The following is a 141,554-nucleotide window of genomic DNA, read 5'->3' as shown; positions in this document are numbered from 1 at the left end:
GGCCAATGGCTCTAGTTATTTTTTGGGAGAAGGTGTGGGCCCCACACTGGCCCTGAAAGGGTTAATTGGCCCCATGAACAAACGGGGCTGCACCTGGAGGGCGGGTCAGATTTAATGATGAGCCCCAGCTGGGGCAGGCCCGGTGTGGTTAGTGCAAAGAAAGGCAGCCCTGGATCGTTCCCTGAATACAGACAGCTGGCAGGGGAGAGAGGAAGCAGCCCCTGGGAGTGGAGCAGATTGATAAAGCCCTGATAAAAGGGGCAGCACTGGGAGGGGGTCAGTAGAGGAACAGTGAGGGAAACGGAAGGGGCCTAAAAGGCCAAGCCTGAGGTGGGTGAAAGTTGGTTTGGATTTGTGGGGGGAAGGCCTGGGCAAAGACCATGATAGGAAGAAGCCCAGGGAGGTAGCAGGGGCAGGTCTGAACAGATGGACCTGGCCTGCTCACTGTCGTGTTCCTGGGCTGCACCCCTGGGTAGTGGGAGGGCTCCGGCTCCTCTGCCAGCCACTGGAGGATGTGGTCCTTGGCCCCTTACATCGGGGGCTTCAGACATTGGAAAGCCCCGAGCCAATGGGGTGTAAGGACCACAGGCCCCAGAGTTGGGCTGGAGACCTAATGTAAGGACCTTGGACTTCCATTTATTAGACTCGTTCCCCTGATGGGGTGGACTGGTTTACGGGAAGAGCACCGGAGCCCCCATCAGCGGGGGACACTAGAGAGGAGAGAGCCTGGTTCACCACATCCAGCCATGAGGGGCCCATCACGGGTGAGTGTGCTCTTTCCCAGCCTCTGAGGCTGTGGTTTTCAACCTTTTTAGGCTGCATATCCCGTTCCAAATAACGCGGTGTACCGTGTACCCCCATCCAAGATAGGGTCAGAATATACCTTGGATTAGATTGCCAAATCTTACTAAATCGAATGCATTGTTCACTGTTACAGGATTTTCCTTGTGTACCCCCTGATGAGAGTGTGCGTACCCCTAGGGATGTCCCTAAGTGAATAAATTCTCCCTGGCCAGTTTAGTGCACGGCAGGTTTTTCAACCCATCCAACAAGAGACTGTCTAGGACATTCCAGGGACCCTGCTCTTATCTCGTCTGCTTCTTAATGCTGCAGCTTTTCCTATAACCACAAGGGAGCAGCATTGGCCCTGCTTACTGATCTGCAGATGTAGCTGTGGTTGTGGGGAGGTTTCCTGATGGAGCTGCTGTTTGAAGCCAACAGCCCTTCCACAAACAGGGGAGATCTTCTTTTCTCTCCTCATATGGCCGCCCTTCCATACCCCTAAGCATTTGTGTTGCCCTTTTCTGAACCAATCTATCTTTTTGTGAGATGGGGCGACCACATCTGTGCGCCGTATTCAAGATGGATTTATAGAGAGGCAATAGGATATTTTCTGTCTTATTATCGATCCCTTAATGATTCCCAACGTTCTGTTCGCTTTTTGGCTGCCGCTGATCAATGAGTGGATGTTTTCAGAGAACTACCCACAGTGACTCCAAGATCTCTTTCTTGGGTGGTCACAGCTAATTTAGACCCCGTCATTTTATACGTATAGTTGGGATTATGTTTTCCAATGTGCATTTATCGACAATGAATTTCATCGGCCATTTTGTTGTCCAGTCACCCAGTTCTGAGTGATCCTTTTGTAGCTCTTTGCACTCTGCCTGGGACTTTACTATTTTGAGTAGTTTTGTATGATCGGCAAATTTTGCCACCTCCCTGTTTGCCCCTTTTTCCAGATCATTTATGAATATGTTGAATAGGATTGGTCCCAGTACAGACCCCTAGGGAACACCACTATTTACCTCTCTCCATTCTGAAAACTATTTATTCCTACCTGTTGTTTCCTATCTTTTAACCAATCCATGAGAACCTTCCCTCTTATCCCATGACCGCTTACTTTGCTTAATAGCTTTTGGTGAGGGACCTTGTCAAAGCTTTCTGAAAATCTAAGTACACTATATCCATTGGATATCCCTTGTCCATATGCTTGTTGACCCCTCAAAGAATTCTAGTAGATTGGTGAGGCATGATTTCCCTTAACAAAAACCATGTTGTCTGTTCCCTGAGAAGTTATCTTCATCTATGTGTCTGACAATTTTTTGTGTTTTACTATAGTTTCAACCACTTTGCCAGGTACTGAAGTCAGGCTTACCGGCCTGTAATTGCTGGGGTCACCTCTGGAGCCCTTTTTAAAAATTGGTGTCACATTAGCTATCCTCCAGTCATTTGGTACAGAAGCTGATTTAAATGATAGGTTACAGACGACAGTTAGTAGTTCTGCAATTTCACATTAGAGTTCCTTCAGAACTCTTGGGTGAATGGCATCTAGTGTCCAGCCATTAGTAGAAATGCACTGTTTGCTCCTCACCATCTCTCTGTTGGTGAGTCAATCCCTGTGCACATCTCTGAAAAGTACTTATAAGTGTGGGTGTAAGCAGGTGTGTGTTGAAAACTCTAGCAGTTGAGTGTCTCCTCTTCCTGGGCTGATGTCACTGTGATGACTGGCTGGTAGCTTTGTTCTTCGGTGGATCTTTTAATTTAAATGCTTTGCTTGTTACTCCATTTGTACCTGCTGTGCCGACAATTGTATTATGGGTAATGACAGGTGTCCCTTGGAGGATTATGGGAAAATTGTGGGTGGGAGAAGACAGGTCAGTATGTGTATTGACCTCAAACTGGCAGCTACAATGTAGCGGGATTTCTGGATATGCGATTCAGCCCCTACAAGGGTAAGTGAGGGAGAAATGCAGTATTTGACCTGATGGGACGATGCAGATTGTGACCCGAGGAATCTTTACGTTAAAATGTGCTAAGAAGGCAGTGCTCTGATCTGGATTCAAATCCAGCTTAGGCTGGGTACTGGTTTGAGACTCAGCAGGGAGGGTGTATGCTTGGCAGCACTGACACTCAGCAAGCAGTTCTCGTGAGATTTTTGGTTTAGGATGACAGACATCTGTCAAGAACAGCTAACTTGGGGAGAGCACCACCATTCTGGGACAGGGTCTCATGAGAACAACAACCATTTTTGCCTGGATTTGGCTGTGTCCAAATTGGCACCGGAACGTACCCGCCTTCCAGTTCTAGATCCGTCCTGAAATCCAAACTGCAGGGGTCAGCTTGTACCCGGGGATTCATTTGTGGTTCCCCTCTAATTAAAATGCAGCCCTTGCTCCTGGTTGGGGGTACGTGCAGGGTGGAACAAAGGTGAGCACTCAAACAGCACTTCCTATTCATGTATCAAGGGAAAGACAAGGACATGCAAATGTGGGGCTAGTTGAGCAAATGTGTGCAATTGCACACCTAATTTGCACATGCAAATAGGCTAACAGCATACAAAGTGCCAGTTAGATGCCAAGGTAGCTAATTGTACGAAGTATGTGTGCAGTGTTGCTAAGTGCGTGTGTATCAGAGCGGTGCTCTTTCAATGGAAAAACCAAAACTTGTGTGCAAAGCATGTGCAGACGCTGGGGGCTACTGGCCACTTGCCAACACAGTCCTCTATGTTACACAAGCTGGGCTCCCTACTCTATTTTGGGGGGAGAGGGTGGACGGGGAGGGTGTTTTGTGTCCTGGGGTTTCTGGAGGCAATTCAAGCTTCATGCGTGGAAACCTAACAAACACCCACCCGTCCCCCTGTATCATACAGCTGGGCCTGTTACGCAGCCTCCCCATTGGCATGAACAGCAGAGCTGATGTTGGGAGGACTCTCCTTCCATGTGTCTAGCGGGTTGGGACTTGGGCTGTAATTAATGCCAGCCATTTGGTTTGGCGCTTTGCGGACAGCTTTACATTTCAAAGGGTCGGTGATCCCAGTGGCTGGCAGGCCAGCTGAGCTCCATCTGGTTCCATTAGCCAGCCCAGGGCAGAGGGGCATGTTTCCTGACCACCTGGGTTATTAATAACTCGGGGCATTGCAGATGTGTCTGTCGGAGCTTTGCAGGGATGCTTTTTCCCTTGGCTAGTAGTGGTCACGGGTCCCTTCTTGCCCACCCTGAATAGGCTGCCAGCAGAACTGGGAATATGGACCAGACCATGGGCAGAGGAGCACTGACCTCCTCAAGTCCATCTTACTTTCATCTCTTGTCATAGAGTTGGGCCCCGTATGGTCTGTACCACACAGGGCCCTAAACAGGCAGAGACGGCATTGATCAGGGAGGTGATCGCGAGCTCCTCCCCAGAACTAGGTGAGCCACAGCTAGAATCTCGCATTCAGGGTTGGGCGCTTCAGTAGCTGCAAGATGTTTACAAATGGAAGGAAATCCACAGAACTACCAGCAAATGTGAAGGGACGCGGGGGTGGGGGGCGCATCAGGAGACAGAACTGAGCACCCACACATACGGCTCGGTTAAACGCGGGCTGAGGGAGGATGTGATTACTGTCTGGGAGAATATGAAGGGTAGGAACGCCAAGGACAGGAACTGTTTAGGCACTTCCAAGGGGAGGTGCTGTGAGGACTAATGGGGAAAGCGAGGAAAGGAAAGCGTTGGCTTGGTATCAGTGGGGGGGAAGTATCCCGACATGGAGATCTTAGACAGGGGAACAGACTCCCCGGGGAAACGGTGAGAGCTCTATTGACTGAGGTGAAACCCTGGAGAATGCATGCTGGGGAGCAATCCTGCCTTTTTGGGGGTGGAGAAGATGAACGTGTAGGTGTCTGGCATCTCTAGCTTCGTTGATCCAGTTACAATGAACTGGAGAGCACATGGGGCTGTCTAAGCCCTGGGGCTAAGCAGCACTAATTGCTGGTGGCTTGTTGGTAGCGAAGGAGTCTGGCTTGGCAGCGTCACGGTAAGAACGTGGACCCACGGTATTGGAAGGAGAGAGAATCTCCAGCAGAGAAGGGGAGTCTTGTCCTGGCGGTAGAACTCATGCACCGGAGAACTTGCTCCCAAGAAGCCATGTTGAGGGTTGGCCCCAGTTGAGTTGGCAGCTCTCCAGGAGCTGAGGTGAGCAGTCTCCTCTCTTAGCTGGCAAAGGCGGGAAGGGGCTTGGGGGAGATGGATATGGGGGCAACATAAAGCATTTCTCTCCTGCCTTGGGCATCGAGAGAGAATGGAGCCTCCCGTGCTGCACCATGTACCTGGCTGGTCTCCTCTGAAGGGCTGGCACTTCAGACGACAGCTGGGCTGCACCAGAACTGCAGCTGGGAAAGGGTTGACGAGAGCAAACATTTGTCATTGGGAATGAAAGGACCTTATGTCCTGACATCAGGTTTAGTTATGAATCACTGATTAGGGAGCAGGTCTGGGCTTAGTTATGAATCACTGATTAGGGAGCAGGTAAACTCCTGTCCGCGTTTACACCAGTGTAAAACTGGAGCAACTCCATGGAAGGCAATGGGGTTTCATTGCATTTACACCTGTGTAAACCAAAGCAGAATTTGGGCTGTGGTTTCTCAGGCGAGTTTCGAGAGACTTGCCTGGAGTGAATGGCAGCTTGCTGCTGTTGCTGTGGCAACTGGCTGGTCAGGATGAAGGTAAAGAGTTTGAGTGGAATAAAACATCAAAAAATCCATCTAGAAATCCTGGCGTGAGCTGGAGAGGGGCAGAGGGGGGTTCCGAGCAGGCACTGCTGCCTGGGAGGAGCACGGCTCTGAAGATGGCAGGACTCTGTTCTTGCTAAGAATGGAGGCCGAAAGTTGGTTAGAAGACAAAGTTAGAAATGATGGTTCTTCTGTCGTTTCCACATGGAGCCATTTGCACTTAACAAAATCCCCACAAAATCTTATTTCCAATTTTACCTCCTCTCCCCTTTGTTTCCTTTTCCATTTCGCCAATGAACGCGGCAGCGGGACAAATAGCCAGCGGATTCTCTTCTCTCCCTTTCCTGCTCTCTTCTCTGCAGGGTCCTGCACCACTCATCACTGTAGCGCTGGGCACCTTTCACTAGCGCGGGGAGCGTCGTGATTCCCAGCCACTGTGTGGCTTGTTCATTCTCTCCTCCTCTTCCCAGGTGTGCCGGGCAGGGGCTTGTTTGGGGGTTTTGTGACTGACTCTTGAAAAGCTGAGGATTGAGGAATTCTCCACAAGTTAGAGCAGCAAAAGGAAACATGAGAATCATCCTGGTCCCCAGTCACTCAGTCGTGTTCAGCAGCAAACTGGGAACAGGGAGGGGATGGAATTTAAAATGGCAACATTTTTTTTCCCATTTGATTTCATTGATAAGCTTGGTTCTTTCCCCCAAAATAATTTATTTAGAAAAAAGGCCATTGATTGAAAGGGGAGGAGAGGGGGAAGCTAGCTGAACTGGAGTTTCCTTATCTTATCTCGAGGCCTGGTCTGTCGATGGAGCAATTTTAAGCAAAGCTCAGGACTGAAGGAAGAGGAAGACTATATTCTCTCTTCCAAAAGGCTTTGCTCCCCCTTGAGTCTAACAGAGCATGCTCTATTGAAAGAGAGAAATAAGGGAAGGAGATTTCACCCAGCAGAACATTCACCACGGGAGCCCTGCTCTCATTGGCCAACCAGGGCAGGGGTTGTACAGGGCTAAATGACCAACTGTGTTGAATGAATCCCCCTTTTGCCCTTGGAAAGCATGGTCCATCCAGGTCAGGGCTGGGGTCCCTTGGAGAGGCTCTGTGTGGGGAGCTCAGTAATGAAAGAGCATGGGGATGGTGTAGTCTCAGCTGGTTTAAAGTGGAGCAGAGAGAAGTGAAGAGCTGGACAGAGGTGGAGATTGTTGGACCCTTTTGCCCCTGGGGACGAGAATTCCTCTCGGGGGAGGCCTGGGTCGAGCCGTTTGAGACCAGCTGAGAACAAGCTGATGGGGAGGGTGAATTCCATGTGCCTCCCTGCAGCCGAGGATTCCTCCACATCGGGGTTGGGGGTCCACGCGTGCAGAAGCTGGTGAGGCTGACAGCGGAAGTGATATAGAAACAGCACTTGCTTCTTATGGGGGTAGAGATGAGTCCTGTAGACTGGCCAATTGGAGATGGGCAGGACCTAAGTAAATTGAAATGGCACCAGATCCCATGGTGACCTTGAGTGGAGGGGTTCCCTTGGGCTGGGGAAGCTTTCCAGTGCAGCCTAGAAGGGGTGGATATTCCCTGGTCAGGGATGAGATGTATTGGTGCATGAATTTCCTCCTCCCTCTAAACGCCCTTCCCACAGCTGGGATTGCAATAGCCCCCAGCAGTTACCTTCCCACCAAGGGAAAGCAAAACTAGCCAGCAAATGAAGCTCTTGGGAAACTTTTTCTCAGCCCTCTTTTTCTCTTAAGAAATAACTGAACCAAAGGAACCCACCTCGGAGCCCGAGGGCTTGCAGGGAAGGCACACTGGAGAGTTGTGATCCCCGTGCTCACGAGGAACCAGACTCTTGCCCCAGCCATTGGAGCAGTGGTGGGGTTGGGGATTTTCATGTTACGGTCTGAAGACCATCTCCCCCGAGCTGCAGCGGAGTAGAGATGGGAGCATCTGGGCAGTGTAGAGCACCATCCATTTACTAATGGAGGGAGTGCCGCCTCCCGGTCTGCTTCTCCAGGAGGACAGGGAGGAACAAGACACGAGAGAACAAGAAAGCAAGAGGCCTGGGGGAGGGCACTCAGCCACGCCTTAGGGAGAAGAAGACTGCATTATCTCTGTCTGGTCCCTAGTCCCACCAGTGTGGTGGGGAAGCCACGGCACGGTCAGGGCTGTGAGTTCGCTGCATTCAATCAAATACAGCTACAAAAACCAGTGGCCCAAATAGCCAGGCCCTCAGCTGTGGCATGAAGAGACCTCACTTGTGGGATATTCCCCCTCCTTGGAGGGTGTGACAATTCCATGGGCTTGCAGACTTCCCAGCCAGTAGCTAGTCGGTGCTGGGGCGGGCTTGCCATTTGACAATGCTCTCACTCCTCCAAAAATACCTGCCTCTGCTACTCCAGCTCCAGAAAAATCTGTCGGGGTTTGTTCTCTCTACACTTCCAGCCAGCCCTGGCCACGCATCCGTGTGCGCATGCACTGGAGCAGACAGGCCATCCGCTAGAGGGCTGTGGCATGTACCAGCTCTTACACTAATGAGACGCGTTTAATGAGCAGTTCCTACGAGTGGCAAAGCTGTGGGCCTTTGTTCTTAGGGGCTGGTGCTAGAGCTGCAGGAGCGACAGCGGGAGATCTTGTGCTGTTGCATGGTGTGGCCGGCATGCAAAGAGAGTGTCTCATGGGATCGCTCCCATTCCTCACCATGCAGACCCCTTCTGCACCCTGGAAATGGAATATCAGCCCTGGGGCAAAGTGTGGCAGAAGCATTTAATGTATTTCTAGCTCTTCTAATGTCATTTCATAGCTGCAAACGAGGAGCCAGCACCATGTGACCGGCCAGCTCTCTGTGGTTCACCAACTGGTGCTCCATGGACCACGGTTGACCACAGCTTGCAAGCCGCTGCGCTAGAGCTTTGCAATGCTGAGGCCTCACCCCCTGCGAGGGTGGAATCTATGTATCCAGAGAGCTCAGCTTGGATGCAACCTCTGGCTCTCAGACAGACCCGGCTCCGTGGCCAGTTTTACCAGTGTGCCAACTGCAAGAATTCACATGGCTCAGCTGGTATTCAAAATCTAGGAACTCAGCTCTGTTCCACCTCTAGCCGCCAGTCCACATGAGCTCCTCAGCGATCTGCGTGGTCGTCCCGCTCAGGGTATGAAGCTTCTGCTTCCTCCCTGCACACAATGGAAAATGATCGAGAGGAGCCATCTCAGAGGAACTGGTGTCAGGACGTGGTGTGGCGTACCCATGCGTTGATGTCTTCAGCCCACGTGGGGGAGAGGTGGGAGGAAGTGAAATGCTCATTTGAGGGTTTATTACCTCTGCAAATGCTGGGTTGGTTCACTGCATTGCTAGGTCCTCGCACTCCAACGTCCTTTGGGGAAATCGAGCCCCTGGCGAGTCAGACTTGGCCTTTGATACTTGCCCACTTTTGCCAGTGATGATGCCAGGCTGTAGTAAATCTGTGGACACTATGGCTTGCAGCTCAATGTGCCTTTCTCTCTCCATCCTGTTTCTTGATCCTCGCTGGCCGTATCTGGATTCTCTTCTCTCTAGTCCTCTGGTCTACATGGACCAAGGAAGGCTACTACTTCAGATGCCATTGGCCAACACCTGGTCTGTAGAGCAGTTCTAGGTTTTAATTCTCTATTCTGATTTCCCCCTTTCCCACATATTTGGCTGCACCTGGGTGCTGGTGTGTGTGTGCGTCACAGGAGGCCTGGGCTCCCATACTCCTCTCCAGGAAGCAAAGAAGGTTTGTTTGTTTCCCTTTAGCACCATTTGCTTTAACTTTTTTCTGACATTTCTCCAGCTGTGTGATACAGGAAAAGCATCAGATGCAATTAACTCAGCTGGCACCATCCTATCCCAGGGGACAATGCACAGAGGTTTCAGGAGAGTCTCTCCTTGGTAATTCTGCTCAGTCAGACAGCCGGGGGGGAATAGGGCAACAGGGGAGGATTTGGGAAAGGTCCTGCTGGCCAGTGGAAGTTGGGGACTGATCCCAGCTCTAGATGGAGAGCCTGGCCTTGTGCGGTGTGAGTACAGCACATGGGAATGGTTCTGAACTCACAGCAGCAGCGCCTGAGTGGATGCATGGCTGGGAATGGAAGCGCTCCCCCAGGTAGGTGTTGGATTGACAGCAATGGTGCTTGACGCCGTCCATCCACAGAAGAGGTACAATAGGGGCAGTGGACGTGCGACACTCAGACCTGGACCCTTATCCACATCAGGAGGCTCAGTTGTGGATCCATGCCCTGTTCGGCTCTTGGCATGCTGGCCGCCTCATCAGACAAGGGCTCCAACCTGGGGTATTGCATGGTGATGTGGACACTTGGTCGTTAGGAACTGGAGTGGGTGAGAACCAAGCTGGGGGGTGATGATTCCCAATGCTCAGCAGTGCACGTTCTGGTTTGGTGGGTGGCGCTTGGCTGCACAGCCCAGACGTGAATAGCTGTCCCTTCACTGGACACCCTTTGGCACTTGAGTGCCAGGGGCTGCCAAGAACTTCCTCGAAGCAAGACAACGTTCCAGGGGTGGGTGCGCTTGGAATGAGTTTATCCTTGGAGAAAACACCCTATGCACCCTCACTAGTAGCCTTTCTGCCTGCCTGATGTTGTCTTCGAGAATCTGGGGTGTAACTACGACAATGAGGTGAGTGAGAGTCCCTCCTCTTCGCTTGCCCTCCCAGTCTATGTACCGTGATGCCCTGGTGATGGAAGAGGTGCAGAAGAGACTTCAAAGATGCTGCAGCACCGCAGGAGCTGGGGGTGACGCTTGTCCCTACGGCTGCAAGTCAGAGCGCGAATCCCGGCTGTTGGCCACATCGGGTGTGATGCAGCAGCTGGCCTGTGACGTCCTTGTTGTGTGCCCCCACCCACAGGTCTCTCGGCACACACGATCCATTTTTAAGCACTACATGGAAAATTCCACTAACGAGGTGTGACAGATCTCACTTCCCCGACTGAAGTGACGCCTTAGACCGGAGAACGCAGAGCAGCACTTCAGAATGTGCCGATGCTCGACTCTCCATGATGGGTTAATGCGATGACGTGACAGGTGAATGTTACCGCCAACCTCCTCACGTCGGACCCTTGACCGGAATCGCCCATGCTGCTGGACGGATCACGTGACCTCTTCACTGAACAACTGCTCCTGTTCAGCAATTGGCAAGGACTCGTCTTATGTGCCGAGGGTCGGTCCATCGTTAACCTTTAAGGAGAACCTGCCTCTGAGACTGCAGTGACTGCTGGGGGGGAGGGGAGGTGGGTGAGAAGAAGAGAGACTGAACCCTACATGGAGCAAGCCCAAGAAAGCCATAACATTCTAGGGCTCCACATCTCCTTTGTCAGCATATCGGAGAGAGGGGGCCAAAGGCACTAGCTAAGCCCCACTTCAGGCAGGCATTGTGGAAACATCCTCCCTAAGCTCTGCCATGCACCTCAATCCAGACACGCAGCATCCCTTGCTGCTTCTCCTCTGGACCCCACCCAGCTCCGCTAACGCACCTCCCCGGTGGCCTGCAGTACGCTGGTCGTTCCAGGCCTGGATCTCGAATGCACAACCGGACACACGGCGCTGCAGGGTGGTTGTGATGGGGGCAAGGGAGGCCTATGCAGAGGCCATCTCACAAGCTTCCACGTCTGCTCTAAGCCCGGGTCTCACTTCCCTGCTTTGTGCCAGGCTCCTTGGGCTTCTCTTTTAAAAAAATCTTTCCAGGGACCCATCGGAGGGCATGGGGAGAGCTGGATCTCCAGAGCTGCTGACACACAGACAAGTCAACTATCAGTCAAACCAAGCTGCTGAGGGACCCTGAAGGTGCTTGGATGATGGGCAGCAGTTGTGAAACAAGCTCACTCCAGTTCCTAGTGGACAAGTAACACCTACAGAGAGGCCAAGGACTGGCCGGGCCGTGGAGACTGAGTTCCCCCCTCTCTTCCCTAGAAGCAACCCCTCCCAGGGAAACCTGTTGAGGGGTCAGCATGGCAGGAGGTAGCACTGCTCTGTGGATTTCACTCTCTCCTGGGCTCTCGGTCGGGGCCATCCACCCTTCCCAAACACCACGTTCACATCATTCATATGGCCAACGGGGCCACGAGCTGGTGGGGTGTGCCGATGCCCGTAATTGCAAAACTCTTCAGCTGTGTCATGGGCCCTGTGCTGCTAAGAAGTACTGGAGATTTTCCATTTTGTTCTAGTGTTGGGGAGCAGGGGGAGGGCTTGTGGATTTGATTATATTGGTTTTCCTCTGCTTTTAGCATGAGGTTCCACAGAGTCATGGGCCACAGCCTGGTGATGGCTGACACCTTGCGTGGCCAGGGGGTGGGTGTCATGCCCTTTTCTATGGATTGTAGCAGTGTAAGTAGATCCGGAAGGGCTCGGGTGACCAGATAGCAAATGTGAACAACTGGGAGAGGGGGTGGGGGGTAATAGGAGCCTATAGAAGGAAAAGACCCCAAAATCAGGACTGTCCCTATAAAATTGGGACATCTGGTCACCCTAGGAAGGGCTCTATGATCCAGCCCTGCCAAGCGGTGGTGCTGGGTGTGCAGGCTGCTAACCAGGTGGCGTTCAGCACTGGGATGGCCCAGGCTGTCGTAGGTCAGCAGGGTGGAATGGACTGGTAGGTGGCATCTTCTTCCAGCCCAAGGGGCTCCATGGAGATCCATTGGGCAGGTTTAACCCCCACCCCATTCCCCAGGTGAGCAGTGCAGCTCTCCTTGGAGTCGTGCGACTGCATGTGCAGGCCTGGTGCGAGCGATGCTCTATTAAGCTCGCTCAGCTCAGTGCCTGAGCCTTGTCTCTCTCTGCGCCTCACTGGGGCTGACAAGGCCCATTCAGGCCTAGTCGGGCTGAATGAATCCGTTTTAGATCAGTGTCGGGCGCGATTACGGAGGACAATGGTGATGGGGTCTGTTCGGGGGAGCCAGTGACTGTGGCGGTTTGCGTTCTCTGGGCCGTTTCAGTTCCCCAGGGCAGGGTGGGGGAGTGGGTAGGAAGCGTGTTCAAAACAAAACCGTGGAGGTCTCTGGGATCGGGCTGGTGCCCGATTACATAAGGTGGCTGTATTGCTAGCTGCTGTCAGCTGTTATGCAAGTGCTTGAGCTGCGTCATGTGGCTCCTTCTCTCTCTGGGGCTCTGAGCCATGCCCCTGCTAACCTGGATAGCCAAGAATGCTGCCTGGTATCTGCAGAGGAACCTGGGTTTGCCTGTAGCTGACATTAGGATCTCGGGGGTGGGGTGTGGGGTGCAGAGCATTGTCCTTACTAACTACAATGGTCTGCGCCCACTGGCCCCTGAAAAGCCACCTACTGAGTGTCCCTGTGATATCTGAGAGCTCTTCTGTGCAGGGGTTATTTGGCACTTGCTGTGGGAGGCAGCTGACTGTCTGGGCCTTTCCAATGGCAGACCATCAGATCGGGACTGGGGAGAGCTTTGTTTTCATCTCTGCCACGGGCCTGCTGGGTGACCGTCCCTGCTGCCGTCCACCCAAAATATGACTCCATCTGGTGTCTTCATTACATGGAGGGTTTCACCCCTTTCACTTCACTTAGGGTCTGTCTTCACTGCAGTCGCGGTGTGTGACTGCAGCAGGTAGGCAGACCCTCGATCGCTCTAATCTAGCTAGCGTGGCTCCCAATAGCCGTGAAGCCATGGCAATGCAGGAGGTATAACCTGCCCTGGGCCCTTGGGAAGCTAGCTGGTGCTGCAGGCTGGGCTGCCATAGCTAGCCAGATTCACCGAGCTGGGGAGCATCTCCACATGCTGCAATTGCACGTCTGATTGCAGAGCAGACGCCCCTGGGTGAAATTCTCTGCCCCGTGTTAGACAGGAAGTCAGGTTAGAGGATCGGAACGGTCCCTTCTGGCCCTAAAATCCTATGAACTTGGGTGTTACTTTCAGTCCTGAATGTTGCTACGCTGCCAGTTGAAAACGGCATTCACTGGCTTCTCCCCTCTTTCCCGGCTGTTGGAGTTGTCTTGTGCCAGCAATTCCAGAACGGTTCATACAACAGCAAACCTCTGAATAGCCACTGACTAGAGTGACTCGATCTCCAGCAATCTAGACCGAGATGGAGGTGCTGGTTCAAGCCCCGTCCCTCCCTGCATAGCTCCGTAGGTATTGTGATGCTCTAGCTCTTAGCAGAGCGGTAGCTGCACTGTCTCGATCCTATTCCCGAGTGCTGCATCACTCGGAAAGAATGGTTGGTTGGGCCGCTCTAGTGCTGAGAATGGGGCCAAGAATCCGGACTCCTGGGTGTTCTTTCGAGCTTTACCACAGACTTGCTTTGTGACCTTCATGGAAAAGTGCACTTACACTTCTCACCTGCAACATGCGTGTCTCTGAGTGCACGGGTCAGAGCTGCATGTGCTGCATGGTGTATCCCTGCTTGCTGCACTGGAGGTGCATGCACCTGGCTGCACGCCTGCTTAAAACTGTGGCCCCATCAGGGCTAACCTAGGCATAAAAACCCTGCTGGAGGGGAGGGAGGGGGTGGTACTAAACTCACGGATGGTGCTATGATTCTTCAAGAGCCCCACCGGAAAGCTCCTATTGAGTTGCAAGCCGTGTCTTTCTGTGGGTGGAGGATTGTAAGGTTGGACCAGTCCCTCCCCTAGTGCAGGGAGAAGCAGTGCGGCTCTGGGCCTGCCAGGAACGCAGGGCCAATCTGGCTGCGTGGAAGGAGGGGGGCTTCTGGATTGAACTGTGGTCTTGTGCTAGCTGTCGGGAGCCAGCACTTCCCAGAGGAAGCTGGGATAGTGCAAGTGCTGGCACTGGCAATGTGATCAATGCCCAGGTTTGGCGGTGCCCACCATGCAAGGGAGTGGGGTGTCTGGCTGTCTTTCGCTTGCTTCCATTCCAGGCTTAAGTTCTCCTGGCCCATGTGTCTGACTGCAGGGGAGGGAGCAGAGGGATTCTGCAGAGTAAACAATCTGTTTTGTAGCTATTGAAGTCGTAACTGTTTGGGGGGGGTGCATTGTTGTGGCTTTGAGCCTAGTGCTTTCCTGGGGCTGCACAGCAAACCACGCACCCCCCTCTTATTAATGAACAGTAGATAGGGGGAGGGAAAGCAGAGGCACCTCTTGGAGAGCATCACACCACTGCATGATCTCCCCCCTCACCTCCACAGGCCCCCCGGCTCCAGGGAAATGTACCCTGAGCTCCTCGTTGAATGACTGGGATGCTCATGCCTTGGTCTGTATTGTACCTGGTGTGGAGAGAACAAAGCTGCTCATAACCTCAGCAGTTTTATCCTGATGCCGTAGGTGATGGAGTGTGCCAGGAAAAAGCATTACAGGGAGTCACTGGCCTGAGTGCGTTGGCTTTGTAAGCCTCAGTCCACCTGGCCTTTCTGGGACTGCAGAGTTCCCAGCTGGGCTGACACAGCCTTTCATCCTTCCCTGGCAACTGCACTGACCACCGGGGGCTGCGGGGTAAGACTCTAACAGCCGTGGCCTGCTGCATGCGGTGGCAGGTCTAGCCTGGGCATTTCTCTAAGTGGAACACCCAGTAATGTTAGCTCAATGCCATGATGAGGGATCAGCAAGGTGGTCGATTTCTGAGGGGGTCTGAAGATAGAGAAGCTGACCTGGTCACGGTATTGAAATCTCAGGGTCTGATTCTCGCATGAACCTGGGCTGGGATGGCTCATATGAGCAGTGGTTACCAGATTTGTCCTCTTTAATTAGAATCCTTCCCCTTCCCCAATATTTACTTGATTCAGTCCATTCTCCTTGTCCTTAAAGAGCCACATGGCCAACGCAAGAGCTGTTATCGAAAACTTTAATTAAAAAATGAAAGCATGATGCTGGCTCTGGCTTCGGGGTAAAAGCCATTTCTGGGGGCCAGAAAACACAAGACTGAGCGTATTTCAATAACAGGTGACATGTGAAGCACAAAAACAAGCTGAGCTAAGGCCAGAATGCCCTGGGGCTGTAGGGAGCAGCCAGCAGATGTTTTGACTAATCGGCTACTATGCTGCATACAGATTGTGGGCTTCCACCCTAGAGCTGGCCGCATAACTGTGGTGCTGTATGGACTATGCGCAGTTTGTGCTTTGTGAGCTTTCGGCATGACAAGTGCTGAAAAAACGGAGCTGTTAAAGAAACAGCTCTCTAAAAGTATGCTAAATGGTAGAGTACCAGGTCCGACACATTATATAAGGTCCTGGCTGTGGGCGTGGGCACACATGTGCACTCAATCTAGCATATTTCAATTGATTTAACCTCCTATCCCCCAAAGGGCAGGATCTTGCCAAACTCTGGTAACAGGCTGGGAGTGACAGCTCTAAAACTCCATCCAAGTTACACAACACAGGGAACAAATGGACTTATGCTAGGGCTGTGATTGATCTGTCAGGATGGGAGACCAGATCCCTTCAAGACAGGGTGGGGAGCTGGAATCCCGACTGTCTGTATTACCCTGAGCCTCAACGTCTGAGTAAGCAGGGTGGGGAAAAAGCATCAACTAGACAACTGTGCCTTTATATGGGAGTCTAATAACAAGACTTGGCCTAATGCTTGGCTTTCCTCTTGGGTCGCACAGGTCTTCTAGAAAACGTTTTCCCAACCTGCCATGATGTTTCTTTCCCCAAATCTGAGCTCAAGTTAAATCACAGCAATAGTTGAAGGATCTGAGACGAGGCATATCAAGCTGGGCCTTGTCCAAATATCTGCCCACTTAACACTTCTCCTTTCCCCCCCTCCCCCCTCCCGTTTCGAGTGGCTGCAGTAATCCTCTCTTCCTGTCCTGAACCGTTGCTGTGTGTTAAACATCCACCCTGGAAGTGACTGCGCTTTTTTTTGTTTTTTTGTTTTTTTTTAAGCCATTGCCATATGGTTTGTGAAGTGCTTGGGGCTCATTCAAGTTTCCAGGTGATCAGTAAATTTGAGATTATGACTAGAACAGTCAAGACCGCTTTCAGAATTTAAATGTGAATCTCCCCCCCCGTCTCCCCAGTCACTTTGGTGCTACTCACATCTATTGGTGTGGTTTTATTTTAGAATAAGTGTAAAAGGGTCTGGTTTTGTGCTGACCTTGATCTGGGAGCAGCAGAGGAAACCAAACGCACTGAACCATTACACTGTCTTTCTCCACACGCTATCAGGCCTGGTCTACCCCATGGGGGGGATCAATCTAAGTTATACAACTTCAGCCACATGAATAACGTAGCTGAAGGCAACGTACTTAGACCTACTCACCGCAGTGGCTTCACTGCGCTGAGTCGCCTGCTGCCGCTCCCCCGTCGACTCCACCTGCGCCTCTCGCGGCGGTGGAGTCAGGAGTCGACGGAAGAGCGCTCGGGGGTCGATTATCTCGTCTAGACTAGACGCAGTGGCTCGATGGCTGCCCACCAATCCAGGGGGTAGTGGAGACCTACCCTCAGAACACTCACAGCTGGGTCTAACCTGCCTTGGTGGCATCCATTTTAAAAGGCCAGCAGAGGAGCCCCTGGGCCTCTTGCATATGAGTTCACTGCTCCAGGAATGAAATAAATGAGCTCTCTTCTCTGCAGCAGCAGGCGCAGGCTCCGTGGGAGTTGAGGGCGTTCAGCATCTCGTAGGATACCGGCCTTTTAAGCTCCCTCTGTCGAAGGTGGAGTTCTGACATAGGCCAACTTGCCCCCTCCGCCTTTGGCAGGTAGCAGTCTGCAGGTTTGTTACTGAAATGGATCCCCCCTCCTCCCCCCGGGCCTGTCTGCCTAGGGTCATGCTACAGAGTTTGCTGAAGGTTCTCTAGCTCAGGGGGCCCATGGTACTTACTCCCTAATTTCCCTGAACCTTGTGTATGCGCCTGTACCAGCCCAGAGATGGGAACCGCTCCTGGATCGTCATGCAGTGTGTTGTAAACAATGATGCAAAGTGCAGGCTGATGACTTGGGCCCAGCTCCAAGATGTCCTATTTACATTTTAGCTAGTCCCATTCACCCATGGACAGGGGTGGGCAGGATGAGAAGAAGCCACTTATGGTGATTTCCCTGCAGCGGAAGCAGAACTTTGATTCCTCCCGGACACAGCGTAGGGGGAGGGTGGCTTCAGAGCAGGTAGAGAACAAGTACCGTCAAACTCCTCCCTGCTGTGAATCCTCTGGGTTAGGCTACAAATGATAGTCACCCCCCCTCTACCCCCGGTGATTAGATCAAGTCATTCCACCGCAGGGGCAGGCCACTTCCCCTCCAATCTCAGACTGATACTAAGCTGTGAAGAGAATTTTCTTCAGCTTCTATTTTTGGTGTAACCTTTGACAGCATCCTCCGCCTGTGATCTCTCCATTGCGGTAGGGACGCCATGCGGCTGGCCCAGGATGTCTAGCCACACTCGGAGCGGGAAGGGCTTCTCTGCAAACTGGCTTCCCGAAGTAGCTCTGAGGAGAGGAACCTGCCCTCTCCTGTGTTCGTGTTCTCCTTTGCTGCCCGTCTGTGTAAGAGACGGGACCTCTCTGGAGCAGCAGAGCCTATTTCAGAATGTCCTTAAGCAGGTGTGAGTCCAGCTCTTCACCTCTACTGTAAGGGGCATCCCACACAGAAAACCAGCTTAGGTCAGCGCTCCCAGAGCTGCTCTTGGGGGTCGAGAGTGCTCAGCAGAAGCGATGTTACCTTTATGGCCCCAGCCTGAGGAGTCCTTTCCCAAAGGAAGGTTAGACAAGCCCTGAAGCCTCTCTCAGGGTGAGAAGTCGTGGCTAGCTTAACCCACTGCCCTCTGCAATGGGGGAGTAGGTGAACTTTTAAACAAGCGCAACCTCAAGCCATTTTAGCCTCTGAGTTTCTTTAGTTGTTAACACGGCACCATTAGCTGCAGCCCCATTCACGCTCTGCCTGCCCTCTGCAGCTTGACCCCAGTCTGCCAACGTTTCCAATGACGCAATAGAATTTCAGGCCCTGCCTTTCAGCCTCCTTCTCAAGGCCCAGAGCAGGAGACCCTCTCTTGGAAGAAGTGAAACAGAAATAAACGGCCAAGATCAAGGCTTCTGTTTCAGCCAGAGCTCTAGCTGCAGCCCGCAGGAGCATGGGCTGTGCTCATCACCTTGGTTAGGGTTTCTTTGATTTGCAGGTTGCACCTTTTGATCCTTACAATGGAAAACCCTTTTCCCGGCTTGCTTTCACATGAGCACTATATTGTACGCTCTTGTCCCTCCTTGCTCTAAGACCTTGGAAATCGCAATGGCACAGGTGGCTGTAACAGGACAGAGGCAGAAGGGTAGCCTTGCTCCTGTCTTTCCCTCTCTTTCTAAATGCCATGGGGACTGATAGCTCAAACCCCCCCCCCCCCCACCCCATTCTCTGGAGAGAGGAGCTGCAGGTTCTTTCACTTCACAGCTCTGGGAGATGCTACTTTCATGTCTTAGGAACTCCTTGCCCATTTCTCTGCTGGAGCTTGATGCTGGAAGACTCCTTAAGAGGAAGTCAAAGAACAATCCTGACCCAGCCTCTGCTGTTCTTTGAGACCATGGTGTGTGCTGCTGTTCCAAGACTCCCTTCTCTTAACAATATATTGCAGCTGGAAGGCTGAAAACAAAGAAACAAATCTCACGTTTCAAATTGAGTATGGCTTTTCAACCCCATCAAATAGCTTTATTCACACAAACGTCTCTTAATTTACAACGCCTCTGCCATTCATACACATCAGGGTATCCACAGTGTTCAAGGAACTTAAATACGTCTCATACCAACCCAAGTAAACCAAGTACAAAAAATATTTATATAAAGTTCACACATAGGTCCTAGATTACCAGCTTCTGTGCAAAAAAGAAAAATACAGATTTATTAACTAGTATCATGAAATAACTTTAGTTTGGAGTCTGGGTTTAAGCCTTCCCACTCTACCTAGTTCAGGAGAGAAGCTGCATTAAATATCCAACCACCAATCCCACTGGGAGCCACACCTTAGAGTTAAAAGCATTGAGACGGCAAACTGCAGGAAGATGGAATTTGTCAGGTTGTAGTTAGAAGAGGCCACTTCCTACTGTGCTGTTCACCCTGCCTCCCCTCCCGCTCTGACTCTAAAGTGTGAAAATGCTTTTAGACCAGAATGGTGTAACTGCTTTGTCACTGGTTGTTTCAGGAAAGTGGCAGGCCGTCATTTCACACTGCAGTCATGGAAACAGGCAGCACAAGGTAAGCAGGCCCCAGTTTACATAGGTAATAGCTAGCACTGTAGTGTAGAGAACAGAACAGCCTATGCAATGATTTCCAGGAACTATGGCCAGGGGCGCCAGCCGGAGATGGATTGCTTGCAACATGGAAGGAATGGATAAATCTGAATGCCAAGTAATTTGCTTTGTTCAGCCACACAAACTAGTGTTGCCAAGCATCAGAAGAAACACAAAGTCCAGCTCCAGGGGACTGCAGCCAAGCCTCAAATCTGAATTGCTTCAATAAAAAGACCAGGGTCTCCAAGAAAGTTGGTTGGCTACAATGCAATATGCAGTACACAGCTTGAGGGGAATTTGAGCAGCATGGTCTAGATCCAGCTACAGATGATGATGTAGGGGTGGATGCTGAAGAATGGGGTAAGTGCTTGATTGGTCTTCTAGAGAAAAGTCTCTGAAGGGCACCACCCCAACTCCAGAGGGAAAGGGAGATTGGCTTTAAAGCAACAGTAACACCAGTAGCTCCTGGGAAGGGTTTTGCCTAACATGCTTTGGCAGTGTGGTTAGAGGAGGAAACCACACAAAGCAGCAATGTGTTCCCCACTATCATGGCCTTTGTACATTAAACTTAGTATATTTGGATTTTTTTTGCCTCCATTGCAGCTGGCTGTTCTCTTTGCACCTGCACCATGTCCCTGGGCAGGCTTAAACCCAGAGTAGATCTTGCATATGGAGAAGATTTACACAAATGAGGAATTCCACAAAGATGGTAACTTTAACAAAAGTCTCTTATTGCTCCACACAGGCTCTGGGAGCCTCCTGATATGTTACGGAGCTGGATCCTGAGGAGTAAAGGAAGACTAAAGGGGGGACCACTGTCTAGCTGTCGCCAGCCCCTCTGAACCTTAAACACAGCAGCAGGAGAACACCGGGGAAGCTAGTCTGACTCCTTCTCTAACCAGCCTATTGAAGCCATCTTACGGAATACAGCTGTGGTATTACAGCCAAGCCCGTGTTGGTGTGATGCTGGAGGTGCAGACCTCCATTGCAGGTTGATGTAGCTAACGCATTTCAAAGTTCTCCAGGAACGTGGCTAGTTCCCCTCACCCCCACTGTAAACAGGATATTTAGAAGTAAACAATTTTTAATACAATCCTATAACATGGACAGGGCCATGCCATCTGTTCTAGCAAAAACCTGGCTCGTGAGAGCGAGCCTCAAAATCAGTGGACCTTCCTTGGTAGGAGCCCTCAACTCTCCCCACTCTGGTTAGGGTTAGACCTCATAACAGCTAGAGTTGTCCCTCCAGTGTCAGTTTTTAAGTTCAGTATCAAGCGTGGTCAGTCAGAAATCAGGAGCCACTCTTGTATGAATATGAGCTGCAGAGACCAGGCAGGCCTGAGCCTCCGGTTTAGCCTCCCTTTTCCCAGAAGCTGGAATTTCCCCAGCTGCAAAGCCTTATGCCAAAAATGTATACGATGGGGGAGACGGTTCCGCCAGCAGCAGCAAGGTGGAGGAGCTGGGCAGAAAGATGATGTCAAGCAAGAGGAAAGAGATGCCCCTCCCCAGAAAGCTTTATGTCCTTGCAAAAGCTGCAGGTTTAGAGCTAATCCCTCTTTCGATGCTGTTGCCCTAGGATGAGTTGGGCAGGGCCCAGAGGATTCAGAGGTGAGGTATGGGGAGACACCACTACCTGTAAACTGTAGGACTTCCTCACTAGTCTAGTGAACTTGGAGCACTCTGCAGCAAAGTCGCCATCGGCAGGAAAGCAAAGGAGAGAAGCATATTTAGACTGACAGAAACGAAAGGAGAAATGACCCAACTGGCCAAAGGCTAGCAGCCCTAGAACTCTTCCTAGGAAGTGTTTTCTAAAGCCTATAAGGCACTACGGTCGATCTAGCTAACGTCAAGCTGGTTTCAAAACACATCTGCAATGCATAAGCTGAAGTGGAAATGTGAGATCTGAAGGTGGGTGGAAGTCAGGGCAGGGCTGAGAGGGTGACTTTACACTAACCAGGTGGCTAGCCACACGCTCTGCCAGCAGTGCATTTAAGTCGGGGCGTAGTCAGGGCTTCACTGAAGTTTCCAGAGCGGGGAAGGGGGCACTCATGGATATCTAACGAAAAGGATTCCTTAGTATCTCCTCTGCAGGTGAGGACTTGAAGCAAGTGGCACTCCCTCGGTTTGAAATCTGCCTCCCCACCCATACAGCGGTGCTGGAGAGAGCGCACAGCCTCTGAGGGAGTAGCAGAACTGGAAGCCTCTGGTGGGTGATGGCTTAAATCTCACTGGAGGTGATAAGCAGGTTAAATGGAAAGTTCTAAGTCAAAGCAGCTCTCCTAGGAGTCTGTCTGGAAGTTGCCTTCGGTGCCATAACATCTCCCTTGGGCTTCCTCCTGGCATGTGTGAGCAGGTGCGTTCTAGCCATGGATGTAGCTATAGCAGCCAACAGTTGCAAAGGCTGTACTGAGGAGCCCTGCTCTTAGAGCCTGGCGTCTGCTGTCAGTTGTCCCATCCATGCACAGCTAGCATGGGTTCAGGGCCCAAAGCGAGCGTTGAAATACAAGCTTGAGACTCTCGGCCTAAGCCAGGTGTAGTTAATACAGTCTTGGACTTGGGGGAAAGAGCCTCTGCCTGCAGGAGGCAGCTGGCCGCCTGATGTAGACAGTCACATGGAAGACCAGTTCTATTGTGAACAGGAGTGCAGGAGTATTGGGGTGCTTCTAAAGAACATGGGTCAGGAAAACAGCAAGGGGGATGGACAAACAACAGGCAGAACAGCACGTAAACCTGTGTTATGTTTCAGTGCACCATGTGACGGATGAGGGGCTTCCAGTACTGAGAAAATCCACCCCTTCATTACCCCCCCCCCCCCCCCCCCCGGGAGTATCTTAGATGCTGCTACAACAGCCCCGCTAAGCTGGGAATCAAACGTAGACTAACCAAACTGAACAGACGAGTTACAAAGCCAGACAGTCCTCTGCGGTTGATAACCAAACCCAAACAACCATCTTGGGAAGAAGTGAGGGTATTTCAGGTCTGACTGTGGCTATCCACAGCACAGAGAAGCATCTCAGGGGGGTTTGCAGGAAAGAGCGACTTGGTCCCATTCGTGGGCTTGTGCTATGCTGGTTACGGTCTGTGTGAAACCTTCAAAACACAAGGTGTTTAATCAGATGGGGGGAGCACATAATGACAACTCTATGCTACTGCTCTGCTATTCCCCTAATGCACAGCACAACCTTCCTGGTAAGGTGCCTCCCAAATCTTCTCTGGTCACTGCATTCAAGCTCAGCAGAGGTGTCAAGGCTTACAGGTTTTAAAAAACAAAACTAGACACCATCCTTAATCTAGCCCTAATGGAGTTATTGCAGCCTCCTTCACTTTTATGGGATGGTACAGCATACCGAGTAGACAGACAAGTAGCAAGCGGGCGCACAAAAATGTCAACGAAGAGAAATAAGACTGAAGTGTCCGCACAGACAGCAAGCCTGTTACTACTGTGACGATCCTGTCTGATTAGCTCAGCAGGGCCCTTCTCTAATTGTGAAGCCAGTCACATCCTACCAATACTTCGGTAACCGGGTGAGAGATTTAGTCTGGAAGCACAACTCGTGTCTCCTGGACCCGTATCTCGGCAGGGGTTTGCAGCGGTTTGGGGAGACATTTCTAGCGTGGGTAAGAAATCACAGGGTAAAAAGGGTGTTGTGCTTTACACTGAGCAAGGTCTAAAGCGCTACTCAAACCATCACACAGAGTCAGTGCAGCTCCAAATGCAGGCCAGGAAACGAAGTATTAACTGGTCAGCTTGAGATTCCCACCTCCTTACCCCTACATCCCACTGACCAAGCCTGACCAGCATTCTCCTTGCCCTTTGGAGACCACAGTTATCGCACAAAGGGCAAACAGGCTTCTGCAGGAGCCTTGAAACCATACAGTGAGTGACTAGCAGTCCGGCCCCCCTACCTCCAATACTGCCAAGTCCTTCACAGCTGAAGTTTGGCACAAGTGACTTCAGATCTTTTTTTTCAGCTACTTTCTGGTTTTGTCATATACATCCACCCTACAGTTCAGTTGGTCACCTGAAAAATCTGTCCCATCCACTCCACAGGCCCATTACAGAATTAGTCTCTCAGCTGCCAAATTCCACAGCTGACTTTTTTTATTTGGGTGGGGGGACGACAAGGCTTTTTCCACTACAGCACCGATCTTGCCTAATCAATTTCTCTTCCATCTCGTTAATTTTGCTACCCTACTCTAATGTCACTTGCTTTATAACCTGGGCAGCACCTGCCTGTTAAGGAGCCATCAGGTTCTGAGCCACGTGACTGTTTGTTTCCAACATGGGGCTTCAAAGACTTCACTTTTTCTACAATCTCCCAACTACAGAGCAAGCCCAGTGAGCTTCTCTCCCCTAGATAAAGAATATTAACTTTAAAAAACAAACTTGGGTACATCCGGACTTTGAGCCTTGGTACTTGTCAGCAGCTGAGGGAATGCTTTGCAGAGATTCTAATTCCAATCAGTGTTGGTAAAAAGACACAAGTCTTTCCCAGAAGACCCTGTAGCATTCTAGTTGAATAACAAGGCTGAAACGGTGGGGGAAAGGGGTGGGGATGTGGGGGAAGAGAAACCTGTTCTTCTTGACCTCATTCAATAGTCTTGTAACCAACTGGGCTGCAAAAGATTCTATTCTTCTGAAATCTCACGTGACCAAAACAAACGGAAAACTTCCCATTGCCAGAGATCCTGTTGTCAGGTGATCTTCAATACCGTCTTCTTCCCTCTGTGCATGTAAGTAATGGAGATTGTAGGTCCCTGGTAAATAAACCTAGAAAAAAAATAAAAAACAGATCAGATATTGCCATTGGTTCACTCACCAGGCTAGGGGCTGTACCTGGAAAAATGTAATGTCCTGAAAGCCTCTCCGCTGGCTGGCGGAAATGGCTAACCCTGACAGTGAGAGATATCGGACCTTTCAAATCCTCTCATTCTGCTCACCTTCTTTCCCACCTCCCTGCATTTCACTTGAACCATTTTTACCTGCCCATTGCTGATAGATTGTAAGAATTGGAGATTAAGGCTTCACACCGATTGGAATCAGCTATTCCAATTTGCTTTCATCTACTATAAAGCAATGGCTTCTAGTGGCATAAAACAGTAGTTGCTTTTAAAAAAAAAAAAATCAGAAATTCAACTGGGAAGGGAAAAGTAAAGTGGTAATAGAGTGAATGGATTCTGAGATCAGACACTTGGTAACTGGCCATGGGTGGAACTGACTGTAGATGCCACTGCAGAGAGATTTAAGTATATAAGTACTTGTTTCCAGTCCTGATTAGTCTGAAATATTGGTCTTTGAAACTCACACATCCCTCAGCCTAGCAATGTTCTTGTCACTGATCCAGGACTGGCTAGAGCAGGTCTGGACCTCAGAATGTTGTTTTTCTTCTCCAAAACATATTCACAGCTAATCAATGTATTAATCTTGGCAACATGCTATTTATACATGGCCCAAACTGTGTTGGAGCACTGAGCTCAGTCACTTAACCATGCATAACACCACATTCTATTTAAGTAATGTAGCTACATCCTAAAAGGGGTCAGCCATGGTGTGCTGGAGGAGTATCTATTAAGACATGAGCACATTTTCCAGAGGCTCCATATGACGTGCTCATGAGCATGCCCATTTAAAAACACTTTCAACTGTACATACACGTCCAACTAAAGGAGGAACAGTGTGGATGTCCCACTCAGGTATGACCGTCTTCAATTCACTAACAGTGAGAAAGCATCTTAGGCTTCTCAAGTTGTTGTGCTGGAGGCAACTAAAAAAAAACCCTTTGCTGTACACACAGTGAGAAACTCAAGAGGAGCAGAGACTGTTTCCTACTGGCTGTGAATGTTAAGTCTCAGGGATGCTCGATTCCATCTCTGCGTGCTAATTGCTATGGTCTGCTCGTTAGCTCATTCATGCGACTTACCGAACAGAAGGGGGAGTCAAGTTTTGAAGGGGCTAGACTGGCAACATGAGAAAGTTCATATGCCTTCGTTCCATGTTTGACTTGTAACTAATCGCTAGAGGTCACACACTTTGTTGCTTCTGCAGGCCAAGTTCATTGCACACACCTGTCTAGTCCTCCCACAAGCTGATGTCTGCACTAACCAGATCCAAGTGCATTCCCTGACATTCTGAAATTGATTGGAGGTGGTGTTCAAAAGTGATCATGTTCCATCCCAACAGAGAAATGCCATCATGTTGAATGTAGGATCTCACTTTGCTCAGCCAGTAATACTAGAGGCTGGCCCTCTTTACTGCTGGTGTAGGTAGGGTTCCCAGCCCTCCAGGATTGTCCTGGGGTATCCAGAAATTAAAGATTAATCTTTAATTAAAGATTGTCATGTGATATCTCCTGAAATACATCCAACCAAAACTAGCAACCCTAATTGTAGATCAAGCTCACTGCATGTAGCGGGAGCGCCTTGATTCCCTTCATTCTGCACCACTCTCTGAAATCTTGGAATTGATCCGATGCAGTGTTCAAAAGTTATATGGACAAGCGGAGAAATGTCACGTGTAGTATACTGCCTTGCTTTTGTTTGGCCAATCCCATCAAGCTACATTTCTCCAAGACAAACTCTGAGCCAGGGTAGGGTGGCAGTGAAGTAAATGGGAGTTTCGCGATCAACCTCGATGGGGACAGAATGTGCCCCATCAGAAGTGTCACCATCCTAGAACCTTGGTATCCCAGGAGAGCCAACAAGTCCTCCCCCCTCCAATGAGTGAAATCAGTTTCCCACTAAAACAGTGCTGCTGACTTAACAGTGACAGAATTAACCTGTTGAGGAAAGATGGTTATGCCCCAGAAAATCACTGAAATCCCTTTATGTACTAAGAAATCTTGTTAAAGAATAAACTTCTTAAAGGAAGAAACCTCCTCTCCTGGTGCTTGAAGCAGAGTGGATTGATTTAAAAATCAGACCAATTTAAATCACTCAATTATAATCATGGTTTAAATCGGCAAGCAGGAAGCCTCGATTTAAATGAATTTGAACTAAAAAATACAAAGGCAAAACAAGATTATCTTCCTAAAGAAAAGTTGATTCTCACTGATTGGTAACCATTAAAACATGTTGACTTGCAACTAAATATAGTCTTTACACTAAATTTGGTATTTCTTTTTGCTTACCAGGACAACAGTGCTAGACCAACCCAGAAGCAATACATTGTATCTACACACATTTATTTAAGCAGTCATATAGCTTAACATACATTTATTCAGATTCTTAATTTTCACTTTTTTATTATGTTAAAATTCTGAATGATACTTATTTACTAGATATTTTTTAACTTGTGATTAGTGTCAAGCTCTATTTGGATGGAAATTGGAATTTAATAAATGTGCAGAAACTGTTTTTTTTTTAAATTAAATAAAACTACCTCAAATGTGCTTGGGGGGGGAGAGGGAGAAGAGGGGTTATCAAAACATATTTTGCATTTAAAACCAATTTATTAAACAAAGGAAGTATTATATGTAGTTTGTGAACTGAAGTGATTGTTTCTGGTCATCAAGTCTTTCAGGATTTTAGAACTAGTAGATCTTATGCTCTCACACCTAGTTTTTAGTCATTGATTGGAAGAGGAAAAAAGCCTTCCTGCTTTTTCAATTCCCCATTGGTTTCTTAACTTTGAAAGAACTAGTCATTGAACTAACTTAGTTGAATAAACTGAAATGAAGAAAATATTGTCTGTCGCTGTGGAAGAGGTTACTACTGACAAAAAGCGGTTTAGCACTTCAACAAACTCTGGTTCCAGCTGCTTAGCCAGTGACCTTCCAGCAGTTCAGTGCTGCCTTTTTTTAAATTTTGGCAGAAAACATGTACAACTTGATTTTTTTATTTTAATAGATTAGAGTAAATTTAGGCCTTAATGTAGGTTGTCTAATTTTAATAGGTTGATTTTATTTTTAAATAAATTTATTTATTTAAATAAATCAGTTTAATCTATTTTTATCCACCGTGGCTTGAAGCAGTGAAATGGGAATGTATTTATTAACTATGCTTTCTAGGAGGGTATAGATGAGAAACGCTAGTCAGAATAGCGTGCTAGTATATTGACCAGATAAACTTTCACTACAAAGAAAAGGCACCTGGAACATTAAGAGCATGTTTCTTAAAGGAAATTACACGGGAAAATTTCTAGAATGTTTCTCTTATGCTGCAGCCTCATAAACAGGGTAGTATGGCTCTTCTGCTCCAGTTTCACCCCAGAAGAGATCCCGCATTTGAAGCGTTCGAGAGATTTCCCCAAGTTCAAAGTTTCCCAAAATAACTTTTGACAAAAGGAGAGATGAAATGATGCACGCTGTTTCAGGGTGTGTGTGCAAGAGTTTTTAATCCCTCCACTGATGACACTTATAGGCTTAATTAGCTAAAAAAACTTCACGTGGACTTCAACAGCTTATCAATTACTACACCGAGACCTGGTGCATGCAGTTGGGAGTTCTTGTCCACAGCACAGGAGGGCACCCATGGCCCAGGTCACACTGAAGAGAGCCGGAGATGGCATGGGGGCAGTCCTGCAAAGGGTATCAGTCAGTTATTTTTGATAGCAGAGTGTTCTTACTAATGTGGGGGAGGCAGAGATTAACCTGCAGATTCTCACATTAATCACATTATCTCCCCTGCATGGGACGAAAGGGCACGGAAGAGTGGGGGAGGGAGTTAATCACTACCTTCATTTGCTAGATTCTACATCATGCTGCTTAAGTGTATACAGAAACAAAGCAACCTAATTTCCTTCTCTGACGGGGTTACTTAGGGTTACCATATTTCAACAAGCAAAAAAGAGGACGGGAGGAGCCCCGCCCTAGCCCCGCCCCTCCCACTTCCTGCCCCCCCAGAACCCCCAACCCTCCCCCCGTTCCTTGTCCCCTGACTGCCCCCTCCTGGGACCCCTGCCCCTAACTGCCCCCCAGGACTCCACTCCCTATCTAAGCCTCCTTGCCTCTTGTCCCCTGACTGCCCCAACCCTTATCCACACCCCCACCCCCAGACAGACCCCTGGGACTCCCACGCCCCATCCAACCACTCCCCACCCCCTGACAGCCCCCCCCAGAACTCCCAACCCATCTAAACCCCTCTGCTCCCTGTCCCCTGACTGCTCCGATCCCTCTCCCCACTCCTGCCCCCTGACAGCTCCCCCAGAACTCCCAGCCCCCCACCCCCCCGCTCCTTGTCCCCTGACTGCCCCCTCCTGGGACCCCTGCTCCTAACTGCCCTCCAGAACCCCACCCCCTACCTAAGACTCCCTGTTCCTTGTCCCCTAACTGCCCCCTCCTAAGACCCCCCCAACTGCCCCCCAGGACCCTACCCCCTACCTGTACCCTGACTGCCCAAAACTTTCTCCACTCCCCCCAAAAAGCCCCCCCCCGTTTCTTGACTGCCACCTCCAGAACCTCCCTGGCCCCCTTACCCTGCTGCTCAGAACAGGGTGTTGGGCTCTGTGCCAGCCGGACACATGGCTGAGCTCCCCAGCACAACAAAACCCGGTCCCTGGCCCTGCACAGGGCTGCCGGAGCGGGCTGCAGGAGGAGGAGCTGCCGGCTCAGAATGCAGGGAGGGAGGGGGGGGTGGGAGGAGGAAGCTGCTCCAGAGTCCAGCCCGGGACTTTCCTGCAGCCCTCCCAGCCGCTCGCTCTGCTCTGCCGGGGGAGGGGGGAAATCCCGGACATTGTGAGTGCTTTACAAATTTCCCCCGGACGCTATTTTTAGCACAAAAGGAGGACATGTCCGGGTAAATCCGGACGAATGGTAACCCTAGGGTTACTGGACTAGGGAAGAGGGCGGAAGCAGTAGCTGTAATATAGCATCATTTTAGTAAGGCTTCTGACACAGTCCCACATGGGGTCCTCAGAAGCAACCTAGGGAAATATGGTCTAAAGGAAATTACTATAAGGTGTGTGCACAACTGGTCGAAAGGCCGTACTCAAAGAGTAGTTATCAAGGGCTTGCTGTCAAACTGGGAAGGTGGATCTAATGGGTCCTTGAAAGGTCTGGCCTGAGTCTGGTACTATTCAGTATTTTCATTACTGACTTGAATAACAGAGTGGAGAGGATGCTTATAAAATCCGCAGATGACACCAAGATGGGAGGCGCTGCAAGCACTTTGGAGGACAGGATTACAATCAAAATAACCATGACACATTAAAGAATTGGTCTGAAATCAACAAGATGAAATTCAGTAAAGATAAGTGCAAAAACCTCCACTTAGGAAGGAAAAATCAAATGTGCAACTACAAAATGGGGAAGAACTGGCTAGATGGTGGTATTGCTGAAAAGGACCGAGGGGTTACAATGGATCACAAATGATAAGTCTACAATGTGAAATTGTGAAAAAGGCTAATATCATGCTGGGCTCTATTAACAGGAGCGTTGTAAGTAAGACTGAAGGTGTCCTGCTCTACTCAGCAGTGGTGGGGCCTCTGTTGGGCACCACATTTTAGGAAAGATAAACTGGAGGGAGCCCAGAGGAGAGTTACAATAATGATAAAAGATTTAGAAAACCTGATGTATGAGGAAGAGTTAAAAAATCTGGGCACACTTAGTCTTGAGAAAAGAAGACTGAAGGGGGACCTGATAAGTCTTCAACTACTATGGGTCATTAGAACTATTAGGGCAGTTAAGCTCTGGCATAGGTTTCCTGGGGAGGTTGTGCAATCCCCGTCATTGGAGGTTTTTAAGAACAGGCTGGATAAACACCTGTCACAGCTGGTCCAGGTTTACTTCATCCTGCATCCCCCACAGAAGGCTGGCCTTGATGACCTCATGAGTTCCTTTCCAGCCCTACATTTCTGTGATCCTTTATGGAATTTCCCCAAAATCATCCCCGGGCCGAAGCACATGAAGGGGATGGGTGAAGTTTAACAATGGCTAAAGGCTAATGAATCCAGCTCAGGTTGATAGTGAGCAAGAGTCATTATTGGATAATTGATGTCTGGGACCAGTGTGAAATGAGTGTGTTTTTTTCAGACCAGTTTCCAGGAGACAAGCATCCAATCACAAAAGCAACATGTGGCATTAATTGTAGTCATGTTGATCAGGGAAGAGATGGGATGAGCCATCCTTTCACCCCTCCAAAGGCCCCTCCAGACCAGGGTTGAGATCTTTTTGTTTAGCAATCTGGAGCTTGGTCTGTTTTGAGGATAGGGAATTTTTTTCTCTCCAAGACTGTTGGTCTAGCACTTTAAAAGTGAACTCACAAATGAAACACAAAACAGAAGACTGCTCTTCACCAGCCTGCAAGTTATTTGTGGGACTTCGTTCAAATGTATTAGGGCTGTTTAAGTTAATAATTTTAAATTAATGGCCTTCCTTTGTTGTTCTATTTTAATACCAGATATGACTGGACCATAGCCAACAGCTCACCACGGAGATAGCTTGTATAGGCTCCCACCCTGAGGATAGAAGGGCAGTGGGACCAGCTGCGGAGAATTATTGAATTCCTTAGGAAAGAGGAAGAGAGCAAAAAGTAAGGGAACAAGAATCTCTAGCAAGAGCTGAAGGCAAAGCAGGGGCTGTGTGTTCCTGGGACCATAGTGAACCAAGACACATGGGACCATTTTGCTTTGGTCTAAGGTAGGTCACCTTTTTTCTGGAACCTTGAAGTGAGCTGAGGAGGAATTTTTTATCTGGCCCTTAAAGGGATAAGTGTTTTGGGTTGGTTGCTTGCTTCCTTGCCTAGGTGTTTGTAATCCTGATATACAAGGTGTTGTTTGCTAATCCTGCTTTGACTGGCCTATTATAACCTCTCCCCCAACTGTAAAAATCCTAAAGATCTCTCCTGAGGGAACGGAAGGTAGATGGGAGAAGTAAGGAAAAACCAGCAGTCTCCTGTTGTCTGGCCACAACCCGTGATCCCTCTGAAAGGATGCTCCCTGAAGGTCAAGAAGCTGGTGAGACAGTGTTGTGGGGGAAACCAATTCCATTTTACCTTGCATTGTGGCTGGACCTTCAGCTCTGGAGTTAGTACTAGCTTGTTTGCTTTCAGAAGCCTGGTCTACAGGTTTAGCTACGTTGCTGAGGGGTGTGAAAAATTCACCCTGAGATGCATAGTTAAGCCAGCTTAAGCACCAACATAGACATCTGTAGGTCAACAGAGGAATTCTTCCATCTACCTAGCAACTGCTTCTCAAGGGGGTGGAAATACTATGGTGACAGAAAAACCCCTTCTGTTGCTGTAGTAAGTGTGCACACTACAGTGGGGAAGCTGCAGCTGTGTCACTGTAGTGTAGACGTACTATACCAGTCTCCTGTCCTCAAAGACAGTCATTAAACTGCTTCTTTCCTAAAGGGACAGTGGGGATACAGTCCTTGCCTCTACTCCTCTTTCTTCCTCTCCAACTCAGTTTGTGGTTGATGACTAGGAAGCCACCTTTATGAAGAGACTGGAAGTGTCTAGAGATCTCAGCTACTAGAATGCCAGTCACTGCTAAGTGTCCTCATTTCTGTTGCAGCTGGAGAGCTGCAGAGTATGCAAGGGTACCACAGGAGACCTAAAGATTGTGCTCGTCACTGCAGAGGTATCAAGACCTAAGCAATGTATTTTTGAACATGAGGGGATGATAGAAGCGAACAGACATTCTGTTTTAAAGCAAGAAGATTGCTAGGCTTGTTTGTGAGTTCCCTCCCCCTCCCTTCCCATGCATCTGGCCCTCAAGAGGTGTTTCCCCAACGGGGTGTGTGTGTTTGGGTTAGTCCGTTTCAGCACCTAGTTCAGTAAACTGTGCTCATTAGAACAGAGGCCTATTGGAACTCTCAATTAGCTGAAGGAAACCCGGAGCAGAACACAGCTGTTAAGAGTACGTGGTAATTAGCAACTACCTCTTAGGCCTTAATTTCTTTACCAACTCTCTGAGAGTGCCTCTGAAACTAGATCCATGCAGCTACAATTAGCCTCTAAAGAGAATGGGGTTCAGCTGTGACTGCTATAATTAGAAGATCAGAGACCAGAGAGGGGCTACAGTAAGGTCGGGGGAGTGGGTGAATTTGTGGGTGAGAGATGCTGGTCAGTGTATAGACACCAGATTACTATGTCAAGAGTTGCAAATTGAGAGCAAAAAAAAAGGGTATGAAGAAAGACACGAGAAGTGTTGCAGGAGTTCTCCATGGATAGACACACGGAAATGGTATCCCCGTCCACACTTGGCACAAGACAGAGGGACTGAGAAGCAGCAAACCAGAAAGGAGATTGAAGGTGTCTCTTAGCAACTTTGCATAGAAATGATAAATGGGTATCAATGGATGGCATGCTGTGAAGCAGGAGAAAAACTGCCACCTCACTTAATCATAATGTGATTGGTGAACAGGCAGCTAGTCACCAGAAAATGGTAAAGACACTCAATGGACAAACTCCAGGGGAGAAGTGAACCTCTCCACTCATTTCTCAGAATTAAGATGGTAGTTGTGATTAAGCTTTGTTCATTTTAAGCTTGGCAATACTTTTGTTCACAGGTATTGTTAAGGTCAGGCCTCAAACTTCCTCTTTGCAGAGGTGAAAAGGGCAAGCTTTGCAGAGGTAAGCTAAGACTTGTGGTCAAAACGCGCTGAAACCAGATAACACATTATGCCAACTCTCGGACACAGCTTGTCTAAACTACATTTAAAACAATTGGCTACAAGGAAATAAGTAAGCATAAATTATACCGTCAAAGCGACACAAGGAAATAAGTAAGCATAAATTATACAGTAAAAGCGACAACACTAACCGCATTAAAGATTTGGCTGATCCTAATTGGTTGCCCTGTTTTAAGACACAGCCGACAGATCAGATAAAAAGTACGAAGGCACGAGACTGTGTGTGTGTTTTGGCCATAAGGGAAAGCTGACCCACACCCCCTGAACTGAAGGGACGTGCACTGGTCGACTGTCGGTACCTGGCCAGTGCGGAAAACGTCCGACTGAAGAGTAACGTATTTTCGGACGAATGCAGGATAAGTTTATGGAGTAAAGAAGTCTGGTTGCTCGAGCGGAATTGATCTCAAGTTGTATCGATACTATAGTGTTAAGAATAGTAGTAAGTAGCTGATGAATAATAACTTTACATGTACTTGTGCTTGTCTTCAGTATAACTTGCCATTTATATTAATCCTTATTTAGTGTTGGTCTTTTATTCTTGCCTTTCTTATTTTGTCTGTGTTGCCTTTATAGTCGAAAGTCATTAAAAACCTTTTGAGGAATAATCAATAGTTTTAATTTTTCTTATATGGGCACTACTCAACCTCATTACACCTGTGTTGGGTGGTGGGAAGAAGCGACCAATTAGGGTCCTGATGCGTGTCCCCCTCTTCCTTCATCTCCGCAATAGTTAGAGGCTGAAAGAAGAGGTAGTGCAAGGAGTGGTCTAGTCTGCTGGAATAAGTCAGTTTCAGAGACAGACAACCTCTGCTGGGCACTGAAATCCCATCAAATCATTACCTGCCCTCTACTCCAGCCTGAGAAGTGTTCTATACAGTCAGACCACTCTTCATTCATTTGTAATCACGTTAACAAAAGCCAGAGCAGCTCCTCCCCTCACCTAGCCCCTCTCACTGCTGTGCTAGGCAAAGGCTTGAAGCTACACCTGACCTCCAATATAAGAGAGTGGAATGCTAGCTCTGCTACTGCTATGGCTGAACAACACTTGTTTAAAAGTAGACTCTCAGAGCTGTAAAATCTACACATTTATGCGGCTTGCCTTGAAATTTGCTGTGCCTCGGAAGGCTGCAGATAGGCGTAGTGGTCCGAATTTGGGGGTCATTTGAACAAAGGGGGTCCCTAAGATACTCAACCCCCCCTTGCATTTTACTGCGCTCAGTTGCTCATCTAGCGCATGGTACCCCTGCCCCTTTCAGGAAGTGCTACTGGAAAAATTATTGATCAGAGATCTCCACAATGACATATGCCAAAAACAACAAGCCAAAGAGACTAGGGCAAGAGGGTTTCCAGGCAGCTTGCTGTTACAGTGACTGTGTGGCTCAAGGGGACATGCTGTGGACAATGAACCTGCGACATCCATGCAGGCTGTAAGTGTGAACCTTGCCCTGGCAGACGTCTGTGAATGATCAGTGGGCATGGTGCTACTATCTACCTGTTAAGGGGGTTTAATATTGTGTGCAATGCGTCCTGAGTAGTTCAGCTAATTTAGAAGGGCCTCTAACTACTTTCTGAAAGATTAATTACATGTGTTCTATGCAGCTGTGAGAAGGATTGCTGGATCTGTGGCTACTCTTCCACCTGCAGCATTATTAAAGGCTAGTGCCGGCACTGATTAAGGAGGATAAAACAATGATCCCATAGTTGCCTAAACTCACTCAGCACCTAACTTCTTCCAAGTAAAAGTTCCCTAAACGCCCATGTTTCTGCCTCTGAGCACACGCACGGATGCCTCCCCCTAGGTGACTGGATGCCTATTTCCTGCCTAAGTCCCAGAGTGATGCATGAATTACAAGACAAAAGGCATTCGACTGCCTAAGTCACATGCTCAGAGGCCATCTACCAGAGTAGGTCCCCTTCAAAATCTGGCTGGATGAGGAGGTGGTGGTGAGAATCAGGCTCACTTCAGAAAGAACAAGAGTCTCCCACCTCTCAGGAGAGTTCTCTAGCCCTTAAGCTACGGGGTATTCTGATGTGGGGCTCCCCTAGTCTCTCCTGTAGAAGCTATTGCACTCTGGGTAGATAATGAGAGAGTGGTTAGAGCAAGGGGACTGGGTCCAGAGTTTCCCACCTCCCATGTGGGTGCCCTAACCCCTGGACTACAAATTGAAAACGGGAATGGCTGTCTCTGGACTATGATAGTCACTGGGCCAGAGAGAGGGAATAACTGCAGTCCAGTAGTTAGGATGCCCACTTTGGAGGTGAGAGGGCCTGGGCCCAGTCATCCTGGCTGCTGGAACAGTGCAAGCAAGAGTGGGATGGAAAGGAGGAAGGGTCAGAACTATGTGGGGGAAGATGTGGGGGGGCTCCAGCTGACACCCCCCAAAACCTCCAATTATAGGTACTTGCATGGCCCCCATCACTGTAGCACCTCAAAGTCATTAATGTATTTCTCCTCAGTACTCCTTGGGCTGGTGTGTTCTCAGTTTTACAGATGGAGAACTGAAAGCCAGAGACTAGATGTGGTCTATGGTCATACAGGAAGTCTGTTGCAGAGCAGGGAATTGAATCCAGGTCTCCCATGTCCCAGCTGCTAACCACTAGACCAAGCCTTCTTTATGGCCCTCCTCCAATTTCTGTCCTTCCCTTCAAAAGATGTCCCCCTTAACTCCACGCTCTCCTCAGCGTCTCTACCTGGGGACTGCTCTCCAGGGGGAGGCCAGTTGAGGACAAAGCAGGCTGTGCTGGACACGCAGACACTGCAGATGATACAGAGGCAGCCAAGGTACCAACACCCAGCCAGTGCATTCTGTGGCCAGGCTAATAACAGCTGAGGAGCCTGAGGCAGGCAGGGGGAAGAGCTGGGTGCTGAGAAACTTTTTTAAAAAGAACAATTAAACGACTAAGAGTTTAACCCAGGGTTCAGGTGACCCCATGGTGCCTCATGCCCTTCCCTAACGTGCAGAGGGGCTACACGAAGACCTCTGAAAACCAGGATATACAGTTAAGATAAACCGCACTGCAACCTTAACTCTGCCCCTCTGGAGTTGGCAACAGCCACTGGGAGTTACCTGTATGCACTTCTGCTGCATGCGTTGTGCTAGATATAGCCCTCCTGAATGGTGACAGCCTGACAGAGCTGTCATTGTGATGGGTGATCTAGGGAGTCTGAGACCCACTCCCTCCTCACCACGTGTGATCCAAGGACAGAGGTGTCTGCGTATCTTTAGGGATGCAAGATGTCTCATTTCAGTGCTGCACAGGGTCTTCTTGCCACGGGGATTGTCAGCAGTGAGGTGGGATAGGAGTGCACTGGGGGTTTAATGATTGGTAAGTGAAAGCATAACGCTGGATGGACCGCTGGCCGTGAGGGCGAAGGGCTGGTAAAATGGGGTGGGTTCTGTGGAGCAGGCACAGCGAGTGTGGTGTAGGCAGCTCTCGTCCAGTACATCTCAGCTAAACGCTAGTTTTGCTATAGCACAGGGAAGGTGTTAGACTTAGTCCTATAGTGTTCACGTGGCGTGTCCTACACCAGCTGCAACAGCAGGGCACCAGCAGGTGTGTTACAGGAATATTACAGCATCACTCAGAGGGCAAGGGGGTGTTTTTTAGCTCTATAGGTCCTGTTTCCAGAGGTTTAAGTTTAGCCACTCTCCCCCTTCTGGAAGGGCTCACGCCCCTACCTGGCAACCTTAAACTTTCTGGACATGTGAGAGTTGTGTAATACCCAGTGCCGGCAGCGCTGTACAGCCCTCCGACCACACTTCAACTGTTCTAAAATAACACTTCCCATTCTCAAAGAAGAGCAGCTCGTGAAGAAGTTTTGGGAGAGCATTAATCAGAATGTTTATAGCTTCTGGAAGGTAGTTATGCAAGATCACTCTAGGAGGACCAAAGTCTCAGCTATCAGAACAGCACAGGGGAGATCTTGCCTTTACTCATCTTATTATCTGTTTATTTCTATAGTTAAGGTTACTGGAACCACTGTGATGAGAAACAAACCAAAATCTGTGAGATCTTACTTTTGTGTGCTCGTCCCCACACCATCACTCACTTGAGCAGAGTAAGGTCTCTAGACAACTCATCCCCGCCAGCGTGCCCTAGGTTCCTGGCTGTATAAATATTTAACTATGTCCAATACTAAATTGATGTCCAAATTATAAATAACTTGCCTAACCTGTAACCATAAGAGGTGGTTTGCTGCCCCCGTTAACACCAGGAGAGGGAAGCCCACCGCGTACATATGCCACAGTGGCCACAACCTTAGAACACAGAGCCCAGCTGGGAAAAGGGGGAACTGATGCCACTGTCTGTGATCAAGCAGTGCATGCTTTCACCGGAAAACAGAACAGGACGATAACTGCAGAGTGAACAAGGAAGGAAATCCTGTGTGTCTCTAGCCACAAAGGAACTGGCGGGGTTGCTCTGCACCAAGGAACATGGCAAAATTACAAGGGCAGAATCAGACCCACAAGATGGAATCCACATTAATGCTGATGGTTACTTCCAAGTAATATTATCCAACCACTTTCATGCTTACAATCAGCCTCCCGCTTGAGGCATGGAGAGGTTAAGTACTTGCTAATGTGTAATGCAGGTGCAGTAACAATGCTAAACACCTACAGGAATCAAGGGATTAACCTGAGGTCACCCCCCAGGATCAAACAGCTCAGGTTCTGGTTGTACTAGAATGACTTCTGTATCACATACCTAGAAAGGGAAAGGTTGTATAAATTGTGCATAAGATCTTAGGTAACAGTGACAGCACCCTCCAGAAGCTGGGGTCCTGTGAAAGTCTTACCCCTTGTGTCTACTCAAATGAGGAGGAGAAAAAAATATTCCTTTTATTTCAGTGAACTATGCACACAAACATTGCAGGGAATGCCTTCTACTCTTACAGAGTAAGTCTCAGGATGTGCGGAGTCAGGAGCAACAACTAGGACAGTCTGAGTAACCACATGGGACAGCCAGCTCTGGGATACTCAGCCAGGCTGGTACAACCAGTAGGAAGATCATCTTCACTGTCTCCAGCCCATTGGTTCTGGCTGGCATCAGCCGAACAGCAAGAAACCATAAATAGTGGTTAAATATAAAATCTGCTGCGTGGCAGATCTGCAATATTCATAGCATAAGTGTAGAGCCATGAGCCCCCTTGGACCTTGAGAAGCCAGAAGTGGCCAGTGCAATGCCAAGAATGGGCAAGCCCTGGCTGGCAGCATTGCGTGCTGTCTAAGCTAGGACATGAACTTTAGTTCACGTCTGAAGTCTCTTGCCATTTAACTCCTCAACCAGAAATGAGAGGCCGTGTTCTGAATGGCACATACCGCAATTCAAGATACAAGGTTCATAAAGGTCAAAGTTACACTTGCTTTGGAACCTGACTTGTGGTTAAATGCTCAGCTGCTGGGGCATTAATGCCGCCCTCAGGCACGGATTTGGTCATTCTAAGCGTCTCAGGCAGTTTCAGACTTAAGCGTTGGGAATGTTACACTAAAGCTCAGCAACAATGAAAGGGACTGTTGTGGATTTGAAGGTGTGAATGCTGTTTAAAAAGCCAGGCCTGTCAGAGCCCTGCTGCACAGGGAAGGAACCAGAGAAATTCTTCCCCCTCCTGCAACATGATGCGCCGAGTACAATGAACATAGCGCCGGCGCTCAGCTCAGCTACTGGGACAAGCAAAGCATGGCAGATGCAAGGTAGTTACATGAGTGGTAACCACCTCCACTGCAGCTAGGTCACGGAAGGAAACATTTGGTGAAGACGAATTGCTGGCTCCATCCATGGATGGGGAGGGGGGAATCTGAACAGGCAGCTAGGGCTTTACGTAAACAGCTGCAGGGTAGGACTGTCCTCTCTGTGTTTATTATCCCTGCATTTACTATTCTGCAGATATGTGCAGAATGGATTTTCCCCAGAGGGCACTGGGTTGTTACATAACTCAGCAGCATTATGTTAGCAGAGCATGAGTGATCACAGATGGCAACAGCAGAGGCAAAACATGGACCACTCGGGAGATGCATGATGCCAGGTGCTTTAAAAATAGCATAGCCCCAACCCCCACGGGAGGAAAAATCCACCTCTTCCCTTAAAACCAAGAGGTGAAGTATGCTATTCTAGTAGCATCTAGTCCTACCAGAACAGGGAAGGATCAGTTATCACTAAAGTCCATTTCAAGGGTTCACAATTCTGCTCATTCATTCTTAACCCCCTACCTCAACCCCATCAGGAACCTGCATTATACATAGCCAATGATCCACCATCTTGGGCACTAAAGCAGCCCCACCATTCAGTCTCTCACTGTGATGTACTTTTTAATCACATGCATTGTACTAGAGGGCAAGTATCTAGAGTAAAGTCTCAACTAAGGGTGTCTTTGCTTTCCTGGGTTAAGTCAGATTCTTACAAAAAAAAGTTTCACAGTAGCTCCTCAGCTGAGAAAACCAGCTGCCGATTGATTGACACTGGTAAGAAATGGCCCAAGTGACCTACTTGTCTGGGCACATTCCAAACTGGTGTCTAGAGAAAGGGGAGGGAGAGCACATCTTTATTACATAACCTCTGGAATGCTCACTTCAGGTCAAGGCAAAGCTGCCAAAGTGTCCTTAACTCATCCTGTTGTACATGCATATTACTGCAGAGGCCTGTCTCTAGTCTACGGGTTGATCTTACCACATGTTGCACAATAGTGACATGTGCCAAGGCAGCTCCAATTTGTAATTTCCTTTAATATTTAATTTGAGTACGAACTCCTCAGTCTCCTGACCACAGCAAGCAGAACAGGTGGGCTAAGTTCCAGTTTAGTCATTTTCCCACTAATGAAGTGTCACAGATCTCTCCTGATCAGCATTATACAAAGAGCACGGCAGGAGCTTTTGAAAGACTAAGGTTCTCCAAAGCAAGTTTTACTTTCAATCTCCCAGATCTGCAATTTTCCAGTTTCATCCTGGTTCTTTGGCTGGGGGAGTCCCTAATAACTGCTTTTGTTTCTCAGTGGCTTTGCCACAAATAAATACTTCCTAGTTACTGAGGACACCAGCTCAATGTAAACCCCATTCCCTAGTTCTACAGCTCTGATAGACTGGGCTTTTGGTTACTGGAGTCCTTTAGGTTCTGAATACAGCAGTGGCAAAAGCAAATGATCAGAGCTTCGCTTCCTCCTTGAATTTTGGAGTTCCTAGATGTGGTTTAGGGAACTGAGCCTAGAAGGAAAGCGGTTCCATTTAAACTGAGCTGGGAGCAATCTGTTAAAATACAATAATTCTGTAAACTTCCTGTGAATGCTTATATCTCCCAACTGTGCCAAATACAGGAACACGGGCCTGGACTGCACAAGTATATTTCACACTCGACGGAACTCCCTTATTTAGTACTAGGAAGTAAAAATGAAACAAGACCAATTACATTCCTTCTAGGTGAAGCAGGATTGAGCATGTTGAAAACTCACCTGTCAGTCACTTTGCCCAGTCTATTCCTAAGCAGTTTGTACAGTGGTTTTACCTCTTCAAAGTCAACAGGGGTATTATCGTCCAGTACATTATACTGGAATGGGAACTGGTACGCAGAGCCCAGGAAATTGGATGTCCACTGTTCCAGCTTTGCCTAAACTAGGTTCTGCCTGGATTGCGACCATTAAGTAGAGGAGGTTCTTTGATGTGGAAAGGAGGATGAAGTAGCTGAGCAAAACTGTATTGCATCCAAAAGGTAGCTAGTGAGTGGAATATGGCACCTTATCATGGGAAGGCCTCTGCAGGTCACCTCAAGTGGCCTCTGAGCAGTGACGAGCTTCATTTGTGTATAAACAGAAGAAAATTGCTCTATTACATGCAAAAACCACAATTAAGAGAACATTAAGGCTGCAAAGGGAAGCACTCGAGTTATCGACAAGGCTGCCAGTGAAGCCTTCTCTATCCCTTCCTGTGTACACATGATACAAGGATCATGAGAGCTTTCTATTCTTTCCCTGCAGGGTCCCTCCCTCTTGTTGGTCAGTACGCAGAGAATGAGCCCGCAGGAAAGCTTCTGTCCCAGTTGTTGGAGTGGTCCCTTGCCTCACCACACACTAGCCAGCTCGGTCAGTGAGCGAGTGAGGTAGGGGTCCTCTCAGGCAACTGAGACGTGTGTTAGACATGTTTCCAACACAGGGTTTGGAGAACACTAGACAGGGCCGCTGCTAGTTCTGTTTTCCATCTCCTTTTTATGATTTTTTTTGGTTTAAATAAAGGTGGATGAAAGCCTCAGGAAGTAGTTCTTACATGAGTCAGTGGATAAATAGCTCTAAGAATATAAAAGGCTCCACTGTGCCATTACACAGTACAGCCAATAAGTGGGATGGTGCAATAGGTGAAGAAAAGAGTTGCAGAAAAACTGCAGAACACTTACCCAATTGCAAAATGCACTAATGCTTGGCCCTGAATTTAAGCAGCACATGTAACCTGGTCCATTCTGGTTTCAAGCTCGAAGGCATCAGGTCGATCCTGTGGGTTAGCAGCTAACATGTCTTTCAAGAGTTGCTTGATTCCCTCAGACATGGAAGTCCTGCGTTTCTGGGGGATATGCAACTCCATCTTTGGGTTTTCTAGCAGTGCTTCCCCAACGGGCACAATCTCTGTGCCCTGCTTGATGTAGGTCCCCAGTAGCTCCTTCTTGGTCTCTGCATCGATGAAAGTTATCCTCTCAATCATGGCCCAGATGATGATGCCCAGGGCAAAGATGTCTGCCTTGGCTGTGTAGTGTCCCTCCCAGACCTCAGGGGCCATGTAGAAGTCAGAGCCGCAGGCTGAAGATAGCCAGTACTTGTTCACATTCACATTTTTGTTATCATTCCCACCTTCCTTGCCCCGAGCCGTCAGGCCAGCACAGACCTTGCTGAGTCCGAAGTCTGCCACCTTGAGAACCGGGGTGCCAGACTTCTCGGTGATCAAAATGTTGTCTGGCTTCAGGTCCCTGTGCACAATATGGTTCTTGTGCAGGAAGGCAATTGCGCTGGTTAGCTGTAGCATGAAACTCTTGTTAGTGGCTGGGTCCGGTCGCCGCGAGAGCACGTACTGATTCAGATCTCCCCCTTCGCAGAACTCCATGACGAACCAGAGATAACAGGGCTCCTCAGCATAGCCCAAGATTCTCTCACCTTACAAAAAAGAAAGAAAGAGGCATGGTAATGGCAGACACAGCAAGAGGTTAGCAACGGTAAGGACAGTTGTTTTAAATGCAGCGGAAAGTCCTGATGAGTCTAGCCAGAGCCGCCCTCACAAGGACATGCTGGTGATCACTACTGCTAAGTGTGTCATTTGTAAGTTATGCAGAAGGCTGCAGACTGGCTGACTGACGCCCTCAGCTCTATAGTTTAACTGCTTTGGTGTCCTGTGGAATGAGGGGGCTATAGAATATTTTTCACTTCCTATCACAGTCACAACCGTACCCTAGACACCAGCATAAAGGATGGTTTGCTTTAAAAATTGTTATACAAGTGGCACTGAGAGGAGATAAACATGGACCCATCCGCCGTAGTTTCTACAGAGCTCAGATTGCAAGTGAACAGTTTTACTATCAGTCCTGCAGGCTCCACCTGAAATCTGAAAACCAAGCTATGTTCTTCAGCTTCTGTATTTACCACCAATAAGATTCTGCAGTTAGAATTCTCGGCCTTGCTGATGACGTAGGAATCAGAAGAGAATCGAGCTTGCTCTCCTATAGCGTTTCCTCCGCTGTGGTGACTGGAGCCACTAAGGGCTGTCCTACTCTTAAGTTTACTGGCATAACTCCACAGGTAAGTATCAGAGGGGTAGCTGCGTTGTTTTTGTGGATACAGACTAACGAGGAGTCTGGTGGCACCTTAAAGGCTAACAGATTTATTTGGGCAGGAGCTTTTGTGGGTAAAAAACCACTTCTTCAGATACAGTTTTTACCCATGAAAGCTCATGCCCAAATAAATCTGTTAGTCTTTAAGGTGCCACTGGACTCCTCGTTATTTCTATTGGTAAGGGGTACGATTTTTTGCTAACATAGGTGTATATTGGTAAAAGCCTCATGTATATATAGTTATACCAGTACAAAGCCTACTGATTACCATTAGAGATTATTTGGGATGAAATCTGTGCCTACAGCCATATTCCCAGCAGGGAGGGAAGGGGAGGGATCTTGAACTGTTTGCCTTCTAGCAAATAGCACTTCCTGAATACAGTGAACTAACATGATGCAGGAGAGAAGATGGAAGTTGACCTTGGTTATACAGACAGAACCTGTTAGTGCAACTGGAGTATTTCCTCATAAAACGTTGAGAATTACATTTCACCATAAACCCAGAATACGCAACTTGATTGCCTCTACTTTTTCTATCAAATGACATGGGCAGAGCTGAAAAGTGAAAATGTGTTAAATGACTCCACCCTCCAGCAAATAAACAACAGACTCCAGAGAACACATGGGAAAGAAACCAGGATTACCAATGGCGGATAAAGCCAAAGAACACCAAACAAGCCAAGTCATCAGCTCTTTAATGGTCAGTGACTGGTATGGGTAGGTAGAGAGAAATATTGGTTATTTGCATAAACAGTCTGTAACCATGACTGCCATGGAAATTAGAAAAGAAGAATCTGGCTGCACCTCCCTGTCCTATGTGAATGATGAAAGTTAGATCATAAGGACAAGTGGGAGGGAGACCCTTTAAACCAGCAGTTCTCAAGCAGGTTTCAGGGGGTCCACCAAACAGGGCCACCATCAGACTCACTGGAGCTCAGGGCAGAAAGCTGTCATCCGGGGCTGAACCTGAAGCCTGTGGTATGGGGCCCCAAGCAACTGCCCTGCTTCCTACCCCCCCCCCCCCCCCAATGCTGGCCCTGGCTTTTATATGCAGAGAAACAGTTGTTATGGCACAGGTGGGCTGTAGTTTTTATAGCATGTTGGGGGGGGGCGCTCAGAAAGAAAAAGGTTGAGAACCCCAGCTTTAAACAAGCCATCAGAAAGTGGGGTGCTGGTGGCATTTGCTGGACAGGCCAAATCCAGGCTCCCTAATAAGAGTACTGTAAAGAGGGAATCCATCCAAGTTAGAGTCTCTGTGGCAAACAGTCTATCTGGGGAAGGAAGGGTTATTTGTTTCTGGAGATGAAAACTCAGAACAGGAAAACAGCATGCACTGTCTGAGCCGCCCTTGGTGAGAGAGTGGGAAAAGGACATGACAGAATGGAAAACCAAAGACAGAGCTACTGGTCTTGGGAACAAAAACGTTTGCACAGTCAAAACAGTTACGTGCACTTACAGTTTATACTTTTATTAACTCAGCTTAATTAAAACCCTGACAACACCTCCTGAAGACACAAGACTTTGTGTATCCCCTTCAGTCAGTGCTGCTCCAGCCCCCAGCAGGAAGATTTTGGGTGGGATGGCTATTCCTGGCAAGGAATTACACTGTTCTGGTAATAACTCTGAACAGCTGTTCTAGGAGTTGTATATTCTATGCATGAGAACATATGGACTCTGCTTAGAACAGCAATGTCACACCTCTTGTGCGCATGTCATACAAAAGTAGGAGTGCAGGCGGTACCAGGGTATAGGGCACATGTGGGAATGCAAAAGCATTCAGATTCTCGTGGTGGTGATGGGCACCTTTCTAGAAGTGTGACCTAGGTGGTGGTGGCCAGCTCAGTAACAAAGCCAGTTAGTTTCCAACAAGCTGAACTATTGGCTTAGCAAGGAAGAAAAAGCCTTCAGTTTTTAAGAGCAAAGCGAGGAGTGTTGAGTTGACTCCCACAAGCCAAGCGCTCCCGTGTCAAGACAGCTGCACCAACAGTAATAGGCCAAGTACAGTGCTAAAGTAACTGGGGGTGGGACACTGATCTCCAGGTCTATGCCAGGAGCACTATTTATTCACTTAATTATTTTCTGGGTTATAGAAAGTATTTTAATTTGTTAAATCACCTTTCTGCTGTCAGAGTAAAGAGCCTCCATTTAAAGAGCTGACAAAGTAGTAGCTAAAATGGAATTTCTGAAAGTGAAATTAAGGGACCAAGAACAATGAAAAGTTTAGACAATAAGCGTGATGAGAGCTGGGAAAAAGCAGCTGCAAACCACCTTTCTGCACCCCTGAGCTTGGGCCAGATGGGGACCAAAATGACCTTCAGCGTAATTTAGGAAAGTCCTTAGGATGCTTTGGGTTATGCTGGTTGCAGTGATCCCATAGGGTCTCCTCAGCCCTCCCCTCTGGCATGTCCCCTTACCCACACACCAGGGAGTAAGTGGTATAGAACTGGCAATGGCAACTACCTCCCCTATGTCGGGGCCAATCTCTACTGATCCTTCAGGGGTGCTTTCAAGCGGTTCTGTGCTACTGAGACAGTGCAAGTCAGCTGGAACCAAAGCAGAGAAACTGGCCCAATAGACACAGTAAGTTACAACTAATGTTACACTCAGGTTGCATGTGCACATTCACACCACCGTGGTGGCAGGTCTGAAGACTGCACTCAGCTGAGTTTTTAAGAGGGTGCTGGTTGTTACGGGTGTGTGTGTGGGGGGGGTTAGCACTCGTGTGGTCAGGACCAGGTTAGGATTTGTGTGGCAGAGCTACACAATTGGGACCATAAACTACACTGAGACTATTCATAGGAATCCTATACATACAGGATAGGACATTGCCCTTGGGTAGGAATTTAGCATTTTAAATTCTGCTAATGATCCAGTCTCCTATTTTGACTTATGCGGGAATGCTACACACCAACAGCAGCAAGGTGCCTGCTCTTGCAGTAGGTTTAGTGGGAAAAGCAACATGGGACACCAGCCCCCTTCTATTCCTGCACTTGCCTTCATTCTCCCCTTGATCTTTGCCCTTTCTTTATTTGCACTCTGTGGCCTTTTGGGTGATTTGTTGGCCACTCTCCTCTTCCCCGCCCCCCATTGTTGGGGTCCTTCCCTGGTTTTTGTCTCTGAAGGGTGCATACCAGGACTGAGTTCTAGTTAGTTTGCCTCAGCAGTTTTTGAGCTTAGCATAGAGAAAATTACTGGGAACCGTCACCTTCTGCCCCTGGTTTTACACACAGAGCAGGCAGCAAAGGGAGACTAAGAGAAAAGACAACTGATAGACAAGTTCTGAGACTGATCTATGATGTAAGAGGTTTACATAAAGTCCCACTGAATTCAAGGACATTGCACGCCAGTCTAGGTGGTGTAGGATGGATAATGTGCCCTAACCCCTTCATTGCTGCAGTGACATTCCCCTGAAACACGTATCGAAACCTCAACATTTCAAAGTGACTTAATTCAGACAAATCACTGAGCAAATTTAACAGCTATCCAACTGGTGTCCTTTTCTCCATTGCTGCAATTAGATGTAATCTTAAAATACACTGGTTAGCTCAAGATACCTTCTGTTAAGATTCATATGGCAAACAGATATGGCCAGCTCCTTGCACTGAAAAGAGATGGCCACAGACACTGGTAGACGCCGGTGGCGTTTGAAACCAGCAGGCTATGCACTGCTGTGTGGTAACCAGTGTGCAGGCTGGATAGTCACAGACACTGCAGACGTATTTTGAGAGCTACAGCACAGAGTCCAGGCTGCTGCGCATCCAGGCTGTAGCATGTGAGCTGACGTGCTAGTAAGCACTGCCCTATCTATGTCCAGTTTCTCTCTAACAAGCTAGTTCTGAACATTGACACCATTGGCTAGAACAGCCCATAGGGCACGTGGTCAAACATGAGCCCTGAACATGTGTATGTATGAAGGCTGTGGCTTTGCACATTGCCGATGTGCACGTCCCTCTCAGCGGTCCCTCAATTGAGACTAATGGAATTCCAAGCCAGGTGCTCAGCTTCAGCTGTAATTTGCTTTGACCAGAGATGCCGAAGAATGAATTTCAGATTAGAAACGACATTCACTCTGCGAAGGAATCTGAACCCTACAGTCTAGTGGTCTGTTACTTGAGACTCATCCAAAACGAGGAGCACGAATTAATCCCCACATCCTGAACCTCGGCACGTTGGCACAACATCTGTGCATGTCTGTAAATAGCCCAGCTGAGGTCATGCAGAATGGCACGGCAGGAACGCTAAGCGCTGGGCACATGGGCCAGAACACTGTTGGTGGCAGAGAACAAGAGGGGCATGATCAAGCACCGGTGCCTTGGGTGACTGGGGAAGGGGGAACTGAGGTACGGTAGCTTTTGGTGACGTCTCCCCCCACCTGTTTACCTACTTCAAAGCACCTATCAGAACTCAAGCTTACGGATAGGTCTGTGATGAGAGGATAGGTATGGGGAGGATGAGGGGGTGCAGTAGCTTGGAGGGAGAAATTCACCAAATGCTGGTTCTAGCTGGCTTTGATTGTTGCAATGCAGTGCATGTCTCCCCTTCAGGATAGGAAGGGGATGGGGGTCCCAGGGTGGTCTCCCCAATTTACAGCTTCCTTCAGCAGAATCTTTTACTTTCATGTACAATTGGCTCCACTTGTTGCCATGAGGGAAGGTCTGAGGAAGAGGGGGTGGCTTCTGGACCTCTCTGCCTGAGGGAGTTTCTAGGGTAAGGGAGAACATACAGGGAAGAATATTGTCCTGGGGGACCTCTTCCCCCAATTTCTAGGGAAGGACTCCACTACAGGGACTGTACAACGAGGGCCCCGAGGGGAGCCCCCACTACCTTTCTGCCAGGTCTCCAGACTCAAATAAGGCTGGCTCTGCTTATTACAACTGAGGTGGGTCCCACGGGAGGAGGGGCAGGGGCCTCAAGGGTGGTACCCATGTGTAGGATTCTAATTATCGTTCAGAAAGTTCTCCCTGAGGAACATGCATAGTTGACTGCCTGTTGCTGGGTGTATGAGAAGGAATCCCTGTGAGAGCTATGGGAGCCTCCCTCCTTCCTTGGGAGTGGGGGCATATAGTGGGACCCAGATGTGTGGCACAAGTAGAACAGGTCTTCCTTATAGTTGAGTGGGAATATACGGGTTATGGAAGGCCCCTGGCTGAAGTTGTATGGGGGGGGAAGAGGTTGGGGGAGGAGTTGTATGGCAGGGGGAGGGGGACCCTATACCAGATACAGGTAGAGCGGTCTCTGCTTGCTGCTGTGGGTGGGTGGGGGGAGGAGGAGAAGCAATACTTCTCAGGGATATCTCCACCAGGTGCAGGTACAGCTGACAGCTTGTTGCTGTCTGGGTGGGTATGATGAAGGGTCTGGGGGTGCACAAGGCTGCCAGGGCCGCGTACAGGTCCCGGGGGTGGGGCCCAGTAACTTTCAGGGAGGTCTCCACCAGGCTCACGTAGCGCTAGCGCTGCATGTCGCAGAGGAGGTGATTGAGGGTCGCTGTGTGGGGTGTATAGGAGCTCCCAGGGCTTTAGGAGGTGCAGAGGTTGCTGTGGGGGTGTATGGGGATCTGATAGGGCTGTGGGGGCATATGGAGTTTCAGGGCTATAGGGTCACCGTGTGGGCCCTGGTATCTTTCAAGGAGGTCCCCATCAGGCGCAGGTAGAGCGGGCTGTGGCTGAGGGGGTTATACGGAGGGGTCGCTGAGGGGGACTTGGGGGTCCCAGGGCTGGAGAGGGCCCAGGGGGCCAGTATCTTTCAGGGAGATCTCCCTCAGGCACAGGTAGAGCAGGCTGTGGCTGTCACTGAGGGGGAGTTATGGGGGGGGGGGTCGGTACCTTTCAGGGAGGTCTCCACCAGGCGCAGGTACAGCTGGGGAGGGTATTCAGGGGGTCACTGAGGGGGGGTCCCAGGGCTGGGGGGTCACTGAGGGGGGGTCGGTACCTTTCAGGGAGGTCTCCACCAGGCGCAGGTAGAGCTGGGGGGTATACAGGGGGGTCACTGAGGGGGGGTCCCAGGGCTGGGGGGGGTCACTACCTTTCAGGGAGGTCTCCACCAGGCGCAGGTACAGCTGGGGGGGGGATACAGGGGGGTCCCTGAGGGGGGTTTGGGGGTCACTGATGGGGGGTCGGTACCTTTCAGGGAGGTCTCCACCAGGCGCAGGTACAGCTGGGGGGGGGATACAGGGGGGTCCCTGAGGGGGGGTCCCAGGGCTGGGGGGTCACTACCTTTCAGGGAGGTCTCCACCAGGCGCAGGTACAGCTGGGGAGGATTATACGGGGGGGGGTGTGTGTCCCTGAGGGGGGGTCCCTGAGGGGGGGGTCCCAGGGCTGGGGGGGGTCACTGAGGGGGGGTCGGTACCTTTCAGGGAGGTCTCCACCAGGCGCAGGTACAGCTGGGGGGGGGGGGATACAGGGGGGTCCCTGAGGGGGGTCCCAGGGCTGGGGGGGGTCACTGAGGGGGGGTCGGTACCTTTCAGGGAGGTCTCCACCAGGCGCAGGTACAGCTGGGGGGGGGGATACAGGGGGGTCCCTGAGGGGGGGTCCCAGGGCTGGGGGGTCACTACCTTTCAGGGAGGTCTCCACCAGGCGCAGGTACAGCTGGGGGGGGGGGGATACAGGGGGGTCCCTGAGGGGGGTTTGGGGGTCCCTGAGGGGGGCTCGGTACCTTTCAGGGAGGTCTCCACCAGGCGCAGGTACAGCTGGCGGGGGTTATACGGGGGGGTCCCTGAGGGGGGTTTGGGGGTCACTGATGGGGGGTCGGTACCTTTCAGGGAGGTCTCCACCAGGCGCAGGTACAGCTGGGGGGGGGGGGGGATACAGGGGGGTCCCTGAGGGGGGTTTGGGGGTCCCTGAGGGGGGGTCGGTACCTTTCAGGGAGGTCTCCACCAGGCGCAGGTACAGCTGGGGGGGGGGGGATACAGGGGGGTCCCTGAGGGGGGTTTGGGGGTCCCTGAGGGGGGGTCGGTACCTTTCAGGGAGGTCTCCACCAGGCGCAGGTACAGCTGGGGGGGGGGATACAGGGGGGTCCCTGAGGGGGGGTCCCAGGGCTGGGGGGTCACTACCTTTCAGGGAGGTCTCCACCAGGCGCAGGTACAGCTGGGGAGGATTATACGGGGGGGGGGGGGGGGTCCCTGAGGGGGGGTATACAGGGGGGTCCCTGAGGGGGGGTCCCAGGGCTGGGGGGGGGTCCCTGAGGGGGGCTCGGTACCTTTCAGGGAGGTCTCCACCAGGCGCAGGTACAGCTGGCGCGGGTTATACGGGGGGGTCCCTGAGGGGGGTTTGGGGGTCACTGATGGGGGGTCGGTACCTTTCAGGGAGGTCTCCACCAGGCGCAGGTACAGCTGGCGCGGGTTATACGGGGGGGTCCCTGAGGGGGGTTTGGGGGTCACTGATGGGGGGTCGGTACCTTTCAGGGAGGTCTCCACCAGGCGCAGGTACAGCTGGGCGGGGGGGATACAGGGGGGTCCCTGAGGGGGGTTTGGGGGTCCCTGAGGGGGGGTCGGTACCTTTCAGGGAGGTCTCCACCAGGCGCAGGTACAGCTGGGGGGGGGGATACAGGGGGGTCCCTGAGGGGGGTTTGGGGGTCCCTGAGGGGGGGTCGGTACCTTTCAGGGAGGTCTCCACCAGGCGCAGGTACAGCTGGCTCTGCTTGTTGCCGTGGCTCATGCGCTGGCCCAGCCCGTCGCGCTGCAGCACGCACTCCTCGAAGCGCACCACGTTGGGGTGGCGGCGCCGCAGGCTGGTCAGGGCCCAGAACTCGGCCAGCGCCAGCTCCACGTTCTCGGGCGCGTCGCAGCGGATCCGCTTGACGGCCAGGCGGGCGCCGCTGCGGCCCGACACGGCCTCGTACACCACCCCGTAGGAGCCGCGCCCGATCTCCGCCACCAGGCTGTAGCGCGGCGCCCCGGCCCCGCCGCCCGCCGCCGGCTCCATGGGGCCCCTCAGCGCCGGGCCCCGCTCCCGCTCCGGCCGCCGCCTCCGCTCGGCCGCGGGCCTTTGTGTCCCTCTGCGGCCGCCGTCCGCCGCGGCCGTTTCCATGGCTGCTCCGCCGCGTGGGGCCCTGGCTGCTGCCGCCCGGGACCCCCACTCCTCATCCCTCCGCCCGGGGCGCGGGGAGCATAGGCCGCCTCCGGGAACCGGAGCCTGCGAACGACACCAGCCCGACAGGCAGGGATTGAGACAGGGGGCGTGGGACTAAGTCGGAGGACAGAAAAGCGCGCCCTGCCTGCCCCTTTAAGGGCTGAGCCAATAGCGGCTGCCGAGGCGGGGGAGGCCGAACCATTCTGGGGGGGAAAGGGAGGAAAGAAAGGGGTCGCCCACCCCAAACGCCTCCAAGACAAACAGGAGCCGTTGGTTCCACGGGCAGCTCGACAAACGCCAATTAAAAATCCTAGTGGGGCATTACGAGCCTTGCCAAGCGTTACCATTGCCTCCGCTCCCAATCCATTGCCTGGGTTCCCCCCCGTTTAGAATGGTTTGTCCCCCGAAGTGTAAACACTCCATCGCTGGCTGCCGGGAGTTGGGAGAGTCCATTATGCACCAAGGGGAGGGGGGAGAGAGGAATCGCTCATTTACCTGTCTCCCTCCCTGCCCGTGTAAAGCCCACGCGGCTGGGCCTGGAGCCGCTGCCGGGCACGGGGCGGAGCTGCTGCTGCGGGGCTCCCACGGGGCGGGGCGGGGGGCGCTGAGAGGCGGCGGCGGCTGCCGCGCTCCCCCCCTCCCGGCTGGGGTCTGGGCGCTGCGCGCGGACAATGGGCCTGAGCGGCGGCGGCGGCGGCTGGGATAAGAGCCGGGGCGCGACAGCCCCTTACGTAACCCTTATGTAACAGCGGCCGGCTCCGGGCGGGGGGAGGGGCCCTCCAGCCTCCCTCCGGCGCGCGGGGCGCGGCTGGCAGTGCCGGGATGGGGGTGTGAATGGGGGAGGGGTGTGCAATGGAGGGATGGGGTGAATGGGGAGGAGTGTGCAGTGTCGGGATGGGGGTGTGAATGGGGTACAGGTGGGCAGTGCTGGGATGGGGGTGTGAATGGGGAGGAGTGTGCTGTGTCGGGATGGGGGTGTGAATGGGGTACAGGTGGGCAGTGCTGGGATGGGGGGTGAGGGGTGTTAAAGGGAGGGCTGGGTAGTAGGGGGTGCGGCGTCAGGATGGGGTTGTGAATGGGGAGGAATGTGCTGTGTTGGGATGGGGGTGTGAATGGGGAGGAGTGTGCTGTGTTGGGATGGGGGTGTGAGTGGAGTACGGGTGGGCAGTGTTGGGATGGGGGTGTGAATGGGGAGGAGTGTGCTGTGTTGGGATGGGGGTGTGAGTGGAGTACGGGTGGGCAGTGTTGGGATGGGGGTGTGAATGGGGAGGAGTGTGCTGTGTTGGGATGGGGGTGTGAGTGGAGTACGGGTGGGCAGTGTTGGGATGTGGGTGAAGGGGAGGGGTGTTAAAGGGAGGGCTGGGTAGTGGGGGCTGTAAATGGGGGAGGGGTGTGCCGTGGTGGGAGGAGTGTGCAGTTCAGGATGGGGGTGTGAGTGGGGTACAGGTGGGCAGTGCTGGGATGGGGGGTGAGGGGTGTTAAAGGGAGGGCTGGGTAGTGGGGGGTGCGGTGTCAGGATGGGGGTGTGAATGGGGAGGAGTGTGCTGTGTCGGGATGGGGGTGTGAATGGAGTACGGGTGGGCAGTGCTGGGATGGGGGTGTGAATGGGGGAGGGGTGTGCAATGGAGGGATGGGGTGAATGGGGAGGAGTGTGCAGTGTCGGGATGGGGGTGTGAATGGAGTACGGGTGGGCAGTGCTGGGATGGGGGGTGTGAATGGGGAGGAGTGTGCTGTGTCGGGATGGGGGTGTGAATGGGGTACAGGTGGGCAGTGCTGGGATGGGGGTGTGAATGGGGAGGAGTGTGCTGTGTTGGGATGGGGGTGTGAGTGGAGTACGGGTGGGCAGTGCTGGGATGGGGGGTGTGAATGGGGAGGAGTGTGCTGTGTCGGGATGGGGGTGTGAATGGGGTACAGGTGGGCAGTGCTGGGATGGGGGGTGAGGGGTGTTAAAGGGAGGGCTGGGTAGTAGGGGGTGCGGCGTCAGGATGGGGTTGTGAATGGGGAGGAATGTGCTGTGTTGGGATGGGGGTGTGAATGGGGAGGAGTGTGCTGTGTTGGGATGGGGGTGTGAGTGGAGTACGGGTGGGCAGTGTTGGGATGGGGGTGTGAATGGGGAGGAGTGTGCTGTGTTGGGATGGGGGTGTGAGTGGAGTACGGGTGGGCAGTGTTGGGATGGGGGTGTGAATGGGGAGGAGTGTGCTGTGTTGGGATGGGGGTGTGAGTGGAGTACGGGTGGGCAGTGTTGGGATGGGGGTGTGAATGGGGAGGAGTGTGCTGTGTTGGGATGGGGGTGTGAGTGGAGTACGGGTGGGCAGTGTTGGGATGGGGGTGTGAATGGGGAGGAGTGTGCTGTGTTGGGATGGGGGTGTGAGTGGAGTACGGGTGGGCAGTGTTGGGATGTGGGTGAAGGGGAGGGGTGTTAAAGGGAGGGCTGGGTAGTGGGGGCTGTAAATGGGGGAGGGGTGTGCCGTGGTGGGAGGAGTGTGCAGTTCAGGATGGGGGTGTGAGTGGGGTACAGGTGGGCAGTGCTGGGATGGGGGGTGAGGGGTGTTAAAGGGAGGGCTGGGTAGTGGGGGGTGCGGTGTCAGGATGGGGGTGTGAATGGGGAGGAGTGTGCTGTGTCGGAATGGGGGTGTGAATGGAGTACGGGTGGGCAGTGTTGGGATGGGGGTGTGAATGGGGAGGAGTGTGCTGTGTCGGGATGGGGGTGTGAATGGGGAGGAGTGTGCTGTGTTGGGATGGGGGTGTGAGTGGAGTACGGGTGGGCAGTGTTGGGATGTGGGTGAAGGGGTGGGGTGTTAAAGGGAGGGCTGGGTAGCGGGGGCTGTAAATGGGGGAGGGGTGAATGGGGAGGGACGGGGTGAATGGGGAGGGCTGGGTAGTGGTGGGAGGGGTGTGCAATGGAGGGATGGGGTGAATGGGGAGGAGTGTGCTGTGTTGGGATGGGGGTGTGAGTGGAGTACGGGTGGGCAGTGTTGGGATGTGGGTGAAGGGGTGGGGTGTTAAAGGGAGGGCTGGGTAGTGGGGGTGGTAAGTGGGGGAGGGATGGGCAGCAGTGTGATGGGGATGTGAAGGGGGAAATTGAGGCTGGGCAGTGAATGGGGGAGGAGTGTGCAGTGGCAGCATGGGAAGCAGGGAGCTGCACAGCTGCAGCAGGAAGGAGTGTTTTGTCTTGGGGGTGGTTATGCTGCAGCTGCATGGTGGGGGTAATAAACCAGAGGGTGGGGGCTGTGCATCAGTCTGCAGGATTTGAAGTAGGCAGGTGCTGTGATGAAGCAGTGTGGGGATAGGATCTTGGGGGCTTTGTACGGTAGCATGGGGGAAGGGTTAGTTGGGACAGGGCTGTATGCCCGGCTGTAAGCTCTGTGTTGTTAGGTGAAGTGTAGCAAAAGATAGTTTCTCTTCCCTGAATAGCTCAATGTTGAAGAGCTCCATGTGTCCGGTACAGTATGGTACAAGAAGAAACACACACACCGCGCCAGGCTCTTTGAGAGAGGAGAGGAAAGAGCTTGATTTATATTAATTGGGAGGCCGTATCCATATTTACAGATACCATGGGGAGTTTTCTGTGGCTTTTAATCTCTGCTGGGACTTTCTTAGGGTGAAATGACAAAAACCAAACAGTACGGAAAGGGAGGGAGTCCCATTGTTATTATGTATAGTATAAAATATGCAATATTTGAATTTGTTTAGCTGCACCTTCTCGAAATCCTCCTTAGTGTGCACTAGTGTACATAGCTTTGTCTCATCAACAGCTTGCTAGTTACTGCTTTCTCAAAGCCATTAGTAAATAGTTGTGGACACAACACCACTTCCAGGGATATCCCACTGAGAGCGTCTCAGTCTACACTGAGGGGAAGCTGTTGGTTAAATGATGAACTGTGGAGGTCACGTTTTGGTTTTGGTTTTGATTTTGTAATCCCCAAAGCCAGAGGTGATTCAGATCAAGTCCAATTTTATCTAAATCATCACAGTTTTTTTTAAAGAGGATGGTAGAGTCTGGCTGAAAAAAATCAGTTTTGGTCCATCTCTATTATTTGTATTTATGCAATGTCGTAAATGCATGTGGTTCTTTATCAAACAGTGAAAGACTGAGGCTGAACTCTTTAAGGACACATAGGATTTGGAGGCATAACTCGCACTCATTCCAATGGGAACTGTGTCTAAACCCCTAGATGGCTTTGAAAATCTCAGCTTGGGTCCATGCCTTGAAATGCTTGTGGTTTAAAGGTAAGAACAGGAGGAGAGGACAGACCCAGAAGCTGGGGAAGACCAGGATGATAGCAGTGCAGATGAGTGATGTGTGGATTTTAAGGTTTACATGGTGGTTCGTTTCTTGACAAGTGTTTTTCATCCACACCAGGAATTAGCCTCTGAGACTGGTATTATCAAACGTTTCATAAAGCCTACAGACATTGGGCCAAATCCTGCTGTAGCTTCACTGAAATATATGGGGGATTTAAAATCTGCAGCAGTTTTGGCTCTTAGATGTATTCTGGAGCATAGATATTGTAGCACTAGACTGACTCATTGGAACCACTAATTTTTACTACCATATGCTGTAGTCTGTTTCTAGAGGCTGAGAGAGAACATTTCTGGACCATCAGATAAACTTCTGAATATGTTTGCTACGCGATACATTGCTACAGCAGTTCCCAACACCCAACAAATGCAGTTTGCAAAGGCCTGCATTGTCCCAGTGAATCCTGATTGTAGTTTAGTGACACCTGGTCAGCCATTTGACTGTGTGCTGCTGTAAAGTCTGTCCCATAACTAACTTTATCCAATCATTTGCTAGGTTCAAATGCCATAGTTTCATCTGACAAAGTTAAACGAATGTCTGCTCCCCGTGGCCAGCTTGTTGGGATTTAATAACCTTTTTTTATTTCAAACAGAAAATTCCTTGCGAACGTCACTGATCGTGAACCCGAATCTTTAATTCTGCCCAGTGTTATTTCGCTCAACTTTGGAACAGCTCATTCTGGTGCTTTGGGTTTCCAGGCTTGCGATAAAGAGAGATTCGTTGCTAGGGCTTCTTAAAGCAAAATAAACTGTTTGAGATGGCTGCTCCTTGCCAGCAATACAGGATTTAAAGCAGCACCCATCCCTATTACACCTTGTATCACAGGGCGTGGCATGGGGTCAGCGATCTGCCTGAATCAGTCGAGTTCATCATATTAAGATTAAGCAGTGAAACCCAAGAGTTAATTGGTTTGACACCTCTGTTGGGTGATAGCTTGCCAGTAAATAAATCCAGTACTTAATACACTTGGAGGCACAGCGGAGGCTCAAGAGCTCTGACAGCTATTTGGGTTATATTAAAAAAACAAACCCAAAGATAATTACTAAAGAGTCAAAGAAACATCTGTGAGTCTCCATCTGTAATTACTTCCAAGTCTGTATTCTGCCTTGCAAAACTCTCCTTGATATAAAGAAAATTGAGACTCTCAGGGGGACTCAGTGCATGAGGGGTTGGGTCTGCTGTACTTGTTAACCCTCTGCTCCCAGTTACTGGCCATGTGATTATGGCAAACTTCCCTAATTTCAATCCCTCCGAGTCACTTGTAGCCTGGGGCGGTGGTGACAAACCTGGAATCTGTCCTGGCACCGTTGTTACTAGTGGGACTGAACTTAACTGGGACTGAAGTAGTCAATAAACTGCATTTCCTTAATGCCTCTTTTGTGAGGGTCTCAGAGTGCTTGACAAGCAGCCATACAACTTGTCTACATCACAGGGGTGCGGGTAAGTATCCAGGGCCCAATCCTGTAACCACTTCACTTCGCACAGTACTTCCTACGGTGAATAATCTCATTGAAGTCAGTACAGCTGCTCATGTGAATAAGGGCTTCAGGGTTTGGGTAACTAGAAAAATGAAGGGCAAGACTTATTTGTAGGTGTGCAGAATGCCCCCCTCAGGGCCCATTCGAGGTGCTGCGGGCCCTCTGTTTCCATTGCGGGAGGTGAAAGGCAGTTAGCAGGACGAGGCTCTAACTTGGCTCTCTTTGTTGCTTCCTCACTCCAGACCAACCTAAGTATAACGAGGTCGTTGGGGGGAAATCAAACAATTATTTTTTCATAAAGTGTTGCAAGCAGATATTTGCAATTTCTTTTTGGACCATTACATAACCTCAAATATAACCCTTTCCAGGACTTTTTATATGTGCAAGATGGGCAGTTTTGGCACCAAAACACACAGCCTGGCATAACTTACGATTCTTTGGGACTGAAATTTATTAATTTAAAAATTGTGGGGTTTGCCCCCCAAATTCAAAGCATTTAAAGTGACGACTAGGCTGATTTTTAGCTCCTAAGTGATCATAATTGAGTGGGAGAACATATTCCGTAGACGGCTTTTGCAAAACTGGATCGACACTGTGAGGCTGGAAAAAATGTGAAATAGATTGGGACTGATCCAAAGCTCATCCGTCAAAGTCAGTGTGTCTTTCCATTGACTTCAGGGGGCCAAGCCCATTTCTGAGAGTCCAAAGTCCATGGTGAGTATCCCTGCACCCACAGTAGCGATCACTGTGAAGTGTATCTCTAGCTGACTGAAAGCTGCCACCTGCTGGGCAACCTCTCCCTGGGAGATCCAGGCCATGTCTTCCAGAAAAGCTTGTGCCAATTCCCCTCTGGGGAAAGTGGGAGATTTGCGGCTCATGGCACACCTCCCCTCTCTTAAGCAAAGCACTTAATATCAAAAGTCAGTGCAAGGTCCACTCCACCCATTCGGTTTCTGGGATGCCGGCGGCCCTGCCAAACCCAGAGCACATCACTCAGGGCAGCCAGCATGCCAACCAGCTGTTGGGAAGAGGTGGTTTTGTGTTCAGATGGGTGAATAAAATTAACCCTTGATTCATTCCCAAGCTGCTCTATGGGCCGTAGGTGGTTGGTGGAGGCATGGGAGGGCCTACAGGGTCCCATGGTGCTGCCTCCCCTAGTTTCCAGCTGCTTTTATAGATGTCCATTTGTTGGCGTAAAGATGGCTAAAAATGCACCACTGCTCTGACGGGGAGGGAGAGGCTGAAAGAGGACAGTGTAGATGAGCGCTGGGGCAGGGGCCGTTCCAAGTGGAGCATTTCTTCCAGTAGGGGTCAGTTTAGCCTTTAAAGAAGGGCAAAGATGGCAGCACATTTCAAGAGAGAAACAAAAGCGGAGCAGAGCCCGAGGGTTCCAGTCCTGGGGGTCGAGGAGAAGTAGTGATGTTTGGCAAGGGGAAAGGCAGAAGTGAGGGGCTGCAGACCAAACTCCTAGTGGAGGAAGTCTCCGAAGAGTGGGATTTCCTTTTGCACGTCAGCAGCGTGTCCAAGGTGACCCAGAGGGATTTATACCCGTGCTCCGTATGCAGCTGATTCAGGCAGCATGGAACACAATCCTCCTCCCTCCAGGTACACCCGTGGACCATAGAAATAGACATTTATAGGCTCGGCAGATTGCCAAAAAGGGAGGCGTTTTCCTGTGCTCGTTTTGTCAGAGCTCCCTTTCTGATGTGTGCAACTGGCAGGCCAGTGCTTTTGTGCCAAGCCCTCCCTCAGTCAGCCACTTAACCTAGGGTACTTTGGTAATAACTGCTCATAATGATCGCTGGTACGTTATCCTCTCTTATTTTCTGTCCCTGCCTTGCTTTCCAGGAAGCCTGCTAGCACACTGTCCCTTAGATTCCTTCCTGCAAGTTTGCAGATCCTACCACAAAAACGTTTCTTATTAAATAAAGAAAGAGAAAAGCTTCTTTCCCTGCTTTTTTCATTCCTTTCTTTTTTTTCCCCTGGGTGACACTGAAGGCCTTTAAAAATGGGCACGTAAAGCTGGAGGCGATGACCTTAAAAGCGAGTTTTAGCATTATTATTAGGTTGGCACGCCTCTTTTTTTAGGTGTTGAAATGATCCCCTCCTGAATAGGATCTGGGACAAGGCTGCTCTGTCTGCAGCAGCATTAGAGAGCTCCCCTACAAATGGTGTGAGGCCCTCGCCGCCTGGTGCAAAACAACACTGGTGATCAACACATTGGGAAAGCCAGGTCCCCTTGGAAGACGGCACCTTTGTGAGTGTTATGTTAACCGATGGAATGGCCGGTGATGGCGGGGGTCGGGATGGGAGATTTGTTTCTTAGCCTTTCTGACGTGAACTTGAGAAGAAGTGGGAAGATGCATTTGATCTTCATACGCTGCTCCAAGTTGAAAAGTCGCTGCCTTAGAATCTTCAGTCCTCCTCTTGCTGCTGGGCCGAGTTTAATTTGCCTGCACAATTCATACAAATGCATCTAATTAGCCATTTGCATGCAGAGTTATTTCACTTGTGTGCACAGTCAGTTTAAATGAAGCATACGTTTCCATGCATATTTTGCATGCCAAGCTCTTTTGTTCTTTATAAGATCTAGCCAGCAATGTCCATACAGAGCGGGTAGCAGCTCTGTTTTTACAGTGTCATCCCGAAGACACCTACACCGTAAACTATCATTCTCAATTTATCTACTACACCTTGGAAGGACAAAGGTTTGTCTAGATCCAGCCAAGGTTTGAACCTGAGGGTTCAGGGAATCTGGTACCTAACTCACTAAGAAATCCCACCTCTAAGCAGTGAAGCCTTAAAAGCAAAAATTATTCCATTATCATATTATGGGCTTAATCATGCCTCATGGTGAATCCTTGTGTCTGCAAAACTCCTGCTGGCTTCAGTGACGCCTTGTCTATGTTAGAGAAGTTTACCATGCTAGGAGATCCTCTGTTACAATCTCACTGTCACCTTGCCTTCCTTCCAACGGCCAGCCAGACAAGGAGCTGCTGTATCTCTCACATGGCTGAGATGCTGGGGGTTGAATTCTGCACTGTCAAACATCTTGCTTCTCACTCAGTGTGGCTGAGCAGAAAGTATGTTATGTTTTGAAGGCCCGCATGCTCGTTCCCCAGCTCCCCCTTCAGAAAATACCAGGACAGGCTCCAAATGCTGCAGTGACACTAGAGTATGGTTCAGTGTCTGTGACCATTCTGGCGGACTACGATTGCTTTTCTAGAGGGGCTTGGGAAGGAACCGCAAAGGGGAGCTGATGGGCCTGCAGAGAATCTGTGGGCCACACTTAAAGCTTTTTGTGTTTCATTATAACCCACTTCACTCAAGTCTCCAGATATGGGAAGGTGGAGGTGAAACAAAGAGACCTTTAATTCCTTTTTAAGTGGAGGTGTTAATAGGGGAAACGTGCTACCTTAAATCTCTTGATACTTGCCTGTTGGCGAGGATGGGGCTTTGCAGAGCTAGTTGTGTGTGTTGGTGCCAGTGCAGCCTTGTAACAAATGACACAGATGCCTACCCCTCCTGCCAACGGGAGGGCAGTTTATCAGGGCAGGGGATGCTCATTACAAGGTTGGAAGGGTTTGTTGGTGCAGTCGGCAGCTTTTTCGCTAGTTAATTTTGTATAAAGGAGTGGGCTGATGGATGGAGATTGCAGCTTGGTGTCAGATCACTTGGCACATGCTGTGATGGAAGATCTGATTAAGCGCAGATTCGGCTGAAGTTACAAAGTGAGAGTAGGTGGCTGCCGAGATAATCTTTTTTAAACTCAATTCATTTCTAACGAGTCACTTCGTCTCCTGCTTCTGAATGAGAGGGGCCATTAACACAACTAACAGCCCAGCTCTTGCGGTAATGTCTTGTTAGCAAGGGTAGAGTTCTGAGTTCAGGGCAGCAGAGGCCAGCATGTTTGCTTTTAACAGGCTCACAATATTCTCAGTGACATGTCAGGCATAATGGAAGTTGTGTGATTCTTTTGTTTATTCGGGCTCATCGTTTCATAACGGCATCACGTAGCTGCTAATGTTTGATTGCACATGCAAATTATGCACTTTTATGTGCACAAGAACTATGGATGCAAATGACTAATTAGTACAAATAGACACGCTCATTGTCTTTGAACATTTATGGTGGGTTTTCTGAAGAACTGGGTTGTGCGGGCTTTGGGTTTTGTTTTTTTTGTTTTTTTGTTTTTTTTAACCCAGACGCAGGAACCAGTTGAAGATGCACTTTGAATTTACAGCTGACTGGGCTGTTTTCTTGGGATGTTCACAGTGTCACCACCCTGCACCATCCCCTCTTCCCTCTCCTTAAGGAACGCTGCCATTTCCGTACCTCTGTGAGGCTCTGTGGATAGCCTATGGGACTACAAAGCAGGGAATTGCCTCTACTACTGCTGAGATGCTGAACACCTTCAGCTCTTATTGTCTATGCTGTGTGGAGGGCATTTGATATATTGCAAGATTAGGCCCTTATTCAGGGTCTGTAAAAGGAGATGATACTCTTACACAATGATGAGCTGGTAGTACTGGAGATACACACTTCACATCTCCCCGTGGCCCTTGAAACATAAAGGGTGTTTCTCTTGGGGAAGTACCCATTAAGAAGTAAGGATCAGGTGCCTGTGACAAGGAGAACTTAGGAGAAATGTAACACATTTCTGCCAGCCTTTCATGGCTCTTCCAGCATTTGCTTTGGTTTTCCAATAAATTATTCAAGACATTTTGAGCAAACACTTGCCAGGGCTGCTCTAGGTTTACTTGGTCCCATCTCCACGCAGGGCGCTGGCCTAGATGACCTCTTGAGGACCCTTCCAGCCCTACAGTTCTATGATTCTATGGATAGTGTTGCGACTGGCAGGAATGGGTGACTTTGCTGGCTGTGCCTGTGTGGGGCTGAAAGTGGTTTGGCCTGGAGGGTGAACTATCCCAGTGGTCTCTGCAAATCAGGGTAAAGGCGTGCCGATGGGGTGGTGTGGGGAAGCTTGCCTTCCACTGCTTCTGCTCTGTGGATAAGCAGAGGGGCTATGTGCCAAATTCATCCTGTTCCATGAAGACGGTGGACTTGCACCAGGGTTTAATTTGGCCCTTCTCTAGGGCCATCAGTCTGGCACCTTTCCCCAGCGCTGACTTCAAGTGGAAAGGAGATCAAGGCTGCTATTCTCACCAAGAACATTAAAAGCACAGTGGCTTGTTTTAGCTGGGTGCATCCTTGCAGTTCCGTGCAGTTATGGTAACTAAGGAACTGGTCACTTTTGAGCCTCTTGTGAGGCATTCACTTCCTTCATTAGCGACAGCCGCTCATTCGCTCCCACGTCACTTCATCTCAGTCAGCGGCATCCGAGTTCCACTGAATGGCGTTCTTAATGACGGCACCAAGCAAGGTGTCACGAAGAGCCTCAATTCCCAAGGCTGAAATGAATCAGAATATATTCATAGATAGATGCAGATACAGCAGCAAATATAATAGCTTCATGGTGTTGTCAGGGCAGGAGGCTGACAGCTTGACTTATCCCAGGGGTCTAACCCCTTTGTTTGTGCCATTGTTTCTTTAGGAATCCTTCATCTTGCGCATGGAGAGGAATAAACCACCTAATCGGAGACAGGCTATTTTAGCAGTTGCTTCTAAATCTTACAGCTCCACCTATGAAAGCTGCCCAGTTTTCTGGCTGGATTCCTCACTGGGGTCTGAACCAATTCCCATCACAGTAAACGGGAGTCTTTCTGCTGACTTCAGTGGGTTCTGGATTAGGTTCTCGGGGGCAAGAGAGATGCAGCCCATTCCTTCAGTGGGTTAGCTACCAAAAGAAGAGATGGCTGTATATGTCAGAAAGACCTTGGGCCCAGATCCTCAAACATATTTAGGTGCCTAGCTCCCATTGATTTCAATGAGAAATAGGTACCTAAATACCTTTGAGGATCTGGGCCTGGGGGCTGGATTGATTTGGCTACAGGACAACAACCACATGGGCAGCAAGAAGGCAAGTGGATACCAACCCATAAACATACGTTAGCCATGACCTGGAGAGGAGGGATGCTGGTTGTCTCTATTGGTTTATTCAGTCTCGGGCCTCTCTGCAGGACATGGTGATGCTGGTGCCAGTTTTTAGCTGTCTTTGTGAGGCAGGTGCCTGTCCATCAGCACCGGATTGAGACCCCCAATCTCACTGCATGTGGGCCACCAAACAGCTGTCAAATGATGACAAATTCCAGTCACTGCCAATGATCTAGAAAGGCTCCATGTCCTTCTATCAATCCCCTGAGCTACCTGTTCTCCCAGGAACTAAACTTGTGTTCTGCTGATGCTCGCCAGGTGGGAGTTATCTATCTTGTCACCTGATGAGCCCTGTCCAGAGATGAGCAATGGCCTTGGGCAGTATGTTGAGAAGAGACCCCAACACATGGTCATTGGAGCCCTCTAATAATCGAGCTCCATCTCCTCACCCTCTTGGGAAAATAATACTCTGTGTGCATAGCCTTACATCACACCTGGGCTGTAATGCCCACAAATGCCAGTGGGTAGGCAGTCGGTGTTGGGTAGTACCAAACAGGGCCGGCTCCAGGCACCAGCTAAGGAAGCAGGTGCTTGGGGCGCCCAATGGGAAAGGGCAGCACGTCCGGGTCTTCGGCAGCAATTCGGCGGCGGGTCCCTCAGTCCCTCTCTTCCTCTTTGAGCTGCCACCGAAGAGGAAGAGGGGGAGCAAAGGAACCGCCGCCAAATTACCACAGAAGAATGAAGCAGCACCATTGAGCTGCCGCCGAAGTGCCACCGATCTGCTTTATTTTTTTTTTTAATTTCTTTTTATTTGCTTCGCCGCTTGGGGCGGCAAAAAAGCTGGAGCCGGCCCTCATACGAAATGCATTCATTTCACTGTGACCTTGCCCTCCATTCCCTCTCGTGGGTTTTCTCCACCTGTTGCCTCTCATCACATGCTGAAATTGCAAGCTCTTTGGGGGCAGGGACTGACTATTCTGCCTGGTACAATGAGTGCTGAACCCTGGTAGTGGCCATTAGATACGACCGCAATAAAAACAGGTGGGGCAGTAATTCATCTGAGGATCTCAAAGCACTTTGCAAACGTCAGTGCAGCCGACACCAGGCCTGTGAGGCAGTAGTTTGGTCCTTTCCCACCCACTGCCCCAAACTGGTGGTCGTGAAGGTAAGATTTGTGCACCCCTGACTCACTGCCATCGCTGATGTGGTGAATTAAGGGGTGCCTACCTGTAGAGCATTGGGAATCGCTGGCAGCTGAATCCCAGGGAGTCAGATTCTCTGTGAAGTGAGTTGGCCTCACACCCAGATGTTTCACACCATTGGATGTTATTCTGGTTTGTAAACAACAAACAATCATTTCCAAATGGCCAGTGCAGTGAGGCGGCTGGGCTGGGTGGGACCCTGAAACCTTCCGTTCATAGCAACAAGGGAGGCTGCGGCAAATGGATATTTGGTCCAGGTCCCTGTGCTAAGAAGACTGCCAGAGACTTCCCTTTGTACCCTATCCTATCCTTTACCTCTGTCCCCCTTCTTCCTCTTCCTCCACTCACTGACGAAATCCTGCTTCACACCTGGTGTAGTCCTAATAGGGCAGCAGGTTGCATCTGCTATGGGAGATGAGGGGTGAACAGGCTACTTAGCACAGGTCTTTTCTGGGAAAATTGTAGACTGTAATAAGATTGAAACCAACAGAGTTCTTTAGAAATTGCTTTTAAAAGCAGGGCGCGATCTCCTTTCTGCTCAACAATGCAATAGAATTTTATTGCAGCCAGATAGCGATGAATAGAGAATGTATATCCCTGCTATCGAGTGACCTCAGTAGGAAAGTTCTCCTTTTCTATCCAATCCCATAAGCCCAGGCCAGTAGGCCTTCTGAAGAGTTGTGGTTGCCTGCTGTTAACCTGTAGCTCCTACAATGATCAGTTAAGCAGACTTTAATTAACAGTAGTGATTAACCAGTGATTTCTTTGTCTAAAGCGTCTGTTCAAGTTGGGGAACTTTTTGTGACTTCGGGAACATTATGGCTGGGAGGCTCACAGCCCAAGCTCAGCATGACCCAAGGGACGCTGATGGTCACTGCAGTGGGGAAGGTGGAGGTACCCTAAAGAGCCGACTGCGTGATGTCTCCATTCTCCCAGGGACATTAGAAAAACCTCAGCGTGCAGCTCCCCCTGCTGGCTCCATCCCCCTTCTACAATGCAGTGATTTTTTCTTTTGAATCTGTATTTAGTTTTTACTGTGGGCCAATTAACCCTTGCACCCGGGTTGGCCGAGGGGTTCACAGAATACTAAGAACTGCCCTGACCGTGTCGTTACTGCACATTTATAGGCCTGGAATATTCTGAACCAGCAGAGTCCGAAAAGCTACGACTGGTGCTGGGGTGGAGGCTGTGAGGCTGTGTATAAAGCAAGAGCCTCTCACTGTGCTAGCTTGTTTCATGTTTCCTGCTGCTGTTCTGGTCCAGGTAGTCACTGGATTTAATTGTAAAAAGGCATCTTTGGCTGATGGGATCCCGGGTGACAAAACAGCCCAATATGTCCAGACCCTCACTGCTGCCCCGCACCCACCGCCTTACTGCCAGACGGAGGAGTTTCCTTCTTCCAATAGAAGAGTGGTGCCTAGTTTCTCCTGAAAGGCGCCTCGAGAAGCAGGGCAGCCGGCCTGCTGAGAAATGAGCTATTTGGACGGTAGCTGCTGGAATCTGGGGCTGGCTGGTGGGAGGTGAACAGTGGGAATGATGGACACCAAACTGGCAAATGTTGTGTTCTGACTACCCGGAGTAGCTTTGCTTAAAAAAGAAATCCCAGTTGCCATCCCACCAAAACTCTGCCACCACCAGAGCTCTCCAAACATCACTCACCGGCGTGAACTCTCATTGGCTGATCGTACCTGGAGGGTGGGATACGCCTTGGTCCTGAGAGTTCTCCGTTGCTCGAGCCCCTTCCCAGCAGGCCGAGGCGTGACTGCTCTGCTCTCCAGTGGCAGGCAGCATTGTAGGAGCTGTATGAATTCTTTTCTCACGTTTGGGACTGAACCACTTGGTTGCTAGCAGGCCTCTCTGCTATTGTCTGACCCAGGACATTATCCCCATCTGATCCCCACTGTGAGAAGCTCTGGCTCTTCTCTGGTATGTGAGAATGGCATTGCCCCCACTTGAATATTGATCCAGAGGTGGTCTTCATGTGTTCCCCGTGGTACAGGCCTTATTTCTCCTCTGTCGTATGATTGGCCACCACTGGTGTAGGGTGGGAGGTAGCCGGGCATGAGACTGATGCCGGTCAACGGGTACCCATATGCTGGGTGGCTGTCACTTTCCTTTCCTACACCTCTCCACAGTGTGCCTGGTCTCTGCCTGTCCCCTGGACAAAATCCTCAGCCTCCTTCCAAACCTGGATGGGGGCTTCTACTGACTCCTGGGTGATTTCTTTAACCTCCTCGTTCCTCCCTTCTGCCCTGTTCTGTTCCTTCCCAGCTCCAGGCTCTCTGCCCTCGTCAGGATCATTTTGCTGTCCATGGTGCTTAAAGATTGAGCGGAAGTAGGGAGTGAATCCTTGACCTGCTGCACTGCAGGTCTAAGTTGGGAAGCTGGGTACGAAGGCCAAGGGCTTTGGTGAAGTGAAAGAGGAAGGAGCTTGGTGCACAGCCTTCCTGAGCCGATATTTAAAGATCTTCTGAAGGGCTGTTTATTTCCATGACCCCTGGGTCTCATGCATGTTGAGAGGAGCTCACTGGTCATAACCAACTTTCCCCTTCCATCTATCTGCTGAGACTGCCAATAAAGCAGCAATTTAGGGCCAGTTGTCATTTTTAGGATTTTTTTTTATGATGTAGGAACAAGACCGAGACCAGTAAAACTCATTTCCCATTCAGCACCCACGTGTGGTCAGATGGCGGTAACTCTCGGTCACAGTCAGGGTGGACTGGAAGAAAACTGGCACTCCAGAGATGCCATATCCCCATGACCAAGCCTTTGAGCCATCCAGTCTCCAAGGGCTGCAGTTTTATGTACCTATTGTGGTTCCATCAGGACTGTTAAACAACCTTTGGGAAATAGCTGGTCTCTCCAAGACACCACATTCTCTAATCAGATCTAGCGAGCAGCAGCACCACTTTGCTTGCCTGCAAATTGCAGCAGTACCGCATTTTGATGGCCACACTTCCAAGAATTGCTTCCCAGTTGGGCATGGTGGTGGCTATTGCATGGGGACTTGCAGCTAGGAGTGGCCCCTGGGCAGTGAGTTACCTGCTCAATCTGGGAGTCAGTGCTGGTTCTGGGGTTTTCATCTGCCTGGGGAAATGTCCATTCCCAACAGCCTGTAGTCATGCACACAATGAACCCATAAGATGCAGTAGTGGGAGAGGGCCAGAGAGGGCTAGAAGCACCTTGCTGAATGTAATAGTTTTCTATCTATATGCCATTCATCCTTTATTTAGGGACAGCCCCATAAATACCAATGCACTGTGATCTAGCTTGGTAGACCTGAGAAGCAGGTAGTCAGACTTTGCTGGATTTTAAATGAACTCATTACAATGTAACAGCTCCACCCTGTTCTTCTCAGACTTGCTCCCTTTGCTGTTTCCCAGTAGGTATTGCATCTGCTCACTCCTCTGCTAGACTGATGCTGCTACAGATACAACACGCTTCTTCCAATATAATGTTCTGCTGCGCCTAGTATTTTGTAGTCCTCGGTGTCCACCTCCTCTGGCCTTTATGGCGGAGTTGGGGCTGGTTGGAGCATGTTGTCTGAATGGTTACGTGGCTTTCCCTGGAGATTTACCAAAGGTGATGCTTCCTATTCCAGAAGGATCATCCTGGCCCTCAAAAGGGGGGACTCAGAAAGAAGCTGATTTCATTCAAGGAAATTTGGAAAGTTCCAGGGACCTCTGCAAGCTGCTACAAAAATGCAGGGGTTTTCAAGCAGCTGCCGGTTGGCCCTGGTGAAGAGGGGCTAGAATTGTAAAGAGAGGAGCTGTGTGACATTAGCTGAAATTAACTCCCACTTGTTTTTCCACTAGCCTGCGACTCATGCTAAACCCCCCTCCCTCCTAACCAGCTTTTAACTGCTCTAGTTAAGAAAACTTAACTTTTCTATTACTGCACATTTGTCTCCTTTACCCAGGTGCTTAATTACCATTGTCCCAGCGAAATGTCAGCATGAGTCAGAGACAGTCTCCCATTAGGAAGAGACAGATGAATATTAATTACACTTACTGGTGAGTGGGTTTTCTTTTTTGTCATTTCCCTGACTCCGCTGAGGACCCAGTAGCTACATGTTCCCTGGCCTGAGCAGCTGAGCTGGCACCAGATGGTCAGTGAACGGACAGTGTTTGTGGGAGATGGAAGGGAACCCAGCAATGCGAGACGAGAGGAGACTCAACACTAGCTACAGCAGAGGCTGAAGATGAGAGAGAGAGAATCTGCAACATAAATTGAGAGTAATAATAAACTCCATCTGCTGTAGGAACAGAAGCAATTTAACTTTCCCCTCTAGCCAAAGGAAACAAACTCTTATTAAGAAATCTTATTACCAAGTACTTTCATCTTTGGGTGAATAACCCAAGCCTGGTGCTTGGTCTCCCAAAGCAGGTTTTTCTATGATGCAACTGAACTGGATCAAAGCGAAACAGCTGCATGGACTTTCAGGTGCCCTTTGGGGGCTGAATTCCCTCTGACGTCCAGGATTCTCTGTGTCTACACCATCAGTCATGGCACTGGAGTCTCTGAAGATAAGCGGGGTTAATGGGGAGCAGGCAGCTATTTTCTCCCTCTGGTCCTTGTTTGTGAATTCCACACAGCATGCGTACATTCAATATGTCATACGTTCGGGGACAGATTTTTTTAAAAAAAAAAACCCTGGCTTTCTAGCTTTGCACTTGCAGTTGTGTGGGCACAACAGATGTCAGATCAATGTTTGATTAAGTAGTGCGTTACAGTCAGGTAATGATGTATCTGACAGCCATTTCAGCTCTCACAATAGTTGGAGCGTGGAAGGCTGAGGTAGGTTCCGTTTCCAATCAGGCTTTACAGCTCTGCATTTCACGTCCCCGGCTGCAGAGGCACTGTTATGGGAACGCGGCTGATGGCATTTACAGGTGATCAGACACTAACATGACATCTAATGGGTCCATATAATTGCAGGTTAAAAAAAGGGAGGCCAGGTTTTAAACATCTAGGGTCTTAACTTGGGAGAATAAGTTGCTAGAAATGACAGTTTTCTGTATATGGAGAATGTTTTCCAGTATTAAGCATTATGCCCACATAGAGCCTTACCCAAAACCCAATGAAGTTAATGGGAGACTTTGGCTTGCCCTCAGTGGCCTTTGAATCATACCGGCAAGGGTTAAATCTCTCTGAGGATAACTATGATCTTAACCAGCTAGACCGGGGTGTTTGTGGTTTGCAGCTGCTTTTTACTACACTGGTGCCTGAGTCCATGTGTGCGAAGCCAAGCAGAAGAATGGGCTGAGTTAAGATAGTGCCTCCAGCCCCTTGGTAGCATGCCCTCCCATGACAAGTCTCTTCTCTATTAACGCCAGCACACGTTAGTCAGTCAGATGTGACTTCGGGTAGGTTGGGGAACTTCTCTTGCAAACTCCATGGCCAGAGCTGTCAAAGGGAGAGTGGTGGTTGTCTTTCCAGTGGATAAATGAAAACCCGTCATCTGTCCCTGAGGACCGTTTTTGGAAATGCACAATGCTTCGTAAGAACTCTTTACAGAGTATTGATGTGAGGGCACCAGCCTTCTGTGACTGGAAGCATCTTATGGAAAGGTAGAAATTGCTGCTGCCCCTCCATTTCCACTCTTGGTCTGGTGAGCAAAGGTCTTGAACACACAAGTCCTGTCTCAAAGTGCAGTGTCCCATGGCCTTCCCCTTCCTCATGCCACCTTTGGAATAACAATAGTCACACTGAATTCTCTTGGAATTCAGTGGCTAGTAACATAGGTGAAATTTACCCCTGTGCAAAGGGTCAGCAGAAGATCCCATGCTCCAACTCCAGCAGAACTTAGGTGGTACGTGGGCTTTGTGTCGATCCTCTGGACAGGAGTGATTTTCACCCCGTGTGATTACCCAGGTGCTCCATGTAACCTGCCCTGAATTGGGGCTGGATTTTCAGAGGGCCTGCAAGCTGTGCATCTGCACTATTAGCATGAGCAAAGGTCACATGTAAACAACAGTTGGGTTATTGTGCACCTAACAAGCTGACATCTGTGCACAAATTCCCGTCTTTATGTGCAAATGTGGAGTTTGCGTATGCAATAGGCTTGGCCAGTTAGGTGCAAAAACACCCTAGTTTTGTGCACGTCCCAGTAAGAAGCTCTCTGAAAGGATTGGGATTTAAAGTCCTTTTATTAAAAGCTGAATGTTTCTCATATCTCATGGGCACCTTTCCATCCCGACCAAGTGGCCTCCTGAGGCTTTTGTAGAGAACTAAGATTTACCTGCTAATTCAATCCAGCTCTTTATTCACAGGAAGGAACTTCAAGTATCCAGCAAGCCAATTTTCAAGCTAAGGGGAAGGGAGGGTTGCTGGGAAACATCCCTCTGGAGAGAGAGATGGTAAAAATAGTAAGTTCTTCAGATCCCGGATTATCACTAATATTTGAAAGGCATCATGTGCAGTAACCATGTCAGAGCCTCTCTCGTTTTTAAGGCATAAACGTTACGGGGGGGGGGGGGGGAGGAGGAGAGATTTTTCTGTTTGTGCCCAGGCGTCCATGCTGTTACAAAGACGATGCAGAATCATAACCTCTTGAGCATCACCCCAGTCAGGCGTCTCCTGCTCTCTGGTCCCTGCTGGTTTCTTTCATCTGAGACTTACTGGGAAGAAAGAGAGGGAAAGTTGGTGAGTAAATTTCTGGGAGTTTTTTCACACTTGTCTGAAAGAGGATGAGGTAAAGGGTGACCCCCAGGCACACTGATAAGCGCTATAACCTCTGCTCAGTCTGTTTTTGTGGCTACATTTGCTGCTTGGGATGAAACAGGGCAATAAGGAGATATACTGATAAGAAATGCCCCTTGTGTAGCTTCTTTCACCTAATGCTCTTACATGATGAATGACCCCTCTCAGATAAATTGAACCCCCATTTTACAGATGGGAAAACTGAGGCACAGAGGGTTTGGGTGACTTGCCTGCAGGCCCAGATTTTCCACAATGTACTTTAGTCCATGCCCAGTTTTCTCAAGCTTAACCCCCGATGCACACGTGCAGTTTAAGGCTTATACGCTCAAATCTTAGCTTGTGCACCTGCCTCGAGGGTTGGCAGATGTTTAAAAATGCCCTGATGCCAGTCTGGGCCCTAGTGAATCAGAATCAGGGCGGGGAATAGAATCTGGCCCATTTCTTTCTCTCCCTTGTCCGGCTGCCTCCCACTCCCTTCCTCTATGTTAATGGTATTCCCATCTCTTTGTCTCTTTCCCAAGGTAATTATCAATAGCTCGATGTGCAGGGAAAGAGGAGGTGGAGTGTGTGGCAGGGGGAAAGTACAACTAACCCCTGGCTGTGAATAAAAACCTGCATTTCAATAGCAAGCGCAGGTGGAAGCTTTAGAACAAGTGAAGAGGCTTGTTCCGTATACAGCGTCGGAAGGTCAAGGTAAGGGACCACTGGATATACAAAACAGGGAGGGAGGAGAGAATTGAAGCAACCGAGGAGAGCCCCGGTGGCTGCTGAATCCCTTTGCCTTCAGACACACTAGTCCCTGGCTGGCTCCTCTCCGGCTGGCTGTTTTTTGAGAAGCAGCAGCTGGAGAACATCGGTGTCTCGGCATAGTCGCCAGTAGAGGTAAATTCTGGGGAGGGCCTGTGAGGTCTCCTGGCCTTGTGACAGATGTCTCAGCAGCATGAGGGTGCCTGGGTGATGGTAGAGGGGGGAGTGAGGGTGGGGACAGGGGGGTGGGCAGGCATCTGAATGCTAAAGGCCCAGGGTTTAATATTTGGAAATACACATCCACATCCAAATAGTTGGGCCAGGCCTTTCCCTGGAGTCCATGTGACTGTGCATTCTCTCTTTGTCTTGTCCATAGCTCTGGGAGCTTGACTCCATCTCAAAGACGTTACCGAGCCGACGAAGGCTTTCTGACAGTTGGAAAACAGGTGAGGGCAGGTGGCAGCTTCGCTGGTTTTGACTCTTTCCGGGTAATGTTTGACTTTAGTGCTGGTGGGAGATCAACAGGCCTGGAGGCTGAATTCCTTTATCGAGCCACAGAACAGGACCAAGCAGGGGAGTGGCAGTGCCATCTCCGTGTGCTGCCTCCTGCCGGGGTGGCCTCCCCTCTGCTCCCAAGGGGCCACGTCCGGGGGTGGGTAGGGATGGCAGTTTAGTTCCCAGGGTGTATTCAGTCCTGGGCCTCTTTGCCAGCTACTGTGTGTTCATAGTGAGTTTCATCTATTCCCTGGGAGCTGGACTGAGACCCACCAATCTCATCTCACACAGGCTGCCAGTTGGCCAGCAGGTGGGTGACTTTAAGGTGACTACCAGTCTGGGCTGCATTTGAATCAGTTACCAGAGATGAGAAGCGCCTCGCTCCATTGCCAGCCTACGAGCGTAGTCTGTCCGTTTATGTTGCAGCTGGAGACTTTCACCCTAAGTTCCAGGCTGCTTGGGAAGGGCTTGTCTCTGGGTCTGGCGCATCCTCTGGCTTATCGCGACACGGCCGGCAATACCACCGCCCAGCAATGTCACTAGGAGAGCCACTTGGCAGGGCAGGCGCTCAGCAGGCTAGAGTGGGTTAGACTTGGAGATTTGCAAATGTAAACGACATTCAGTAGCGTGTGTGTGTGCACGCATGTGTATGTATGTGCGTGTGTGTGTGTGTTTACCCTCCTCCTTCATACTCCCTTTTGCACCACTCTTGCTTTGAGCAGATGCCTCGTGCATGTTCCCAGAGTTACTGTTTAAAGGGCCTGGGGACCATTGGGGGCCCGGCTCAGGGCGGTGGAGAGGAGTCTGTGACTGATTATTCACAGCTTCCGTCTCCCCCTATTGGCTCTGGAAAGCCTATGCTGAGCTGGGGCTCAGTGACAGGAGGAGGCTCCGTGTCAATAAAAAGAGGGGATCGAAAGAGTAGGGCTGTAATTCCAAAGGGGAACAAGCAGAGCTCGGCCGTCCTCGGTGCCATCTGGGGGCTACAAAGCCGAAAGCCACAGCTGCAAAAAGGGACCAGTTTCCTCCCACCCCCCCCCCCGCCCTTCACTGATGACCAGATTATCCTGAAGCTGAGGAAAGGAGGTGGACAGAATCTGCTGAGACTCTCAACTTTCCAAGGGAGCCTGCAGCTCCCAGAATCAACTTTCCACCCAAACTCTGCCCGGGGTGGGGAGCTCTCCAGGGACTGGGAGGAACACACAGGTAAGACACCAGCTGTGTGTGTGTGTCTGTGTGTCTGTGTGTCCGTCGGTCTGTGTGTGTGTGATGCACTTCCCTGAATCCAACACTTTTTGGAGTTTAATTCTTTGCTTTCAGGTTTGCTTTTCCTCTCCTTGCATTTCAACTTCTAATAATGATGCACAGGCTGCAGCTTGGATACGATTCTGGCATTAAAAAGGGACTTGATTTGTTTAAAGCCGCTGGTTGGTTTCTAGTGCCAAGTACCTCTTATCAATTGCTAAATTATTTAATGACATGCAGATGAGGCTCTTTGTCCCCAGATATCTTTTTCATCCCTATAGCTGTCTGTCGCCTACCCAGTCTATCTGTGTAAATGTCTTTCCCATACTTCATTTCAGTTCAGATATCACATCTTTCTATCTTTCAAGATGAGACAGAATTACTTACGCTGAAACAAATCAAATTTCAAAATAAACTAGAAGGTGCACCTGGAGGTTAAGGACAACACCTATTTCCCTTTTTTATAAATGCCCTTAAAAAAAGACTAGTATTCTACAGCAGTAGCACCAAACTCTGAAGTAGCAGTAGTGGAAGTTGCAAAGTAATGGACCATTGCTGTAGAATTTTGCAGCATTTTTGTTTGAAGGGTTGGTGTTTTGTTTTTGTTTTATTTGGTAAAACAAAACATGCACAAAAGACATTTTTCAGGTCTTTTTTAAAGACAAAATGGATGCAAATGAGAGGGGAGGGGAAATGATGTTAGAAATGTTTATAAGGTCCTAAAAAGCATCCAGAATGATAGATCTTTTAGAGAGGGAAAACTGGTGTAACCGGGCTGAGGTAAGTGTACTCTGTCTGCGTTGTATAAAGTGCCAGGTATGTTAACATTATATTGCCAATAATAATTATTAATAAAAATAATTATCTTCATATCTTGCACACCTTTCATCTGAGGACCTTGCAGCCCTTCTTAAACACTAATTCTGTTGCATCACACTGCTTAGCAATCCAGTAGGTGAATATATAGAAAATCTGATTCTGAAATGACCACTTACAGGAACAGTCTTCACTTCCCATTTTTTCATTCTGTTCGTTAGTTAAATACTCTGTACGTTTGTTGCTTTATTTATAACCTGGCACACGATGTCCTCAGAAATGGCTGAAGGGATTTTGCATGAACTTTAAAAAAAAAATCCACTTTTGATCAGAGACCAAGCAGGGAAGAATTCAGCCCCAAAGGTGCATATTTCACTTAATTATAGGTGGCTGCAAGCAGGAGGTTAAATTGTATTACATCTATTCTTAAAATTCCATTAATGCAAGGATCTATCTCTCCAGGATGTGTGTGTAACATGGTGTGTATTGGTGTGTGTGTGAGTATACACACACACATGATAGTGTGGGTATTGCATACGTATATAAAATATGGTATATATCTATAACTCTGTTTTTCCTCCTCCTTTCTTTACCTCTTCCCTTCCTTGTGTTTCCTCCTTTGCTTTTCTCCTTCATTGTTTCTCTCCCTCCTTTTCTTCTGTTCTATTTTTATCGGTCACTTCTCCGTTTCTGAGCAGAGCGCAGCTAAGCTCTGTGTGGAGTACTTCTTACAGTGCTGGGTGAGTTATGTTCATGGGGGAGGTCTCTGGCTGCCTGATGACTGGTGACTGTAGCCTGCAGTTTGCCCAGAGGAGTTACAGCTGTATGGGGTGTCATGAAATCCCCTGTCCTCTGGCTGTGGAGGGTGTGAGGATTATGCTCGGCGCATTGTGCCAGATCCAATAGCTTAACTATCAGGCAAATGCTCTGATTTCATAGTCTGTTAATTGCTTCTGGAATTTGTCACATCAGGTTTGAAATGCCTGTGTGATAAATATTATCAGACGTGTAAGGTGGTGCCCGGCTTCTCCAGATGGCACAGAGGGCTCCTTTTCTGATCTCCTCTCTGAAATCCAATACCACATAGCCAGGGCGTTAATTCACCGCTCTTGCATTTTACAAGGCGTTTTAAATCATCGTGGTAGAAATCAATATATAGAAGCTGATGCCACGGAATGCCGTAGCTAAGGTAGGAACAAGTTGGTGCCAGTTCCCTGGTGCCAGACATTTGTTTCGGTTTAGAGATCAATGATGTTTTCAGTGCTGGATCAGACAGAGAAAAGCTATTAATGCGGAAAACTCTGGATCGATAGTGAACGGGGAAAAGACGAGTCTCCAGGCTATATCTACACCTGGTTTAAGCAGGTGAAGCGCCAGTGAAGTCAAGAGGTATCTGGAAACACCAGCTGTGAATTTGGCCCTTCTGACTTGACTTAATCTGGTAAAGGGAGGAGGCAGGGTTGAGCCCCATTAATCCAAGCAGATTAATCGGGCTGGTTTGACTAAATCGAGATTTGGATAAAGCAGGGCGACTCCCCACTGGAATGGCTGTATGTGTGGGGCCAGTCTGAGACCGGGGGATGTTCAGATCAGAGGCTCGACCTCATGCCCCAGTGAGAGGCTGTGCCACAGACCTGTCAAATGCAAACCTGATTGAAGGCCGCACACTGCTTGCAGAATGCTGGGCTTCTAGGCAAGAAAAAAGCCAGACATCCTGCTTCAGGTCCCGCTCTGCCAAGCACCACTTTCACAAGCCCCCAAGTATGTGTCTCCCTCCCCTCGTCCCCAGGCCTTGCCTTGGGCATGGGGATTTTCATGGCTAGAAAATAGGGCACGTTGCTGTCTTCTTCCCACGTGCTGCTGGAAACCTACCTCAGGCTTTTGCGTGATGCCAAGCGTCCGGTCCCACTGAACACCTGGATAGAAGCGGGGCACTGGGGAGCCTGGTGTTATTAACGGCTCTGAGGTGAGGAGCTGAACATGTTGCGGTTATTGACAAATGGCATATTTGTCTTTTCTCCGTCCTTCCTTTTAACCGTTTCCATACCAGCCCCTCCTCTTTGGTGCTTCCCTTCCCTTTTCCTTCTTTGCTTTCCATGCAGCGCAGAGACCTTCAGCATTTCAGTCTTCCAGACCGAGAGCACTTTAAATTAAAAATCGGTTTTGTTTTCATGCTGTATTGAGTTTTCTCTTCCTGTTGTATTACAGCAGGGGTAGGCAACGTATGCACGCATGCCAAAGGCAGCACGCGAGCTGATTTTCAGTGGCACTCACATTGCCTGGGTCCTGGCCACCGGTCCAGGGGGCTTTGCATTTTAATTTAATTTTAAATGAAGCTTCTTAAACATTTTAAAAACCTTATTTACTTTGCATAAAACAATAGTTTAGTTCTATATTATAGACTTCTAGAAAGAGACCTTCTAAAAATGTTAAAATGTATTACTAGCACGTGAAACCTTACATTAGAGTGAATAAATGAAGACTCGGCACAGCATTTCTGAAAGGTTGCCAACCCCTGTATTACAGTTTTGCACCGATATTGGCATTAGCTGAGTTTTCTCTGACCAGTTCTATTTGCATGACTAGCAGAGAGGCTAATAAAGTAACAGGGTATCTCATATTCCTGTTTCTAATGACACATCACGAGAGGTTAACAAGGAGGAAGAGTGACTTAGTGGTTTGAGTAGGAGGCTGGGGATAGGGACTCCTGGGTTCTGTTCTATTGATTTGCTATATGACCTTAAGCAAATCACGTACACCTTCTGTGCCTTTTATTACCCACCTTTAAAACTGTGATAACACCTATCACAGTCATGGTGTGAGGCTTCCTGGCTTTGAGATCCACAAATGAAAGGCACTACATTAGTGTAAAGTATTGTCATTATTCAGCCATTCATTTACTGAGCGTCTTGATAACAGCTTTGAGCCTGGTGAATTTGATGTTCTATTAATGCAGATAGTTCCGCATACGATAATGCAGATAACTCAAATTACATTAAAGCGTAGCCTGAATTAATAATCGGAACATTAACATATTTCTTCATTAGTGCCAATTATGGTACATTAACAGATACTGACTGAGAATGCAAGAGACTGCAGTACACGTCAGTAATCCCAAATGGACTGCTTCAGGGTTATGCCATTGTTCTGGAGGCAAAAGGGACCAAGAAGGTGACAGGACACTTATCACATGCTCACAATAAAGCAAGGGAACAATTGGTGGCTAATTTTCTGCTTAAGAATGTTTTGGAGACAACTAAACTTCTTACACACATGGTACAACGGGCAAAATTTTCAAAAGTGCCTAAGTCCCATTGAAAGTCAATGGCACTTAGGCTCCTAATTCACATGGGTACTTCTGAAATTGTATTGAACATAAACAAATAATGACCTAGGGATCCCAGGAATGAAGGTTCGGGAGTCGAGATGTTCCAGGTATCTTGGGCTTGTGTGACCTGCTGTGCTTCTAAGCTCTGAAAAAGATGGCTTAGTCCAGGATGTTTAGGTGTCCGGCAGTGGAGGGGCACGGGGACAGTGGCTGGCGCATGTAATCTCATGGCAAGTGTGCGGGTTGGCCTGCGTTGCGGGCAACCTGGGCCAAATGGCATATTCCTGTGCCAGGCTGAGTTCTTGCACTGCCTCTGCTTCACTGCTGGTTGGAAAATTAAAGCACCTCTGACTTTATTTTCTCCGTGTCGAGGGGTGTAGGGAGCAGGCACCTTCACTGCACAGGCCAACAACATTTTGCTTCATCCTCAACCACTCATTTCTCTATTAGCAGAGGAATCTTGGCGGGGACAAGGCACATCAGATCCCCTGCTTCTCTGGTGCAATGCCAGTGAACTCATGGGAAGGCAATGAGTCACTGCAAGACTCTCACTTTGGTCCAGTTTAGTTACCACTTACTCTGTCCCTAGTGGAACAGTGGGTGTAAGTGCTTTGAATGCATATCCCTGGGAAAGGCTGCGTTTGGGTATTTGGGAGGCATGGTGTGTGTGTGTGTGTGTGTGTGTGTGTGTGTGTGTGTGTGTGTGGTACAGAAGACTAGGGTGGATTTTGGGAAGGAAGGTGTTTGAGGGGGTGCAGAATTTTGTGAGAGAGGAAAGTTGTGGTGAGGACAGAGTGTGCTAGCAGGCAGTTAGGGAATCTTTCTAGGATGTCTCTGGGGTGGAAACCTCCAACTAATATGGCTGTTGCTGTTAGCCAATTATATGTGTCACGGCCCAGCTGCACCATCTGCTCACTCATGAGTGTGACTCGATTGGACATAGATCCAAAAGAGAGAGGAGTGCTTCGTGTGGCCTCTCATTTGATGGTTGAAGAATCCAAAATGTGACATGGAGGAAGGTTAGGTTCAGAGCCTTGTTTCCTGAACTCCACCCCCTCCCATCTCCTCCTCCTGAAGGCTCAAGGCCCGCAGGGGAGAAGACCAGAGTGTGAAGCGTTCATTGCAGCTGGGAACTGGGGAGGAGGGCGTTGGAAAGGTACTGCCATCCATCACTGGATAATGCAAAGACCTTGAATTCCTTCCCTCCCCCAGCTCTCCTTTGGTGAATAGCTGCTGTGGATTTCATTGCCTTTATTCTTCAAGGCCACGTGAGAGAAGCAGTGATTCACCCTCTCTAAGCCCCTCGGTAGCGCAGGGATAACAATACCGCAGAGAAATTCATGTTGCTGTTGATTAAGAAAGAATCTCTCTTTAAGAGATGTTTGGGAGGGTGCAGAATTTTGATAAATAAAAGGCTTTAGAATAAATGTGTTTGAGTTGCTATCGCTCAGGCACCGGGAGGAACAGGTTACTGAACATCTACAAGAGCAAAACCCACATCTTCCATAAGCCGATGAGACGAGAAAGGTCCTGTTGATGAGAGACATGCTATCTGCAGGCATGTTTGAAACAGTCCCCAGGTCATTAGGAACATTGAGAGACAGGTCAGAAATGTACACAGGCACGCTAGGCCTTTCTTAAATACAGTAAAAGCTTTGGTATCCGGCATGTTGGGGGAACGGGGGGTGCTGGTTAATCAAATATTCCAGTTATCTAAGAGTTCTACTTACCAGTGGAATACCAATTTTCAGAGAATTAGAATACAATAAAATTAATCAAGTATGAAATAGTAGACAGGGACTCCCCAGTCCCGCAGTAGTACTGCACTGCCGAGGGGTTGGTTTCTTGGAGGTGTAGACAGGTAAAGTTTTCTATACAGTAGGTTATCCGATGACGCTATATATCACTATGGGCAGCGCATGGCATACCCCCAGATCACTAAAAATACACTTAACGCTATAACTAGACTGACCATAATGTAATCTTTCTTTGATGATTCAGAAGGCACTTCAGGATCTTGCAGTGCCGCAGCGTCATCATTATCAACCTCCGTTATCATTGTAGATGGAGAAGGTGGAGGGGATTGGGCTGAATCTGTAATGACCCTGACACACCCTGGAAGCTGCTTTTTTTAATAAATCTCTGATATCAGCTTGCTTACACGTCTTCTGCCTCTTTTGCATAGAAGGAGAGTGCGGGATGTGCAATTGCATAACGTGCTGGGCAGTATACTCGTCCCGGTTACTAGATCGAAGATTTGTATTGGGAGAGATCAGAAATGCCGGCTAATAGAGCTTTCCTGTTGATAAAGTGCCGGGTAACACCGCTTTTACTGTAGATTGGAGGCAAAGAGCCAGATTCTCAGCTCGTGTAGATCGGAGTTCGCTCCATTGACTTCCACAAAGTTATGCTCATTTATATGAGCTGAAGTTCTGGGCTAAGTTGTGTATTAGGCACACGTGCAAAAGTTACCAGCTGGGTGGCAGTGAAGGGTTTCCGAGACGTCTAGGTGGAACATGTGTTTGTGTTTGCGCGTGTGTGTGTGCCTCTGTGTGTTTATGTCTGCACATGGGTGGCGGGGTGTGTTTATGCCGGTATGTTTCGCGCTGAAGTCGTATCTTGCAATTCTGTATCATCATCCAGGCTGCCTCAGAGATCAGCTAATGCCCCCTTTCTGCCATTCAGAGCAAATCTCAGGGGTGGTGCCGCTCACGCCCCTGCAACCTGTAACACAGCTCAACAGCCACTAGAGGAAATTCCTCAAGGCTTCTGCTGATGCCCAGTGGCAGCCATTTCCTGTGCACGTCTCTGGGACGAGTGTGAACAGGCTATGCTAAGCACAAGCTACAGGGTCACAGAAATGCCTCTGGCAGCCTGAGGGTGTTCTCTGGGACAGGCTGCGTGGAAGTAAAGCCTCCCAGACTAGGCACTGGACAGGGATTCAGGAGATCTGGGTTCAGATCCCAGCTCTGCTCCACACTGCCTTGGTGACCTCGGGCAAGGCACTTCATCTCAGTGAGTGAGGAACTTCGGACCTGGGCTCCATGCTCCTTTGCCGTGGGATCACCTGTACGTAGCTACTATTGGGTAAGGGCAAGTGTGACATCGGTGCATCGCCCTTTCTTGGGGGACTATCACCTGCCGTGGCAGGAGCATTTTGCTTTCTAACTCCTATTGGCCCAATAGTTTTTGCTCTGGAAGCTGCGCTGTGATCTCTGACTCATGGGGGATGTGGGTGTGGCACTCCCGGGCCAAGTACTGAGTTTTCCCCATGGTGGGCTCGCCCACGTCCAAGTGCTGTGGGTTACCCTGGCTATGGGGGGGAGGGATAGCTCAGTGGTTTGAGCATTGGCCTGCTAAACCCAGGGTTGTGAGTTCAGTCCTTGAGGGGACCACTTGGGGGTCTGGGGCAAAATCAGTACTTGGTCCTGCTAGTGAAGGCAGGGGGCTGGACTCGATGACCTTTCAAGGTCCCTTCCAGTTCTAGGAGATGGGATATCTCCATAAATTTATTTATTTTTATTTATTTATTTATGGGAGGGTAGCGCTGGGGACCCATTGCCTGGGGTTTGCATCTGATGGTGAAAGATCATTGGTCTCTTGTGGTTTTTCTCTCTCCCCTCCTCGCCGCAGGAAGTGCCCACTGCGCAGAATGGAGTGGCAGGTTCTGCTGTTGGCTCTTTGCATGGGTTTGGCTCATTCGGCCTCTGCAGACTGTGCGGCCCAGTGCTCCATGTGTGCCGTGCAGACCCAGGATTTGGAGAAGCCCATCAGTCCTCTGGTAAGTGCTGGGTCCTTTGCCAGGTGCAGTCTGGAGCAACCTCAGCTTCGGAGCTCAGAGAAAACGAGCTCTGTATCCAAACCGGCCCCTGGTTTAGCCCATTTACCGGTCTGGTAACACTTGCTCTACAAAGACCCAGATTTTCCAGACTTGCGCATTGGTGTTTGCATGCCTAATTTGGGGATGCCGTTGCCATGGTTGTGTGCGTGCAACTGCAGTAATTGTGCACACTAATGCGCTTTTGTGCACACAGTACTGAAATCTAGCTGAACGTGAGCATTTCTTCTTGCCTTGTATAGGGAGTGGCAGGCTGCTGAAGCGGTTGGTCCTGCGAGCTGGGGAAAGGTTAGACTGAGAACATAACTGCTCTCAGGACTCTGCATGCTCTAGCAGAGACCAGAGAACAACAACACGAGCCCAGTTCTCCACTGCCCTGCACTTTGTGCAGTCACTTACACTAGTGCAAAGGCTGTGTCAAAGCTACCAGTCTGAGCTGACAGCATCTCACACCCACTGTGCACTGGTGTCTAGGATGATCCCAAGTGCCGCACAACGTAGAATCAGGGCCGTGGGGCTGGGTCTCCTTTTGATCTCTGACGATCTTTCCCTCTCTGTATCTGGCCCTGGATGTTAGAGGTATGGAAGCATCTGCTTCCCACTGTGGGACCAGATTACTCAGCTGTCCACTGCAGCGGGGTGGGATGCAGGCTCTTACAAGGCAGGATGTTGTGGGATCCCAAGGAGTAGAGCTAGAGCCCCTTCCAGGACTGGAAAGGGGAATCCCAAGACATCATTCCTCCCTCTTGAGGGATACTGGAGAGAGCCCTGGCGCTTGGGGACTGCCGGCGGGTGTCATGGGTTTGCTCTCTTTGGTGTGTTGCAGATCTGTTCGCTGGAGTGTCAGGGCTCCTTGCTGTCCCGCACGGAGTGGGAGAGGTGCCAGACCGCTCTGGATCTCCTCGCCCCGCTGATGGCAGTGGTGGAGGGCCAGGGCCTGTCCCCTCTGGAGGCTGAGGCGAAGGCAGAGCCAAAAGGGAGCCCCATCCCCGGCGAGCTCCCCAGCGGCCTGGTCAAACGGTACGGTGGCTTCATGAAGAAACTGGACAAGAACAAGATTTTCTCCCTCTTGCGTGAGAACGCCCACAGCAAAGGCGGCATGACTAAGAAGTACGGTGGTTTCTTCCGCAAGCCGGGGGAGAGGGCGGCCTCTGAGGTGGTGGAGGACTACCCAGAGCTGGAGGCCGGGGAGACAGACGACCATGGGGAAGAACCTGAGGAAGGAAACCTCAAGGACGAGATGAAGCGCTACGGGGGCTTTCTCCGCAAGTACCCCAAGCGGAGCTCGGCGCTGGCGCCCGAGGGGGAGGGCCAGGAGCTGGAGGACCTGCACAAGCGCTACGGGGGCTTCATGCGCAGGATCCGCCCCAAGCTCAAATGGGACAATCAGAAGCGCTACGGGGGCTTCCTGCGGCGCCAGTTCAAGGTGACGACGCGGTCGGATGAGGACCCCAACGCCTACTCGGGGGAGGTCTTGGACCTATAGAACCCCCCTGACAGTCGGAATACTTCCAGTATGGACTGCATCGCTCCTCCCGCCCCACATCACCCTCCTGTGCTCAGCCAAGCATCCCAGGCATCACACACCGACCCAGGCGCACCACCTCGCTGCTGCTTCCCTGAAGAGCCAGATGTTTCGAGCCAGGCAGGGATTGCCACTGGCAACGTTCCTCCTCCGTTTCTGTCTCTGTCAACTCTGGGACTTGGACCTGCTGCCGTTTCCAGCACCGAACTGATCAGGCCAGCTAGGGGGTTAGTTCAGCTGTATCGAAAGCAGGTTACTTTAATTCAGTCTCAGACGACTGATTATCGACCCTCCCTGTGATCCTTAGCGATGAGCCCAACTCACCCTCCAGTCGGAGTACCCCAAACGCTGGGGAAGTTCAGCTCTGGAGCCAACTCGGTGGCTGGCCCCTTTGGTCCGTCATGGACCAACCCAGAGTTCCAGATTCAAAGGCCTCCCAGCTTTGGGGGAGTTTGGCTCTAGTTCCAAATCGGAACCATCCAGCTGTAGTTCTTTGCGGTGGAAACCCATTTTCAAAGGTCCCCGGCGCTGGCACCAGGTGCTGCCGGGCATTTCCAATTTAAATATTCGAATGGAAACAGAGGCATCTGTTACTTGCCTTCTAGTCTATCCATTCAGACGCCTCTGCTCAGAACAGCCAGTGTGTCCCAGAGGGACCTGTGTTTGTACAGGAGGGCATCTTGCCTGGAGAGCAAGGTGGGCTTGCCCTATAGAACCCTGACTTGCTTCATTATATTCCAGCTAAATCCCAGCTGTGATCCTTTCTAATACACACGAGAGAGGCACACTTCTAATGAAGCGATGAAATCACAATAGTGTCGCACTTCTGAAGGCACCTGAGTCAGCCTCTCGTTTGTCACCTGGGGATTCACACACACAGTCATTAAGGGAGCCGAGTGAATGGAGGTATTGTGCTGCCAGATTTGCTGGCACAGTCCGATTGTTTGTGCCTTGGAGTGATTGTGTGCACAGAATTGCAGGTGCAAATAATTAGGAGCACGGACTGACACTAGCTGTCCCCATTCTCGCTCTGCTCACAGGGGATCGCTCCCACACACAATGGCAGAAATCAATGAGGAGCCATTTCTGAAAGTTTGGCTCATCATGTAGTTCTCATTGCAACCATCAGTGTTCTCCCCCGTCCCCCAGCTAGTGCTGAATTGCAACAGGCCAACAAAAATACCCTGAGACAGAGGCAGGAACGGGCGGGGCTTGGCACACTGTTTCCTTTTCCAACCCTGGGCAAAATTGGGAAATTAAACTAGAGGAAAGCTCTGAAAAGGAATGTAGATGAGGTCTGGACTCTGCCTGAGACGCATTGTTTGGCTAAGCACAGGCCTCCATCGGCCCTCACCTGCTCCCTTGTGCTGTTCTGAAATGTACAGATTGTTTCGGAGTCTGGTTACTTTCCGTTATTACGTTTACAAAAAGAAATAAAGTTTGGTCTGTCTTGAGATGGGTCACGTTCACCCTCTTCCTTTTCTGTATGGTAAATAAAAAGATGTTAATGAGACTGTGTCTGGTGATGCATCTGTCCTCAGCGTGGGGGCCGGCCAGGATGAGGGCTCATCATGGGGCTAACACAGGTCTTGGGGAAGAAGCCCTGGAAATCAGGGATGCTCTAGGTGTACTTGGTCTTGCCTTAGCGCAGGGGCTGGACTAGATGACCTCTCACCATGGCTCCTTTGGGACAGCAGCCAGCACCTCACAGGAGTGAGCCCGAAACGTGCTTTATGTGCATGAAGCAAATGTGGGTGCTTGTAGACTCACTGCTGAGTACTCGGATTATTCAACTGGGGGAGGGGAGCAGCAGGTACCAGGACAAGGACACAGAAAAGAAAACAATGAATGCCCAGGACCCCTGCTTCGGCTGGGCATGAAGCCCTGGCGTACAGAGGGACGCAAAGCATAGAGAACCTGTGGAGTTATGACCCCCATCTAGGATAAGGGAGGAAAAAGCCCCTGTCCAGAGAGTTCTGCTACTCCCATCTGAAACTGCGTCCATGTTAGAAATATAATAATTCCAGCCGCTCACCCACACATCAGGGCAAGGGAAATATCAGCGGGTCCTCGTCCCCTTCACAGTCCGAATGGGTGGGTAGGTATCGGGCTGGGAGCTGGTAATTGTTCCTGACAGTTTTGCAGGTTTGATCTGTACAGGAGGGCCCACCCTCTGTGGATCCACCTCCGTCCAGTTGCACCCACCTCGGCCTACTCAGCCATTCCACTCCCTCTCTGTTGAGAACACACCTCTTCCTGGTGCTTTCTGTGCTCTGAAACAAGCCATGCCAAAAACTTTCCAGCTGCAGCTCCCAGCCTCTGCCCAGCAGAGACAATCCCGCAGTCTCCTGCCTTTCTCCTTGGGAAGGAATGGAGCCGTTGTTACAAGCCGGAAATTTGCTGGAGATGTCAGGAGGGCAGGAGCCATGGTAGATGATGGCAGACCATGTGGTGTATTGGGCAGGGCAAAGGGCTGAGAGGCAAGAGACCTGGTTTCAATTCCTGGCTCTGCCACTGTTTGAAATTCAGCCCTGTGCAGCCAGCCAGCACCCAACCTTAGGCACTGTACACACCTCTCTAAAGTCCCTTCCCTGGGGCTGAATTTTACCTTTTGTGGCCTGGAGCAAAACTCTTAGCCCCCCGGCCCTGTGTCTCCTGGGCCCCATGGACAACAGAGGGCTAAGGAGACTGAGCTGGGGATGAAACGTGCCGCATAAGTGCAAATTATTAATTATAATGAGCATGAGACAAGTTAAGGAGGGATTCTTCGATTTCCCCTCGCACTAGGCAGGTCCCAGTGTCAGGTGTCTGCTCCCAGCTGGTCCGCCGTTCCCCTGGGGCCCGCAGGAGGGAGGCTCCGAGAGCTTGAGCCTGACTTTTCGCCCGTTGGTGATCCCAGGGGAGTCAGTCCTCATTTACCCCAGCCAAGCGGGATCAGAGTCAGGCCCTGCTCCTGCTGAGGAATGGCCCTTCGCTGAGAAACCGCCTCCTCGCCTTGCTCTGAAAAACAACCGAGTAAAGCTGACAAACAGTTCCCATGGCAACAGCTGCCCCCGGCCCATCAGCAGGTGTGACGCCGCGCTAGAAGTGGCTGCCATGACCTTCAATGGCGCAGGAGCCATCGACCAACAGCTTCACAGCAAGACGGGCTTTGGCGCAGGGGGGCTCTGCGTGAGCGGCCCAGGACACCCCCTCTCAGCAGGGCCGGCTGGCGGGGGTCTGTATAAATGCCCCAACCGCTCCCAGAGGCAGAGAATAGCTGCACCCTGGAGATCCTGCCTGGGCTGCCAATTGGGGAGGGGGTGGGGTTGTCCTCCAGCTGGCTCGTTAGGAGGGGGAGGGGGCTATACAGAGAAGGCAGCAGGCACCCTACCCAGGGTGGGGCTAACAGAAAATTGGGGCCTGTTCAAGCATGCTGGGTCCAAAGCAGTCAGCTGGTCTCCTGCGCGCCCAGGCCCAAGACGAGCCAGCCTGGCCTGGCTGGACAAGACCCTGCCTTCGTCCCCGGCTCGGCAGCAGGGCTGTTCGCAGGTACTTTGGGCCAGGGCTGAGGAAGGCTTGGAGGGCTGGGGCCTGGCGGGGTTTCTGTTTGGGCCGAAGGATCCAGGGCAGGCTGGCTGTGGCTTGGGAACCGTCATGGGGCTTAGAGGGGGGGTGGCCTTTGCTGTGACTGACACCATTGTATCACGCGACCTTGCTTGGACGCAGTTTGAAGCAGGCGGCGCCTTCCTGCCGCTGGGGATGAACACGGAGTGCTGGCCCTGAGAGCTGTGGCTTTCCTGCCTCTCCTCGTCCTCTGTAACTCCTTCGGCTGGGCAGCCCCGTTAGCCACCAAAGGGGGAGGCTGCCCACGGGTGCTAATGCGGCGGGAAGCTCCTCGGGGAGGGCGCCCTGAGATGCTGCCTGTCTCTGGAGACGGTTTGCATGGCAGCCCTTCGGGGAACGCTTTGTCTCTGTTTTACAAACTCTGGGCTCAGGACTCTATCTGCGGGGGCCGTGCCTGGGGGCTAGTAACCGCTGACCTGCAGCACCTGTGCTGTGAAGGGTGGCTGCTGACTCGTGGACAGGCTGGTGTGCACCCTGGAGGGTGGTGGTAGTGGGGGGCTGGTAGGTAACCTGCAGCTGTATTGCTTAGCAATGGATACAGATTTGGGTTGTATGTTTCATGGGGGCAGAGGACTTTGGCCTGCCAGGGAATGTGTTTCTGTGGCCAGCTCAGGCCCATGGGAAGGAGGCCACCCCAGTGCCACCGTCTTTGGGGGATTCTTGATGGGGCATCACCTTGGTGGGGAAGGCACCCTGCCTCTGTCCTAGGTGTGCTCTAGAGCAGTATTGCTGGCAGCTGTCAGGTAACTTATCCTGTAGCCTCCCCTTGTGGCTTGGAGATGAGCCTTTGTAGCTGCTTTGTAACATGCAAAGGAGGCAGAGGGTGGGTGTGTGGGTGTGTGTGTGTGTGTGTGTGTGTGTGTGTGTGTGTGTTTGGAAACCTAGAGTTGTGTAACAGGAGGAAAAATGAAGGTGTGTCTAGTGAGCCTTCCCCACGCCCAGTGAGTGACCTGTCCTCCCCAACGGTTAACTATCCACGCTCCTCCCCAGCAATTATTGCTCCTTGGGCCACCACGGCTCTTCCTGTACAGTTTGTGTGTCAGTTTATCCGGGAACTGATTGAGGTACAGACCCTGCTCCATGAAAGTACCTTACAGGCTTTCGGCATATGCTTAGGTATGGGACAGACCTGCAAGTAAAAACAGCAGCACGTGGTGGCACCATCTAGCCAGTGAGAGCGAGCTCTGATCTCTCCAATAGCTGATACGTGAGCTCCCCTTAATGGTGAGTCTGGGACAGAGAAAAATGAACCGGCTGCTAGTTACTGTCCGGTGTCAAAAGCTGAAAGGCAGGAGGGTCCTGACAGAAGCTAGAGCGAGAGGGAAAATCTGGCAGAAACCGTTCAAGTCTAACAAACACGGAATAAAGGAAAACACCACAGCAGCCCAACACTGTAGCATTTAATTTCAGAAGGGGGACTACACAAAAATGAGGACGTTTAGTGAAACAGAAATTAAAAGGTACAGCGCAAAAAGTGAAATCCCTGCAAGCTGCGTGGAAACTTTTTAAAGACCTCATAATAGAGGCTCAACTTAAATGTGTCCCCCAAATTAAAAATCATAGTAAGAGAACCAAAAATGAGCCACCGTGGCTAAACAACAAAGTAAAAGAAGCAATGAAAGGCAAAAAGGCATTCTTTAAAAAGTGGAAGTTAACTCCTAGTGAGGAAAATAGAAAGGAGCATAAACTCTGGTAAATGAAGAGTAAAAATAATAATTAGGAAGGCCAAAAAAGAATTTGAGGAACAGCTAGCAGACTCAAAGTAATAGCAATTTTTTTTAAAGTACATCAGAAGCAGGAAGCCTGCTAAACAACCAGTGGGGCCCCTGGACGATCGAGGTGCTAAAGGAGCGCTCAAGGAGGATAAGGCCATTGCGGAGAAACTAAATGAATTCTTTGCATCGGTTTTCACGGCTGAGGATTTGAGGGAGTTTCCCAAACCTGAGCCATTCTTTTTAGGTGACAAATCTGAGGAACTGTCCCAGATTGAGGTGTCATTAGAGGAGGTTTTGGAACAAATGGATAAACTAAACAGTAATAAGTCACCAGGACCAGATGGTATTCACCCAAGAGTTCTGAAGGAACTCAAATGTGAAATTGCAGAACTACTAACTGTCGTCTGTAACCTATCATTTAAATGACCTTCTGTACCAAATGACTGGAGGATAGCTAATGTGACGCCAATTTTAAAAAAGGGCTCCAGAGGTGACCCTGGCAATTACAGGCTGGTAAGCCTGACTTCAGTAGCAGGCAAACTGGTTGAAACTATGGTAAAGAACAAAATTGTCAGACACATGGATGAACATAACCTGTTGAGGATGGGTCAACATGGTTTTTGTAAAGGGAAATCATGCCTCACCAATCTACTAGAATTCTTTGAGGGAGTCAACAAGCATGTGGACAAGGGGGATCCAGTGGATATAGTGTACTTGGATTTTCAAAAATCCTTTGACAAGGTATCTCACCAGAGACTCTTAAGCAAAGTAAGCTGTCATGGGAAAGAGGGAAGGTCCTCTCATGGACTGGTAACTGGTTAAAAGATAGGAAACAAAGGGTAGGAATAAATGGTCAATTTTCAGAATGGAGAGAGGTAAATAGTGGTGTTCCCCAGGGGTCTGTATTGGGCTCAGTTCTATTCAACATATTCATAAATGATCTGGAAAAAGGGGCAAACAGTGAGGTGGCAAAATTTGCAGATGATACAAAACTACTCAAGATAGTTAAGTTCCAGGCAGACTGTGAAGAGCTACAAAAGGATCTCTCAAAACTGGGTGACTGGGCAACAAAATGGCAGATGAAATTCAGTGTTGATGAATGCAAAGTAATGCTGTTGCGGATTGTGGGGGAGTTAGGGCCCTGCACCCCTCTTCCCGAGATTCACTGCGACTCTTAACCAGCCAGTAAAGCAGAAGGTTTATTTAAGGACAGGAACACAGTCTCAAGCAGAGCGTGTAGGTACGACCAGACCCCCTCAATTAGGTCCCTCTGGGAGGTTCAGGGAGCTTAGACCCCAGCTTGGGGTTCCCTGCGTTGCACCACCCAGCCCCAACCGAAACTAAACTCCCAGCCCCTCCCGCTACTCCTCTCCTTTGTTCAGTCTCCCGGGCAGAAGGTGTTAATTTTCCCCACCCCCGTTCCTGGCTCAGGTTACAGCTCAGGTAGCTTCCTTCAAGGGAAGTTCCACATCCCCACTGCAACCCCCCTGCAACATTCCCAGGTCAAATCTGCCCTGCTCCCTGCTCCGTCACAAATGCACACTGGAAAACATAATCCCAACTATACGTATAAAATGATGGGGTCTAAATTAGCTGTTACTACCCAAGAAAGCGATCCTGGAGTCATTGTGGATTGTTCTCTGAAAACATCCACTCAATGTGTGGTGGCAGTCAAAAAAGTGAAAGAATGTTGGGCATCATTAAGAAAGGGATAGATAATAAGACAGAAAATGTCATATTGCCTCTATATAAATCCATGGTACTCCCACGTCTTGAATACTCTGTACAGATGTGGTCGCCCCATCTCAGAAAAGATATATTGGAATGGGAAAAGGTTCAGAAAAGGGCAACAAAAATGATTAGGGGTATGGAACAGCTGCTGTATGAGGAGAGATGAAGAAAACCGGGATTTTTCAGCTTGGAAAAGAGACGACTAAGGGGGGATATGATAGAGGTCTATAAAATCATGACTGGTGTGGAGAAAGTAAATAAGGAAGTGTTATTTACTCTTTCTCATAACACGAGAACTAGGGGTCAGCATATTAAATGAATAGGCAGCAGGTTTAAAACAAACAAAAGGAAGTACTTCTTCACATGACACACAGTCAGTCTGTGGAACTTCTTGCCACAAGATGTTGTGAAGGCCAAAACCATAACAGGATTAAAAAAAGAACTAGATAAATTCTTGGAGGATAGGTCCATCAATGGCTATTAGCCAGGCTGGTCAGGGATGGTGTCCCTAGCCTCTGTTTGCCAGAAGCTGGGAATGGGCGACAGGGGTGAATCACTTGATGATTCCCTGTTCTGTTCATTCCCTCTGGGACACTTGGCATTGGCCACTGTCGGTAGACAGGATGCTGGGCTAGATGGACCCTTGGTCTGACCCAGTATGGCCGTTCTTATGTTCTTGTTCTTAACATCCCTCGCCTAATCAAACAGTGCTTCTTGGCAGGGCTAACAGCCAGTCTGCAGACTGGCCAGGCCAGCTGGAAATGGGGGCGTGTGTGATTATCCCACTTCAGGAAAACCTGCCCTGTCAGTGGGATGCATTGAAAGACCATAACTTTAAATTGTTGGAGGGAGGAGAGTGAACAAAACAAAAATTCAGAAGTTCTCCCTGGGCATGATCTGCCACGACACTGCAGGGTGACTGGCTGCTTTGTGAGGAAGCTGCTTTGGGCAGAGCGTGTCTGTGTGTCTAATGGGAGGCTAGCTTCAGCCTTAGCTGGGGAAAGAAGGCCTGTGCCATAAGGCGCAGCTCTCCCACTACCAGACAGGCAACCTCTTCTCCTGCCTCTTTAACGTCCTTCTCCTCCCCCTCTCTGAAAGGCACTAGTGAGGGGTTAGTTGAGTAACACACAGGAAGGCTATTCAACAGCTGTGGGGTTTTTCTTCTTTCAAAGCACCAGGTAACCCTTCCACACTGCAGCACTGACCTTAGTTGTTAGGGTCACAGCCTTCAGCTGTGTGCTGTGAGCGGCTGGAGCAACTCCAGAGACTTTCCTCTTCCCTGGAAGCTCAGTGTGGTTAGTCTCTTTTCAAAAGCAAACTTTGAACGGGGGCTGGGGGACGGATTTGCACAGAACCGGCTGGAGCGCTGTGACGAGATCCCGAGGGTAGAAAGGCTGGACTGCAGAGAGAGGACCCAATTCTGCTCCAGTGATAAAATAGAGGGGGGGAGGCTCAGCACCGGCTTCTGAGCTGGGGGATTGTAAACCCGGAAACCTGGGGCTCCTAGTGCCCTGCTGACCACAGGGACAGGAAATCTCCCTCTCTGTGTTCTCTGTCGTGTTCGTTTTGTGGTCTGAGTGGCTGCTGGTTCAGCAGTTGGGAAATCCAAAGTAAGGAAGTGAGTTTGCTGCTTGAACTTCTCCTCTGTGGTCTGCTCTGGCTTCGGTCAGCCACAGCTGTACTGAAACTCACTGCTACGCTCCCCAGCTCCCTGGGGGGACGTGGCCCCCCCCTGCACAGCAGGCAGGCAGGCGTACTCCCCAGATGGCTACCAGAGTGACACTGCTGGGGGGTCCTGCTGGGAGAGGGGCTCTAGCGGACACAGCCCCGCCTTGCTCAGTGGGACTCAAAGGACCGTCTGCATGGCAAGCGGCTTTGTGCCAGGGACCTGTTTGCTGTTGTAGGCTGATGTTGGTTAATGGGTGACTCAGTTTGGGAGAGTAGCCAGGAGGGAGCAGGGCCAGGAATTGAAACCAGGTCTCTTGCCTCCCAGCCCTTTGCCCTGCCCAGTACACAACATGGTCTCCCTTCATCTACCGTGGCTCCTGCCCTCCTGACATCTCCAGCAAATTTCCTGACATCTCCAGCAAAAAATTGTAACAACGGCTCCGTTCCTTCCCAAGGAGAAAGGCAGGAGACTGGGGGATTGTCTCTGCTGGGCAGAGTTTGGGGGCTGCAGCTGGAAAGTTTTTGGCATGGCGTGTTTCAGAGCACAGAAAGCACCAGGAAGAGGTGTGTTCTCAACAGAGAGGGAGTGGAATGGCTGAGTAGGCCGAGGTGGGTGCAACTGGGCGGAGGTGGATCCACAGAGGGTGGGCCCTGCTGTACAGATCAAACCTGCAAAACTGTCAGGAACAATTACCAGCTCCCAGCCCGATACCTACCCACCCATTCGGACTGTGAAGGGGACGAGGACCCGCTGATATTTCCCTTGCCCTGATGTGTGGGTGAGCGGCTGGAATTATTATATTTCTAACATGGATACATTTTCAGATGGGAGTAGCAGAACTCTCTGGACAGGGTTATTCACCGATGGGGACAAGTCGCTGCTGCAAGATGGAATGGAGGGGGCTGCCCTGCGTAGGGGCTCTTGCCACCCCCAGACCTAGCCATGCTTATCACTATAAATGGGCTCTACAGGGGACCCTGACAATGGTGGAGCTCCATAGCTGGAGCAGTGCTGGTGGAAGGGCCCATCTCCGGAAGAGGGCTCCTCTTCTGAAACTCCTGTTACTATTGACTTCCACCTGTCTGCATACAGGGCTAAGCCTGGGGGGAGCTCCACCAACAAAGCTAGGGTTTGCTAATTCACAGCCCCTTTGGCCAGACCCCACCCCTTCACTACCCCACTTCCACTCACCTGAGTCACCCACCACGGCACCACGTTCCCCGGGGGAGGGGTGGAACAGCAAGAGTGGACGATAAAGACGCCTGGGGGCACAGGTGCATTGTAACTACACAAGTGGCCCTTGGACAAGGTAAATAACTCTCCAAGCTTGGAAGGGATCATGGCTAGTCTGAAAACATTTTGGGCTTCCTGACAGTTGGGAGTCACTGAACCATTATTTCAAGATCTCTTGTTCTTAAGGACGATCCCAGTATTTCTCCCCCCTGCTGCCCCTAAACACAGCAGACACCCGCAGTGTCTTGGATCATTCAGGCCTTAGTGTTTTCCCATCATTATTTCCAGCATGCGTTCTTCCTTATGGAAAGCTCAGTCCCATCTCACAGACCCATCCAATGGTTGCTACCCTAGACTTATCCTCCTGTAGTCTGTTTGCTACTGCCTGCAGGACCCGGTCTCTGCAGTTCTCGCATCCCCCTTGCAAGCTGTAGGAGCCCTGAAGGTCAGCCACAGACCTCATGGGAATCACTTGGAAAGTTTCCACACACTGTGTCTGCATCATGTTGTTTCTCTCCCAGCTGTATGGAAATGGAATCTGTGGATGTCTGGTTGAATTGCTTCACGGCAGCGGATTAGCCTGGCACGAGAAGTGGGGAAACGCACCGCATGCCAGGGGCTTATGTCACCAGGTCCTACTGCTTCCTCCCTCTTCAGTTCAGTGCAATCTCCTGACAAAACCCCTCCCACATAGACCCCCGCCTTCTCCACCTGATGCTGCTCAGGGTCCTGGCCCTGCTTTTTGATTCTTCTGCTGCAAGGGATGGACCTTTGTCACCCTCCAAACAATGAGCTTCATCTCAAACAGAAGTAGGCTTCAGCCAATGGTGGTTGTTCTGAGAACCTGTTTTGGGCTTCAGCAGTGAGCTACCATCAGCACAAGCTATGGGGTCTTTTACAAGAGGCCCAGCAAGTCTAACCACAGGCAGATGGTTACGGGACCTTGTCTGAGATCCAGACATCTAAGCCACAGAAAGCTAAACTAAGAAAGAGGAACAAATAGTTACTTAATTGAGCAGGCTGGCTTTCGATACAGGTTTTAACTGCTTCTGTTAGCATTATTTGATGCTCTGCTACGGACTGAGCAGTCAGCAAAACCAAATGACTGGCAGAAAGCTCTGCGGGGAGGCCTGGGGAAGAGCTGTGAGGGAAAAGGAGCATGGGCTGATGTTTAGAACAGCACAAGACTAAACCAGCTCCTGAGTTCTAATCCTGACGCTGACTGGCTCTGGCTGCCTTACGATAGGTAGCTGTGCAGCTAACTCCCGTCTGCAGTTGTGCATGCAAATGGTCCCACGTGCCTGAATTGCACGTGCAGTTGTGCTCAGTTACCACGACTGCACTTGCACCTTCGAGGGCCAGACTTGTTTAAAAACGCAGCTCTTCACCACCCTGCGGCTTAGTCTGCCCGTCTGCTCCATGGGGATCACATTGCCCTGCCTTGCAGAGGGGCCGCGAGGCTGCACTGTGAAGACCCCTGGAGCTTCTCGGATAGACGATGCTTTAGACGTACAAAGCAGCTGTACTCAGCCCTGCAAATTCTTCTCCCCGACACCACCAAGCGAGGGACAGAGTAAAACTGGGCAGTACATAGTGTGACAGACCCAGACCAGTGGGGTACCGGAGTCTGGTAGAGGGCAAATATACTGGTCACTGGCTGAGTAGTTTTCTGTTCCCTGAGTGACCAGAGCAGGGGCTGCACTAGAGTAATCAGGAACCTGCTAGAACCAGTTCAGGCAGGCAGGCTAATTAGGACACCTGGAGCCAATTAAGAAGAAGCTGCTAGAATCAATTAAGGCAGGCTAATCAGGGCACCTGGGTTTTAAAAAAGGAGCTCACTTCAGTTTGTGGTGTGAGTGTGAGGAGCTGGGAGCAAGAGGCACAAGGAGCTGAGAGTCAGAGGGTGTGCTGCTGGAGGACTGAGGAGCACAAGCGTTATCAGACACCAGGAGGAAGGTCCTGTGGTGAGAATAAGGAAGGTGTTTGGAGGAGGCCATGGGGAAGTAGCCCAGGGAGTTGTAGCTGTCATGCAGTTGTTACAGGAGGCACTATAGACAGCTGCAGTCCACAGGGCCCTGGGCTGGAACCCGGAGTAGAGGGCGGGCCCAGGTTCCCCCCCAAACCTCCTAATTGACCTGGACTGTGGGTTCTTCCAGAGGGGAAGGTCTCTGGGCTGTTCCCCAACCCACATGGTGAATCTCTGAGGCAAGAAAATCCGCCAATAAGCGCAGGACCCACCAAGATAGAGGAGGAACTTTGTCACAATAGAGATGGGGAAAAGGGTCTGAGAACATGAATGACTCAATTTGCCTCCCTGCTCCCCAAGGGTATCTAACCCAGGAAGGGTGTTCTGGCTTCCCTGTGGCAGGGGGCCCTGAGCACTGCAGCTGGCACCGACACACAAGCAAGACAGAACTTTGAACTTTTTATTACAAAAATATCCTGCAAGCAAAACAAACCAAAAAAAAAAAAATATGTTGCAATCTGTACAAGTGGTCACCTTGTTGGTTTTGAAACATCCTGTCTAGCTCTCCTGGCTTCCCCTTCCTCCTCCCCTGCTCCCTGCAGGATCAAGCAGCTAGGATACAATCTGGTTTCCAACACATTTTAGTGCTAGATTATTTCTCCCTCGTCCGCCCTCCTTCCAAGGAATGGTACCACAAGTCCCATGTGTTCCCTTTAATACTGCTGAGGAAAGGAGGGCAGTGAAAGGGCATTTGGCCATCACAAGAACTGGGCAAGGGGGCCACATTCAGGCCTGGCGTAAACAGGTATAATCCACTGCCTGGAGTGCCAACTGCCTAGCCCAGCTCTTCTTGGCCCTGGGAATCTTGAAACCTGACTCCTAGGGATAAGGTGAAAATTGAAACTCTGCATTATCTGCAACCTCCCATGTGGAAAATCAGGAAGACGGCTGCTTTTGAAATGCCACTTGTGGCTGCATTTCAGCTTCGTTTGCCACTTTTCTTCGCTAGGCTGGTAAGTCTACCCGGCAGTGGGGAAGGCTGAGAAGTCGGAAATCCGCACCCCTCCCCGCAGCGCTGATGGAGGGTTACTTGCTTACCGGAACTTCACTTGACAGGGTTGGGGATTATCACGCTGACTCTGACACTTAGTTTTGCACGTCTCATCCTAGTGATGAACACACAGCACTCCACCCATGGACGACACACAAGCATTGGCTTTTAGCTCTAAAGATTAACAGTTACATGTCAAACAGTCAAAACATGGTGACGTTGTTCTGCGGGGGATGCCCTCCCCTGTGCATCAAGGCTTTCTTCTGCCTTCCAGGCACTGGGGCCGGGAGTGCTGGATGACCTGGCCCGCGGGAAGTGCTGAAAGGCAGCATAGTCCTGGGAGTAGCCTGTGCTCTGGCAGTAGAGGTTGGCTAGCCTCTTCCCCCACCCCGGCTAGCACAAGCTTCTGTAGGAAGCCCGTTAGTCCCAGTCTCGTGGGGATAAGCTCTGTGGCTGGCAATGGGGATGCTCTGTACCAGGGGAACACAGGCCTGGGAGCGGTGGTGCCTCGTAGCTCACGACTAGTGTAGCTTGTGACTGGCTCCAGGGTCGGATCAAGAATCTCCGCTCTGCCCAGGGAGCTCCGCAGGCTGCGTTCCCCAGCCCAAGGTACTCCGGTGCTGAGAAACGTCCTCACTTTGTGATCTGATTGCAGAGAGTGAGACACACAGCCTGGTGCTCAACCCTCAAGGGCACGAGGGAGTCACTGGTCTTAACATACTGCCTCAAGGATGGGATGAGTGGGGAGGGGGAACCTCAGGTGGAAACTTAAGGAATTACTTACGACACACTTAGTTTGGAGGAAAAGCTGTGCCTAAAATGAGCAGTCTCGTTCAGACGCGGGTTCTGGAGCAGGAGGAAGTCTGAGAGGAAGAGGGAGTAGTCACTCCGGATCAAACAGTGTCTGCTCTTCACAGAGGGACTCCATCAGGCAAGCTAGTTGGCCTATGTTGCCTTGCGAACAGCAGTCCAGAGCCTGCTGCCAGACAGCTCTCTGCCACTAAGTTATCTCCCAAATCGGCCTCCTCTCCTTTAGGTGGTTGATCTGAGGCAGCCTGGCTGGTTCTTCAATGCACACAACATCCTAAATTGGCTGCAGAGAAACTCAGGTGTTCACTAGACTGACACAGCCCTTGTCTGAGAGGTTACAAGGTGGACTAGGCCACTGCACCAGCAAAGCACTGAAAACAGTCTGTCTGCTTAACACGTGCGAAAGCAAACTCGGTGCACCAAGCGAAGGACCTCTCCAGTCTGGTGACAAATCACCAGATGAGTGGGGAGGAGGGGGAGGAATAGCAGAGATACTGGTCCAGAAATAAAGCTGCACTGTGTGAGGGTCTGAGTTCAGTCTGGGCCTCTCCGGGCCGGGTGTGGAAGTTGGTATTCACTCAAGTGAGGACACAGTGGCATGGGGAGGCTGCCGCACGCAGTGTGAAGCATTCCAGCCCCAGGAATGCAGTGACCATAGCTTGGCACACACTTCCACTGTGCTCCTGGTGCCTCCATTGAGAGCCAGCACTGGAGGACCAGGGCTCCATTTCCAGCTAGGGGCCTGCCAGACTTCACCGAAAACCCGGTGAGCCCCGGACTGCTTTTAGCCCTGATCATTTCCTTTGGATTTGGACGCTGGCGTACTCCGAGATGGCTTCCTCGGGCCGGGGGGCAGGTCTCTTGGGTGCCTTGCTGAGGTGGACCATGTCCAGGTCAGCGTAGGTGAGATTGTCTTCAGTGGCTGTCGGCTGGCCGGTCTGGATGCAGGCGTACTCCGACTGCGGGCTCATCTCCACGAAGCGGTGCTTGCTCTTCTTCTTCTGCTTGTCGAAGTTCAGGTCTGCGTAGGTCAGGTTGTTGGCATCAGAATCCTGAGTTGGGGGAGGGAGAAAACATGGCGTCAGTAGGGAGCTGTGTCACCTACAGATGGGATATGAAGCTGTTCATCCTGAGTTAAGAGCCCGGTCTGGTGGCTATCGCAGGAGATTGCGGCAAGAGCTAGATTCTAGTCCCAGCTCTGCTGCTGACTGATCCTGGGCAAGTCACTGAGTCGCCCAGTGCCTCAGTTTCCCCCTCAGTGAACTGGGAATACAACTACTTCATTAACGACTAAAGTGCTCTGAGGTCCTTGGATGGACCTTGCTAGGGCCGCACAAATATGATGTGCTCGAACCTAAAGTCCCCCTGCCTGAGACCTGGGGTCTGTGTGGATGAACTAGTGGTGCTGGATCCTGAGACAGGTGTCCGTCCCCCTTCCAAAACCAACCCCTCAACTATGGGCATCAGCTGCCAACGGGCTGGCTTGTTCAGCAGGGAACAAAGACGGAAATGGCTCTGAGACTGATCTGCCATCCCGGGAAGGGTTAAGGCATGCTGGTGGGACAGTGTGGGGTCAGTCTAGCCAGCGGCAGGGCAAGCCGGACCTGTTGCTGGATAACTCGGCTCTAGAACTGTCATTCAGGCTCCTGGGGACACGTGACAGTGTTTCAAGAGGGGCGGAGAAGCCCGCTAGTCCACAGGGCCCGAGACTAACCGAGACACTCGCTTGCTGCCTTCAGGCTTCTCCAGGCACCTGAGCTGCGCTATTACCATCCACAGCAAGAATTGTCCCTTAAGTCTGCTGGCGAACGATGCTCGGAGGGCAGAACCAGCTGGCAATACCGAGCCAGAGTCGGCAATCCATTGCACCCCTGCAGATCTGGAGCTGCTCCGCTGGAGTCCACAGAATTACTCTAGACTTGCAGCGGTGGAAGTGAGATCATGGTCTGGGCTGCTATGTCCTGAATGGATGAGGTCTTACCAGTGTTCGGCCAGCTGTGTGCCAGCGTGAGCATGTGGGCGAGCTGGGGCAGGGGGGACAGAGCTCCATTCTGATCGGTAAATTACTCAGAGCCGCATCACAGAATGCAAAATAACTCTAGAAATAGCTTCCCTGGCTTATTGTACAGCTGGCTGTAGTCACAATAGATCCAGACGTGTTCTTTGGGGTGGGGATGAGGAGAAGAGAAATTCAGTGCAATGGAGGCAGCTTCCCTATGCAATTTAGAGAGGGAGCGAACTGTCTGTCTCTCCCTTCACAGAAGCAGGCTTGCATAGTTGAGATTCTGAGCACTTAATAAACTGCCGTGATTTTAGCCTGACGCATGGTATCTTCTGTCGCTCCCCCCTCTCCGGTTCCCCAAAAGAAGCTAGTTGTTACGCACCTGGGGAGCTGTGCTGGGGCTCTTCTCAGGCTCGTGTAGCCTATAGAAAAAGCAACAGAACAGAGTCAAACACTCATTGTATTTTAAAACAGTAGCACTGCTGGGTGACTAAGTGTTGCAGAGGATTTTTCAGGTTAGGATGGTGAAGGACTGACTGACGGTTGATGGCAGGCCAGAGGGGAGAACCATTGGATACCAGCGTGTGATAACGGAGAACTAACCGCACTCGGCAGAGTTTATCCTCACACCACACACAGACGTAAACAGCCAGCTGGCCAGAGGATGAAGATTTGGTTTCCCCCAGGCTGCCTGTGTGGGGCATGGGCAATAAAGAACAAGTGGCTGGTCTGCAGCTCAGTTAATGAATGTGAGGGTGTACACTCGGCCAGGAACCTCCCTTCAGCAGTGCTATGGGAGAACCATCTCCAGCGACGTCTGCTTGCTGGCTCGTAACTGTTCGTACAGAGCGCGATGTCGCTGAGCCGTCTCTGGGTGGTAACTCTCGAACAGTCGTGTGCTGTAACAGGCTGAGTCATGGCTCATGAACTACTCTTGCCTTTAAAATGGCTCTGGGGTATTCGACCCCGCCATGTCACTAGAGCTAGAGACCAAAGTCTCCATAGCATGGGTCTCCTCTTCCATCCACTAGTGACTGAGCATCACATCAACCGCCACATACAGGCGAAGAGCTTTCAAAGTGAAGTGAAGACCATCCTAAACCACATCCGCCTGCATATGACATAGGGATTCAAGTTACAAACTTGGAATCTAGCTAAAACTTGACCCATTTCATTCCTGGTGTCAACACTTTGACTTCATTAGCTTCTGTGGCTTTAAATTCCCTCACTGATTCCCAACAGTTCAATGAAGAAAGTGGAGATCGGTGCTTACCTTACAGAAGGGGAGCTCTTTCCTGTTAAAAAGAGAAACACAACTTAAAAAACCTTACTGTAATAATCCCGCCTCCCCACAGCCTGGAATAATCCCGCCTCCCCACAGCATTTCATGTTAGTTTATATTGTTTTAGCTCCTTTGCACACTATTTACTTTTTTTCTAACTTTTTTTGGTGGAAGTTGCTAGATCAGGTTTTCCAGAAACCCAAGAACAGCAACTTCCTGCAAACTCTGCTGAACATATTGCAAAGCTCCTTTCCTTTCCTTGCAAGACAAATCTTTGTGGGTGGAGTCTAAACCTTTCCTATTTTAGGAGTGTCTTTTGCAAGACACAAATTGCATCACATACAATCTTACGCACAGCCTGGAGGGTTTCAGAATGGGGCTGTTTCATGAAGTTGAACATGGCAGCATGCTAGAGGAATGATGGGAAAGGAGTCAGAAGCCGGTAACGGTATCAGAGATCTGAGAAGGTCTTATTGCTCTTGCTGTTTAAAATGTTATCAGATCCTCTTGATGAGATTATCACCTGGTAATTCACTTCCCCTCCCCTCTTATTTTTGGGGTGAATCTTCCAGTGCCTTCCAGGCACAGTACTGGGAGCTGTGATTCCTCCAGCAACTGGCAGAAACTAGAGGGGGGATGGTAGCAGTGAGACTTTTCCCATTTAGCCTTCCATCAGACAAGAGGGACAACCCTACTGAGAAACCCTGAGCTCACAACCAGTGCTGATGTTTCAGTGATGTATTAATGGGGTGCTGCATTATTAGGCAAGAAGATACTGCAACAAACCAGTGCCTGAAACACCCTGAACTTACAACAAATGTACAAACACACCTGCATCCCCACACGGGCTGAGCTGGACCCTGTACAATCCCTTGTTGGACTAGCTGGTTGCAGAACCTGGAATGAGGTCTTTAGTTCACGACCAGGCAGAACCAGTGACGTTTATAGGAGTGGTATTCCCTCCAGGCGGGGAGTGGAACAAGTGGTGCAGCTGCACTGGTCCTTCCCACAGTGCAATGCTGAAGTTATCCAAACACCTGCTCCTAGCAGCTGCGCTGGGCTCTATGGGATAGGTGCTAGAATCTATGGGATAGTTTAGAATCTTAGTAGTACCCATATGTTCTAATGCATGGGAGTGAGAGTGTCTCCATCCAAAATGGGGTTACCCCATGGACATGCTAAGCCCATTGCCAAGACAAACACTGCAGCCCATCCTTTCATGCAGTCAATGCTTTCCTTGCTTGGTGTCCATACAGCAGTGCCCTCTAGAGAGGGCGTTAAACCAAGGGCCCTTTTACTCCTCATCTGTCCAGGAGGAAGTCAAATATCCCCTGGGTATTTTTTTGAGAGCACTAGGAGAGAAACCTGGTGTCCTGGCCGGCATTCTCCCTCAACTACAGCTTTTAAATTCCCATAACTGCCCTTAGAATCTATAGTCATTGCCCCTACATCTGTCTAGCTTGCATCTTAGTAGAGGGTTTCAGGGTCCCTAGATGCTATACAGAACTAAACGAGCAATTTAAAGAAAAGAATACAAAGTGTGACACATACATATGATTTCCATAATGCATTCCTTAAATCTATTCCAGTGGCTGTTACCCTTAAGCTATAACTGACTTTTCCCTATAGCTGCGAGTGAAATTCTCTTCCACCTTCCCCAGGTGAACGCTAACCAGTTCGGTTCATCCCATCCCCCCTGATGCTGGTGCGTTTGTAAAGCACTGCCTGCGTGTATGGGAAGAGAGTGATCTAGCCAGGGCACCCCTTGGCAGGCACCCACAGAAAATAATTCCTTATTACCTTTGCGCTGTCGTACTCTGATGAGGTAGATGACGGCGATTACCAATACAACCAGCACTGCACAAACCACTGCTACTGCTATGTAGATCTTTTCTTCTTCAGATAAGTAACTATCTGTAAAGAGGGAAATTCAGGGATCATAGGAGGCCAGTGTCAGAATAGTGAAACAGAAAAACTCAAACTCGCCAAACTGAGTTAGTTAAATGCAGAACATCTGGGTTTATATTTATAAGTAAAGGTGAGCTAGGCCGCAGGAGCCTAAGGGAGTTAGGAGCTCAGCTCATGGAAATTCAGACTCCCTTTGGCCTCTTTGAGAATCTCAACCACAGCTCAGGTCTGAAGTTTGGTACAAATGGGAACTTCCCCGGAGTTTGATTGTGCAGACCTGGGATTCCTGCTCATAGCTGCTGTAGAGATGACAGGCCTGTTCCGAAGGAGAGCTCTGCACATCTTGAAAGCGTGTCCATTTCACCAACGGAAGTCTGGCCCAATAAAAGAGATTCCCTCCCCCACCTGGTCTCTCTCAGGCCTAGTCTGTGGGGTTTAGGGGAGGATTCGGAATCCAGTTCGCTAGGTGCTCTCAGGTGTGTGGATATAGTTACTGCAGTTGGCTGAAGTTTTTGTGGCAAACAGTGAAGTCACCAAAAAGTGTGCGTGGTTGGGTTCTTTATACCAAAAAGACTTGTGAATTCAGGCCAAATTCAGCAAATCTTTCAGCGGAAACAACTAAAATGGCTTGTTTTGGTCACTTCAAAGTCCAAACTTCGCTCTTGCTTTATTTTGACATGGTGTTTTGTTTAGATGTTTAGCTAAAGTTTTGTTTTACATAGAAAAAAGGGTGAGACACCCAAAACAACCTTCCATTTTGGGTCAAAATAAACTGTGTTTAAGGGTTTTGTTTTTGTGTTAAATTTTGTCCCTGCATCAAAAAATCCATTATTCGCTCAGCTCGAATAACGACCAGTCTCCGCCCATATGCTGAGCGCATCTAGTGAAGACCAGCAACTCCAAGTTAACGTGTTCCTATTGGATTGTTCCATAGCTATAGAAAAGGGGGGGGGAAGCCTTTGGATCTCGGTATAACTTCTGGCAGCACTAGACAGCAATCCTCCCCACCCCCCGAGTGGCACAGCAGACACTAGAACTGTTCATCTCAAGCAACATTGGGCTGGAGAGGAATATGGGAGAGACCCTTAACCCACAGACGCACACCGTGTGGAGGGGTTAAGTTCAGTCTTGGGATAAGGAGGAAGACTCGAGAGGCAAGTGATCAGCTGGGCAGAATGTTCATGGCGAAACCTCCAACAGGCTAAATGAACACTGAATTCAAGCCCCCAGGCAACACACAGGGTCTGGTTCATCCCCAAACCAAACACTAGCATTCAATTACTCAACTGAACCCCGTTGCATTTGCCCAGCTCTGGCTGGCAGCTATTTGCATAAGATACTAGCTGGCCACGTGGAACCTCATTCTCAGCTCTGCAGGAGTGACTATTCTCCAAGGGCCTTCGTCATGCCCCTGCAGGGCTGCTGAGATTATCTGCCCTGGGCACAGAGTGCGGCCAAAGTGACACTTCCTGCCCTTAACCTTCCCCTTCCACCCACGGGCCCCAGGAAAGCAGAGCCGAGCGATAATCCTGGAATAAAAGAGTGGCTGTTACACTGAGGGGCTCCCCTGGCGGAGATGGGCTGAAATGGCCCCTGGGTTCCGCAGACCAGACCTGGCATTTCGCAGCAGTGCGAAGGAGGGGGGGGGGTTGACTGCACATTTACCTGCAGTAGGTGAAGTGGGATCTTTGCCTGGTTCAGCAGTAACCTGGGAGATTCTCAGTGTCGCGTTGGCACTGACGGGGAGCTGGGAATCGTGCACAACCCGACAGATGAACACGGACTGATTCCTCTGCTCAGTTGCGTTGACCTCCAGGGAGCTCTGGAGCGTGTACGTCCCGTCTGGATTCTCAGCCAGGGGGGAGGATTTTCCCAGATTCGTCTCAGTTCCGTTCTCCAGCCAGGTGAGACTCGCGTTCTTTGGGTAAAACCCCTCCGCGCGGCAGGTGAACGTCACAGACTCGTTCAGTGCGACGGGCGCCGCTGGGGCAGTGCCCACTCGCAGCCTGGGGGGAACTGAGAACACAGATATCCTGCGCTCGGCATCTACAGAAATTCTCCTTTTCCTGCTGAGTTACAGGAAATTCCTGGGCTGGACAGACTGACGTTCCCACTGAGCCCACGTCCCACTTGCCACGTGATATTTTTCCAAGGGCAAAGAACTTGGCTATCTCTAAGTTGCCTTCCCACGTGTGAGAGCCTTGGCCTCCTCATAGGAATAAACCCAGGGGAAGGCAAATGTTTTAAAATGAGCAGAATGCAAAAACCCAAATCTACTGTGTCCCCAATTTCCCTCTTCCCCCTGGAAAACCCTCTGACAGACCCAGCTTGGGACATTAAAACGGAGAGTGGTGTCTTCCCAGGGTTTAAACAAAGTCAAACACCACCTTCCCCACCCTGCCGTCCACTGGGCTGGAGTAGGGGATGTGCCAGCCCAGGGCGAAGAGTCTCAAAGTTTTAAGGGCACAGGACAGAGTCCAGACCTGAATCTGGATTTCAGTGACTCCCCTCTCACCCCCCCTGACCCTCCACTACCCGGCCCAAAGGCTGAAGGATCCATCTCTGCCCCTCCTCAGGAGCGGAGCCCCCAGGGGTCAGCCCCGGCTGGGCTCCTACCTCGCAGGGCATCGCTGAGGTTGTAAGTCGCATTAAGGGGAGCCGGTAAGGTGCTGTGGTCTATCTGACAGGTGAGCTGGGAGCGGGCATCTCCTGCGGTCAGGCTCACCCCCACGATGCTGGACACGCTGTAGGAGATGCTCTCGTGTGCAGGGAGAACCCGGGCCTGGGGGGCTGGGAGTTTAGCCCCATTTTTGAGCCAGGTCACAGCGATGTCTCCGGGGGAGAATCCTCCTGACGTGCAGGTGAAATTCACTGGGGGGCCCGGCTCTGCCCTGCTGGGGGGGCCGGACACGGACGGGGCCGAGGGTCTGGCTGCAGGGAGAAGCGTTTATCAGTCAGATCCCTCTGCGCCTGAGAGCCCAGCCCCCCGCCCCATGGGACCCACCTCCCCACAGGGACAGCCTGAGATCGGGGAAGCCCCAGCCCCCCTGCCCCGGAGCAAATGCAAAGGGCTGGGGTGTAGGGTGGTTAGAGTCATGGGCAGGCGTGTTGAACAATGTGTATGGGGGGTGCTGAGAGCCATTGAACCAAACTGTAAACCCTGGATAAAATGAAAACCCCTTCAAGCTGGGGTGTGTGAGATCACCCCTAGTTCCAGCACCTATGGTTATGGGTGGGAAAGAGCCCCCCGTTCTCCCCCCAAAAGCGGGGCTAGATAAGCACCTTAGACTGCGACCCACGCGAGGTGGGGAGCTACCTGAGCTCACGGGAGAGGACGGGGACAGGCCTGGGCGCTAGGCCCCAGCCCTCTCGTAGTGATCGGGCCGAAGTCCAGCTTTCAGGGGGTGCCCAGCTCTACGACGTGATCCAAGAATGGGAGCCCACGGCCTGGAGTCCAGCAGCTGAGGCACCCTAGTGGCTGTGGCGTCAATCAGCCAGGCAGGCGTGTAACTCCCCACACAGCAGCTGGGGGTAGTGATGGGGGTGTGTCCCCCTTAGCCTGGGGTTAGAGCGCTCACCTGGGGTGGGGTGACCCAGGTTCAATTCCTCTCTGCCTGAGGGAGAGCGGAGTTGAACAGGGGTCCCCAGGTGAAGCTGTTCCACTGTGGATAACTAGTCACGGAGCCAGAGAGAGAGGAGGAGGCTGGAGCCTGCTGGTTTAGGCACCCAGGTTGGAGGTGAGCGCCCAGGGCCCAGTTCCCCTGCTTCAGTAACTCTCTGTATGCACCTGCTTCAGTGGAGGGACTGAGGGAGCCCCCCCAGAGGGACTGAGGGAGCCCCCCAGAGGGTCGCATAGGTTTGGGGGTTAGAGCACTCTCCTGAGAGGGGGGAGGAGACCCCTGTTTAACTCCCCTAACAAAGTGGGGAATTGAACCTGGGGCACTCACACCCAGGGGAGTGCTCGAACCAACAAATTTAAGGGGAGGGGGCTGCCTCCATCACCTCCTCCTCAGTTCTGACTGGGACCCAATACACCGGATGGTCTCTGAGCACAGCGGCCAGCTCAGGCCCTGCATGTGAGGTAGGCAGGCGGGTTTGTGAAGTGCTCTGGGGCTGAGGCATCTGAATGCCCGAGGGGAAAACCAGAGGCCTAGGGAAGTTCTACCCTGAGTTCAGGGCTTGGGCGTTCTGTGGGTCACAGTGGATCCTACATCTGGATTGCGGTGCCTAAACCCAGCCTAAGGCCCCCAAGTCTGGGGTTTAGGTGCCACAGCATCGGTGCTGGAACTGGAGTGGTTTCCATCATGTGCAGGGTTTAGTGTTTGGTTCAATGGCTCTCAGCACCCCCACGACAGACATTGTTCCAACCCTCTCCCCGGTGCCTCAGTACCCTTGTGAATCTAGCCCCAAATGCCTCGTGACTCATTCACGTACCTGGGCTCAGGCTGGGGCACTGAGCTTGAGGAGAAGGAATTAAACGAGTGGGGGAGGGCGAAATCACCCCAGGATTGCATCTGGCTGCAGTTAAGTTGCGCACACACAAGGAGCGAACTAGGGAAGGATGCTTCAGCCTCCCAGCTCCTGTGGGGCCTCCCCCCAGCTCTGTACAAGGCCGGGGAAATGGCCCCACAGGTGGGACTCGAGTCCCAGCCTGGTACACTGGCATCACGGGGGTGATGGCAGATTCAGCCTGCCCCTGCCAACAGCACTTGCATTTTTTGTGGGGGAGGAGAAGGGAGGCACTAACCTGACACCTGCCTCCTCCCACCAGGCCCCCCCTCCTGGTGCTCATCGCAATGTGAAGCCATCTTCAGGGGGCCAAGGTAGGAACAGAAATGGAGATTTTTGTCTGGTGCCCAGATCCCCCAGGCCCATCTGTCACGGGGCAAATCTCCACCAGGCTGCTTCAGCGCCAGTCTAGGCGAGTCCCATGGGAATCCCAGCTCCCCCAGTGTCTGGGCCGAGATGGGTTGTTCCCCGCCCTGGTCCCAGCCCCCGGTGGGGAGGGGCGTGGGGCTGGGGGGAGCTGGCACTCACCGCTCACAGACACGACGGTGCCAGCGCCGGATCTGATCTCCTCATCGGGTCCCGACCCCTTCACAAACTTCACACAGCGATAGATCCCGGCGTCCTCGGGGCGGGTGTCACTGATGCGGATGGTGAAGTCTGTGTTAGAGCCATTCACAGCCCGCGTCACCCGGGGGAATGATCCCACCTGTGCATAAACGAGCTGGCCACTGCCCGAGCCCTTGAACCACTTCACGGGTCCTACTGGAACGAGCGCAGTCACAGAGCAGTTCAGAGTGAGAGTCTCTCCCGCTGACACCCACACGGCGCCCTGGGGCTGCAGCAGCTGGAACTCCTCAGCCCCGGCCCCTGGAACAAAAACAACCATCATCCAGCTCTGTCTTTTATTCGACACACCCCTTGCCCCGGGGGCAGGACCCAGCCAGTGACGCTCTCACAGGGGGTGACCTTTAGAGTAACATGAGCACAATTCCTCCCGTGTCCAAGGGCTGAGCCCATCACGTCTCCTTTCAGCAGGAGCTTACAGCATTGCCCTGCATCATAGCAATGCCCAGAGCCCTCTCCCCATCGCTCTGGGGCCGTGCTGCTGCGAGCAGGCGAAAGATATGATCGAGCTTAAAAATACCGACCAGGTTTATCAGCGTTGACCGGAAATAGCGGGGCTGGGCCAAACCCACTGGCCAATGCCCCAACCAGGGGACTCTGGGCCTGTTGGTATCACACACACAGTTCCCATCTTCACTACCCAGCTGATAGGCACCTTATACTGACCCTAAAGAGTTACACACCTTCAGAGTCTGTACCCCTTTAAATTGCACACACAACGAGGGAGAAATGTCAGTCTAGACAAACCAGCACAACCACAAATTGTGGATTATTGCCCTGGAGAAACAAAAATTTTGTCATAAATTTTATATGCATGACTTGTCTTTGGGTATCTAAAAGTGCCTTATTCCTTACCCTACAATCCCAGGTGGAGATGGCTTTCTCTCTTACTACCTGTCAGGTCATGGTGTTTTCTTGTTTGTTTAATTAATTAATTAATTAATTAAGTGTGTGTGTGTGTGTGTGTGTGTGTGTGTGTGAGAGAGAGAGAGAGAGAGAGAGGAACCCACAAAACAATGGAAGTTACAGCAGTGCTACAGCATCACAAATTCTTCTGTATATTACTGATAGTAATTTCATTCAAGTAATCCCCCTGGGCTAGATGTGGTGGACATTCCTGGTCATGATCAAAGACGGGATCTACAGCACTGAATACACTCCCAACCCAAAACATGGCTGAGTATTTGGGCTGGGCCACGTTGAAAAGTTTCAGTGGTTCCTCGCAAGGCCTTTCAGCAATAATCCCAGCCTGATATATGGGGGCCTGGTTTGGGCTTTGCCCTAGTTCAGGGGTGGGCAAACTACGTCCTGGGGCCATATCCAGCCCGGGGCCATATCCAGCCCTTCAGATGTTTAAATCTGGCCCTCGAGCTTCCGCTGGGGAGTGGGGTCTGGGGCTTGCCTGGCTCCACGTGCCATGGCTCTGTGCGGCCCCGGAAGCAGAGGCATGTCCTCATTCCGGCTCCTATGCCTAGGGGCAGCCAGGGGGCTCTGCACATTGCCCCTGCCCCAGGTGCCGCCCCCGCAACTCCCATTGGCCAGAAACTGCAGCCAATGGGAGCTGCAGGGGCAGCGCCTGTGGACAGGGCACCATGCAGAGCCACCTGGCCATGGCTCTGCGTAGGAGCCAGAGGGGAGACATGCCACTGCTTCTGGGAGCTGCTTGAGGTAAACACTGCCCAGAACCTGCACCCCTGACCCCCTTTTACCCTCTGAACCCCTCAGTCCCAGCCCAGAGCACCCTCCTGCACCCCCAACCCCTCATTCCCAGCCCCACCCCAGAGCCTGCACCCCCAGATTGGGCCCTCACATCCCAACCCCCTACCCCAGCCCGGAGCCCCCTCCTGCATCCTGAACTCCTCATTTCTGGCCCCACCCCAGAGCCCGCACCCCCAGCTGGAGCCCTCCTCCCCTCCCCACACCCCAACCTCCAATTTCGTGAGCTTTCATGGCCCGCCATACAATTTCCATACCCAGATGTGGCCCTCAGGCCAAAAAGTTTGCCCACCCCTGCCCTAGATGTTAGGTAGGTGTAGCTTCCATCCAACGCCCATTGCCCAGTTATTTATACTCTGATGAAACTATTCCATTTACGGTCCTCCAGCCCCCAGTTGTACAGGTTTGAGCTCAGTGCAGGAGGGTATCTTGTGTGGAGAGTAGTTATGTCACTTGAGTTACACCTGATGTAGCAGGTCTCAGCCCCGTACGTTCTACCCAGAGGTCTGAATGGTGAAAGGGTGGGGGAAGTTCTTCCAGCCACCACGTCCCTCCCCCCAGCTCCTGTTGTCCCCAGTCTCTGTACAGGGCTCCCATGAAGAGATGTCCTCCTGGCTCCAAACTCCACAACAGCAGTAGCAGTGCTGCTGAGTTACTGGTAAACTCCCTCCTGCAGGACGGGGAGGAGCGGGAGTGAGGTGCTGAGCTGGAGAGCGATGTCATCCTGGTAACGAATGAGACATCAACAGAGCAGCCAAACTGATGCCATATAAAGTGCTGCCAAATGCAAACTAAAGAAAATAATTGTCTCCTAATCAGGCAGTTAGTCACCTTATGGGTGTTTTTTGTAACGATATTAGGAAAATAAACTCCAGACAAGTGTGACTTTCCTGGTGGTGATCAGTAGAAATGGCTGGGGTTACAGTTAGAGGGGATGTGAGACTCACTTTCGTACTGACCTTTTCTTAATGGGTGACAATGTTCTCAGCTATACTCTCCTGCCAGTCCCAACCTGGCTCTGATACTGCAAAGAAACTAGTTTAACACAGGGGAGGTCTATTCCTTTCAGTGGATATCGTTAAACTTCTTAACTGTGTAATGAATGCCCAGGGTGGGCACCTTAGAAATGGATCTTGTAACAACAGATGCTGGTTTTACTTGTGAACCACGTGGAATTTCCTTCATGGGCCTGACAGTCCTCTTCCTCCCAAGAACTCCATTGCATGGCTCTTAAATGATACCGGCACAAGAGAGGCGACTCAGGCCCCTTATCTCTATGGTGTAATTGCTTTAATGATTCTGTGCTCTGTACGTAGCTTCTTTGCTCTTAAGTTTATATAGGGGGAGTATAAAATACTCCTGCTCACTGGAAACTAAGCCAGTTGGGGTTACACCAAAACTTTCACTGGGACACCCTGATTAGACCAGTTGTGGTAGCATGGAGTCCCGGGCCTGCGTCACGTACCATTGACTTTGTGGCAGTACGTGGGCATGGAAGTCCCTGTTAGAGGAACTGGCAGCAGGGTCAGAGCCCTAGCGAATAACAATAATAATCGTTAGCACTTACAGCGAGCGTTACAATTCCAACGCCCTGTACAGAGAATAATGTATTGATCCCTACGTTAGCCCCAGGAGGCAGGTTGGTGTTATCTCTTCTCTATCAGTTTAAAAAAAACCCACAAACTTAAGAACGTAAGAAGGGCCATACGGCTCAGACCAATGGTCCATCCAGCCCAGTATCATGTGTCTGACAGTGGCCAGTGCCAGATACTTCAGAGGGAATGAACAGAATTGGGTAAGTGATCCAACCCCATCATCCAATTTCAGCTTCTGGCAGTTTGAGGCTTAGGGACACCCCAAGTATGGGGTTGTATCCCTGACCATCCTGGCTAATAGCCATTGATGGTCCTATCCTCCATGAACGTAATTCTTTTTTGAACCCAGTTATACTTGTGGCCTTCACAACATCCCCTGGCAATGAGTTCCACAGGTTGACTGTGTGTTGTGTGAAGTACTTTCTTTTGTTTATTTTAAACCTGCTGCCTGTTAATTTCCTCAGGTGACCCTTAGTACTTGTGTTCTGTGAAGGGGTGAATGACACATCCCTATTCACTTTCTCCACAGCAGTCATGATTTTATAGACCTCTATCCTAACCCCCCTTAGTCGTCTCTTTTCCAGGGTGACAGTCCCAGTCTTATTAATCTCTCCTCTATGGAAGCTGTTCCAGACGCTGCATCATTTTTGTTCCCCTTCTCTGCATCCTTTCCAATTTTAACGCAAGAGACAAACTATTATAATTAATACAAATACAAGAATAGGTCTTATTTCCTGCATTTAAATCTTTATCTTTACTTGGCTTCTATTGAATTCAAATACCGAATCTTAGACCTGGGTAGCACCACTTGGCACTAAGCAGATGTGATATTTATGCCAATTCTTCCCAATTAGCCAGAAGTTACTACCATTCCCTGCTAACAGGCTAAGTCACTTCCCTAGAAGACATCCCAATAAAGCAGCTTCCCAATTAATCCGAGAATGTTGTATTAGTTAATGCAAGTGGGCACTTTTGCACAGAATTCTCCACCTTGTGAGCCTGAGTGCTCATTTGCACTTGCATGCCAAGGCTGTGTGTGTGTGTCCACATGCGTGTGCAGAAACAAGTATTGGCACTGGTTAACTATGTGGGAACTTTGTCTGAGGTCTCTGAAAATGTTCTGAACGTTCCAATTTACCTTCCAAAGGTAATAATGATGATGTTAAAGCAGCCTCAGATGAAACGTCATTGTTACCCTGACCTGTCGTGCTCAGCTGACTAAAACACTGCCTGGTTATCTAAAGTAAATTAAGTGCTGCAATCCCTAGGCAGAATAGGGCAGGCAAGGTGAGCGCTCAAGACCACGAGAAATAATGAAAAGTGCTGTAGTCAAGACCTGTAGAAGCAGCAGCAGGAGAAGCAATATAGGTAGAGATGCTCCGTAACCTACACAGATATTTGATGTATTAATTTTGGCAACACTTGTCATCCTCGTCATGCCAATATAGTTATTGAAACGGAACTGGACAAGATTTCTATCCAGGCCATTGCTTATGGTTACATTTTTAAACGCTGCATGGAGGGAAGTGTAATATAGTAGCAGAGCTTCTGTGGATGTTAATGGCATTCACAGCTAGAGTAAATCACTGCATACCATATTATTATTGGGAGTTAATAGATGGCACTGTAACAAATGGTGTTAAGTTTAACCAAACGTGTAACTAGATAGCGCTTGTGGAAATGCTTAGTGTTAGCTGTGATGCGCTTTTTTTAAATGCTGAGCATTTCTCTGGTAAGCTCCCTTCTCTTTGCCTGAATCCAATAATAGGCTTTAGTGCAGCAGCTGCACACAGGGTATATCCCCGCCAGAAAATTAAAGACTTGGACTCAATATTGCCCTGTGAAGAGTTCCCCTTGCATTTGCTCCAGTGGTGCAAAGGAGTCATACAACTGCTGTAGAGACCAGATGATTTTCTCAGATAGCCTAAATCCCAACTGAACGCCAACCACTTTCCCACCATGGTGTCCAATATCAAAATGCTTCAGAGGATGGTGCAAGACACCTCCTACTGGACAACTATGGAATGACTTGCCATAGGGGAAGTTTCTCCCTAGACCCCGTTAGTTAGTTGATGCCCTGCCACAAGGTATTTTTTTTATCACTTATAATTTCTTATCCCCTATAATGTAACCCATTAATGTTCGCTTCATCCATATAAATTCTCAATCCTTTGACACCTGAGAAATTTTTGACATCAATTATTTCTTGTGGCAGTGAGTTCCACAGATTAATCGTGCGTTGTATAAAAATATCAGTTTTACGTTTGTTGCTTTCTGGATACTTTGTTCCTTTCAATGATAAGTCCTGGGTTTTGATGTGACTCAGAACACCAGGACACTGAAATTTTCCCCAAAATAGAATGGGGCTGATACAGCATCAGCATTTTGATCCTGAGACACAAATGTGTCCAAAAGGACATTTTAAAGGTGAAAACCCCATTTCAGGAGGAGCTCAGTGGCATTTCAGAATGTGCAAGCTCAGTCTAGTTTCCATTTCATCCACCCGTGAGTGGTGTCAGTCTAACAACTCTGGGCTCATACAATGTTAAATGTTACTTTGTCCCTGAGTTTCTCAGATACCCTTTTACAGCAGTGTCCCTCTCTGGAGCATGTGCTGGGTGTGTGAGAGAAGTTCTCTAAAGGGCAGGGAATTGCTTAGTAGAGAGACTGGGGCATGTGTGAGCAGTGAGAGGAGAACATTAATCTCCACTGGACATAACTGTGAAACAAGGCATCACACTCACCTTCTAGACACAGACATGCCTCCATTAATAGCACTGATCGATTCCTGCCCCAAAGCAGCCAAGTATTCACAGACATTTGAATGTGCGAATGTGGGTGAGCTGTACTTGTACCAAGGGTCAGAGAGCCAGGTCTAAGCTGCACGTTTGAGAACTCTCTCCAGAAGCGACTCTGTTTGGCTCAGCACGGAACGAGTGTTCCTCAAACCCCACAGCAGAACCTGGCACAAAGGCTGTGAAGAGCTGACGCAGATGAGCTATGCCTAGTGGCACCTTATCTCTGAATGTAATAGATACAGATCGAGCATTCCTGTAACAGAGCCCACTAAGCAGCCCAGACAAGGATCTGACCACACTGGTCATAGCTAAGACTGCACTCAGACACAGTTACTTGTGTGCATAGGAGAAGGGAAAGTTAAACTTCTGCTCTGCACCTAGCCAGTACATCTGATAGTCTTAATTTTTCTCGGTGCCTCAAGCAAGGCCTGTGTGACCCAGGAAGTAAGAGATCTAAAAGCTTTCTGCAATATTGGTTCTCGTTGCTGCTTCTGAGCTCCAGCAACTTCTCCAAACCCTCGTACACTCTCCCAGGAAAGAGAACCAATAGCGTGTGACTTCTGATCATCTGACCAAACACAACAGCTCAAATTTTGTCTAGAGAATCCTTGCAGCAAACCGATCAATTCAAAGAGTATAAAAAGATGAAATTCATACAACAGCCACATCAGAGAAAAATCATGATCATTTCGGTAAGCATGAAGAGGCCAAGCTCATCAAGTCAACTGTTTACCACGAATAATTCATTCAGCTCTGTTGCGCACACAAGTCTTGTTAGCTCCGGATTTAATTTTTGTAAATTACTGCAACCGACCAATAGCCTTGAAACACAGGGGACAGATGATAAGGAAAAAAATCCCACATCTCTCCCAGCTAATTTGCGATTTTGTTCCTCATCTGGGTCTTTATCTTACCTTTGTCAAATAAGACCTCCTTTCCCTATGCATCTCCATAATGGGTGACATCAGCTGAGTTTCCCCTGTTGACAGTCACTAGATTTTAGTATAACCCGTTGGTGAATGTACGTTACAGATCCCTCTCTGTGTCCTATCCACAGAGGATATAAATCTCTAGAGTACGTTGGCTTTTAACTCTGGAGATCTCTGGTTCAATCCCCTGTTTGTGGACCAAGCTGGTGGCCATCACATAAGCTCTTGAGGCATGGAGCGAGGGTGTCCTTGGTGGATGGCTCCCTACCATGGAATTGGCACCAGAGTCATTGCGCTGGGCTTGAAGGAATTGTGCCAGGGTTGTTGTCTTGACTACTCATTTGCTGGACTCTGGGCTCAACTCTGGATGTGATTTCCACCTGGCGGGCTGGGACAGAGGACTGGGGGGAATGGCTCGTACTGCTGTCTAATGCATGCAAGGCTGGCTGATAGGTTTAGATATATACACTGTTCCCAGAAGCCACGAGTGCACAGTTATTACATAGAAGTAATATTAAATATGGGCCTTGGCACATTGCGCACTGATTGCTTTGAAAATGGGCCTAATTGGCTAGCAGAGCTGTTCTCTTCCATGATCACTTGGGGATAACAGGAAAGCAGCTTCTGCTGCAAAAATAAGGGCTCCCATTGTATTGCCAATATATTGGCCTCACCTTTGGTATTAGAACTGCCTCGTGAAAGAATTCTAGGACATTCTTGTCCATCTGCCCACTGCAATCCTCACTAGAACTGCCCGGTCCAGCAAGTCTCACTCAGGTGCGACTCACAATGTTTTCAGTGGGAGTTTGCCTTGGAGATCCTTCAGCCCTATCGAGGTTCCTATACCGACACTCATCACTGTAACATCTGAGCTTCCTGAGGATTGGGCCCTAAGGAGAATGTGATGGAGGGGAACTGAATGCTCGCTACTGCGGGTGATTTATTTCTCCAACCAAAGTTCACGGAGAAGATAATTATCCTTCTGCATCATGCTCACAACAGCAATGTTTGATTAAATTACATCTACTAAAGAGGGGGCAGTTTCCAACATTAACTGTCTGAAACAACCTCACCCTGGTCTTATGAGACAGCAAAACAAAGTTCTGCTCTGTCCAGAGGAAGATCCCGGATAAACTTTCCCAGTAGGAATGAACCTGTCAATATCAGTAGCCCTAGGCAGAGGGAGTGTGTAGGCTAGTAGAATGTACAGTGTGTAATGGATGTGAGAGAGCTCTCTTCTTCCTCCTCCTTCTCGCCATCTGTCGATCTCTCTGAAAGGCAAGCACTGTACCCAGAGAGGAGGAAGATGGGGGAAGTGTCTGCTCTGGAATCCTGGGGGGTCTGAGGCGCCCCAGGAACAGATATCAGTGGGTCTGGATGTGGTTCAGCCAAGTTGTGTGTATTAATCATCGGTTTCCATTATGAATGCAGGCTTTCAGAGGTACGGAATCTGATCTCAGTTACACCAATGTAAATCTGGAGTAACTCCATGGACGTGAATGGAATTACTTTGCATTTACACCAGTATAACTAGGAGAGGAACTTGGGCCATGAACTGTTACTGTTGGTCACTGTTGTTGAAACCCACTATATATCGTGTCCAGTTAGGACGGCGTTTCCCTCCCTGGCAGCCCCACATCTTCAAGCTACTCTGCATGTATAGAAAGTGGCAGAGTACTAGAGACTTTCTTTCGTGATCCTGGAGCTCAAGCCCGTCTGTGTTTTGAAGTGAGGATCTGCAGGCAGCTCGTCCGTATCATGCACTGGCTAATCCAACCCTATTCTTGCAACGTGTGCACATCCGAATGGCTGTCAGCTTCTAACAGAAGAGGAGTTTGTGGTTAATGAGTCTGTTCATTGTTGTCGAGTCCAACTGGTGACACACATTCTGCCACAGGTCGGCCAGTTGTGTTGTTGCAGCTGGTGAGGTCAGTGCACTAGATGTGGCTGTTTGTTTCCGATGGAGCTGGCACTTTGAGAAGAACCATCAGTGTAACTGTGACACAAACAGCTTCACACCATCGCTGCTGCCGGCTGCCCCTAGTTCATCTGGCGGCTTTGGTTTCCGAGCCGTCTCTGTCAACACTGCCCAGCTGTACGCGCTTTGGGAATATATTTCAAATGTTGCTTTTGCCCAAGTTGTATCAGCCCTTCTCCCCCATCCTCCCAACTCAGCCACTTCTCCATAACCTAGGATGACCTGCTGGTCCGTAGATCAGACATAAGCGACGGCTGATATTAAGATTTACTGTAATGGCTCCGAAGCATTTGCAGGATGGGCACAGCACGCAAGCGTCTGCCATGATCTACCATGCTAGCATTTCCTAGCTTCAACTAGGCGTATTTACATCACACATCTTACAAGTACACAACTATCACTGGAGTCGCATACAAAACGGGCCTACCTCTCAGCGTGCCTATTGACATAGTGGGCTAATTAATTCCTGATACAATTCTAGCAATGTCAGCGGCGTAACTCCAGGGATGCATTTGGCCCAGTATTAGTTCAGAAACGGCTTGAAATGCCAAGACCCATCAGTGGAGCGAGTCCCTTCCCCCTCAACACTATGAAAAAAGAGGAAACTGAGCTGAAAAACCCTGAAGAGACATGCATACTGCAGCAAACGAGCAAGAAAATGCAAAGTTTAGGCTGAAACTCCATTCCCTGCCACACTTCAGTGACTGGGTATTTTCTCTTCCTCTACTTATTTTCCCCACAATTAAACCCCCTCCCCATTGTCTCCCCAAAGCAAACCACAAGCACTGTTACAGGTGAGCTTCTGAATCCACCGGTATTACAATGGGTTTAAAATCAGACAAGAATTCACCCATCCCCTTCCATGAAGGCTCCTACTACACAGCACGGAAGCACTGAGGGGGAAGGTTTCAGAAAGTTTCTTCTAATAGTCTGTGCAACACAGCCCCTGACTCAGACGCTGATCATGTGACACACATACTGTACAGTGATCAAGATCATGAGTTCCTTCTGCCACATCACACAGATGGAAAAGAGATCGTTTCCACAGCCAGCTTCCACAAACGAAAGACAAGCTGTTCCTCCCAGGTGAACACGCATTCAGCAACAAATCACTTCCCAGGCACCGCACTGAACAGTTTCTTAGAAAACCCATTTTCTTAGGAAACTGGCAACTTGTGTTTTAGGACCCAATCCTGCAAGGTGCTGAGCACCCTCTAAAAGTTAGAATTAAGGATGAGTTAAGGAGGGTTAAGCGTGTGCTGATCCCCGCAGGATTGGACCCTTAATGCTCATCTGCTGCAATCCACTTTACCATGATGTTAAATGTCAGGGTGAGCGAAATGTTGGTTTTAAAAGCATTACATCTCCTCGCGTACGGCAATAGCCTTGTCAGTGTGGAAATCCTCATACCATCGACCCAGAACTTGTACAGTGTAGAAGTCATCATGGGAGGGGGGAAGTGGCGAAGGCTAGAGTGAATTACGATGCGCCTAGCCCAGCAAGGAGGCAGCAGCATGCACAGCGTCCCCTGGCACGTGCTCCCCGTCGTCTATCCTTACCTTGATTTTTGCTTGGCTTAGGAGAGCCGTGAGTTTTTTGTTATTTGTGGTTTAAAATTTCCGGTTTGGGGAGTGTTTAATTTTTTCCTTCTCCCCATTTTCGAGTAACTTGATGCTAAGTGGGTTGGAATGGGTTAAGGTTTAATTGCAGGCGAGCTACAGCGCTTGGCTAAGTTCTTGCCCCCCAAAATAGCTTTTCTTCAAAAGCAATTTAAAGTAACACTGGAAGGAGCATTGTGAGCGTTACTAAGAGAAAGGATTTCGCATTCGTAAAGAAATCTGCAGCTGGGTTGAATATTTGCAGTCAGTGTCACTGTCATTTGTTGGATCGAGACAATTTCAACTGGAGCGGGAGCCCAAAAATAATTCACTAGGTACAATGCTTAAATTCCCCCCCAATGGGGATACCCAGTTAAGAAAATGAACAGGTGCGTGCTATAAATGAGCATGGAATTTGCAACTCAGAAAAAGGAAAAGAAAGCCAGAGATATATTTACACAGCCCTACATGGAGCCCCAGACAGCGTCTGGTGGGTTTCAGGAAGGGTTTATTTCACGTGGGTGACATCAGCAGGAAGTGTGTGTAGTTCACGAGGGTAATGTCATCTGCTTCAACAACTCTTACTTGTGACCCGCTGTCTTCCCAGCACTGCCAGAACCACAGAAACGTTTATCTGACTCTCCTACACAGGGAGAACTTAGAGAAATGGGACCCAGAGCTCAACCAGCCCACTTGTTCAGGAAAATCGGGGTCCGAGAGGTGGGGGGAAGTCATGGCTCTGATTTGGCAAATCTCTAGTTCGAAGGCAGCTTTACCAGTGATCAGCCAGTGCCACTTTTTTGCAGGAAAGAAATATTCTGGGTTGTTGTGCCTTTTCCCCACCCCCTCAGAAACCTCTTTGTGGCAACCCTCCCTGGAACCCGTCAACCTTAGACAGCAGTGGTCAGAATCAGCATGGAAAGAACCCCACATATACCTCTACCTCGATATAACGCTGTCCTCGGGAGCCAAAAAATCTTACCGTGTTATAGGTGAAAGTGCGTTATATCGAACTTGCTTTGATCCACTGGAGTGCGCAGCCCCGTCCCCCCGGAGCACTGCTTTACCGCGTTATATCCGAATTCATGTTATATCGGGCCGCGTTATATCGGGGTAGAAGTGTACATTTTCACCTGAAAATTTTGCCCTTATTATTGGTACACAGAACCCCTCTTGGTAACTGACAGCCTAGAGAGCTTCTCTCTCTCTCTCTCTCTCTCTCTCTCTCTCTCTTTTTTTTTTTTTTTAGAAGATGGTCAATGGCATTTTCTGGCTCATGGACTGGCATTAGCGGTGGTTGGACATTAGCAGGAGCTGGCTACTCCAGCATCTTTCCTGTGAGGGCTTCCAGTGAAACGCAGCCCTTGACTCTGGTCGCACATGTGGCCTTAGATGAATTAGAGAAGGCAGGTTAACCAATTGCTTAATCCAGAGATGGAAATAAAATTACTGACAGCATTTCAGCTGCAAGCGAAGCACCATTGAAAGCAGCCGCGGCAAGGCTCATTTCCTGGTGGAGGAGGGAGGTTTACTGACACTGATGGAGGGAAGGGAGTGAAGAGAGGGAAATGCAAACGGCAGAAAGAATAAATAAATACTTTAGATGCACCATAATCACACCTTTCATCATAGATCTCAGAGCCTTTTGCAAGCATTAAACAAATCATCTGGCAGAGCCAGGAATGTGAGCCAGGAGCCCTGATTGGTGCTCAGATACCATGGGGCGAACACCGTGTAAATGCCTAGATTAGGCTCTGTCTACACTAGCACTTTTGTCGGCAAAACTTTTGCCAGTCAGTGGTGTGGAAAAAAACATCCTTCTGACTGACATAAATTTCACCGACAAAAGCGCCGGTATGGACAGCGCTATGTCAGCTGGAGAGCTGCTCCCACCAACAGAGCTACCGCCCCGCGTTGGAGGTGGTTTAATTGTGCTAGCGGAGGAGCTCTCTCCCGCCGGCATAGAGCGGCTACACAGGAGAACTTACAGCGGCACAGCTGTGCCACTGTACGGTCCGGAGTGTAGACATAACCTAGACAGGCTCAAACAGAGCTTGGCGTCAGTGTGTGCAACTTTCCTTGTGCTGCAAACTTCATGCTGGGTGTAGTTTGACTAGAAAACTGATGCCCAGTGGCGGAAGTTACCCTGATTTGACGTTCAGTGATTGTGCAAAGCGAGTGAAATTTGCACATCACCCAGTGCAGGAAGGAGGTTAAGGAACAAGAAAAGCAACTACCAGCAGTGGGTAAGAAAACAGCTATTTTACAACTGTGCCCATTTTACAGTCTCCTACACGGGCTCATGAAAATTAATCTGGACTAAGATAGGGTGTGAACTGAAAGCAGATTAGCTATTCATGATTAACTCCCAGTGTGGATGCTCTTATTCTGGACTAAAAGCATCCACACAGGGTGTTAATCATGAACAACTTCCTCTGCAGACATGCCCTTAGATGCTCTTCTATCATGCTGACCATTGGTGTGTAAATCACACCCATTCCGTACGTTGCCTGAATGGCAGATTTGTGCAATTTTGACAAATTCCCCATGTACCTCCATCTGCTGACGAGCTCGCAGCAGCCATGCGAGCGATTTGCCAGTTCAGACCTGCTGAATTCAGCCCCTAGTGCCCCTTTTTCACCAAGGCAAGGAAGAGGTGTTTACCTTGTAGCGGAATCCATGGATCAGAGCAAATCAAACAAACCACAGCCATGAGCCAAGTTACACGGTGGCATCCTGGGCTTCCCAGAACCCAGGCGGAACGAGGGGGCCAGAGCCCGGGCTACCACCACCCCTAGCAGCCCAGTTACAACCCCCCCCCCGCCCCGTCCCTTCAATTCACATCTATGGCCCCCTCCCCGGCAGGAGTGCTGCGGTAGTTAAAGGTCAATACGCATTTATACTGTGCAGCAGACGCTCCTGGCTGGAAAAGGTTTCGCTAGGGGAAGGCTGAGGGGAACCAGACACCAGGGAAAGGAAGAGAGGGGGGCGGGGGCCGGGATCCAGACAGGACCCAACAGCAGCACTTACCCGGCCAGCCGTGCAGGGCGAGGAGCAGCACGTAGGGCACCCAGCGGGCAGGGCTGGCGAGAGCCTCCATCGCTGGCGCCTGGCAGGGACAGAAAGGAGAAGAGCTGCGTGAAGAGCAGGGGCCGGCCAGCGGCAGGAGGAAATTACGCTGGGGCCCCAGCCCGAAAGGAGGAAGAGGAATCGGACTTCCCCGCGGGCCGATCCTGCCCGGGGAGCTGCCACCCACCTGCCGCAGGCGGTGGGCTCTGCCCAGGCGCGGTCCAAATCCCGGGCGCGGCGACCCCTGCGAACCAGCCGCTGCAACGCCCCCGCGGCGGCGGGGAGCAGCCGGGAGCCCGCGGCTGCCGGGGCGCACCGGGGCAGCCAGCCGCAGGGGGAGCGCTCAGCCCCGGGGCGCTGCAGCCGCGCGCCCTGGGCGCCCCCGGGAGAGGCAGCGCGCGGACCTGCAGCCCGGCTCCTGCGGCCGCCCTGTCTCCCGCTCCGGTTCCCCGCTGCTGCGGCTGGAGCTGTGCAGACACCCGCCTCCCCCCGTTGCCTAGCAGGCAGGACTGCTTGCACCGCGCGCCAGTGCCGAGAACACCCCCCACCCCCCGGCTCTCAGCCCAGCCCCGATTTAAGGTAGCTTGCCGGGCTGGTGCGGCGGGGCCCTGCCTGGCTCCGCACAAACTTGTTTTTCTAAGGTCATCCCTGCCTGCCTGAATCAGCCCTACGTTGCCGGCTTAAGGTGGGCTGGGAGAGTTCCCTCCCCTCCCTCCCGGGCTCCCGGCCTCCCACCCGGGCTCCCGGCCTCCCCAGCTCACTTCGGCTGCTGCTGGGGCAGAGTTGGGGGGGTCCCTACATCGCCATTGCCTTCGCCAGTCGCTTCCCCAGCCAGGGGAGGGCGTGGAGCCAGGAGCCCTCCTTGGTCTGCACCAAGCCTCTCCCAGATGCTCCCCATGGAGCCCAGGGAAAGGCCGAGGAAGAACTGGAGGGCAGGAGAGCAGGAAGCAAAGGGGGTGAGAGGATGGGCTGCCCAGTGGTTAGAGCACTAGTCTATAACAGGGGTACTAGTCCCTGTTCTACCCCAGCCTTCCTATGTGACCGTGGGCAAGTCCCTTGGGCCCCAGTTCCCCATCCGTGCAATCATAGCATCATAGGACTGGAAGGGACCTCGAGAGGTCACCTAGTCCAGTTCCCTGCACTCATGGTAGGACTAAGTATGATCTAGATCATCCCTGACAGGTGTTTGTCCAACCTGCTCTTAAACCTTTCCAATGATGGAGATTCCACAATCTCCCCACAATTTATTCCAGTGCTTAACCACCCTGACAGTTAGGAAGTTTTTTCCTAATGTCCAACCTATAAACCGCCCTTGCTGCAATTTAAGCACATTGCTTCTTGTCCTGTCCTCAGAGGTTAAGAAGAACAATTTTTCTTCCTCCTCCTTGTAACAACCTTTTATGTACTTGAAAACTGTTATCATGTCCCCTCTCGGTCTTCTCTTTTCCAGACTAAACAAATCCAATTTTTTCAATCTTCCCTCATAGGTCATGTTTTCTAGACCTTTAATCATTTTTGTTGCTCTTCTCTGGACTTTCTCCAATTTATCCACATCTTTCCTGAAATGTGGCGCCCAGAACTGGACACAATACTCCAATTGAGGCCGAATCAGCGCAGAGTAGTGCAGAACAGCATTACACTGTTGACTCATATTTAGCTTGTGATCCACTATGACCCCGAGATCCCGTTCCGCAGTGCTCCTTCCTAGGCAGTCATTTCCCATTTTGTGTGTGCAACTGATTGTTCCTTCCCAAGTGGAGTTATTTGCATTTGTCTGTATTGAATTTCATCCTATTTACTTCAGACCATTTCTCCAGTTTGTCCAGATCATTTTGAATTTTAATCCTGTCCTCCAAAGCACTTGCAACTCCACCCAGCTTGGTATCGTCCGCAAACTTTATAATTGTACTCTCTATGCCATTATCTAAATCACTGATGAAGATATTGAACGGAACCGGACCCAGAACCGATCCGTGGGGAACCCCACTCGTTATGTCCTTCCAGCATGACTGTGAACCACTGATAACTACTCTCTGGGAACAATTTTCCAACCAGTTATGCACCCACCTTATAGTAGCTCTATCTAGGTTGTATTTCCCTAGTTTGTTTATGAGAAGATCATGTGAGACAGTACCAAAAGCCTTACTAAAGTCAAGATATACCACAACTACCACTTTCCCCCATCCACAAGGCTTGTTACCCTGGCAAAGAAAGCTATCACGTTGGTTTGATACGATTTGTTCTCGTGTCTCATACTGACTGCTATTTATCACATTATCTTCTAGGTGTTTGCAAATTGTTTGCTTACTTATTTGCTCCATTCGGGGTGACAGCCCCACGCTGCCCCGAGGAGAGCAGTGAGGCGAAACACATTCCCAACTGTGAGGGGCTCAGAGACATCGGTAATGGGAGTAGGGTGACCAGATGTCCCAATTTTATAGGGCCAGTCCTGATATTTGGGGCTTTTTCCTATATAGGTGCCTATTACCTCCCACCCCCATCCCGATTTTTCACTCTTTCTATGTGGTCTCCCTAAATGGAAGCTCAGTGGGGCAGAGACTGTCTTGTTCCGTGTCTGTACAGCGCCTAGCATAATGGGGTCCTGGCCCAGGACTGGGGCTCGCAGGTGCTACCGTAATACACATTAATAATAGTAAGCACTTTAGATGGAAGGGTAGGAAGATGTGGGGCTGGGAACAAACAGGGGAGGGGGGGGGAGAATAGAAGTAGGGGAAGGGAGGAGTCTCTCTGCAACCTCCTGGTGAGAGCCCCTGGGAACCCCTTGTTAAATTCCAACAGCTAACTGAAGGGAGGGGAGCACCAACCTCCCTCTCACAACCATCCATGCCAGACAAAACCCTGACTCCCCTGGCCCTCACCCCCAAAGCCTGGTCTCCATCTCCCCTACCCACTGCCCAGCCCTCTGACTCCTCGGGAGCTAACAGAAACCCTTCCAGCAAGTGCACTTAATAGGCGTTTGGTTGCCAAGTGGTACCGACTCCCTCCCTGGTATGGCGATGAGGAGAGCTTTGTTTGAGAGGAGAAACGGATGAATGGATTCCCCAGCCGACGCCCCGCGCGACGTGCCATTTGTCACAGGCTGACGGGGCATGTTTTCCATCAATGGAACAAAAGCCCAGGGCAGTGAGGGCAGAAAGGGGGGAAGTGTAAAGATGAGAAGATGGAGGCGATGGGAGGGTGCAAAGCAGAGGAAGAGAGTGAAGGGAGAAGGCAGAGTTTGGTTCTCCCGTCTCACACTGCAGCGTATTCACAGGTACGTCTACACTGCGATAAAAACCCTGTGGTGTCGAGTCTCAGCACCCAGGTCAGTGACTTGGGCTCATGGGGCTTGGGGTAAACATAGCATTGTAGACGCATGGGCTGGCGCCTGGCTCTAAGACGCTCCCCCCTCGTGGGGTGTCAGAGCCCAGGCTCCAGCTTGAGCCGGAACGTCCACCCTGCCATTTTATAGCCCTGCCGCCCGAGCCCTGAGAGCCCAAGTCGGCGGACCCGGGCCAGCAGCAGCCCTGCCACGGGTCTTTGATTGCAGCGTAGCCCTATCCCAAGTGCTGTGCATATTCCTCCAAGACACCAGACCCACTACGCTGGGGACTGCGGGCATGGCATTGCTACATTCCTGCGCTTCTCCTCCCACACACAGGCAAGCACAGTCTCCACTATCCATTCAGACCTTGGTTTTCTCTGTGAACAAGGGGCCAATTGTGGCCAGGGCATTTCTACCTGGAAATGAACAATGATCAACTCATTGAACAAAGGTCAGCTGATAACAATTTTCATTCGCTGCCAGCCTGGGTCAGAACAGGTGGAATGACCTATCGTTTAAGGCAGTGGCTACCCATCAGGCCCTGAAGGATTTCACTGCTGTCCCTGAGCCTACCCTGCAAGCAATAGGAATGCACAGCACACAGGGAATCAAAGCAACCTTTACAGAGTGGGCTGGGGCGTGGCAGATATTTGGGGGAGTCTTTGCTGCTGTTTTAGCTTCTTATCAGAAAGAAAAAGCCTTGATTGGGGCCAGATAGACAGTGTTAGGCTCACACTGGATAAGACAGTTAGCCATACCCAGGATCAGGAAGAACGCAAATACCAGCTAGCTCCTGTCCCGCACTAGACTTCAGCCAGAGGGTGGCTGCAGGCCTTGCTCTGCGACTGCTGTCTAGAACAAGAATAATCCCAATGCTCTGGAGAACTCTGCTGTAATTCTTCCAGCAGCCTGGCTTGCAGCCTCCCTCCGCCCCCGTTAACCGTTACACCCCACCCTTGGGAGGGGGAGAGAGTGCCCTAGCTATCTGCTAGTCTTTAAGGTGCCACCAGACTCCTTGTTGCCCTAGCTAGTCTCTCGATTTATATCGTGCTGTAAACAAAAAGCAAAGCGACCTCAAGTGATTTGGAAATGGAACCCCCAAGCTGGGCGCATTGTCAGCCCATGTAACTTCCTGTTCTTACCACTACAACCCCTCTCCTCTGTCCTGGAGTTTGCTACACCCACGTGTTGCATCTGGTCTTAATTTGCATGCTCTTGAAAGCAGGGAATGGGTTTTGCTGTGTGCCTGTGCTGCGCCTTGCTCAGTGAAGCCTCAAACCTGATTAAGAGCTTCCGGGTACTACCATAATGCAAATATCTTCATAGTCATTTTTATTCCAGTGGAAACAGTGGCCGTCCTATGTAAAAAGAAACTTGCTACCACCATTTTTATCTCCCCTGTCTGTCTGGCAAGCGTGTAAGTGAGCAGCAGCAGGGAATGGGGTTTGTGAGCACATTGGAACCATTTTGTCCCACATTCATGCTTCATCTGGGGCTTTTTGTAAGGCAAGAGGAGCTTGGTCTGGGCTTAGAACAATTCCTTGCACGGTGGTGGGCATGTAGGATCCAAATGGAAAGCAGGGTGGGCTGGGCAGAGGGTTATTAAAATCCTATAATTGATCCTCTTCTAGAAGCATAAGACATCCCCCGCCCTAGATTTCGATTCATTAGCACCCCCCAGGACTGAATTCTGGAGCAGTTGGTGCTGGCGGACCAGAAGGAAGGGGGAAGATATACGGGTGCGATGCATACAGCTGTCTGCGGCATTTCTCCGCCCTGATGGTTATTTTTAAATGGAGCCAGAATTCCTGGAGGCCTGTTTGACTTCAGCATGTCTGGGCTGTTCTCCTGCGCCGTGCTGAAGGTTCAGACAACCTGTTTTGAGGCAATTACGAAGTGGAGACAGTCCGTGTGCAAGCAGCAGCTACAGAACGGTTAGGAAGGAAAGTTACAGAGCTAAAAAAAATTACAAGGAGGAATGTGCTGAAGCAAAGCAGATGGCTGTGGTGTGAGCGCCTCATGGAGCGAAGCTGGTGTTGCTCCCCTATAAAAAGCATATGGGCAAGCCAGTGGGATCAGCAGTCTGCCCTCCTGCCCCGTCCCTCCTGCCCAAGGCTGTTTGGTTTGGTTACACAAGCTCCCCATCAAAGCGAGTGGGGTTTTCTGGGGCCCACCCACTCAGGAGGCTTTTGTGCCGTAGCAGGGGCTGCAGGTTAATAATCTGTTTGCGATGAAAGCGCCATTTCCCCTGGCCGCTGAGCGCCTGCGAGGGAGCGAGAGAGCTCAGAGCCTTTCAGGAGACATAATGCCGTAATTAGTAGTTCCCTTCGGAATCAAACACCCACCGTTAGCAGGCAACTTGCTGCGCTATTCATCAGGGGTGGGTTAGCGCTGCCAGACGTTAAATACTATTATTGGGCAGCCAGGCTCTGCTCGACAAGTTTAGCTTCTGCCTTTGCTGCTTAATTTAATCTGAAACTACCACTTGAGCTGGGGTGGAGGCACTGGATTTTAAAGGCCATCTTTTCCTTAGTTAGCCCCGCTGGCCTTTCCTATCTGCTTCAGCAGCCATGCAACCAGGGGGCTCCGTCACCCTTTGGGGTTACGTTGTTCCTAAGCAATCCAGACCAGGTGCTGGGAGAACTCTGTGCATTCAGAGCTGCTCTGACAGGTTGCAATAATAAATAACTCGCTGCTTGCAGGGTTTGCTTGGCCGGAATAACTGAAAAAGAGGAAGCACCAGGTTTCAGTCTTTCAGGAGAGCTTTTCAGGAATAGGTTTGCTTTCACAGCTTCAAGGCCTGGACCTAAGAGCTCTCCATGCTTTCACTACCTTTCTCGGGGAAGCATTACAAAGACCAGTGGCAACAGTGCTGGATATTTGAGCCCTCTAGGGGTACATATACACTACGGGGGGAGTCGATTTAAGATACGCAAATTCAGCTACGTGAATAACGTAGCTGAATTCGACGTATCGCAGCCGACTTACCCCGCTGTGAGGACGGTGGCAAAATCGACTTCTGCGGCTTTCTGTCGACGGCGCTTACTCCCACCTCCGCTGGTGGAGTAAGAGCGTCCCCGAGAGGTCGATTTCTACCCGCCGATTCAGGCGGGTAGTGTAGACCTAGCCTAAGTTTATGGCTGGATCAGTCACTCTGTGGGCTTCAGGCCTTAGACTTTTTTTCAGTGACCCCCAACAAACTGAGAGTCCCAATTCTCTTTCTAAGAGGTTGGTTGGGGTTTCAGTTTGTCCCCCGTGACACAGGAGCATGAATGAAATCTGGTAAATATCTCAGATTATTTCTGGACTCAGAATGTCTCCCTATTTTACATTATGCATTCTTCAGGAATTGCAACAGTTACACTTAGCTCGTATGTAGCACCTACCATCCAAGGATACCACAGTGTTTATTCATAACACTGTAATAAAGGCACGTGCCAGTGGCACCAGTTAGGAGGGGCACTGGAAAATGCAGTTCTGTCAAAATCGAAATGCTTTGCAATCACGTTGATTTTGTCTAAATTTCATTTGGGGGAAGGGGAATTCTGGCAATGGAAAACATCCCTTTTTGACATTTTTGAAATGAACGTTTCATCATGTTATATATAATTTAAAAGTTGAGATTGAAACAAAGTTTCATTTTTGTTGAAACAAAATATTTTAATGCAAATCTGCCTTCGGAGAATTTTGAAACTTTGGGGTTTTGTTCCAATTCAAAATGAAGCCAATTTTCAAAACCTCAAAATCCTTCACAAAATAGAATGATCGTCCCTGCAGCCAGCTCTTGTGTGCAGCTGCCCACTATTAGAGGGAACTACACAGATGTGTACCATGGCCCCTCTACCGCTAGTGGAGACAGGAGATTTCCCTCGAGCTTAAGTAGAAAGGGCATGTGATTTTGTACTGGAAGATCTGAGTTCTACTCCTGCAACTGCTATCCAATCCTGGGTGGCACCATAGTATCAAGGGACATCTGGGCTGTTCACAGATTCTTGACAATACTTGAGTATTTATCCAGCTTTTACATTTCTAAGCACTGTGCCAACATCAACACAAAGTCCTCCGGAAGTGGGTAAGTGGCACTGCCCCTAACTTACAGACTGGGACACACGGAAAGGTAGAGAGCGGCATTTTCAAAAGCGGGCACTGATTTTGGGTGCCCAGCGTGAGACACCTCAGGTCTGATTTTTCAGGGATGCGGAGCTCCCTCCTCTGCCAACGACTTCAGTTGGAGTTGTGCCCGCTCTCTGCCATTGAAAATCCAGATCCAAGGTGCCGCAGACTGGGAACTCAAAAAGCCGGTGGGGAGTTTTGAAGATTGAAGCTATTTGAAATGCCTCCTCCCCATTCCCCTCGCCGGTGGTGTCAGAGCCAGGATCAGAGCAGGACCCCTTCAGTCTGGGTGCATGAGAAGGGCTTTCGCTGGAGCTGGCATCAGTGCACTGGGGGAGTCCACAGCGGACCCCAGGCCGCCATGGGGATTTATCTACTACTGTAAATGCAGATAGTAAATGCAGACAGACGAGCATTTGAGGCCAGAGCCACCAGCAGTGTGGCCAGGCCCCACGATTTGTGAGCCAAGCCAGTCACAGGACTGGGTGGGCGACGGGCACTGCTATATAGATTATTGGCTCTATCAGCTACGACACTGCAGCCCACCCGGATTCCTCATGTAAGGGGGGCTAGCCTAGGTTCCTGGAATAGGCTGCCCCTCATTCGTCGCCAGCTTTGCTCCCCTGTTTTCTCGGTGTCAGAACAGAACGTCGAGTGTCTATTGCCTAACAGAGAAACACAAGTGTGCTCAGAAAAGGAAAGAATTTCGTCTGGTGGGATTCAAATGTTAAAGTCTTTAAACATCAACCCCAGTCAGGTTTTCTCATCCCCTTTTTATCACGCTCCCTGCCCTGCTTGGTTTCAAACAGCCAGGAGAACGCTGGCAGCTGTTCTTTCTACACTGAGAGAGCCATTTAAAATTACACCCAGATGTGGAGAGTCTTCAATTCTTGTGCAGTGGGACCACACACTGACATTCCTGACAAGTTCTAGTTCTATCAGAGTAGCGCCGTTTTATCACTAATGGAAATATTCCATTCACTCACTTGCTAGGGCTTTTTCCTTTAGACACGAATATTTTACAATGCCATTAGGACAAAGCAGTTTATATGACGATGTAACAGGGGCCTGCCTTAGAGGTTAATAGCAGTCAGTCTTCAGCCTTATGGCCAACCACTACTAAAAGGTATGGCCATATGAGGCCATACCACCCAGCCTGTTGGGTCTCACAGCTTCATTAAGTCTCTCAAAACCCCGGGCAGGTGGGAAAGTCTCTTAAAATTATCATCAGAAAAGAGGAAAGACACCACAGGCTAAGGTGTAGGAACTGAAATCGATGGGGAGTTCTTTAAAATCAACGCCACAGGAAGACCTCAGTCTAGGGTCTGCTCCAAAGCCAGATGAAGTCAAATCAAAGATGCTCATTGACTTCAGTGGGTTTTGGATCAGACCCATAAAGTTCCTGGACTCCACAACACATCAGCCAGCATGCACAGGAATTCCTCCACCCTTTAATAATGATCTCAGATTATTTTAAAGCAAATTTTATACATCAGGCTCTTTTTTTTTTATTCCTTACAACCCAAATTCTCATACTTCCAAAGGAGGTTCACTTTTCAATGACAGCTACAATTGCTGATCATGTTGATTTTGGCCGAGTTTGCAAAGCCCTTACACTCAACTCTGGGGCATTTCTCTGTCTGTATGTAAAAAGAGAACGTTTGAATACTGCATCCACCCAACTCCAGCATTTCAGGGGATGTTCTAGCCATGGATGGTCAGAACTCTGTTGAGTTTTGGGAAAAATGGAAAACGAGAAAGGGGGAACTGGGGGACGAACGGAGCCCTTGCCAGCTCTTTAGCACCCCCCCAAACTCTAGCGCTTCTGCAACTGTCTGTAGATGGAAGAACTGGTTGATGGCTCTTGTTAAACAATACCCCTGCTCATCTCCGCTGATTCTGAAGAAGATCTCCAATAAAAGCTGTTCTCTCACCCGCCTTGTCTCTCTAATATCCTGGGACCAACCAGGATAAAACAACCCTGCAAATATCCTCTCAGTCCTTTCACACGCTGAATGACTTCTCTCCCAGTTAGAAAGAAGAAAGGGAGTGGGGGGGAAGTGCTGTGCACCCAGCCTGTGGAACGTGAAGGGAGAATGGGGGACCCTCTGATAGGAGGAATGAGGGGTAAACGGAGGCCCTAGCAGGGAAGCGACGGGGGGGAATTGCAGGGAGTCCCTGAAGAAGAGGGGCTGGCAGGGTAGCACACAGGGAGCTGTGGGTGGAATGAAGGGCTGACAGGAGTGTGTGCAATGAGCTCGGCCTCCATAAACTACCGAGTGTAGCCCTCATTTTCAGCACCAGACACCGCGCAGACCATCCGAGCTCTGAGCCAGCCCTCAAATTAAATTAGTTTTGTGTTTTCCCACAACCAAACCAGGCCGTGAGCTCAGAATAGAAGCGATGCATCACACTGCTCAGTCTCCCGCCCTAACCCCGAGAAGCCCTCTCTGACTCGAGAGGCAGGAGCCTGGGGCAGTTTTTGTTATGAGCTCTTTAAAAACTAGGTATTGCTATTGCACTTCTGATATTTAGCACCTCCAGGGAGCCAAATGTAGCTTCAGCCTAGCTGGGTAGCCTGCCAAATTAATCCAAGACACCCAGTACAGAAGGAGCTTAAATTAGTTTTATCTGCTGTTAGCTTGTACTAAACAATATGTTAACTCGATGATGGAAAAATACCCTTGTGCCAGTTGATAAGGAGTGATGCATAGAGCCTGCTGAGCCTCAGATGGGGGAGAACATGATTTATGGGGGGGAAGGGAGCAGGCCTCCGTATCTGTGTGAGGGTCAGACTCATGGGCTGCCTAAAGAGACCTTCTGACAGTCGCCCATTTTAACAGCCGCAGCCCATATCCTCCCTGGCCTTCTCACTGCACACTCATCTGAGCACAGCTGGCTTGTTTTACTCCACTGCAAGAGGTCTCTGCTCTCATGGGTGTCTCGAGACTAACCGCAACAAGATCCGTATGCAGCCTAGGGAAACAAAGGGTTAACAAGGGACGGGTGCTGCTTTAAGAATCTATTTGCTACCCCCCTACCCTCAGCTACTTATCAAAGAAGCAAAGGCCGTTAGGGCGGCGGGGGTTAAAGCTGCCTTGTGAAGCAGAACGGTTGTTTGATGGTGGCTTTTCTAATGCGGGATTCCTTCTCTCGCTTTTCTGATGGGCCTTTCCTTGGTTGTGATATGTGTCACTGGTCTTGCGCTATTTAAAGATGAACGGCAAAGTCAAGAAACTTGTGTACTGTGCTCTTTACTGTGCCTTTAGGAGGGGGCCTCAAAGGAATTGTCTTTATTATTTATTCAGCAAGGGCTTTTACCACTTGATTTGCTTTTCATAGCAGAAATCCCAGGTCCTCTGTGCTGGAGGACTCTGGCAGTCCTAGGAAGCTGTGGATGGTGATTACAGCTGGAGGCTGAAACCTGAGCAATAGCTCTACCAGTCCCAGAGTGAAGGGGGGGCAGGACCCAAACTACTGTGTCTATCTGTATGCATCTAAGGAACAGTAAAACGAGGACACAACAATACAGCTTCCTTCCCAGCTTACTGTGAAGAGCCACCCGTTATTGTAGACTACGTGGGGAGCAGTATTTCTAATCACATTCAACTTAATTTTAGTAACACTTATGCTCCACTGGGAGCTTGTGCTGGGATGCCCTTGGTCAATAACTTCTGCAGAACTACTTACGTCTGATTGCTTAATATTAAAACCTGACTCCCAAAGCACTGTCTTCTCTTCTGCCCCGACAAACACAGCCGAAACTCGCCTCAGCTACTCAGCACAGGAGGGCGGCCTTTACTCGATGTGAATAACAATTCAAACCCATGAAAACGTTATTGCTTGTCTGTATTGCGGTAGTGCCCAGAGACCCCAATCAGGATCCGGCCCCATTGCACTGGGTGTTGCATGCATGCAGTGGGACGGTCCCTGAAGCTGTTACGTGGATCTTCGATGGTTCTGTGTCTCTCAGTGAGTTATGCAGGGACCCGTCAGCTGCTCTCTGGCTCTGCTGTTGCGGGAGCATGGCACCTGCGGCAGTAGAAACAGAGTAATTCATCCAGGCTTCCTTAACATATTCCTGCAAGTTGCCTGCTGGGGAATTCCTCTTGGCCTGAGTCACAGCAGGAAAGGTGGGTATATCCTGGAAGCCTGCCCTATCTTGACCTGTATGGACTGGAAGTGTACGCTGTGTAGAGGTACCATGGCGCTCGGGCCGCGGTCTGAAACCCTGCTCTGGAGCAGTCAGAGTCAGGAAGCGGTGAGAAGCTCTGGAGCTGCTGTCTGGTTCGTTACAGCGAGGAGTTAAACGTCCTGGCTGGGCTCCCGTCACAGGGAACGCTCCAGCCGCGTCCCACTCCAATCTCTTCCCTGGCTTCCTAGGGCCCTGTGCGCCTTTCTGCTGTGCAGAGCCCTGGGACACACACCGAAACCCTCAAGCTGGGAGCAGGAGGGGAACAGACCCTGGGCAGCCGACCCCCAAGCTGCATGAACCCAGCATGGTTAAGGCTTCAAGGGCATTAGAAGGATGTGGCTGGCGGAGGATGAGGATCTATACAGCAAACTCCCTGGCAAAGCAGTGGATTTTCAGAGCTACCATCTGCTTCTGCCCCCATTCGGTACACGACTGGAGCAGGGACCAGGGACCCAACAGCTCCTGCGCTGCCCACGCTGCTAGATGGGAAGGGCACCCAGGGGCTTTCATGGAGAGGCATCATCACAGTGCTGACTGTAGGGTTGGGGTTTTGGATTCTCGGGGGCCTGATGCCAGTGGAGGGCTCTCTTCTTGTCGGCATGGTGATGGTATGGTCCTAAATGAAGATCCCTGATTTTATGACTTGTGCTCCAGTTTAGGGGCCAGTGTAAACCTAGCGGAGCCTCGCTGGCTTCAGTGGAGTCACGTCTCGAGTTCGCGGGTGTAAATAAGCCGGATTCTGATCTTAGTTGTGCGGGTGTAACACGTTGGGGGGCTCTGGGATTACACTGGCGTAACCGGGATCAGAACCCGGCCCAGAATCTTGACCCAGCTGGTAGTCTCAGGACCGGTTCCGTGTTACCCCATTGTAGCTGCACTCCGTTCTGTGATGTTCCTTCTGCCTCCGGCCGCTGAGACCAGAATATGGAGAGCAGATGTTTCCACATTAATGGCTGAGGACTTCAGGGAATGCTGGTCCCTGGAGAGTTTTTAGTGAAACAAACATAAAATACTACACAGATCTGGCGGTAACGCTCGTTTGTTCCTCTCTAGAAGGAACAGCTTCTCCTCATTCTCTCAGCAATGTGCTGTAAAGTTAACTGGCTGCCTTACAGCAAGTCTGACCTACTGTCCATTATCGCTTCATCTAATTGTGCAGCTTGTATGTGAGCTCATCCCGGCTATCTCTGCAGGGCGGGCGTTACTCTGAGCACTGGCTGCAAAACAGGGACTTCACAGCTTCCTTTGCTGTTTCTTGTTACCAGAGACAAGAACTACATCATCCGCCCTTAGCCCTGGGACGCTTAGCTCTGACACCAGCTCAGAAACTCTGAGAAGCAGAAGTGCTGGAGGACAGGAGTGCCACAGAGGTGCGAGCTGCCAAACCTTCAGAGATCCTCCCCTCTCAACCAGGGGCTCCGAAGAGCATGGAAAGCTAATTACCAATCCCCTAGTTCCCAGCCCCCCTCCCACACATCAGGGCCGAGGTAGTGTTCTTGGCAAGCACTCGAAAGTGAAGCCTGCCTGTGCCAGCAGCAATGTGCTCTGTGCATGAACAGACAGAGACAAATATACTTGCCAGTGGTGTAAAGGCCTTCACTCCTCACAAGTCCTATTTCCCACAAACAGCACTTAATTGTTCCTGATGTCTAGCTGGGCTCAGCGTGTGCTCGGGGGGGCCGTGCTCTGCTGCTGGCTGTCACATGGGGAGCGGGGCTATAAAAAAGAGAGCGGGGGAGCAGGAGGAATATACAAATCGGAACCTAGGCGCGCTGGGTTTAGGGCTGAGGATTATTTCTTGCCGTGATAATTGTAAAATAAGATGTGACTTCTTAGCTGAAAGTAAGAATGCAGCAGGAAATCGGGATTGGTTCGGGAGCGTTCATGTCTGCCAGAGGGCAAATGCAAGCTAGTGCCTCCCATCTCCCTGTGGAACAAACACACCTGCCTGTACCATGGGATGGAGGACAGAATAGCTGCTGGGCTTCAGTTTAGCAGGCAGGCATCCTGACACCGCGATGAAAGCACAAGGCCGCGAGCTGGATCAAACAGACCTGAGGTTCTTGGCATAGTCTGGGCGAGGTGTGATCTGTTGCATCAGCTCCAGGGTGTCTAGGCACCAGCAGCCCAGAGCTGCACGCCCTACCTTCTGAGAGGAGTCCTGGTGTCTTTGATTGGGTGAGGAGGCGTAACAAGCACTGCTGGAGCCTTTGATCTTGCTGAGTGGAGGCCTTTTAACTTTCCCTGGCTGTCTGCAGTCTCTCTGTGGCCAGCGTTATTTTATCCCAGCATCTAGCTTAGTTTCCCAGCACTGTTGCTTGCCTGCTGTCTGCACCTGATCAGACCTCGTGTCCCAGTCCCCCAGGAGCCTTCTCTGGGGACGTCCCCAGGCCCTGGGCCCTTCTCTATCTGAGCACTATCCTTAGGGCAAAACCAGAACCTCAACCATGAGCCACCCTGCATTTTATAAGAGGAAGGAGTCGGATCTGAGTGTCTGGAGCCAAACCTTCCCCTAGGATTTTGATTCCAGGTCAAGCCCAGGACCGGAGAGGGGCCTGATTTCAGGTTCCCATTCAGAGGCAGCTAAAATCTTTCAGGAAGAGGTGTTGAATAGGATTCTTTCCATTCTGGGCCAAAAGCGCCACAATTCCTGCTCTTAGAGACTTCTCCCACACTGGGGCCTGTCTCTCACCAGAGGAGACGTGATGGGGGCTAATCCATCCCGGCCTTCAGTTCAGCCTTGACATCCCAGCCTCACCCTCATCTGCATCCAGATGCCGCTTCCTCCGCCCATCTAGTTATGTTCCAGGGGCTAATAAAGGGACTGGGGCCGTGCTGACGCCTGATGTATTTATTGTGCCCTTTCCAGGGGCTGCAGCTGAGCCCATCTCTGATGTGTGTTGTGACCGCCGTGCTGAAAAGAGAGCTGCCGTGCCTCAGAAAGTAAACACGTGTGCGTGGGTTGTTTTTACACAGCGCTTCTCCTCCTCTGGGGATCCCAAAGCTCTTAAATGGGATGCTGATGGTTCAGTGTCTCGGTCGGCTGATGTGGCAGTCATGATGTGCCCTGGAATGGCTCCTTTGTTCATCACGCCTACTGAATGGGAAACCCCAGCATCCGGACCCACAAAGTGCCAGGGGATCCTTAACTCCTCCTAGACAGAGGAGAGCAGGGGTGACCGCTGCTGGGCACTCCTAGAGCGATGGGCGATCAAAGAGACAACCAGAAATGTTCCAAAGGGACTTTTCTGACTGGCTAAAACTTGCCCCTGATTTCCCCCTACCACCCTAAAGAGAACCCCTTTTCTTCTCCCCAGCCCAAACTGCTGCTGCCTTAGAAAGCCTGGACCTGCGGCTGCCCCAGAGGTTTAATGGAAGTTCTCTGGGGCTCAGCGGGGATCTGAATTTGGGGTGCCATTCTCTCCTGATGCCCTGGGCCAAGTAGCACATTGTCAAGCAATTCTTTCTGAGCAGGTTCTCCCGAGGGGGCTGCTTTCCAGCGGGAAACGCCCCGATGCAGCATATCTGAGGTGAGGGAGAGATTGTCTGGATCCCGAGAGAGAAATTAACAGCATCAGTTTGAGGAAATGGGCCGATGGTAGCACGCTCCCCCCTGCAGATGTGTTCACTTCCCGCCAGCCACTCCAGTCTTTGGTCTTGCCTGAGCCGAGACGACCCAGCATGTGACGGACTGAGATGGAGACTTGGAGGAAACCGCCACCTTCATTTTCACCTGTGACCAACAAAAGGATTTGAGCCCAATGCCTAGAGATGCCGTGGAAGACCACCAGCCCCCTCTCGCGCTTCGTTAGCTGAAGGAAATCCACTCTTGTGTCTAAGGCACAGGGCTGGGTTCTGTTCTCCGCTTGGCTACAGACTGCTCCGTGACCAGGCAACAAAATAGCTCTGTACCTTCCATTTTCCCCATCCATAAAATGGTTCAACTACTGCTCAGCAGTGTCTGTGCCGTGCTTGGAGATCCTTGGAGGCAGGGTGTGGTAGAAGTTCTTAAATCCATCCATCCCCTTTTGATGCCTCCAGGATCTGCAGTGGGTTAAATCGCTCAGCCCTCTACTGGATGATACCATCTGGATTCTTTTCACTCCCTCAGAACTCTTCCTTGATTGCAAAGTGTTATCTGGAGAGAACATCCAATGCTGAAGCTGCAGATAATGCTCTTCTGCCTTCCAGGCCTAGGTGATTGTAGCTCATTACTGGCTGGGCTGCCGGATAAGATCTCACAGCAGCTGTAGATAATTCAGAATGCTGCTGCTGGGACATTTATCACATTAGTTTATCGCAGCCCATCGCTTCCTGCTTGCCATGGCTTTCTGCTAAAGGAGGCTGCAGGACTTTGAAGTCCTGGCTTTGAGACGTCTGTTCTCTTTGGCATTTTTTAAAAAGAGCCCAGGCCAGACAAGCCACGGGAATGGGTGGTGCGACATCTGCTGAGGATGTGGCCCTGTGTCCTATATGTGTTGTGCTTTGCTGCTGATTGTGTCCCAGTGGGGCGTTAAAGCACTGGGGTGGAGTGGAGATAGAAAGGAGGTGTGATCACACCCTATGGGACAATGTCAACAGGGGGCGACAGTGATGGGAGTGGCTGTGATAACAGTTCTAGAGGTTATTGGTGCACAACCCACGTCTAACCCATGACGCAGGAGTTAGGGCGGATCGCAGATGCCAAAGTGACAGCTAAGCTTGCGTGAAACATGGAAGCCTCGTTTCTGCGGATTCCCTCTAGGATCTAAACAGGGATTTGCTCCTGTTGGGTACTGCCTCCAAGTTGGGGCTGACAGGGCAGGGACTGGACCCCCCATAGGAGTGTGGCTTTAACCCCAAATGCCTCCTGCTTCGATCCTCCTGTCCTGACAGCAGCTGAGGTGCCGGCCAGTTCAGGCACAAAGAGAGCCTCCCCAAGGCAGCGTGGTTGGTGTGTAGCAGCTCTGCAGACGTGGGGCTCCCGTGGCTTGTGAGCAATAGCACAGAATGGTTTATTTCAGAGCCCGAGAGGCTGTTCAGACCAAGTGATTTTCATGCTTTCAGCTGTCCACGGTACGGGAGGCTGCGACTGGCCCGCTGCGGGAAATCCTTGCTGGAAATGCACGGGGGAGAGGGTTTCTCAAATCCGTGAATGCAGCAAAAACGCCGTGATTATTTCCAGCTCTGTGATGTTGACACACAGACAAGGACTCGGCTGATGCACTGGTCCCAAGGCCAACTGCTTTCAGGCGGCTGGCACGGCCTAAGTGATACGTCACAGCTGACAAGCAAGAATGTGACACGCCATTCACTTCGCTGACATTCAGACCACAAAATGCTGCAGCCCCTTCTCCTGGAACCCAGCCCCCTAGTGCCAATGAGGATAACTAGGCAGAGGGTCTGTGCTCAAGGGGGTCAGGGGTTACTGGTTTCAGGGTTAGGGATCAGGGATTCATATGGCCTATGGGCGGTGTACTGTGTAATCTAGAAGATACTGACCAGTATTAGCCATTGACTGTTGTGACCCAAGTCATGCCAGCGCAAACGTCCAGCGCAAATGTACATTTCGGCCAGCGGTAGCTCCCAGCTGGGAGGATGGTCTGTGTAAATTCAAGGGAGGTCCTGTTCTGTGCACCTGGCAGCTACAACAAGGCTCCTGAACTGGCGACATGCTCTTACCTCTGTCCCCCCAGCTATAGGATTCAGCTCTTGGTTCAGTGGTGACCGTGTGTCTGAGCACTGTGGAGCACAGACCCCCTCTAGTCAACCCCTCAGCCCCCAGAGACACGTGCCGGGCAGAGGGGCATCTGAAATTATAGTCACTGCGGAGATGCGGAGACAAAGATCTAGACATGGAGGAGGAGGGGTCCTCCCCAAGCTGTGCTGTGGGAGGCTGGCTATAGACACCCACTATTTTAATGGGGAATGAGCCTTTCCTTCACCCAACATCATTCCCGAATGACTGACACGTCCCTGCCTCCTGTGGGTAGATAAACAGCACCTTGCCTGTTAGCCTCTGCGTCTGATCTATTATTTGGCCAGACATATTTGCGTGTCATATATGCATCAAAAACGAATGGAAAGACTTAAAGAAACACTACGTGCCGGCCTAGCTAATAGAAGTTCTGCACGTTCTCATCTCTTTCAACCATCAACGTTCTTTCCCACCGTGCAGTTCCGTAACTGACCCCAGTTTAGGGAAGTGCCTGTTGCAGACACTGGTTCCCCACGGAGATCAGATTTGGGGAAGAAAACTCCGGACGTGTATAGAGATTATTAAAATGTGTGTTGAGCAACACCAAACTGGAGGAGTTCGCTACAAATGATTAGATGGGGAATTTTAAACGACTGCTAACCTTTCCTTTCCCAAGGGTGAGGGACCCTGGGATAAAAAGCCCCAAGTAAATACAAAATGTGATTAGTGACAGACTTCGTGTGGCCATACTCTCCAAAGAGACAGGAGAACTACAGCCCCAGTGGCAAAACAGAAGCTCAGTAATGTGAGAGGAAAAGAAATTCAATCATGTAAGTCTTGCCAATAAAATGTTACAGCAATCGCTGCGCTGTCACCATAGCTTCTAACCATGTGCATAAATATCTGCCCAATTAGCTACATTGAACTCTCTATAGCCTAAAGCATTAACAAATGAAATCATCAACATCTTAATGTGAGTTACCATCACCAAGCGTAAGCAGTTAACTCCATTAATTAGTCACTGCATGAATTCTAACTCAAACACCAAGCCTTTCACAACACTTGGGCATTGGGGAACTGGCTGACCCAATGCTAATGGGGAAATGATTTAACATGCTAGTAAGTATCAGGGGGTAGCCGTGTTAGTCTGTATCTACAAAAACAACAAAGAGTCTGGTGGCACCTTAAAGACTAACAGATTTATTTGGGCATAAGCTTTCGTGAGTAAAAACCTCACTTCTTCGGATGCATAGCATGCTAGTGTCGCAATTCACAAGATGAGACAACAACCTCCAAACCGGGCTGGACTTCCTTAAAGCACAATCTTTCACCATGGATGATTAAGAACAAATAAACCTCTGAACACAGGCATTCCTGTGGTGTTCCCTGGTGGTAGCTGGACTGGTGATCTGCTAGGTCACTCCAATCCTCAACTCTGGGAGCCAGCCTTACCCTGCTCTGCTGTGAGAACCCCCACTCCTGGGCTGTTCACGCACAGTCTGTGGCATGTAAACTGCTCCCAGCTACGTGAGTGAACACTTTTGGCCAGCCGCTGCTTGGATTGTGCAACCGAATGACACTAGCCAATATCTTCGGTCCCAGACACAACCCTGGGAACCTCCGTCTTGCAGTGTCCAGTTATACCCGCTGGACGCTGCAAGCTTATATGAGTTTGTCAATTTATCAAAAAAATTGATATGTACCAGGCTTGTTATCCCAAGGGGAGTCTCTGACATGCACCAAACCAAACGCACTGCTTCAGGTAGAACAAACAAACAGATTTATTAACTACAGAAGATAGATTTTAAGTGATTATAAGTCAAAGCACAACAAGTCAGATTTGGTCAAATGAAATAAAAGCAAAACGCATTCTAAGCTGGTCTCAACACTTTCAGAGCCCTTACAAACTTAGATGCTTCTCACCACAGGCTAGCTGGTTTCTCTTCAGCCAGGCTCTCCCCTTCAGTTGCTTGGTGGTGGTGTCTGTAGATGGAGGTGGAAGAGAGAGGAAGAGCATGATAAACGTCTCTCCCTTTTATCCTGTTCTTTCTTCCCTCCTGGCTTTGTCCCCCTCCCCCACAGGGTCAGGTGAGCATTACCTCATTGTAGTCCCAAACTGACCAAAGGAAGGGGGGTGATTCACTCGAGAGTCCAACAGATCCTTTGTTGCTGCCTAGGCCAGTGTCCTTTGTTCCTGTGAGGCTGGGCTGGGTTTGTCCCATACATGCCCTGATGAGGTGTGAACTGCCCCTCTGGAGAGTTTTGCCTGGGCTTGTTTTAAGCCACGCAGACACATTTTCAGCCTCATCAACATACCCATGAAATTACAACCTATAACATTATTGTATCAACAATGCTCAGTACATCATGAGCCTTCCGAAGACACCCGACATAACAAACTTTGCATTGGATACCACACAATCATATTATAAGGATGAACATGGAGGTGCAGGGTGTTCCTCCGAGGTACAGAGTGTCACAGTTCCCATTCCCTGTGTGTTAACCAGTTATTACCTAAAGCAAATCCATTCTCTCCCTTCCCTGCCAGCCCAAGTCTTTTTTCCTTTGTTATCCAGCTCTTGTTCACACTTCTCAGTAACAATCTGCTGTGCTGTCTTAAATAAGAAGTGAGAGGGTATTTTTCAAAAAGTATTGTGCTTAATTCGTCTGTGGAACTCAGGGCCACAGTATATTATGGACACAAAGCTTGGTGGGATTAACCATTTATAAGTACCGGTAATAAAAATATCGGCCATTATATTAGGCATGGTCAAAATATATAAACCAACACAAGCCAAGCACTAATTGTTTCCCCAATGAGCAGTTGACGGCATAAGTGATATTGCTTAGATTTTTATTATTATCATTATTTGTATTTATTTGTGTTATCCCAGTGCCTAGCGTCACAGTCATGGATCAGGACCCCATTGTGTTAGGAGCTGTAGAAACGTTTTAGCTTATTCTGAAGTTGCTGCTACTGGCCACTTTCAGAAACAGGATACTGGACTAGAAGAACCATATCCTGTAGGCAATGAACTAATAACACATTCATGAAATCTACTTTACATATTAGCTTCTTCCATGTGCACATTCGGAGCTATTCCGATCAGAAGGAAATGTTCCCTTATATCTCAGCAGGGGATTTCCCCTTGGGACTGATAGGCAAATTCTACTTTTCCTCTCAGTTTCTTTCTCAATCTGCCCTGGGCATTGCCATAGTGAGGGGCAAAGAGCAGATGGTGCTCTGGCTGGCTGAGCCAAGAAGCTATTATTAAGTCCTTGCATTAAAAACTTCACTCTTTCAATCAGAGGATCTAGACTTTGGTCAGTTACGCTTTACTCAGGATGAGTTTCTCACCGATCTCCTGGGTTTGAGATGGAATTTCCTTCTTAAACAGTCTGTTCTCCATGTTCTTTTAGGTTTCAAAGTAGCAGCCGTGTTTTTGCATGTTCTTTTAGATACTTGCCCTTTTCATCACCAGGCTAACTGCTTCTCTTGGTCCTGACATCTCTCCTCTCACAGCACGGTTCTCTTCTCTGAGCATAGCAACTTCCTACTTCTCAGGTCTGCTCCCTGGACATATCTAGAGTCTGATCTTCTGTCTGCAGTGACAAAAATAATTTCCCCTCGTGTCTCACTCCAGTTAGCCCTGCAGAGGCCATGCAGCTCAGAGAGAGTTAGTGGGATTTATTGCTCCTTGGTCATAGCTCACAGGGTGGTTTGTTAAGTTCC

The 141,554-nt window shown here is 50.2% G+C and overlaps 3 protein-coding genes across 5 annotated transcripts; 1 reads left to right on the top strand and 2 right to left on the bottom strand.

Annotated features, from left to right (window-relative positions):
* Positions 1-22,425: 22,425 nt before the first annotated feature.
* On the bottom strand, positions 22,426-51,142 carry STK35 (serine/threonine kinase 35). The gene is made up of 3 exons (XM_054046259.1): positions 50,575-51,142; positions 41,565-42,312; positions 22,426-24,388 (listed from the first exon to the last, which is right to left on the bottom strand). The coding sequence occupies exons 1-2, from the start codon at positions 51,005-51,007 to the stop codon at positions 41,600-41,602; spliced, it is 1,146 nt and encodes a 381-aa protein (XP_053902234.1). The 5' UTR covers positions 51,008-51,142; the 3' UTR covers positions 22,426-24,388; positions 41,565-41,599.
* A 19,389-nt stretch (positions 51,143-70,531) lies between these two features.
* PDYN (prodynorphin) lies at positions 70,532-84,235 on the top strand. 3 transcript variants are annotated; one of them, XM_054045771.1, is made up of 5 exons: positions 70,532-70,671; positions 71,250-71,421; positions 71,852-71,921; positions 80,993-81,140; positions 82,024-84,235. In XM_054045771.1, exons 4-5 carry the CDS (start codon positions 81,012-81,014, stop codon positions 82,681-82,683), a joined length of 789 nt encoding a protein of 262 aa, XP_053901746.1. In that variant the 5' UTR covers positions 70,532-70,671; positions 71,250-71,421; positions 71,852-71,921; positions 80,993-81,011; the 3' UTR covers positions 82,684-84,235. The 3 variants fall into 3 exon arrangements, with proteins under 3 accessions (XP_053901746.1, XP_053901747.1, XP_053901748.1); XM_054045772.1 differs by lacking the exons at positions 70,532-70,671; positions 71,250-71,421 and adding an exon at positions 71,555-71,610; XM_054045773.1 differs by lacking the exons at positions 70,532-70,671; positions 71,250-71,421; positions 71,852-71,921 and adding an exon at positions 73,050-73,176.
* A 10,853-nt stretch (positions 84,236-95,088) lies between these two features.
* LOC128846542 (tyrosine-protein phosphatase non-receptor type substrate 1-like) lies at positions 95,089-121,013 on the bottom strand. The gene is made up of 9 exons (XM_054045702.1): positions 120,699-121,013; positions 120,473-120,551; positions 106,733-107,071; positions 104,312-104,626; positions 103,361-103,711; positions 101,588-101,701; positions 99,779-99,800; positions 98,888-98,927; positions 95,089-97,555 (listed from the first exon to the last, which is right to left on the bottom strand). Exons 2-9 carry the CDS (start codon positions 120,540-120,542, stop codon positions 97,298-97,300), a joined length of 1,509 nt encoding a protein of 502 aa, XP_053901677.1. The 5' UTR covers positions 120,543-120,551; positions 120,699-121,013; the 3' UTR covers positions 95,089-97,297.
* Between the last annotated feature and the right edge of the window lie 20,541 nt (positions 121,014-141,554).

Source organism: Malaclemys terrapin, chromosome 12 (genome assembly GCF_027887155.1).
Source record: "Malaclemys terrapin pileata isolate rMalTer1 chromosome 12, rMalTer1.hap1, whole genome shotgun sequence".
NCBI classification, from domain to species: Eukaryota; Metazoa; Chordata; order Testudines; family Emydidae; genus Malaclemys; species Malaclemys terrapin.
This window is presented reverse-complemented; position numbering and strand designations above follow the sequence as displayed.

Coding starts and splice junctions, on each gene's coding strand:
- PDYN (XM_054045771.1), top strand. CDS start 81,012: ATGGAGTGGCAGGTTCTGCTGTTGGCTCTTTGCATGGGTTTGGCTCAT. Junction 81,141..82,023: donor AGAAGCCCATCAGTCCTCTG/GTAAGTGCTGGG, acceptor GGTGTGTTGCAG/ATCTGTTCGCTGGAGTGTCA.
- LOC128846542 (XM_054045702.1), bottom strand. CDS start 120,542: ATGGAGGCTCTCGCCAGCCCTGCCCGCTGGGTGCCCTACGTGCTGCTC. Junction 103,712..104,311: donor CCTCAGCGATGCCCTGCGAG/GTAGGAGCCCAG, acceptor CTGTGTTCTCAG/TTCCCCCCAGGCTGCGAGTG. Junction 99,801..101,587: donor CAGAGTACGACAGCGCAAAG/GTAATAAGGAAT, acceptor TCTTTTTAACAG/GAAAGAGCTCCCCTTCTGTA.
- STK35 (XM_054046259.1), bottom strand. CDS start 51,007: ATGGAAACGGCCGCGGCGGACGGCGGCCGCAGAGGGACACAAAGGCCC. Junction 42,313..50,574: donor GGTGGAGACCTCCCTGAAAG/GTACCGACCCCC, acceptor CTTTTTTGTAAG/GTGAGAGAATCTTGGGCTAT.